General features: G+C 38.5%; 6 protein-coding genes, 1 long non-coding RNA gene and 1 pseudogene across 20 annotated transcripts in view; 5 read left to right on the forward strand and 3 right to left on the reverse strand.

Moving 5' to 3' along the window:
• Window positions 1-3,657: 3,657 nt before the first annotated feature.
• Window positions 3,658-13,276, reverse strand: LOC104608196 (vacuolar-sorting receptor 3-like). The gene is made up of 12 exons (XM_010274108.3): window positions 12,678-13,276; window positions 7,643-8,335; window positions 7,460-7,548; window positions 7,233-7,302; window positions 7,074-7,157; window positions 6,896-6,972; window positions 6,736-6,817; window positions 5,302-5,384; window positions 5,146-5,212; window positions 4,659-4,787; window positions 4,371-4,480; window positions 3,658-4,129 (listed from the first exon to the last, which is right to left on the reverse strand). The coding sequence occupies exons 1-12, from the start codon at window positions 13,000-13,002 to the stop codon at window positions 4,031-4,033; spliced, it is 1,908 nt and encodes a 635-aa protein (XP_010272410.1). The 5' UTR covers window positions 13,003-13,276; the 3' UTR covers window positions 3,658-4,030.
• A 12,065-nt stretch (window positions 13,277-25,341) lies between these two features.
• LOC104608187 (putative F-box protein At4g22030) lies at window positions 25,342-26,798 on the forward strand (annotated as a pseudogene). Its single transcript, XR_016076624.1, has 3 exons — window positions 25,342-25,500; window positions 25,574-25,648; window positions 25,736-26,798. The product of XR_016076624.1 is annotated as a putative F-box protein At4g22030 (transcript).
• A 1,648-nt stretch (window positions 26,799-28,446) lies between these two features.
• LOC104608162 (nucleic acid binding protein) lies at window positions 28,447-59,472 on the forward strand. Of its 6 annotated transcripts, none has more exons than XM_088887821.1 (11): window positions 28,447-28,736; window positions 33,025-33,764; window positions 36,948-38,253; window positions 38,605-38,755; window positions 41,129-41,364; window positions 44,285-44,948; window positions 45,051-45,132; window positions 50,562-50,609; window positions 50,805-51,002; window positions 52,407-52,483; window positions 59,112-59,472. In XM_088887821.1, exons 1-11 carry the CDS (start codon window positions 28,496-28,498, stop codon window positions 59,392-59,394), a joined length of 4,026 nt encoding a protein of 1,341 aa, XP_088743947.1. In that variant the 5' UTR covers window positions 28,447-28,495; the 3' UTR covers window positions 59,395-59,472. The 6 variants fall into 6 exon arrangements, 5 of the variants coding, with proteins under 5 accessions (XP_088743947.1, XP_010272361.1, XP_088743945.1 ...); XM_088887820.1 differs by adding an exon at window positions 28,867-29,040 and having other exon boundaries at window positions 28,597-28,736; window positions 36,948-38,755; XM_010274059.3 differs by having other exon boundaries at window positions 36,948-38,755.
• LOC104608173 (uncharacterized) lies at window positions 53,140-70,886 on the reverse strand. Of its 6 annotated transcripts, XM_010274083.3 has the most exons (9): window positions 70,339-70,880; window positions 69,520-69,600; window positions 63,802-63,922; window positions 63,607-63,701; window positions 62,837-62,908; window positions 60,433-60,777; window positions 60,139-60,247; window positions 54,189-54,375; window positions 53,140-53,681 (listed from the first exon to the last, which is right to left on the reverse strand). In XM_010274083.3, the coding sequence occupies exons 1-9, from the start codon at window positions 70,360-70,362 to the stop codon at window positions 53,594-53,596; spliced, it is 1,122 nt and encodes a 373-aa protein (XP_010272385.1). In that variant the 5' UTR covers window positions 70,363-70,880; the 3' UTR covers window positions 53,140-53,593. The 6 variants fall into 6 exon arrangements, with proteins under 6 accessions (XP_010272385.1, XP_088743952.1, XP_088743951.1 ...); XM_010274076.3 differs by lacking the exons at window positions 53,140-53,681; window positions 54,189-54,375 and adding an exon at window positions 54,417-56,837 and having other exon boundaries at window positions 70,339-70,883; XM_088887826.1 differs by lacking the exons at window positions 53,140-53,681; window positions 54,189-54,375; window positions 63,802-63,922 and adding an exon at window positions 54,402-56,837 and having other exon boundaries at window positions 63,180-63,701; window positions 70,339-70,886.
• Window positions 70,887-80,590: 9,704 nt separating this feature from the next.
• On the reverse strand, window positions 80,591-90,171 carry APT1 (adenine phosphoribosyl transferase 1). Its single transcript, XM_010274047.2, has 6 exons — window positions 89,964-90,171; window positions 89,584-89,694; window positions 88,243-88,335; window positions 83,589-83,738; window positions 82,052-82,110; window positions 80,591-80,959 (listed from the first exon to the last, which is right to left on the reverse strand). Exons 1-6 carry the CDS (start codon window positions 90,043-90,045, stop codon window positions 80,906-80,908), a joined length of 549 nt encoding a protein of 182 aa, XP_010272349.1. The 5' UTR covers window positions 90,046-90,171; the 3' UTR covers window positions 80,591-80,905.
• Window positions 90,172-94,736: 4,565 nt separating this feature from the next.
• Window positions 94,737-96,579, forward strand: LOC148791209 (uncharacterized). Its single transcript, XR_016075890.1, has 3 exons — window positions 94,737-95,192; window positions 95,302-95,601; window positions 96,020-96,579. It is a non-coding gene; the product is annotated as an uncharacterized LOC148791209 (long non-coding RNA).
• Window positions 96,580-118,785: 22,206 nt separating this feature from the next.
• LOC104608146 (zinc finger protein ZAT10) lies at window positions 118,786-119,856 on the forward strand. Its single transcript, XM_010274041.3, has one exon. The coding sequence runs from the start codon at window positions 118,942-118,944 to the stop codon at window positions 119,668-119,670; it is 729 nt and encodes a 242-aa protein (XP_010272343.1). The 5' UTR covers window positions 118,786-118,941; the 3' UTR covers window positions 119,671-119,856.
• A 22,529-nt stretch (window positions 119,857-142,385) lies between these two features.
• Window positions 142,386-144,179, forward strand: part of LOC104608134 (phototropic-responsive NPH3 family protein NPY2-like) — a 9,802-nt gene continuing 8,008 nt past the window's right edge. The window contains exons 1-3 of one of the 3 annotated variants that reach the window (XM_088888919.1): window positions 142,386-142,440; window positions 142,852-143,029; window positions 143,619-144,179. The exon at window positions 143,619-144,179 is cut by the window's right edge and continues 206 nt beyond it. The gene's annotated coding sequence lies outside the window, so the exon portion shown is untranslated. The other 2 variants (XM_088888920.1, XM_010274032.3) reach the window with 2 other exon arrangements.

Consider the following 144,179-nt stretch of genomic DNA (forward strand, 5'->3'; position numbering starts at 1 on the left):
CATGGGTCAGTTCGGTTTCATGGTAGAACCTAGGACATATCCTATAGGGGTTGGTTCCAAGTTTTTTAAATTGGAACCTACCTTGTGAAGGTCGGTTCGAGTCTCGATTTTGGCCTTGGCGATTCCAGGGTCTACCTATGGAACCTATTCTTTCTTTACTCTCCCCTTTCAAAAAAAAAATGAAGCATGACCTTTAAAAATTTTGATTTTCAATAATAATAATAATAATATATAATTTATAAATTATATTATCTTTATTGATTAAATTGAGTAATTTAATATATGGTTCAAATTTTGTCATTATAATTTAAATTTAGTAAGTATTAACTTTTATATTATTTATTTTACATATTCAAATATTAAAATAAAAAAAATATTTTGGGGTTTATTTCAAGGCAACTTTGGTTCCAAGGCCAGCTCATTAGGTCAGTTTTGGATGGGATAAACCCCTAACCCTAGAACCAACCTAGGTTGGGTTCCAAGAATTTGGATCTAGAACCTATCATATAACAAATTGGGTAAAAGTTAGTTCAAGCGATTCGAGATCGTTTCCATTTGGTTCCGAATAAAACCTACCCATTTGCTCACTCTTGATATAGGGCCATCCTATAAGATACATATAAATAGGTTTTGAAAATTCAACATACATTTAAATAGTTCACTAAATATATAACTCTTTATTTCATTTATTTATTTATTAAAAGAAACTTTGTTTAATTAATTCGTGCCCATAAATAATTTAACAACTAGGCTCACTAAATATATAACCCTTTCACGAGCTATTTGAGCTCAGCTCGCTTTAAACCGAGCTTCGAGCCTGATATATAGGCTCGTTTGTTAATCGAGTCGAGCTTGAGCACAGTGAATCTTAGCTCGTGAGCCTAGTATTAAATAAATAATTTTTATTATACATAATGAATAAATGCATTTATTTTTTATGTATAATAGTAAATAATTTTTATAATTCTTAACTTTTTGTTTAAAAAATAAAAAATAATAATTTTATACATATAATTTTTTATTTTTCAAAAAAAAACTTGGCTTATAGTCGAGCTCAAGCTGAGCCGAGCTCGAACTTGCGAGCAATCAACCGAGCCAAGCTCGAGCTCAAGTCTCTAGCTCGAATTGAGCTTGAGCCTAGATACTATTCCTACGAGTCGAGCTGAATACAGCTCGAATATCCAAGTATTCAGCTCGACTCCGCCCCTAGTTGTAATGACAGTTCTTGATGCAAATAGTAAGTGATTATTGTGAGTGGCTATGGCAAAAGCTACACTTGCACGATTTGATAATGGATTAAATGATCCAACAATATAAATTTTGAAGTGTTGAGAATCTGTGGGAACCAATGTCTCATGGGGTTCCAATTGTTGTTAGTTTGGTTCATTGGGAGTTATTGGAAACAACTAAATTTTTTTAATTTTTATATTAGTCTATTTATTATTTTATGAATATATGATTATTATTTTATTATTACTTAATTATATTTTTTTGTTGCTACATTTTATTAATAATTTATTATCTTATTAATATTCTATTATTTTATAGTTAATTTATTATTATTTAATAAATAATACGTTAGCATTTATTATTACTTTAGTTATAATATATTAATATTTTATTTATACTTAATTATTATTATGATTATTAAATAAATAATATCCTTGCTTTTTATTATGAATTTATTAATATTTTATTATAGTATTAGTATTTTATGAATATTTTACCATTATTTTATTATCAATTTAATTATTAACATACTCTTATTTTATTATTTTATTATTAATTTAATAATATTTTATTATTTTATTAATATTAGGATTTGGGGGCTTTTTATCATGAGTTTTATTTTTGACAGACTGAAATAGGAATCTCATTTCTAGAAATTGGAATCTCATTTCTAGAAATTGGAATCCCATTTCTGCCAAATTAATGGTAATTCTTGACACACGTCCTGTTAGATTGGTTTACCCAATACCAATGGCACTTGGTAGGTGACTGGCGAGTGATATGTTTTGGATAAGCGTATCTTTTGTGAGTTCACATCTCAGCCTCACAACGCCCCACAGCACATCTTCGCCGTATATTGGAAACATCTCCTGATGATGTCTGTTCCTGGTGGAGTGGAGATGTGATCTCATCTTTTGTGTGCTTTATAGTTTATCCATGTGAACCGGGTTTCAAATTATGCTGCCACTATTCAAGCCCAGAGGATTGAAGTTTTTGTTTATGATGTGCTGGTTGGAGCGACTCTTTCAACTTTCAAGTTTGCCAGATGCGTGCCTTCTTTGTTTCTTACATGGACAAAGGATCCTTAGTCCTTGGATAGTCAGTCATTCCAGAGGCGACGCGAGTGGGGAATGCAGCAATCACTATTCGTGCTGCTTTTGATGGACTCCTGATAGGCTACAGGTCTTCAGCTACTGCTATCCACATCCCTACCCACAGAACATCACCACCGTGTATTGGAAATTTGGAAACAGCATGTGCATAGCAGATCCAAGCCCCTTGACCCCTCCCCTGATTTTCCATGGATTAGTTTCGGTAATCACCACTTGTAATAGTAGAAAGTAGGTGTTACAATGGAGTCTGGATCTGCTCTTTACAGACTCATCCCACCGTGTATTGGAAACATATTTCATTCTTTGTGTTATTCATAGGGAGATGCTTTCAGTACATGGTGAGATGGGGCTGTGAGGTCCGTATGAGATGCGCTCTGAAGAGTAGATCATGATTCACTACAATGATCATAGTCTCTCTCTCTCTCTCTCTCCATGGGCTACACTCCCCAACACACGAGCTCACACTGATTTCACAGCTTGTTTAAGCCATGCATCTGGAACATCTTTGAAATTATAAATTTTATTTCATGAGAAAATATTCCCAATGATGCACGGTTGAAACATGCTGGCCGAACCCTCAACACTTTGAAATGATGCACGGATCTGTGAGGAGCAGATCCGAACCCTCAACACTCATCCCCCACCACCAAGCCTCCGCTACAACGAGCTGGATACCTTACCAACCAGATGGCACATTGCCAGGATTTTAACGGTTAGATGACTGATATATTGGCTGTCACAAACCATTGTTTCTGTTATAATAAATGTCATGCTGCTGTTTCTGGAAGTGTTTTACTTGATCCGTTATTTTTACTGCATAAGTCGGAAAAAATGGGGGACCATTAGAAACCCTCTATCCCATTATGAGCAGGATATTGGAGTGTAAAGCATATATATCATGATCAAAATACCCGTCAGGTTTGAATTGGACATCTTAGGCCCTGTTTGAATAAGCTTTTGCCATTGAGCATTGGGCTGTGGGGCAAAAAACTGAACCAATAGGCGTCTCAAGTGTTTGGAACATTATAATCTTAAGACATAATACTTCTAAACCCCAAAGCACAACGCATCAAATTGTGGATTTGTGCTTTTCAGCTTTAAAAGCAAAGTCTTGAAGCTTATCCAAAAAGGCAAAAACAACCATAGTTGATTCCTTTACAGCTTCAGTAAAGGCTATGCCTATGTTTGGTTTCAAAGAAAAGGTAGGGAAACCTGTACAAGGTCTTTCCCTCCCTTTTCTTTCAGACCAAACACAGCATAAAAAAGTTAGGACCTAACTGATCCATGCACTCACAAACGATGGCAAAGCAGTACCTTTATGAGAGGTCCAAAGCACAGACTTTATATATGAAGAAAATTAAATAGGTCCAGTTAGTACACATGATCCATGTTTAGTCCACATAGCTCTACGTGAATCACACAATTTCTCTTTGAATTAGAGGACATCCACAGTATAGCATTTAATAAGAATAGGAATAGTGACTAAAATCAACCCCCCCCCCCACCCGCCTCCCCCTCCCCCCAAATGACCAAACCCTATCTAAACATTCTCTTAAATCTCAGGGTAATCTCTTGTACAGCCTTTTTGAACCACCATAATTTACAGAACCAAATGCCACCAGATAAAGAGAAGCACAACATATGTCTGCACAGCCCAGGAGTCAAAAAATAGAACAGAAGAGCTTGCTTTAGGTGCGATCATGTCCTACATGATTTGGGACCTCTGTTTGGCTGTCTAGTGGCATGTACTGTGCCATAATGGCTCTGATCTCTGAGTCCATGTATGACTGAAATAGAAATTTAGAATAAACGTTAACAATCTCAGATCAAGGACAAGACTTACTGAAGGGGGGATACAATAATCTGGTCATTCTCAAGTAATTCCATATGCATAACATACAGTTTAAGATGACAACTATCAAGAGCAAGTTCTAGTTGCACAACCAAAAGCTTAATACCTATCCAAACATAAGCATAACCCACTAGGAATTTTACCAATATTAAGGGATTTAAGTATAGTGTACTTACTCTTAATCTATATTTGTAAACAAGATATGCTCCACCAGCAGCAATGGCCAATCCTATTAGAATGACCCACACAGCAGCCCATGCAGTTTTTACTTCACCAGCCCTCTTACCTGCAGATCAAAGAAAAAACCAAATAAAGCAGTGGAAGTAACAAGTTTCTTCCCATGTGCACATGTATTCACTCGCAAAGCTTGGGCTTAGCTCACTTGTGCAAGTGTTGTGGATTCATGATCTGTGTCTTTGCACACATATAAGCATGAGAGAGACAGAGAGAGTCGACATACTCACTTATGCAAGTGTCGTGGTCCCTGATGTACAAGAGCTCTCCACTGCAAGTGCAATCATAGCTACCCCATGTATTCTTGCAGCTGCATTCAGGGCACTGACAACGCTTCTTTTCTTTGCACTCGTCAATATCTATCAGTGGCAAGAACAAGTTACACAAAAAACAGAACTGTTAAATCGGGCATGCCCATGGCCCCTTTATGTTATATGCTAAAGCAATTACAGTTTTATCAATCTGGAAAGTTACTCATTCCACTGCACTTTCATGATGGATCCTCTTCAAATGTTTTCTTGTTGTAATCAATATGAAAGCAAGTATATCGCTATATAGACCATGATACAAACAGCAAAGAACTCCAGTATCAATGAACTTATACATGCATGCATATTTGCCAAGACACATATAAGGCTTGCAGATCGTGTACTGTGTACACTGTACCATGGGCTATAATCATAGAATGGAAGATACAGATAAGGTGGGATCTCTTACCTTCACAGCTTTTGACACCATCACCTCTAAATCCTGGAGGACACTTGCACTTACTGCCTTCAACATCCTGACAATGACAAAATATAGTATATAGTTATATACTATATAGATTTCTAAATCTATGTGAATAAATAACAAAAAAATAATATCACCAACCACACAGGCAGAAAAGGTCTTCCCATCCCGAGTTTCATGCCAACAACCACCGTTATTTACCTTACACCGTCCAGGTCCACTTGCTGCAAGGTGAAAAATAGTATCAAAGCATAGCTATAAGATACCAGGAAAGGAACAAGAAATTTTTAGTTGGTAGTCAAGCTATGAAAGAACAAGAATACGAGACACCTACTAGAACTGATGTGCATATAATCAATTGAAAAACTGATTTACCATATTAATGCTTAAGAAGGAAAAGCCTACATATGCAAGGATATATTGATGTATAAAATGGCAGGCGAATAGAAAATTTTAAATATAAAAGTACATCATCCAGCTTTTTCTTGCAAAAAGTGACCACTTTCAAACCTAAACCTGTGTTCTCATACTTTGCAGCCCCAAGACCTTACCATTTCACTGAGTAATTCCATTACCTGTGCTTGGCAGCCCAAGCATTTACTATTGCACCGAGTAATGACCCTTAATGGCACATAATGACTGCAATCTCCAAAGCCATCATCAACATGGGGTTGGAATGGTCAAAATGAATTTGCAACTTTTAGGATGTTAGGATGTCCAAAAGATATTTACTTAGACACACACACACACACACACACACACACACACACACACACACACACATATATATATATATATATATATATATATATATATTTGTCCTTTTTCCAAAAAAAAAAGCATGTGCCTAAGAGAAATAAGATTTTTAGGCCTTCCACAAGTTTCTTCTAGAAGTGAACTTTGAAAGCAGTACTTATTTTCCACTAGTATGATGACTCTTTTCTAAATTGTCATAATTTTCAAAAGTATTGTCACCATTAAGCCTGATAGACTTATTATATTTTCTCAGATACCTTTAGTTTCTTCAAAATGTACATTTTTTCTCTAAGGGACCATTTGATAACAGCTGAAGAGGTAAACTGAATGTCTTCTAATGGATAAAATAAATAGATAATTAAAAATATCAAGATTATGATAATCAACCCTACTTTTTTTTTGAAAGATGACATATTACTTTATTGAGAATTAAAGATTGTTACAGAGTTCAGGTCAAACCCATGATGGTGGGATTCACTAAAAGACAAAGCACCAAGTCATTCAATTCAGTCATTTCAGCTGTGCTATCAAAAAGACCCCAAGTCTTTTCCTCTAGAGAGAATAAACAAAATCTGAATTTCTTTTCCCCTTCTCACAGATCAGAGGCTACTTAGAATCCAACATAGAGGTTAGGCACAGAATTATGCATGAAATTAATTAGAAGGTGAAAATAATTGCATAAATTGATGGATGCTGGGGAAAGAGCTTCAAGTGACTGTAAGATACGCATATAATTGGATTAGAAAGAAAAGAAATATTTCTGATAAGCATGAATTCACTTCTTCACACGCATGCAGAGGGGGCGGGAGGGAGGGAGACCTTGACAGGTGCTGTAACCATCTCCTCTAAACTGCACACCGTCAACCATGGGACACTCACATACTCTTCCACGGAATGTATCCTGAGTAAAGTGGGCAACTGTTATAGTAATAGAAATAATTAGAAACATGTAAAGCTATATACATTATTTGATTACTACCTTGCAAGCAGTGATATTGGCTGTTTTATCTTGCCAGCAACCACCATTATTATCCAAACACTCATTTGTCTCTATATCTGCATAAAACAAATTATATCTCAATTCTCAAAAATGATGTTCCAAACAAGCACATCAATCAAAGGGTGTGAAATTTTCAAAAGTTATAATTAAAGCTCACCGCCACTTAAACAAACAGCTGGCTCAGTAGTTTCCTCAAAACCAGAGCAGATGGCCTTAAGAACAGCACTTTTATCCAGTTTCCCTGTACATAAATATTTTAGAACCAAAGACATCCTAGATGTTGTTGCACCAAGAAATGCAAGATTCTAAGATCAACCTCGATATTGTCTATTATTAACAACAAGGGTAGGCAGTATTGTCACATCGCCTCTTGATCCTTTTCCAACCTGCAGGAAACATTTCCTATCATCTTACAGTTCATATATAAAAATGAAACTGACAGACTTTGATGAATTGCATATGATGGGCTACACCAATTCACTAAAAGATGCCATGGAACCACTTGAAAAGTTGTAGAAGAAAATGTAGAGGAGAGAGGCTTACTTGAGCATCTTGCTCTTCTTCAAGAACAGGATTTTCAGAGTCAGTATTTGGGTCTCCCATACACTTCTCTACCTGTTTGATATCAATCCCTACCCAGATGCAACATATATATTATACATGTTTCATTAATGACAATATGTATACATAAAATCCAAGAATGCAGGAAAAAAAAAAGAATCTTACCTAGAGATTGGATAACAGCATCAGCACACTCTTTGTTGTATTTTTTCTGCTTCATTGGACATCTTATTTGAAAATCAGTTACATAATCCCACCAAACCCAAGGCTTTTTTGATTCATTTGCTACTCTAAAAGCACATAATTGCCTTAAGTTTTCAATAACTACATCTTTCCCTTCATAACCTTGGCTGAAATCCTGCTCAGGATCAGGTGCACAATATCTTCCATGATTGATGCATTGGGACTTGCACTGTTTGCTCACTGTGAAGGCCTGAGGACAATACCAAGTTATATAATGGGGTCTGAACTGGGTATAACCACCTTTTTCAAGTATTTGTGCTGCACCTTTGAAATTTTTCACAAACTCCATCAACATATCACACTTGACTCCGCATTCATCATTACTATTGGTCCAGAGCTCATATTCCACACGATCATCCGGGTGTGGAACAGCTTCCCTCCAATCAAGATTAACATTAACCATATCCCCAGAGCTGAGTGCCTTCTTTAATTTGTCACCAAATTTTTTATCAATAAGTGCAGAAGGAATTGTAATGTTCTCAATATACTTTGCAGATCCACCATCCTCTTGTGGTGAATCCATAGTTATCAATGGTTCCTCAATGTCATCTGCAACAAGCACTGCAGAAGCCCCAGCCTTCTGAGCATTCCAAACTTTTAAAGCGAAAAAGCAGTCTGTAAAGGAATCCAAAGTAGATTAATCCCTTAAACTTGTCTTCAATTAAAACAAAACAAAAAGTTTAGTACTTGAAGAAGAATGCTAATATTTACTCATATCCTCCACTTTACAGGTTTCCATTTCAGGGGTTCTTACTCAATGTTGGTCCCAGCTATCTGGGTCATGAGAGGGGTGGACTGGATATGGACATAAACCTTTGGGAGTGATTATGATTCCAATCATTACAACCATGACTGATAATTAAAATGGTGATACAAGTGATGATGATGATATCCATGCTTTTTTTTATAATTGATGTTATCCATGCTTTTTAGTCTATGGCATCAAAATAATACTTCTATGCATGTGATGTTGTCAATGGATCAAATAAATGTTCAATTACACCCAAGTAACCTAACTGAATTAAAAATTGTTAGCAAAACTAACCTTCATTTATAATCAGATCAAATTTAGATGCTCCCTGAATTATCCAAGCATGATATCAACACATATAACATATTTATATATGTAATAATGTATATTTCAGAAAACACTTATGCACTTTTTATAACAAGATAAAAGGACTTGAAATGGAAGTTTTTTTTAATACAATAACCTAAACTTTTTACATTTTTCCTTGATAACCCATACAAGTTGTACAAGTATGGAAAAATAGATACATGGATCAGATAACACAAAAGATGTACATGCTTCAGAAAAACTAAAAAGAGATCAGGGAAGATCCACCCCAATCCAAAGCAAAATTCTGAAACTGTAACCTACTAAAGTCTAGCAAAGTGAAAGACCAAAAGTACAAGGTGTAAAAAATTTTTACAAATGAAATCAACCATAGGTAATATGTTCCTACCAGATCGTCCAGCTCTGTCTGAAGTAAGTTTAACAACCAAACCAAACCCTAGTCCTATGGTGTTGAAATCTGAAAGTCTGAGAGAGGCCGGTAAATCTGCAAATCGCCCAGCTCTCTCTCTCTGAAAATAAACCTTACTGTCCCCAGTTCCCCTGACTATATTCTATTTCAATTTTTTCTGCATTCACTACTGTTCCTTTTCATTATTCTCATCTTCTCTTTAAGGCAACACTTATCAAACATTTTTCTGAATCTTATCCAGATCTTTTTACTCTTATTCTCTTTTCTATTTTCATTGAAAAGGAATAAATTTTGCTTGGACCTTTTTAAATTAAGACTTCTGAATTTTGTGCCCTTTTCTTTCATTTTTCTCAATGGTTTATTTTGAAAAGTTTAAAAAAAAATAATCAATATTGCCAAATTCAGCTTTAACTTCATTAACACAAGTTATTATCAATGAAGCACTACCATTAAGGTGAATGTATGTGTTTCTTTTTTCTTATTTGCATAAGATTCAAGTCTTGACATTAATGGACCTAGGCTGACTCAAAATTGTATCAAAGGGACTAGTTGGAGTTGATCCTTGTCCTCATGCATGTCCTGGGACAAGGGATTTTACAGGCCAAGTTGGATCGATCTTATAGAAATTGAGTCCTCGGTTACTATTTTACTCTAGGCAGCCTGGAATGGCCCATTTGCAAACACATCAATTAATAATAGGATGCCATCCCTATTCTTTTTTTTCCTCAAAAGTTAAAGTATTGTTGTAGTAAAAGGAGGGAAGGAACCCTCCAAAATCATATACAAAAATAGAGGCTAATTACTAAGCCCCGAGTATAGATTATCTGTACATCTAGCAGGATGGAACTACAAACTTATTATCTATTATCATCGTAATTGATTACACAAAAGAGAGAGAGAGAGAATCTGAAGAAGCATTTTATGGGCCTTAGACCAAAAAAATTGCTAGTCTCCCCATATGGCCAATTAGCACCTCCTTCATAGCAGATTCTTTGAAGAACCTATTGTTTCTTTCCTTCCATAAACGGCCAACACAGCAAAATGAACAATCTTCCATAATATCATTCCCCTCTTGCTTGTTGAATAAGCTACCAGGTTTGGTAGGGAAAATAGTAACAAAAGAATGCTTTAACAAGATGGTTGGTATGGATAGAAATAATGCGCTGGTCTTGTCATACTGACTTGAGAATCACAAAAATTAACATATCATGGAAATACTTGGTCTGTTTTCAAATCTTTATGTGATTAAAGGTGGTTATTGAGACCAACTGACATTGAAAACTAGAACAGACTAAGATGCACATAATCCAAAAGTGTAATACAGTAGTAACCGCACAACTCAGTATGAGGTTGAAATTTTGACTATTTTCCTTGAATGTTTTTTCTCCTTCTATTAAGGGCCACTCTCTACACTAGGTGAACCCTCCCAGGAAGTCCTCCCACTTGCATCTCTTTTGCTCCTTGTTCCAGTTAGATCCTCACATCAAAGGGGTATTGGGCCTGCAGCTTCAAAACGTCTGCAGTATTTCTACATCATCACACCCATATTCAAGTGGATGGATGCCCTAGTAAGACAGAGTAAGACAATTAGTTACTTAAATAGAAGACCACCTACTGCACCATTAAGACAGAGTAACGTAATGCAAACTGATAGGCTGTAAAGATCTGCACCATGCAATTTAACAGGGGACATCACCTTTGATAAAGTAGAAGGGAAAAACAGACTTCCTACAGCCAATTCTATATGATTGAGTCATGAGATAAGGATTTGTTAACTCAGCTTCCCTCTAACATCATCCTCTTCAGCTCTTCAACAAACTGAAATCAGAGTCTCCTCCATCAGACTCAGAAATCTCAATCAATGAAGGGTCATTGTATCCGCTAAAAACAAAATCCATTTTCACCTGCAATGTAACAGACTATCTGAACAATTCATCATAATCATCACCACCCAAGCCTTATCCCAACTATATGGGGTCAGCTACATGAATCCTGTTTTCCATACCATTCTGTTTAATGCCATACCCATTGTTAAATTATTGACTCCTAAATTGGTCTACACCTAGCCCTTCTAGCCCCTTCAACTTGCAACAAATCACTTCTTCTTATGGGTGTCATTGACAGACTTCTATGCACGTGATTGAAGTCATCAAACCATCTCAATCTACTTTCTTTCATTATATTACCTATTCGAGCTACTCCTAGGTGATAAAATGCAATTTAAAAACCAAAATTCAGTGATAAGAGGGCAACATGTATATACAGTTTGAAAGCATCTAGGGATTCTATAAATTCCACTTTGTGCATTAGACCTTAAAAACCATTTCAAAGATGAAGACGAAATTAGTTTGCAGGTAATAGGTGATGTAGGCGCATGTGGCCCTGCCCAATAGCGGGCCTACATGTGTTAGGCGGCGGCGGCATTCAGAGAGGACCCAATCAGGGCGCGCACGGAACAGAGCTCGGTGGCCTCCCCGAAACCAATAGCGCAGAGTCAATTGGCGACCTCGGATGACCACGCTCCTCACGTATGGACTGCATCCAAGCCGTCCGAGCTCACCTACCTCCAGGCAACCTCAAGTATAAAAGGAGCTAACCCCCTCAAGGTAAGGGACTGAAACTGTGACTCAAGAACGAGCATTTGGGAACTCTTATTCTCCTTTGTGGCCTCGTCTGAGTGTTCAACCTCAGGCCTCATCCACCTTGCACCTCCCTTGTACTAACTTGACCGTCGGAGTCTCCGCCTCGGGTACCAACCCGGGGCCTATGATGTTCTCCTTTCACTCCGTGCAGGACCGACCCAATAGTCCTCGGCACCTCCAGGCCTTGGACTCCTCCACGGCACCTCGGCACCCCGGCACCTTGGCTTGGGAGCGAATTAACTGTGCTGCCCTCAGCCCATTTCGACCGGCAACAATAGGCATGCAAAGTTCTTAGTCCCCTTGAGTAAACTCAGCTAGCGATATCAATCCCTATAAAAACAGGCTATAAACTGTCCACAATCGCAAAATGGTAAGTTCATGTCTTAGTTGGACAATATCAGGGCATGGTTCAATATGTTGATTAATATAGGCAAACCACGCAAGACATCCATAAGAGACCATTTGTGAAGTTTATACAAGCACAGCAACAACAGGCTCCAGAATGCAAAAGTATAGCGATACAAATGCAATACTGCAGTAGAACAAGCTGAAACACCATAAATACAGAAGTAGTTTTACTCGTTAAAACTCTTGAGCCAGCTCCAACAGAAACAAATTATGAAGGATACAATCTAAAAATTCTAAATTAGAATAAACTGTGGAATTTTAATACCTCATAGCTAATCATGCTCGAAGATCAAACATAAAATACATAACAGAAAGAGAACTGCTCATGACAACAAGATACCGAAACTTCTAGAACGAACTGGTACCCCAAAGTTGAGAGGAGTAAAAGCAATGTAATTCTGTCAAATTAGGATCACATACCTCCTCGATCGACCAAAACAAATGTAGGGAGAGCTCCGCTCTTTGTCTTGAACGATATACCGAAATCGTCGAAATCCTTGCAACCCTTCATGTTCTCCTTAGGATAAATAACCGTTCCGGCCATGCTCCCTCCATACTGAGGGATTCCGAAATTCCCGATGGCACTGTCATGTGTACCTTTTATGCTGTCAGGAGATGTCACAGTTAAACTGTTCTTCTCCACCACGAATCTCGCCGTGGCCGGCGATATTAGAGAAACCCCCACAAATAAAAACAACACCGAAAACCCTAGAGAGAACCCAACTGCTGATCTCCTCCTCTCCATTTAAAATTTCCTCGGAAAAATAAATTTTGAAAGGGAAAAAATAAAGGACTTGACAACGAGAGATTGCAATGAAATTTTTTGAACGAAATTATAGAACTTTTAATCTCAAGGCCATCAGAAACTGGTAATTTAATTCTTTTGCGAAAATAAACAAATATGAGACCCAAGTTTACTGTTCTTCGTACAGAATCTTCTGATTCCGTAAACTCTGAAGAAGCGAAAAGAATGCAAGGGATTGTGAAGAGCTTAGAAGTGGAGTTCAATGGATTCATCCGTTCATGGGGTGTTCAGTTAATTTATTTTGGTAATTCGTGGGGCGCTGAGTCCGTTGACCATTTGAGTCAAGAAGTGAAGAGCTTAGAATTGGGATATGCTCCTAACCAATCGCGCCTCAGAACAACCTCACAGTTACATCCGATAATAAATATAAATATGACAGATGTTCCCGATGAGCGGTTAGGATATACTGTGAGGCGCGCTCAAAGTATGGAATCAACGCCATTTAAGGATAGGTGTTTTTTTGAAAAAAAAAAACAGGAGACCGGATCTGTTGCTCACAGATCGCACCTCACACCGATCTCACATATACATCCCACCATGTATTGAGAATATTTCCCTTTTTTATATGAATTATTATTCATGAGAAATATTTCCAATGCACGATGGATTTGAGTGTGAGGTCGGTGTGAGGTGCGCTATGTAAGAAAAAAAGCTGATCTGGTCTCAAAAAGCAGTGCTTATTGGCATTTTCTTATTAAAAACGTGTTTTGACCGTCGATGCTATATAGACGTTTTTTCAACGCCATTTCAGTAATATTAGAAAAGGCAATAAAACACGAAAAAATATGTTTTGTCTGATCACACCTTTCCCAATTTTCAAAGTATGGTCCAAAATAAAACTTTTTTTTAACAAACATTTAACTAGACATCATGTGTGATGTGAAAAAACATATTTCAAACATGGTGTCGACATAGCATAGTTTTTCAAAAACAACAGCATTGGTTCTAAACACTCACCAAATCAATCAATGATTCGGTATGTTTCAAAAATCAAAGTTATTGGTTCGGTTTTGATTGACCTATAAGGAAAAACAGAACATCTCTCTCCAAATTGCTCTAGCAAAACCACGCATTATAACATACAATTCCTCAATAATTTATTCAAGTTAAGCTCCATGTGAGGAGGTCTAATAGCTCTAATATGAGTTATTGAAGCTTGAAAATAGTGACTTAAATTAACTAGTTCTACAACTTTGAGTTGTTGAACATGGTTAGGCAAGGGATGATTTGTTTGGGGAAGGATCATGAAGAGCACAAATGGAGAAGCCATCTTTGATCAGTCACATAAATTTTGATTTCAGATCCTTGAGTAACTTGTGAGCTTGTTTCCAGCATAATGAAAATTATTTGCAAATAATGGGCTTTTATTTGAAATTTATTTTTGCTTCATAACCCGACTCCATAAGCACTCAGGATTGGTAAATAACCTCCATAGTTTCTTACCAAACACCACTTGATTCATCGGCAAGCTCTTTCTAAGTCCCAATCCACCACAGCCCTTGACAAGCAAAATTTATTCCATGAATCATGTGCTTAGGCTGCATTTGGAAACGATGCAAATGGAGTGTAAATTCCGGTTCAGGATAAATTTGTACTCTGGTTCACTTTTGCTTGTGTTTGGCAACATTATATTTTTGCATTGGTAAATTACAGACCCGTGCATATTTACATTGATAATAAGATGTAAAAGTACATCAATAAAAAAGAAGTAAAATTGCATTTAAGTGGGCTTTTGATTAAAAAAAAAACATATATTTTATTACAATTTGTGTTTACATCCATTACAACTAAATATCTATTTGGTAAGAAAGTAAATTTGTCAATACAAAATTAACCCAACTTTGTAATTTATATGAACCATTTTACACTCTACATATTTGCACTCACGCATGTTTGCATCATTTTAGAGTTTGTCTTTTCTATTGCCACCCAAATTTTCTCAATGCCTATTCTATTTGTGAGTGAATCTCATTTGCCAAGATTGTAATATACAATCACATCGAATATACGGGAATGGATTGAATGGCTGACTTGACGACGACTAATGCCTATTCTATTTGTGAGTGAATCTTATTTGTCAAGATTGTGGTAGACATCGAATATACGGGAATGGATTGGATGACTAACTTGACTAATGTTGTTCTACTTGCATGTGACAATAGTTTAGAGCTCCAATCATTGGTTCCGGAAAGAACGCAATCCAACATTTATTTATGAAAAAGATGAATCTTGATTTTAACTCCCACTTTTGTGCCTAGATATTTTGAGCCCTCTAGTGGCTTTCTAATTTTTAATATTTGATGCTTAGGCACACATCTACCATACATGATGCTAGATTTCCCATGATTGATTTTTTATCATGAAATAGATTTTAAAAAAAACTCTAGAATTTTATGTAGAGCCTTTACTTAATCAATGTCAATTCTTTAGAAAATAATGCAGTCACCTGCAAATAAGAGGTGAGTTATTGGGATGCTTTCTTGAGCTAACTTGTCACCTTCTATTTGATTCGTGTCTACTGCTTGTTGTAAGAGTTGTGCAAGAACTTCCATGCCAATGATAAACAAGTAAGGAGATAATGAGTCTCCTTGTCCAAGGCCTCTCTATAGCCCGAAAGTGGATGGTTGTCCACCATGTGCACTTTATGGCTGGGGTGTGGAGTTATGATTGGTTCTATAGCCCGAAACAGAGCTATGGGCAAACCTATTCTTGCTAGAATGCTACTTTCATATCGTTACTCCTACTTTCTAATTACGATAGGGTGTTTGGTTTGCTACAAGTAATTATTTTATGGACCCAAGGGGCCTAGAGACAAAATCCTGCACAATGAGGTGGACAATACACATAGGCCCCATGTTAAACCCACACCTTATGCATACTAGGGGTGTCCACGGTTCGGTTAACTGAAATATGGCACTTTTTTGTAAATTAAACCGGTGGTACCGGTTTTTCCAATTCTCCAAAATGAAATCGAATCGGTACCACCGGTTAACCAGTCTGTCGGTTTCGGTTTTTTACTGGTTCAGTTCTTCGGTTTTTTATATTTATAATATTTATTATACAAATATATGTATAATGTTATATTATAAATAATATATTATAAATATTTGAAAAATATATAATATATAATATATTTATAAATAGATCATTATAAATATAATATAACCATATATTTATATATATAATGAATATATAATACATAGAAAATATGTGACATATATTAAAATAAATATAAAATATATATACCGGTCGGTTCGGTTAACCATCAGCTTTTTTGTAGGTTAATTGAAAACTGAACTGGTCATTCGGTTTTTCAAAAATCCCGAACCAATCGATTCGGTTAACCGCATTTTGCAATTCAATTTTCTCAGTTCGGTTTTTCATGGACACCCCTAATGCATACAGAACACTTGGGTGTTCACTCGTAATAGGTTGTTTCCTAATCCGTTGTGTATTATTTTGTCTATAACTAATCCAAGCACCATTACAAAAGTAAAAAATGAAACTTGTTTTTCCATCTATACAAATATTTTGATAAGTAGACTTAAATAAATTAGGTTGTAAAGGCGTATTATAGCCAATGACAAGTAATTTATGTATGCCATAAACCTATTTGTGAACCATATCCCACCTAAAAAATGTTAATATGACACCATTTATCTACAATGCAAATGTATGAAAATGCAAATTATGGTTTATTTGACCCCCACTTGGTCGAGGTGATTATTTTACTATCAATCAAGTTTGGGGGACTCAAGACTTTAGTGATCAGAGATGAGGTAGGGTTGGTATTTGTCCACCCTACCCAATTCAAAGTGTTTGTGTCTATGTATGTATGTATGTATGTATGTATGTATGTGTGTGTACACACGCGTTATGTAATATGAAAAAGGGAAAATTCTCAATTAAAACCCCAAACTTTGGGCCTAGTGCCACTTTGGGCCACAGTTGCATACACTTCGGTTAGGAAAACCAGAGCCACTATAGTTTGGGTAGCTCCCCCATAAGTTTTTTTTTTAACTGAATTTTGATAGAAGCAGCCAGGGTAACCCTTATTCTCAAGCCCAATAGGGATAGGGGACTCTACAAGAGCTGAGATATTGGTTGTAGGACAAGGAATTCAGATTCCTAATCAACTAGGAGTGGAGAACCTATTGATTGAAGGGGATTTTAAGGTGATTGTGGGCTGGTTGTCAAATCCGGATTCGGTTGTTTGGAGTTATAGGGATCTCATAAAAAAAGTTAAATGTTTAACAAGGCACATGACATGTAGATATCAGTGGATGGGTAGGGAGGCAAATGCTTTGGCTGATCATCTTGCTAAACATGGGACTACTAGGGACCATTTATTCTAGGCAGCACTATAATTTTTTTTTTAATCTTTTGTAACGGTTAGGGAAGGCTGCATCTCGTGCCTCTCCAAGGGATTCTTGTAAAATCTTATTCCTATTGTTTAATGAAATCATTTTCAATTATCAAAAAAAAACTTAAAAACGCGGTAATTTAGTACTTGAACTTTCAAAATGTGCCAATGCAATACCTGTTGTTAACTAGTTGTTAAGTGGCATTTGAAAAGACACGAAATTCTCTTCAAGTGTCATCTAATTTTCTTTATTAATCATCCAAACATTAACAAAAAATGAATAGTCCCAAATCATTTTCTCTTCTATTCAAGAAAGTCGGGGTCACGTCTCAGCAAGCATTTTGATGATCCCAACTTTCATGAATAAAAGAGGCAAGGATTTGGGACTGTTCATTTTTAGTCAATGTTTGGAAGATTGATAAAGAAAGATTATATGACACTTGAAGGACATTTGTGTCTTTTCAAATGCCACTTAACGGTTGGTTAAATGGCCGATTAATGGTAGGTACTAAATTGGCATGTTTTGGAAGTTCGGGTACTTAATTGTTGCGTTTTAAAGTTCGGGGGACCAAAGTCACACTAGACCCTAAGTACAAGGTACCAATCGGGAATTTCCCCTAATATGTATTATAGTAGGTAGGTTCTCAAAATAATGTTTGCAAGTAGGAATGATAGTAATAATGTATCAAAAAAATTATATAAATATGTATTTTTTTATTTGTTGTTTTTTATTTATTTTTTATTATTAATTGGATGCAAATTGAAAAATCCATATTTGATTACATAAACACCTCATCCAAATATGTGATAATTGGATCGAGTTGTGAAATTTCAAGTGTCATTGACAGACCTATTTGCTTGACTAGATTTTTTTTTTTTACAATGTTTTATCTTATTGGTGTATATTTTTTTATTTGTCAAAGAAATATAAGATGAGGTGAAAAAAAGTAGTAGTTCAATTTACACTTTAAACCTCATAATTGAATAGAGACTAGATTCAAAAAATGAGTATTTTAGTCGATAGAAAGTTCTACATTATTATTCATATTTTTAATAGCAGTGTAAATATATAATTATAGATGCTTTCAATTTTTTTATTTTTTTTTGTATTTATGTGTGTAAAAATAATTATGATATGTCATAGTTACTTTTTGTTTAATATGATAATTATATAATATTATACATGTGCCTAAATGTTTTTTTTTCAAAATTTATGTATTTTTTTCATTTTTGTATTTGATATTTTATTAATTTTTAGTATTTAATTATGACATTAATTGTTAACACATTTGACCCAAAAGTATAACTTTTTGTCTTTGCTAAATAGTAAAATAATTTCATTTTTGGTCAGCTCTAAATTATGTATTTTATTTTCATTGTCAATAAAAATAATTATTGTTGATTACACTTATTTTTTAATTTGATTAACAAAATAAACATGTCTATTTTTTCTATTTTTTTATAATCTTCTATATTTATTTATATTTTAAAATTTTATTACCCAATTATGACTTCATAAGTTTTTCAATTTGATTTGGATGGTTGAATTGCTTAGCCACCACTTAGATAAGTAGTGGTTTTATTTTTGAGTCAATTTTAAAATATATGGATTTATATTGTTAAAAATATTGACATAAATCTGATTAATAGCATTTATTAGTGAAAAATAACTTATACATGAGATTTGATAAGATAAAATGAGAGTTAATACTTAAGTATAAGACTTAATGAAAGGGGATTTAATGAGGTGGTAAGTAATAATTGAAGTTACATTTTCAACCCTTACAATCAGAGATGGACTAAATAAACATTTTAGTAGCCATTAAACATTGCATTAAAGTTATAATAAAATGACTTTTATTCTAAAAAATATAGGGTAATTTTAGTCCTAAAAAAATTCACTCTGCATCCACATATTATGTAATACTAGTAAGTGTGCATGTGTTTTGCATGTGACAATCCTAGGCAATAATAATGATAGCAAAATGTACCCAAATTTTTCTATAAATGTTATGTTTTTTTATATATATTTTTATATTTTATCATCCAACTTGGCTAAATTCTTCTTTTTGTAATATTTTATCTTTTTTTTATTTATTTATCAAAAAAGTGTAAGATATAAATAAAAGGAATTGAATGAGGTGAAAAATAGTAGTTTAATTTACAATTTAAACATCACAAATTAATAGAGACTAAATTAAAAAAATGAGTATTTTAGTCGAAAGAAAGTCCCACAATCTTATTCATATTTTTAATAGTGTAAATATAGAACTATAGATGTGTTTATTTTTTTTTTATAATTTATTTTGTATTTCTATGTGTGATATATCACACTTACTTTTTGTTTAATATGATGAATATATGGTATCATACATGTGCTTGATTTTTTGTAAGTTTTATGTATTTTTTATTTTATTTATGACATTAAAGGTTAACACAATAATTGCATTTTTGGTCAGTTCTAAATTATGTATTTCATTTTCATTATCAATAAAAATAATTCTTGTTTATTACACTTTTTTTTTTAATTTGATTAATAAAAATATTATAAATGTGTTTAATTTTTTATATTTTTTAAAATTTTCTATTACTTCAAAGTTATATCAAATTGATTTAGATGATTGAATTGCTTAGCCACCACTTGGATAAATAATGGTTTTATTTTCGAGTTAGTTTTAAAATATATGGGTTAATATTGTTAATAATATTGACATGGATCTAATTAGTAGCATTTATTAGTGAAAAATAACTTAAATATATGATTTAATAAGAGAAAATGAGAGTTAATACCTTAAGTATAAGACCTAATGAGAAGGGATTAAATGTGGTGGAAAGTAATAATTGAAGTTACATTTTCAACCCTTACAATTGCAGGTGAACTAAATGCACAAATAATGGCATTTTAGTAGCCATTAAATCTGACATAAAAACTATAATAAAATGACCTATGTGTCATTTTTTAAACAAAGAAAAAAAGGGTATTTTTAGTCCAAAAAACTTTCACTCTAATCTACACTTTTATATATAGTATATATGAAATTTAATATAGTATACATGTAGTTTTTGAAAAAAAAAAAAGTATGCAAGTAGGAAAGACCAAGGTAGAATAGGGCAAATTCAGACATCCTTGTTCAGCATGGGGATGGGGTTGGGGTTGGGGTTGGGATTTCTAGCCCCCGTTGCCATTCATTTTATTATTCCGGTTTTTATTTATTTTTTGTATGTTGATGATGAATGAATTGTTTCTCTTACTGTGGAGAGTAGATCCCAACTCCAATGGAAGGGGCCTACGTTGTGCTTTGAATCATTTATGTGTACTTTTAATTTTCAGAAAAAAAATAGAAAAGAACAAACATGAATTACTAATGTAAGAATCTAGCTTTGCTCCTTACAGAGCATCACACCAACCTCAAAGCGCTTTCAATCGTGCATTGAGATCACATACTTGATTTTGTCATTCATAGGAAGACGTTCCTAATGTTGAGTTATTGTGTATTGTGAAGTTGGTGTAAGGCTAACTTAATGATGAGCAAAACCGATGTCCTAATATAACTAATTATGCGTGAACAATACAAGGATAATGGATATTCAACACGACAACAAGGAACTAAGCACAACATTAATTTGGACATTAAGATTGATTGAACAAGAAATGGTTGCAAGTTATATGATTGAATCGAATGAAGCATGGCAATTTGCATGATTTAATAAATAACAAGGTATACCTACTGAATTTATGTTAAGTACTTGATTTTTAGCAACAAAGGATTTTTTTCTCTCTCTCTAATTGCTAAACTAATATATACTATTGCATAAATGAGTTTGAATCTTGTCCCAACAATCGTCCTAGTAGAACAAAATTACACCACTTGTCATTTAACATAAGCAACAACCACAAACACCAACACGTGAAACTTTTGGAACAAAGAACTAATGATTTTTACCAACATTCTCACCATTGACGTAACTCTTAATTTGGGATGAGTATAGATGCAAACTTTCATCTTCGTAAGCAAGATCCTACAGTCATCAATAATCAACTTCAATCTCCACAGGGGCTCCAAACACTTGTTGAGACAATTGATGACAAGTTTTGAGTTGCTTTCAATTGTAGTGTGCATGTGAACTTGTACGTTATATGTAATAAGGTTTGCAAATACAATATGCAATGTTTTGCACTCTACCCATTTGTATTTGTACTCCTTCGGAAATGAGCTTCACACACACTCTCTCTCATTTTTTCCCTTCGTTCTTGTCATGATCCTCTTGTTTTCAACAAAACCTTTAAAAAATGAGAGGAAATATAGAGTTCACATTTTTTCCTATAGTGCAAGGCTAAAATCGAGAATCAAGGCCTTTAATGCATTAGATTGGCTCCACCAAAACATCATTAATTTTCATCTAATTCAAGGTGGGACCATAATAAAACATCAAAGGTATTGATTCCGTTATTTAAGCGTAGAGCTACGACAATGTCATAGCAAATATGGTTTGAGGAAAATAGATGAAATAACTAAGTTTTGTATCAATCTAAGGTGAGTGATAGATAGCCAGACCTAGAAATAAGTAGTTCACCACTAAATGTATTTTTTATTAGTTTTCAATTTATGCTTTCAATATTGGAATTATTCATAGAGTTTTTTTATTAAACAAGTGTTCTTTGGCCTTTTCTAATACAGTTTGTAATGAAAAGCGTTATTATATGTGAAGATAATTATTATTTTTTGATAGGTAAAAATCACTAGGGGTTTGAGTTGTGAAACAAAACAATGCTACTAACTATGCTTCTTATCCTTGTTAACCACTTATATCTCACAATATCTCATGTAGGTGTGGGTAGAATATCGGATTAATTGAATTTGATAGCTACTTCAATGGTGGTGGGATCCATCTTTTTTGCTCCACACCGGCCACAAAAGGTATATGTTTCAATGGAGTGGGTAGAATATCAAGTAGCTATAGACCTCATTTGTGTTGGGAGAAGGGGGGGGGGGGGGGGGAGTAAATTGATAGGCCCCATGGAAAAGAAATAAAGCCTTCCCAAATGACTCATTTACTTGGGTAGGTAATATCCTCATTAGATTTGGGTAAATCAATTATTCATCAATGTGGAAAATTGCTAATATGTGATGAGACAATATTATCCCTTAAATAAAATAACTATTTTGGATAAAACTGTCATAGTATAACTTTATATGGGAAATAAAAGAACACTAGTAATTACAATTATCTGGGTAAATGTTTATTAGGAAACACTTACTCAAATAAATGCATTTACCCAAATAAATGATTTAATGAGATGCAAACGAGGCCTAAATAGCATGTAGGTATGTGGAACATAATCATGGTCGCTATTGAATGGTTAAGTATACATAATGGTGCAAACAGTAGATCTTGAGTGTACATTACATTACACATGTCCCAATAACCATCAGATCATTATTCTATTGGAATAATGGGTTAGAGACTACTCTTGATGATTGATTGATAATTGTTTTAATAAACAAAGATCAGATATCTTGTAAGCAAAATTTTTTTGTATATATGTCATCCAACAACACATTGAAAAGATATTTGATGCATGTATATTAGATTCCTAAAGATATGTTTCTGATATGCAGTTGGATGGATATCCGTACTTGTTAGAGGGGCGTGGATTCCCACCCCATAAAACTCTACACACACCTATAACAATGTATGGGTTGATGCCGGTTCTTCCGGAGTGGGTGTAGAGTTTTTTATGGGACTACGGGAGGAATCCCACATGCTTGTGGAGAATCGGATTTGGTCCCGTGTTCACGCTATTCGCACGGTTCCTTTCGGCCTTGCATCGAGAATATCTAGTTATGAAAAAAGAGAATATAAGTACGGAAATATTCTCAATGCAAGGCTATAAAAGGTTGTGCAATAGGTGTAAGCACTGCCTTGTGAGCACCATAGATGATTTTGCTTGTAGAGTATGCAGTTTAGTCATTCAGGGGCGAAGCTACGATTTTATGTTAGGGGGTCAAATACTAGATTAGGGGGGCCAAAAGTTAATAAAACAAGGGTGAAGGGTTAAAGTATAAATTTAATAGGGATTGTGGGGATTTTCAAACCCCGCCCCTGTAGTCATCATTGTGTTTTACTTGCAATGCAAGTTGCAAGAGCGCTCATTCCGTCGCCATTTCTGCTCAACTTCATGTTAGCACTTACAATCAAAACTCTGCGCACAAAGCATTCCGTTGTGAGTTTACATTGGTGCTTCACAGAGCACCCCACAACACATCCCAACTGTGTATTGGGAACATCTCTCAATGCTTGTGGGGTGCCTTCGAATTCCCTTGGGAGACGTTCGTCACACTTTCACTTCCCAACATTGCAGCCTTAAAGTTTATGGGAATATGTTTCCGTTTTGAGTCTGGATCTCCTACCCACAAGAACTCTGCTTACATCTACCCATATAACATCAGTGTTTTCGAAATCGTCATTGACCCGGATGGTCGGACTGTTCAGCCCGGGAACTGTCCAGGCAATCGGTTTCTTTTTTGCATAAACCCGAAATCTGGTAAAAAACCGTTGAAAAAAGTCAACAAAACATTGACTCGGGCGGTTGAACCATCGACTCGTTCAACGGTTTTTTACCATTTTTTTTTATTTTTTAATTATTTTTTAAAATTTTCTGTCATAACGAACCATCTGTTCGAACTGGACAGTCAGACCGTTGACCCAAAAACCGGTGATCAAAACGGTTCCGTTTCCGATTTGTTTTTTAAAACATTGTATAACATTACAACCACACATGGAGAACATCTCATCCTCTTACATAATATTATGCATGGGAGATGTTCCCAATGAGTTCAGATCTCTTGCCCACACAAACTCTGCCCACGTCTACCTACATATCATCGCAACCACATATGGAGAACATCTCATCCTCTTACATAATATTATGCGGGGGGAGATATTCCCAATTCACGGGGGGTAGTGTATTGTGGGTAGACATGGGCACGTACATTCTAAATTCATGGAGGTAGTGTGTTATGGCTTATGGGTAGATGTGGGCAGAGATCTAGAATCGTTTTTACTTTTTAGGGTCTCCCGCCGCCTAATGATTTTGGACGAGAACTCTACCCACAACACACTACCCCCGTCAATTAGGAACATCTCCCTTGCATAATACCATGTAGGAGGATGAGATATTCTCCATGTGTGGTTGCAATGTTATGTGGGTAGGCATGGGCAGAATTCTCGTGGATAGGAGATCCGGAGTCGCCTAACACAAGTTCAAATCTGCGCCCCACCCGCTCTTGCCCCACAAATGCCCCACACACTTGTAGTGCGCCATCTGTCCCTTCACATTAGACCTGTTCATGGGCCGGGTCGGGCCGGGCTTTTACTCTTTATTAACAGAAAAATGTTAGGCCCGAGCCCGAGCCCAGCCCGACCAATGGGCCTACAACTTGGGCCCGAGCCCGGCCCAACCAACGGGCCTACAACTTGGGCCCGAGCCCGGCCCTGATGAAAAGCCCAAAGCCCGAGCCCGAGCCCGAAGCCCGACCTAATAAAAGAAATTCGAATTTTTCCCTATTCAAATGAACATGATCTATTTTAATTCAGATGTTTTTTCCCCTATTTAATGAACAATGGGCCTACAAGTGAATCAACAACATTTTTAAATCAAAAAATTTATTCAAATGGACATCACATAGGGTTTTTACTTGGGTTTAACTATAGGTCGGGCCGGGTCGGGCTCGGGCCGGGCTATTTTGGCAAAGCCCAAGCCCGGCTCAAATTTTATGCGGGTTGGGCTTTTTGGCCCGAGGTTAAGCCCGCGGGCCAAAAAGCCTGTTCAAGCCCGTCTGGGGGCCGGGCCAGGCCGGCCCGTCGGGCCACCCGGCCCATGAACAGGTCTACTTCACACGCTGTTCGCTTGTCCCCCAAAACTCCCAAAACATATTGTTTGAAATCTCAAAACTCTATTCCCACTTCCTCTCGAGTTTGTGCAGCTGGTCCCCGGACCCTTCGTTCTTCTCCCATCACCCGAGTTCTCTTCTCCTTCTCTGGCACCGGCGATCTACAACGACAACCGGCGGGTACTCTCCAGCTCAACTTTTTCACACATTTCTTATTTTTTCTTTCTTTTTTGTTGATATTTTGGTTTTTCAGAAATCAGAGAAATCGGCGGTAACAGTGCTTTGTCCTCCGGATCAGGCAATCTACAACGACAACCGGCGATCATGTGTAGGTACTCTTCAGCTCTCATATTTGAACTTTTTTCACACATTTCTTATTTTCTCTTTTTTTTTTTATGATGTTTTGGTTTTTCAGAAATCAGAGAAACCGGCGGCAACTTGCAGCAACATGTGGAGGAGTGGAGCACCACTTGTTGCGCTCAAGCTCTCATCCACTCTTTTGTATTCGGCAGCCACTGGGATGCTGCTGGTGATTAACAAGATCCAGCCATCTCAACTAGCCGAGGAACAACGTAACGTTGCTAGGCTGTTCAAGCAGCTTAATGGGCAGATCCGAACAACCCTAGCCCTTGGCAATCCTACTGCTATGGATGTCAAGGATGCCATGGAGAAGGTATTGGCGCTTGACAAGGCCTACCCCCTTCCCCTGATTGGAACAATGCTCGACAAGTTCCCTGCAGCTGTAGAGCATGCTGTGTGGTGGCCGCAACAGCAGAAACGCTGCAGTCATCGGAGAGCCGAGAAGAACGGCTGGAGTGGGAAGCTGGAAGAGGAAATGAAGCAGATTGTAGAGCTGCTCAAGATGAAAGATATCCAAGAGTATGTGAGGTTGAGCAAATTAGCTTTGAAAGTTAGCAAGATCTTAGCAATTACTGGTCCTTTACTCACTGGCTTGGCTGCCGTTGGGTCTGCTTTGGTGGGAATGGGATCGCCGTTGCATGGATCTTGGGCTGTGTTTTTGGGTGTGGTTGCTGGAGTTATGGCAAGCGTGGTGAATACCTTGGAGCATGGTGGGCAAGTAGGAATGGTGTTTGAGATGTATCGGAGCTCTGCTGGCTTCTTTAAACTCATGGAAGAGTACATAAAGTCCACTCTCAAGGGAAAGCGGGGAGAAGAGAGAATGGAGAGTTATTTGAAATGAAGGTGGCTTTACAACTTGGTATGAGCATTTCAGAGCTTAGAGATCTCGCTGCGTCGTCGGCATCTTCATCAAGAGAGTTTGCAAGCAAGCTCTTCTGATTTTTTTCACTGGATCGATTTTGATACCTACGTACGTGGCTACACAAAGCTTCCTCTGGTGTTTTAATCCTCAATTTTGTATAGAACACCGCCTACCAAAAATAAATAAATAGGCCTTCTCATCGTGACTATTGTATATTTCCATAAAAATTCGATCGTACGTCTTTCTTCTTTCTCAACCTAGGTTCATCTATTTCGACAACTAACAGGTGGATAAAACCATGAATCGTGGTCTTCCATGTCTTGTATGCACTGTTGCCGCCGGTTTCTCTGATTTCTGAAAAATCAAAACATAGAAATAAAATAATATCAATAAAGGGCAAAAACATTATTTATCTTCTTCTTCTTGCCATTTGTTCATCAGAGCTGCCGCCCGCCATCACCGTCCGCCGTCGCCTCCGCCAACCTCCGCCTCCGCCTCCGGCAACGTTGTCGGAGGCAGTGGCGGCACTGGTGGTTATTCCTCTGCTCGCCGCTGACGCCACCTTTGTCTCCACCCATCTCTGGCAACGTTGCCGGAGGCAGAGGCAAAGGTCGCGGCGTTGGACAGAGAAACCACCAGCGCTGCCGCCGCCACCTTTGCCTCCGGCCACCTCCGACAACGTTGCCGGAGGCGGAGGTGGGTGGTGGCGAGCAGCGGCTCTGCTGAACAAATGGCAAGAATAAGAAGTGTTTTTGCCCCTATATTATTTTTAATAAGTTAACCTATTTTTTAAAATTTTTAAATATATAATATTAAACGTTGCCCTTATATGCTAGAAACCCCAAAAAAAAAGAAAAATAAATAAAAAATGTGTGAAAAAAGTTCAAATATGAGAGCTGGAGAGTGCCTCCGGATGATTACCGGTTGTCGTTGTAGATCGTCGGATCCAGAGGACAAAGCATTGTTGCTGTCGGTTTCTCTGATTTCTGAAAAACCAAAATATCATAAAAAAAAAAGAAAAAAATAAGAAATGTGTGGAAAAGTTGAGCTCGAGTGACCCGTTAGCCCTGCACGCGGGACAAGCAAACACTGTATGAAGTGACAGATGGCGCACTACGGGCGTGTGGGGTGCCCCACATCTGCGCACAAAGCATTCCACCGTGAGTTTACATTGGTGCCTCGTAGAGCGCCCCACAACACATCCCAACCGTGTATTAGGAACATTTCCCAACGCTTGTGGGGTGCCTTCGAATTCTCTTAGGAGATGTTTGTCACGTTTTCACTTCCCAACGTTGCGGCCTTAAAGTTTATGGGAAGATGTTCCCGTTTTGAATTTGGATCTCCTGTTCACAAGAACTCTGCTCACATCTACCCATATAACATTGCAACCACACATGGAGAACATCTCATCCTCTTACATAATATTATGCATCGGAGATGTTCCCAAACATCTCCTGCTCACACAAACTTTGCCCACATCTACCTACATATCATCACCACCACACATGGAAAACATCTCATCCTCTTACATAGTATCGTGCAGGGAGAGATATTCTCAATGTACAGGGATAGTGTTTTGTGGGTAGACATGGGCAGAATTCTTATAGGCACGTAATCCATAATGGCTCTAAATTCATGAAGGTAGTGTGTTATGGCCTATGAGTAGATGTGGGCAGAGTTCTTGTGGGTAGGGATCCAGAGTCATTTTTACTTTTTAGGGTCTCCTGTCGCCTAATGACTCTGCCCACGTCTACCCACAACACATGAGATATGTGGCTGCGATGTTATGTGGGTAAGCGTGGACATAGTTCTCGTAGGTAGGAGATCCGGAGTCGCCTAACACGGACTACATTCCCATGTGAGGGTAAGTTCGTAATTTTATGACCGATCGGGATCTTTGATTTCATCCAAAGCGCGCACAGCGTGTGAGCGACTTCACGAGCTCACGTCGCGATGGCTTCCACCGAGCAACCCCTGAAGAAGCGAAAGCTATACGAACCCGCCTCTGAACCTCAGCAAGTCTTCGCCTCCCCTCCATCCCATGAAGAAATCATGAGAAAGCGAAGAAACAGAGAAGAAATTAGAAACGTCTACGACTGCTACCGGAGAATTAGGTTTTGTATCTCTCAGAAGGATGCTCATCTCATGCCCGACTTCGAACAGGCTTATCTCTCACTGATCACTGCTTCTAGAGGTTACTACAATTATCTTCCCCTTCTACATTTTCCATCATTTTTGATATATATATATATATTTATATATTTTCAGCGTAGCTTTTCTGAGTTTGATCTCCACGGGTAGTTAAAATATTGAATTCTTTCCAGATTATTCTCCATTCTGCTTCAAAATATATGAATGTAAAGCTTAAAATGTAAAGCATAACTGTAGCAGAAGAAAGAAGACTGTACTACGGCAGGAAACCATGCAAGAAGCAAAACGCAGAGTAGAAATAAATGTCAATAAAGCCTTTCCCTGCATGCAACTTGCTTTCTAAAGTTGTGCGTATAGATCCCTTTTACGTTTCTGGTTTGGCCTCTCTTTTATTCTAGCAAAATTCGCACTTCTAATTATAGTTGTGTCTGTAGGTTTCAGGGCTTTATGTTGCAAAAGTAGGTTTTTTCCTGGGCTATCTGGAACCTGATCAATCCAACTTGTATTGGGCTAAGTTTCTATAGTTTAGGTTGTAAAACTACAATTTATCTTAAATCAATTGCCGTGGTTTGTGGAACTCCCACCCAATCCAATTGTGACTCTTTTATTTGTTTTATGTTCATATTAAAAATGTGGAACAATAAAAACGAAGCAAGTGGTTGCCTAGTTAAAAGGTTTTTGAATTTGTCTCATTGACTGTTTTTTTTTTTTTTTTTTTAATTTTAAGATTAAAGGTTTAAATATGCATACATGCATATACATATGCATCCTGTGGTAACCAACTGAACTCAATGGAGCTTGACCCTATTTAAATCAAGATTGATGTTCAGCATCAACATCTTTAAGTCTTGGGGTTGGGGGTTTAGGGTAGGTTAAACCGTTAAAGTATCATCATTTTCAACATAGTTATACTTCGACATAAACCCCAATATCTTCTTACTTAGATCATCCAGGTGTCAACCTGAAAAGCTACCCGGATGGTGAATTTGATAGTTCAACTAGATGGTTTACCCAGTGAAATGAACCGGGAACCCTTTTAGCTGTTGGGTCACTGTTCGATTGGTTCAATTGTCATGGTCAACAATGGGTTCTTCTGATAGTTTGATGGGGGGTGTAAAGCAGCTACTGTTTAAAGTTGTAAGCCAAATGCATGAACCTTAATGTGAAAAATAAGAAAGAGGACTGTCTTTCAGCCATTATTTGTGGCTTAAATCAGGGTGCTGAAAAAATTTATCCATTTGGCCTGATTCTAGTGTTATTAGAAAGGCTATGGACATCCATTCTGGGTGTTAGGGTCTTCTAGTGAAGATTTTGTATAAGCCTCTACAGAGGCAATTTGTAATCACTATGTCACTAGGCAATTCATGATTTAGTAGAGAAATGCCCATCTCATTTTATGGCTTTGTATGACATATTGCATCCTGATTGATGTGAGATTTTTTTTTTTGATAAGTAATAAGAAGTATTTTATTAAAGATCAAATAAGACCTATCAAAGGATACAACATAAAAAGTCCAGAGAGGCATGAGTTGCAGCCTCAAAAACAAACCAAGATTACAGTTGAGCCCAAAATAAATGACCCCTATGCACCCCTTGCTTAGCTAGGTCTGCCAGCACATTAGTCGATCTCCTCTCCCACTGAACTCTCACTATTATGTTGGAAGTTAGCCATTTGGATCTTCTCATCACCCCCTAAAGGACCAAGCTATAGTCTCCAGCTCCTTCAGCCACTCAACTACAAGTTTAGAATCAGCTTCAATTAGCAAACTCCCAAAGTTCAGCTCTCTAGAAATCTGTGCTCCCTATAGGACTGCTTGAACCCCTGCACCAATAACATTCCCCATTCCAATTGGACCAGAAAATAGGCAACAATTTGATCCTCTGTTTTTCTAAAAACTCCTCTAGTATTAGAAGGCCCATGATTACCGAGGCTTTTGCCATCAAAGTTTAGCTCGATAAAGCCTTCTTTAGGGGGCTTCCAAGCTACTATAGGCTTGTCCTTAACCAAAGAAGATTTAGCAACCAATTGCTAGTTTCTCAAAGGTTGACAAAGGAGAATTGTGAGAAAAGATCCAAAGCTTTATGGTCAGGTAGATGATGGTTGGGACTCTAGAACTTTGGCAAGGTGTATTGAAGCTTCTCCTTGGAAATCTATCATGTAATTCTTCTTTCTTTTTTGCCGCACATCAGGTATGACCTCTGCTTTGGGAACTAGGTAAAATTTTGGGAGCACATTTGGGTGGGTGAGGTACCTTTGAAAGACCAATTTCCTTGTTTTCCCTTTCCCGGTATAAAGGCAAGGTTGTGTCTAGTTTTTTTGTTCCTTCTCAGTCTAACTTTGGATTTGATTGGAATGTGGGGTTTAGAAGAGGCTTAAGGGATGTAGAGGTTGAAAATATTATGAATCTGGTTTAGATCTTAAATGGGGTGGTGTTGGATCCCTTTGAGAGGGATAAGAGACTGTGGACCCTAACTCCCTCTGGGACCTTTTCTTGTGCTTCCTTCTTTAAGTCCCTCTTGCCTTCAACCAATAATTTTGCACAAAAATTTCCAGTAAAGGATATTTGGGGTGAGCCGATTCCTCCAAGGATTGGAGCCTTTTGTTGGGAAGCCTTCCTGGAAAGGTGTAATGGTGAAATCTCCTACCACCTGTTAATTTCTTGCCCCTTTTCTACTATTATTTGGGACTAGTTCATTTCCTTATTTTTGTTGCAGGTGGACCCCACCGCCAAATATTCAAAGCTTGTTTAGCTCTTTGTTCCTTCAATGGCCCAAGAAAGGGGAAGGATGATGTGGAGGTGTGTGCGGGATGCTATTTGTTGGACTCTATGGAAGGAAAGGAACGCCAGAACCTTTTATGAGAATGAAATAAGTAAAGAAACTCTTATTGAAGTAATAACAGTTAGGGTGGTGCATTGGCTAAAATCCTTGGACATGTTTGATGATATTTCTACGGATATGTTGCTGAATAGCTGGTAGGTGGTGGCTAATTTGGCTCTAGTTCTCTCTTTTGTTTGTCCTATGTGGTCACCACCAGGCTGTGGCTTTATAAAGTTAAATTTTGATGGTAGTAGTGAGGGCAATCCAGGTCCGTCAGGTGTAGGAGGCGTTTTTAGAGATGAGGATGGAAAGGTGCTTGCAATGCATTCAGGTCCCATTGGGGTTGGGGACTCTCTTAAAGCTGAGGTCTATGCTGTACTGGAGGGTATAAGGAAGACTAAGGAACTGAATTTACAAAAGTTAGTCGTTGAAGGGGACTCAAAGCTGGTGTTAAGCTGGTTACAAAAGGAAAGTGGCTGTAGAAATTTGCTAATGAGAGGAGGGAGACTAAATGGTTAACTAGGGGGCTGGAAATCCAGTTTCAGTGGGTTAAGAGAACAGCAAATGCATTTGCAGATGCTTTGGCAAAGCAGGGGGTGGGAAGGGAATCGGGGATCAAATGTTCTGGGCTGTTGTAAGTTTTTTCTTTGTTGTCCTCTCAGAGAGAGTTAAGCCTTTTTATCTCTCTATGAATTGCTGTAATTAAATTCATTATTAATATAATGGTTTCCTGTTATTGATAAAAAAAAGATCCAAAGCTTTAGCCCAATTGATGCGAGATATGTGGAAGATTTCTTCTTCTTCTTCTTCAGTACCAAGAGTTTGAAGGAATTAGCACCTTTAATGTGTTAGTATCACTCCAGCAGTTGTGGGAAAATATAATACTTTATTAATGTGAATCTGACCTACAAATATAAACCTGACTTGCTAACATAACTCCTAAACTAATTAGGAAAACAAACACCTAGTGTGATTGAGAAAACCGGCTTCTGATGCAACTAGGAGAACCAAATCCAAATGCAAAAAGAAAAATAACTGAAAAAATTATCAATAAAGCAGTGCACTAGTTTTTTCCCCAAAAGGCCCATCTTAGGAGGATGGGAGTATTAAATAAAGAGAAAAGCACAACAAATAAGAGAAAAAATGCCTTTTATTTTCATTTTTCTTAAGAGCAATAGTGAAGATATTAAAAAAGAGTGATAGTTTGGGTGTAGGCCATTTTTGATGGATAGGGGGCATCTCCAGGGAAAAGGCATAAAAGGTCTTATTGTCTTTTCAGAATAGTTATTTTTTAACTTTTAGTTAGAGGGTGTACCACATTTATCTGAATGGGGTGTTCCAAGACCTTAAGGGTGCCATTTACATGTACAACATTTGGGTGCTACCTTGAACAGGTGGACTATTGTCAGTGGCTATACTAGTTATTCTAAGATCATGTGCCTTACTCCAATGATATTCCACAAAGTTGCTTATTACGTAAAATTTTTCTATGTTACATGGTGAAAACACAGGTTGTACAAGTGCACAGCGTATTGTAGCTGAACTCATTCCTCGATATGCTTCATATTGCCCAACTGCTCTTGAAGCTGCTGCTAAGGTTGCAGTCAATATGTACAATTGGAGCCTAGCTGTGATAATCAGAGGGGATGACACTGATGGTGTTGCATTTCAGACAGCTAAAGCCTGTAGTTTTGGTTTAGTAGAAATCTGCTGTACTGCTGCATCAGAGGCACCGACATCATCTGTTATTCGAGGCATTTGCTCTGCAGTTTTTCTGAATGTCCTTACTTTCTTTGTATCCTCATTTGAGGGCAAGGATATATATCAGATTGGTGATAGGGAAATTGAAAAAATACAAGATTCCAAGGATTCTTTTTGTGAGATAAAGCAGAAAATTGCAGATGAAGATGAAACTGAAGTATCTAAATTATTCAAGTTCCGGGCCCTAAGTCTGCTCAGGATTTTCTTCCTTTGTCCCAAGAATTTACTTGCAGCTTGTTTTGAGCTCTTCATTTCTGGTGCAACGGATGGAGTTTGTAAAGGACATTACTTTCTAAGGCAGGTGACAAACCAGTTTGGTGTTGATGATGTAACTCGTCCTTCGGACCAGATCAATGATGATCAGCCATGTACTGTTTCTGTCCAGACAAATACTGAAGGTACCGCGGTTAGTAGCGAGGGGCTAAAATCAGATGACAACCACATGTTGGAGAATGCATCTATTGTTTCAAAAAACTGCTTGATGGGACTGGTAATACTAGATCATTTATTTAAATTCTTAGATGGATGGAAAGCCTTGATTTTGGGTGCTATCACACTGTTCTGTGTAAACAATAAATTTTATGGACAGAATTACAAACTCTTTAAGGCTACTATACATACATAAAATGTTTTTAATATTAAAATTTTTATTTTGTTACAGCCTTCACCTTGTAAAAATAATTTTGGCCCCATCAGATAGCCCTTAATGGATGAGGTGGCAATAAAAGAATTGTATTTTATGGTGAGTGATTAATAATAAATATTTTAAGTCCCTTACTTCTTCAGTCAAGATTGTCCATTCAATTGGAAAGCTTTTAACCAATAGACTAGTAAACAATTTTTTGTTTTTTTGGTTAGTAATAGACTAGTAAGTTATCAATTATATGTCATTGTCAAGGACTTGCAGTATTATATTCATTGGTTTAACTGTTTATTATAATTTTAAAAATTGCAAATTTTGTTAAACTTAGAATTCAGTTTTTTAATAGGATAACATAATAAAGATTATGGTTTTCTCCCTTTTTATTATCCTAGATTCCTGGGTTTTCTTACCAAAGCTTAAAATATCTCTGGCTCTCTGCTTATACTGACAGGAAAAGTATCTACTTTTTTTTTTATGCAAAATTCAAGTTAAAATTTCTACCATTTTTCTATGAAATTGAATTCATTTATTGGGATAAAGATAACAAAAATCATGCCAAAAGTTTAGGCTTGAAGATCATATTTCATGGTTTAAGATTCCGGTTTCTTTGTCTGTAATTGCACTTCTTTAAAATTTCAATTAATTTGGTTTAGTGGTTTATATATCTTTCTTCTGCAAGGGCTTCTAATTAATGGTTGATTCTAAGAAAAGTTGATGAAAAAAGAAGAGGTTGTGTTGTACAATGTTATTAAAAGGCAGCAAAAGATGTTGTAGTCATAGTCTCCACAAAGAACAAACCACAAGCAAACTGGAAACCCCCACTAGAAGGTATGGTAAAATTGAATTTTGACAGAAGCTGTCAAGGTAACTCAGGGCCATCGGGCATAGGAGGGATTCTGAGAGATAAAGACAACAACATCCTGTCTTTATTTTCAGGACCAGCGGGTGTTGGTGATTCCACAAGGGCTGAGATACTAGCAGTGGTACAAGGCATACAGATGGCCAATCAACTTGGAGTGGAAAACTTGATACTCCAAGGTAGTAGTGGGCTGGCTGACAAATCCAGAAACAGTTTGTTAGGGTTACAGGGATCTGTAAAAGAAAGCTAACTGGCTGACAAGAAATATGACAGTCAAGGTTCAGTGGGTTAGCAGATCGGCAAATGCAATGGCTGATTCTCTGGCTAAACAAGGGGTATCAAGGGGAGACCTGTTTTGGGCTACCTTGTAATTGTAATTCAGGTTTGTGTGTGTTTATTTGCATATGGTTCAGTCCTGGGGGGTCGGGGGGGGGGGGGAGGTAATACCTCGTACCTCCTCCTAGGCTGACTGTACACTCTTTCTTTGATTAATAAAATTACTCTCATTTATCAAAAAAAAAAAGACGTTGTAGTCATAGTGAGTGTGCAATTTAATTTTAAAAGCTTCCAACTTAGAATACGATTTAGTTTAAAAAACATAACCAACGGATGGTACAATATATGGCGGTAGAGCTTCTCCTAAATACGTTTATGGGAATGACCAGTGACAGGGTCCATTGTTCCCCCAGCCAGGAGGTGTCTACAGATGCAAGACAAATATGGATGCACATCTATGATACCTGGATACCTGTACAAGGGTGTCGTATCGTGTTGGGAGTTTACTTTTCTTCCTTCCAAAAAGGAGGTGGTGGATTTTTTTTAAGAAAAAAATATATATCCTAGGGTAGTTTCCTAGGTTCCATAACCATATTTCCTTAATAATTATCCACAATTTTCACAAGAGAAGCATAAACTTCATGTTAAAGTTGAGAAAAACAACATATTTGTGAGAAGATAAAGAAGAAAGAAAAGAAAATTCAAAAAGTATAGGGGCTGAACCCCTTTTTTGTTTTAGAAAAAGAAGAAAGAAAAGAAGATGTGTTGATTAGACAAAATTTTAAGTTCTTCCTTATTGGTTCAGGTTTTGAAGTCTTTGAGGGTTCAATACAGCATTTAGCAATGTCTGTGTTGATTAAACCCTAACAAATATGAAAATAATAAAAAGAAATTAGTATATAAACACACAAAATTAATATTTTAGTTTAATAATGTCTATTTTATAATTTATCAAAAATGTCTATTTTATAATTATAATCTCAAATAATTAAGAATATAAAAATATTTTATAACACAATGTACAAAACTGCTTGGCGATTAGGCAAGGTGAGCTTCCGTGGCGCCTTGTCACCTAGGTTCTGCCTTGACAACTGTCAATATCCTCCTTGGTAGTGGTCAATGTCTTTCTCGAAGAGCATGAAACTCACAAAGATCATAGTACAACTTTGATGTTGCATGTAGTGATGAATCCTGTTGTTCGTTCATTGTGTATGTTACATTTCTTCATTAGAGGCACATCATGTGCTAATGAAGAACTATTTTTAAGCATTTTATGAAATTCCACGCTTTGAATCATTTCACTTCTTTTGTTAAAAAAAATACATTCTCTAAATGTTTGGAACATAATTTCATTACTCTGTAGTTTGTACTATCCATATAGTTTTAAGCATTACAGCTTGTGATTTTATGATCTTTGCATATCTGCATGGCAATGCTTTCTCTATTTATTTCTATATTTGGTAATTAAGTAATATTTTTCTATTATGTATAAATCTATTCTCTACAAAAAGGATCAACACTCGTGCTGTCAAAATAAACCTTTCTGTTTTCTGCAACAAGTAGTGTGATACTATTTTTAACCTGTATTTTCAAATTTTATATTATCATTCTGTATTATTAGGTTAATTTGTCTTCAGTTACAATAAAATAATATGGTCAAGGTTTTGATAATAGATTTTTCCCCTTACATAAAAGCCATGAACACAAATAGCGCAATAGGATATGGTATAAATTCAACATATGTAAAACATGGGAGCAAATTCAAATTTCCTAGGATTTAGAAATACAGGTGCAAAAGGCCATAATATATGTATTTATATGTGCATATGTATTATGTATGACTTGTAGTCTTTAATATTTCCTGGTGAAAACTGTTTCTTGTCTATTTTATGCAGGTTATCAGAAAAGATCAACCTTTGAAAGCTTGGATATTCTCTAGGTATAAGAAGTTATGTAAATCGGTAGGTTCTGAGGCTGTATCAGAGATTTCATCAGCTCTAGGGAGAGTCTTTGAATCTTTCATAGAACTTGTGGAGAAAGCAGAAAGCCAGGAGGATAGTGATGAGGATAGTTCTGATCCATCAAAATACATCAGTCGACAGTATTTGATGCCTAGGATCACTAGTCAACACGATAACCCTGGTGAAATATCAAGGAAGGGCTCCAATTCTAGAATTTATGATTTATCTGTTGGTGATGCATTTTATGAGGACCGGGAATCAGCTGACAAAGTTTCAGGGCGATCTGGAAAACCCTGTGGCCCAGTAGTTCCACATGGGCCTGTGAGTGAGAGTTCAAATCATAAATGTGGAGAGCCAGGGTCTACAAAGGACTTGGAGACTGGAGAGCGTGGAGACTCGCACTATGATAGGACTTCCGTACGGAAGGACCTGGTGAAAAGCCAGTTGCTTTCACCTGCAACCAGAAAGCCATTGGAGTTCACAAAAGATGCATTTGAAGGTGGAGGCCATCTTGCTCATTTTGAGAAAAATCAAGTTTCAAACATGGACCTTGGCTTGTCTGCCATGAAATCCACGAGTGGAGTTGGCATTACTGTTTTGTCATCTTCCAAACAACAATTTCCCCTAAGATATCCTTCAACTGGTCAGACTGTTTGGTACTCTGATGGTGATCCTGCAGCCATGGACATATATTCGGCTTCTCAACATCTTTGGTTGGGTTGTCTTGGCCCTGAAGCATCAGAAACTCTAGTTAGGTTTCAGATTGAGAAATTTGGTCCTATAGAAAACTTTTTCTTTTTTCCTGCTAAAGGATTTGCTTTGGTTGAGTTCAGAAATATTATGGATGCTATAAAAGCTCATGAGCATATGCGAGGATCTTCCCCTTGGGGTGCCTGCCTTCGCATAAAGTTTCTAGATATTGGATTGGGAAGTAGAGGAGCTATTAGTGGTGTTGCAGTTGGTGCTAGTTGCCATGTTTATATTGGCAAGGTCTCAAGCCAATGGGCCAAAGATGAGATTCTTCATGAGTTAAGAAAAGTGGGTTTCAAGAGCCCTCGCATGGTCATTGATCTTTCTAGTGAAAGTGCCTTGCTGATGGAATTTGAGACTGCCGAAGAAGCTACAACCGTGATGGTACATCTTAGGCAACATCGCAAAGAAAATGAGTACAATCTACAGCTGACTAGAACCTTGACATTAAATGCAGGTTCAGATGATGTTGCAAGGTCTCATATGGAAGGTGCAAGATTTGGTCCGACCCCCATTCGTGCTGATTTTAGAAACACTAACCTTGGAAGCATGGCTGTTAGCATGAGTGGCTCACCTTGTGTTACATCTGTTCTTGATAGTCCTGTTGACAGTTGTAAGACAAGGATGTCTCAGTTATCTTCCTTGCTTTCGTCTTTATGTACAAAATACAATATTGGTCAGAGTTCAAGTTCTTTTGAGAGCCATACATTTAGGAATCATCACTCACTTAACATTAGGGATGAAGATAGAGTGCCAACAAACACTCTCTGGATTGGACAACCAGATACTGGCTCGTCATTTGTCACAGATGATGAACTAACGACTATTTGCAATCTTGCAGTTGGAAATGTCGGTTCTGTTGTCAGACTGACACAAGCAAATATGCAGATGGGTTCTTGTTTTTTAGTTGAATTCAGCAGTATAGATGCAGCTATTGCAGCTTTGAAAAATCTTAGGAATTGTCCTGGGATGTTTTTTCAGGCTCATTTCAGGTTGGCAATCACCATTCTGTTACTGACTCTTTCTCATTCTAATTGAATTGCAAGTTTCCTTTATGATCCTGCGATTGTTCTTGTTATTTTTCTTTTTGGAGTTTTGTCCTTTCAAAAGCCTGCCATTAACAAAAATCTCAAAGGGACTTGGGTAGTTCCATGTTAGAGTCCCCTCTTGAATGACTTAAATGGTCCTGCCACTAAATAATGTGTCTAGGTCCTCAAAATATGGAATTGATTATGACAATAGTCAGAGAATACGAGTTCAGATGGACTGCCAACAGAGCACGCCCCACAGCCCATCCCTTCCATGCATTGGGATCATCTCCCATTCTTGTAATGGGGAGATGCTCCCAATTCACAGAGGGGATGGGCTGTGGGGCGCATGTGGGGCATGCTCTGTGGGGAGCTCATCCTGTCTCAGAGTATACTATTTGCCATCATTATTGCTGCTGGAAAAAGAATTTTTTATTAAATCATCATCATCATCATCTAAGCCTTATTCTCAATTACATGGGTTGGCTACATGAATCCTGTTTCACCATTCTGTTCTGTTGAATGCCATACCCATTGTCAATTGTGAGTGCTTAAATCATTTCTTACTACTTTGACCCATGTACTTTTTGGTCTGCCCCTAGCCCTTTTAGCCCCTTAAACTTTTTTTTTTTGGTAAGCAACAGGGTGAATTTCATTAAATAAGAAAAGAAACCACACTGCTCAGAACCATAGCAGGTGGGCAAACTTACAACAGATCCTCAGCACAGGCCAAGGAAGGCTGGGCCTGGGTAACCCCAATCCAAACTGTCTTTTCCTACCCCCAATCTTGCCATGGAATCAGCTAACATATTTGCACTCCTGGGTATCCAGATGAATGAGATGTTCAAGCTGGTACCTAAGGAGTGAGCCAATCTCACCAACTGTCTAAAACTGCCAAGGCATTTGTTCCTGAGAATTCACCCACAAATGACTGTTTGACAGTCCCTCTTAACCACTATATTCAATAACCCTTGCGGGCCTATCAGTTTAAGGCCTTGAATTAAAGCCAACAGTTCTGTCCTTAGAGAGTTTCCAAACCCAGCTGGCCCTGAATAACTGAGAATTACATTGCCATCAGAATCCCTAACCACTCCTCCCACTCCAGAATTCCCAGGATTTCCGAAAGAGCACCCATTAAAGTTTGCAGCTTCCATCCCCGGGTGGAGTCCATTCCATCACCCTTCGAAGCATCTTGTTATTAAAACCTGCAATAACGTTCCACCCTCTTAGTAGGTCTCAGGCTTACCCCTTCAAATTTTAACAGATTGCTTCTTCCTATGGGTGTTGTAGGTGGTTTTCTATGTATGTGACTACCATCTTAGCCCACCTTCTCTCATTTTGTTACCTATTGGAGCTTCTCCTAGGTTCCTCCAAATGACTTCATTTTTGACCCTATCCTTTCTAGTTTTCCACTCATCCATCTCAGCATATGCATTTCTTCCACACATTTTTTTTGGTACATATTGTTTCTTGACTGCTCAAAACTTTGCTCCATATAGCAGAACTGGCCTTACAACTATTTTATAAAATTTCCTTTTAATCTAAGTTGTATTCGCTTATCAAATAAGACTCCAGATGTACCCTTCCTTTTTGCCCATCCTGCTCTAATTCTATGGGTGACATCCACCTCAATCTCTCCCTTGCTATGAATTATTGGACCAAGGTACTAGAAAAGGTCACATTATTTTTTAATCAAACTTGCAATATTCTGGTTTCGTCCTACCTATTTATGACATCTTGTTTCTAAGGTACTTGTCCATAGACAATTAAATTATCATTATCTTATTCATTAATAAAATAAGAATAAGACAGAGACAATCAAACTTCAGTTGCCTTTTTTTTTTGCTTTTCTTTTGATCTGTCCAAAGAAAAATATACTGTTTACATTTATTAGCCTTTGGACATGAGACACTAGAGATTGTTTTTAAAAGCTTGTCCACAGACATATACATTTACACAGAAGCATTTAGAGTGGGATTTCATAAATTTGGAGAGTTATGCAGTGACATTTTGGTAAATCCACCATATTCATACTGTAGCTGAGTCAGACACGTATTTGGAAAGTCAGACATGAATCATCTTGCAAGTCCCATCCAAAGGTGGGGTGTTCATACAAAACTAGCAGCAACTTTCTAATGTTAATGTCATTGATTATTTACTTCATTTTATTATCTGACAATTGGGTGTTAGAGGTTTCATTTTTAAATACCTGATTGTGTCTTTATTTCTTAGAAGCGTTGTATCCTGTTACAATCTCATGAATATCAGAGTTTTTGCCAGTAAAATGTTTTAGGATTTCATCTTATGAAGGCTTCTCTTTCCGCTTTGAATGAACAGCCAACCAGGGGAGCACCATAATACGCCCTTTACAGTTAAATCTGGTAACAAAACTCATGAACTTGTATCCCCAAGAATAAAACTAGAAAGCCGTGGAGCTTCTGTGCAAGGTGGGCATGCATTTCAGACAAACTGGACCATACCTGGCTGTGCAGAGATGCTAGAGGTTGGGGTGAGAAAAGTTGACAACCTAGATGGTTACGATAGTGGCATGACAGTGGATCATTCACAAGCAGGTAATATTTCAGTGGGAAACTGAAAAAGTCAATTCTTCACCATAAGCTTTGGACAAGTTGCCAAAATCTTACAATTCATGATCCAAATAATGAACCTCAAGGTTTTTGATTCAAGTCTTACATCGGAATCCTTTTCTTGAAAAAAAAAAAACTTAGAATTACTGTTTAAAAATCCTTACTAGCACAAGATTTTTTTAAGGTTATCAGGACTTCTTTAGAAATATTGGTTTTCAGTGTAGAAACATTTTATGTTGTTAATTGACTTTCAAGTCAAACTTGATTATATCATCTTATTTTTCTAGACAAGTGGTAAAGTCTGTTGTATTAAGCTTGTACATTGTATATGGATTAACAACAGGATTGAATTTGATTTCTATATAAATTTTAGTTTTTTATTATAATTTTAATTTTTTGACAAATTTCTAAAAGTAGAAATAATTTTACAATTTATGATACTATTCATGTTTTGATTGAATTCAACCTTCTCTGCGATTTATAATGACATTATGATTTTCAAAACATTATGGAAGCAACTGCCTATATATTGCCAACTATTGTTATAAAACCCATTTCAGAAAAGAGGGTTCAACAATTTGAATGTCAACTTTTTGAGAATCCAGTTTCATTAAACCTTGACCTTAATCAATAAATATTTTACCCTTACTCAAGAAAAACAAAAGGGGTTTAATTATTGACCAGTCAAAAAACTGTGAAACTGCAATATTAAACGTTGACCTGTTTGAACCATTCAATAGTTGAATGCTTTGTCCAGCGTGCAAAATTGTAAGTTCCTAGTTACTTTTAACTTTGATGATGTATTATAACTGTGACAATTCCATATAAGTCCTACACATTAAAATATTCATTACATCCACCCCACCAGGGCGGGGAGTGGGCATCTGAACTCCATGACAACCAGAACCTACCAATCCACAAGGAGGTGGTCACTTACAGAAGTCTGCTTGTTGTTGAGCCACTGTTACCTGACTATATTGCCAATACTCACCAACAGGATGGTTGTACCATCAATTGCTGGGAAACTATGGTACCTGGATATGTGTACAAGGATGCCATATCTTGTTCAGTTTTTAGTGTGGTCACTTACAGAAGTCTGCTTGTTGTTGAGCCACTGTTACCTGACTATATTGCCAATACTCTCCAACAGGATGGTTGTACCATCAATTGCTGGGAAACTATGGTACCTGGATATGTGTACAAGGATGCCATATCTTGTTCAGTTTTTAGTGTGAACTTTCGTATCTGATACTGTATCCAGTTGTATCCTTTCCATATCCAGGTAATGTGGCTAGTAAAAGCTCTTGGATGTACGTGAATATTTAGGATGCAATAACACTACAGGATAGCTCACAAATGCACATCAGTGCATCTTAACCATATCATTATGTGTCATATAATCATTAAAATCACTTAGATATTACTTAACATTCCAGAAACAGGAGGTCATTGACTCCTAAAAACTGAAGGGTAGAATATTATTCTCTCTTTTTGGTTATTGGATTATATGATAATAAATATGTACTTTTGTACCATAAAATAATGAAAACATAATAGGGATGTATACATACTATTTTTAGATGCATTGGTTTTCAATTTATTGATATTAAGGCATTCTGCATAATTGATGTGAGTGGAATGAAGAAAAAAATTCATGAAGCCAATCTCAAATAGTTAGGATTAGTGTTGTTGAGTTGAGCATTTATAAATTATGTTGTTTAATATAAATAAAAATTTCATCTTCACTTACTGTTTAGTGAATTCATGTTAATTCTTATAGCTAGCTAAAATAGATATATTTTCTGTTATTAAACCTCATAAGTAGTTATTTATGCTGATTTACATGATTTTCTTTAGTGTTTCTTTTTTTTTTTTGGTAATAGTTTAGTGTTTCCACGTGTACCTTTATTTCCTTTAGTTGTGTCCAAATGTTTCAATGTGTGCCTACAATATGTATTAACCATATGCTCTTCAATACCAGTGTTCATGGATATTACACATTGATATTTGTTGCTCAATGAGGACCATACAAGCTTTTCTTTCTCTGTTAGGGTGATATACAGAAGCATTCCATGTGCTATGCTGTTAAAACTGAACGGAAGGGGAGTACAGCAGGGATGGCTGGTTCAAGTTCACCTTGTTTACCTGTTGGGTTATTCCAGTCCAGAGTGGTGGATCATCAGTGCACTTAAGTGCTAATAGTTCTATACATTTATTAGTTCTAAATAGTATTATTTCTCATCCCCTCTCTGTAATTTGAATCCCCACTCTCTACTAAAAAATAAATGAAAAACAGAAACAGAAAAAATAGAAAATAGAAAACAAATTTTGCTAAAAGAACCTACCTTTCCTGCTTCAATCTCTAATTTTTTTCCTCAAAATGAAACTCTTACTCCCAAACCATGTGCATGGATGAGAATGCTCCTTTTGGTAGTTTTTGCTCTTTTTTTTTTTTTTTTAAATTTTATACTGAACAAAGCAATACATATTGAGTCATCCTGTTCATACGGTTTTCCAATAAAGGAAACAAGAGCTAATGCAGTTTTGACCAAATTCTTTATGTTGTGTGGATTTAACTCTCAAGTCAACCTGACATTATGTCTGGTTTCCAAGCCCAAAAAATATTTATATGACTAAATCTGCTTTCCAGAACATCAGTCATATCATTAATATTGTTTGAGTTAATATATTTAATATTTTTATGTGATAACTTCTATTTGTGTCTCTCTACTTGTTTCTTTATTTTGAGAGGTGCACATTTCTGAGACTCCATAGCCACGTTAGAAGCCCTCTTTCCTGTTTCCATGATTTTTCTTTTTGTAATATATATATAGGCAACTGTTTGCCCATCTCCACAAATGGTTGCAATAATGTGTACTCAAGGACTTTATTGGTAATATTTCAGATGTTCATGCTGTTTCTAATGCCAGCGAACAATTGTGGATGTACAAGAAACCTGAAACTGAGTTGCAGTTTTCAGCACCTGGGAGCATGCCATGTCCACCGGCAGCAACACAGGGTATTGTACCACCACCACCACCACCACCAATTCAAACATCTATGTTTATGCGGCCTGTTTACCTTGCCCCAAACAATTCCTGGGAGAAACAGAGTATGAATCATCCATTGCCTCTGAACCAGATCTCACCAGGCATTATGCCAAATAGCATTCATGTTAATGCAGGTCCAGCCCCTTTTTTGCCTGCTTCTGTAACTCCACTTGCACAAATATCAGGGAATTCCATGCAATTTGACCAGATGGTTGCGTTGCCTACATTACCACCTTTATCACCACCACCACCTCCCCCTCCTGACATGCCACCTCCATTACCTCCATCTCCACCTCCTTTGCCTCTCTCTCAGCCACCTCTGGTTCCACCTCCACCCAGCTCTCCTCCTCCACTTCCACCCAGTGTTGAACCTTCCAATACAGAAAATGCTGGGCAACCGCTACAATATCCATGGCAGGGTGCACTTTGTAAAAGTGGGGTCCATTACTGTACAATATATGCACATAGAGAAGATTCAGATGTTTGCAAGTATTCCAATGCCATGTCTGAACCTACAGAGTAAGGGCATCATTTTTCTTTTCCTTTTCTCACTAAATTGAAAAAAACTCCATGGGACACAGCTCAGTTTATAGCTGAAGCCTGTATTTGTACTTAATGCAGATGGCCAGTGAGGTTGGATATGACAAAACGAACAGATTTTCGGCATGTAAAGTCAACATTTAGCAGCACCCCACCACATAAAGTGAGTTATTTGAGTGTGTTTTGTTCTTACAGATAACATCTTTTAAGGGTTAAATTATCTCATCTGAATCTTTTATTTTGGTCCATAACTTTAATTGTTGTTATTGTTATTTTGGATCGTTAAAACATTAACCAAGGCTAGCATGAAAGTTAGACCACTAAATGCTTAATACCTAAATGAGTACTACCTTCTGCTTATGTGTCTGTGTTTGTGGTGTTTTAGATTTCTTCTTCAGCTAAATGTATGACTTCACAGGTACAAAGAATAATGGTAACAAATTGCACTACAGTCTCGGGCTCTAGTTCATGTCTTTCTTGATTCAGAGGAAAGGAAATAAGTAGAATGGCATTCATCTGATAAAGATAGGAAATTTAATTGCATTGGAGTACTCATCCAGTTTTACTCTTACCTAATATCTATTGTTACAATAGGCCTAGTAGTCTTTCACTTTTTGTAAGACAGAATGATATCTTTCCATTTTCAGTTTTCTGGTAAGATGCCAAAACAAACTATAAAATTGTAACCAGTGATGATTTTTTATGCATTATGGTTCTTTTTCTCTTTATCAAGTAAATGGACAGATTTTGTTTTGGGCCATTTACTAAAACACCCCTATAGTTTCACAGATTTACTAAAACCTACCCTATAGTTTGCGTTTTACTAAAACACCCTTTATTGTTTGCAACCGATTTACTTAATCAACCTTCTGTTAGATGGAAGTGGAAAATGATGGTTTTGACCCCAATGTCTATCATTTTCTACCTGAAACAAATCTCTATAGCCCCCCCTCTCTCACCATGATTGACATCTATTCTTCATCTTGAGCCCCCCCTCTCTCACGATCAGTTCATCATCTTAAGTTAGGGAGTATGTTATTTACACTCTAAATCTATTATTAGCAGACAAAACATGGAGCCCAGAAAATGGCACCTATCTGAAATGTGAAGCCTCAATCAACACACTCAATGCCTTTTCCAACCAAGTTCTTTTGCGGGGGGAGGTCTTTCTTTCTAAAAGCTTGATATGAATGGGATATTTTTGAAATAAAGAACCTTGGGCCCATGACCTTAAACATTTTCAACTTGGTTTAGGTGGTATGTGGCCATTTCTAGACAACAACACAAATGGTTTATCCCAGCAAACATGAAATAAGTTGGTTTATACAAAATTTACACTTCCACTTCCTACCTGAGAAAATCAAAGGTGGATAATCATACTTCTATTCTCCAATGATGATAGGAAGTCACTATTTCTCCAAAGGCCCTGAAAAAAGTACACAAATTTTGTGTAGCCTTAAATGGAACTTTGAACTTTGCTTCTATCTCATCTTAATTTTAGATGGCTCTCCCCAATCTTTGATGGAATTCACCAAAGGTATGCAAAACTGTTTGTGTTTCTCCACTTAAGACATTGTAAATTAATAGCCATCAGGAGTAAATCAATGATTGATTTTTGTAAATGGATCTTCAGTAAGCATTAGCATCAAGTGATAAGGTAAATGATGCATTGCATCACATTGACAAGCACCTTAGACATTAACTCTAATGGATATGATGTGGCATGCTACTTATGCAGTTACCTTACAGATTAGTTTGGTTAGTTTTTTAAGCAGCAATATGTAGTGGCATTTTTACCTTTCCTGGATCCAAAAATAATATTTTCCTTGATCATTAATTCTGAAATCTATTAATAAATGGAGTTATACATTTAAATGCACTAGATAACATAAATGTTGGTCAAGTTGAAAATATTAGAGTTTTTTTTAATAATAGGGGAGGGGGGGTGGGAGCAACAGCAAGATGAGATAAGCTGAACAAGATAAAACTTCTAAACAAAATTACTATGTTTACCAAAAAAAAAAAATACTAGTGGTCTAAGTCCACATGAATCACCAAAGTTTGAATATATGCTTATTTAACAAGTAGCATTACTAAACCCATGTTTTCATGCTTTGTTTATTTCATATGTTAAAGTATAAGGCAATGTTTATGTATCAATCTTTATGCACAGGCATAAAAGGTATCATTTTTTTTATCAATAACACGTTTCATTAATTAATCACATAAATAATTACAAAGAGGAAGATAAACTTTCTTATCTTCCAACTGAAGCTTGAGCCCCCAAGAAAGGAAAAAAAAGAAAATGAGTTTCACCTGGGCCCAAAACATTGACTCCCTCTCCACCCCTTGTTTATCTAACCCATCAGCAAAAGAGTTAGCTGATCTTTTCACCCAACTGATCTTGACTTCCATCTCTTGAACCAGCCACCTAAATTTCCTCCTCTCATTTCTGTAATTGCATAACCCACTGTTGTCTTTATTCAGCCACCCTACCACCACCTCCGAGTCCCCTTCAGTTACGAGTTTTCTTATATTCATCTCCTTGGCTCTCTGGACTCCTATAACTGCATAGATCTTGGCTCTAAGAGAGTCACCCACTCCAATCGGGCCTGAGAACAGGGTGAAACAATCCCATTCTCATCCCTAAAAACGCCCCCAATCCCCAAGTGGCATAAAAGGTATCATATCAAGCATTATAGTTGTTGTGCATGGCATTCTTTTCATCTGACAAATATCCTAGTTAAAGAGTTTCCCCACAAAGAAAATTCTGAATAATGCATTGATACGAGAATTAATTTGTACAAGTAGATGTATCTGTAAATGGGTCCCTAGAAGTAAATGGACCTCTGAAGGCTGTTTCCATAAAAGTAGAAGCATCTGCTGGTTCTCTTTAGGTATTCAATATGTCGACCTCCAAAATTCATGGTATGGGGAAACACCACCAAGTAAATATTAAATTATTTTTTGTTTTGGTAATTAAATTGTTGATTTCAAAACATAATAAAAACATAAAAACTGAAGCAAATTTTTGAGATCTTACTGTTGGCACCTGTGCTTTTTTCGGAAATGGTGAATGTATTAGTATTAATATGTATGAGTGTGTATGTACATAGGAACATGACAAGAAACATGCCCATACCAACCAGCAAAAAGACCTTTCCATGTCATACAAAGATTCAAAAGAAAAACAGGAGGGTCTGAGACACCCCTGAAATCCTTGTAGATGGCAATACACACCGAGGTTGTGTTCACCAAAAACCACTTCTATTGGTGAGGCTGTGAGAAAAAGCTTATGCCAGAAAGGTATGATACTGGAAGATCTTTGATCAATCAAAATCCCCCTTTGAATTTTGATGAATGCTACTTGATTGGATTAAAAGATCGGCTAATTCCCTAGCTGATGGTTTAGCTAAACAAGGGGCAGAAAGGGATTCACTGTTTTGGGCTAAGCTGTAACTATAGTGTGTTTTTTCTTTCTTTTTTTCCTTTTCATGAGGTTCTTTGCTGCTCTTGGAAGATAAGTGTGTTTGTCTTCCTCTTGTAAATTTTCTATTGATGATTTAATGAAAGTGTTATTGATCAAAAAAAAAAAAATGCTACTTGATTGGATACTAAATTTATGATATTGGTTGATTGGTTATAAGTTTTTCTGGTATCATGTCTTTCCAGTATCATAGTTGAACCCTACTCCAAAATATCTCAAAAAAAAAAAAAATGAAAGCAGAGTAAGTGCTAACCGTTCAATGGAGTAACATGTGACTGTTGGACTCATCTTCTCATTGCAGTGTATACAAAAGCCTAGATATCCATTCCATGCCTCTAACTTGTAGCTTGTCTTTGCCCTCTTTGGTTAAACACTTGATTAAGTAGGAGTAAGCTTTAAACCTTCAATTTCAGTGTAAACTTTGGCCCATGTCGAAGTAGAATTAATTTGTGGAAGTTTATAGAAACCTAGAGAAATATTGTAAGATTGTGGAAATTATGAAAACACTATGAAATTGTTGGAAATTTATGATAAACCTTTAGAAGAATAAATAATAAACATTGTAAAATTGTAGAAGTGGAATTAATGAATAGAAGTTTATAAACATCAGTACACAGTCAGGACTCATTATAGAACCAAAATAACATGTCAGAAGAGAAAATATAGAATGTTGAAAGCGATATGTAATTGCACACGTATGGTATTCTGAAAATCCAAATAATATATATATAAATAGTTTACAGCCATCATCATATGTAATGCATCATTATCACAAATAAATACAACAATTAGGCATTCATTTGTGCTTATTTGAAATTTTCAAATATAGTTTTAATCTTTTGGTTTTCCCTTCTATTTCTTTACACAAACACCCTTCTTTCTTTCTTTTTTTTAATGTTTTTTAGAGTTTTATTTGGCATGCATCTGTGTTTTGACAAATTATATGTAAATCTTTTAATGCTATGGGTAATAATATTTTGATTTGAACAATCAAAATCTTACTGCAATTTTAGAACTAAAAATTATCAAAGTTCTACCTAAAACTTGACAGCGAAAGTTTTGCTTTGGTTTCTACAGAAATGGAAGCATTTTAGTGGAATTTAGTGCATATTTTTCATGATACCAATGTTTACAAGTGCTTACAAAGAAAATGGGACTAAAGAAAATAAAATAGAAGAAAGAAAAAAAAAACAAAAGGAAATAAAATAAATATATAAAAAAGGGCACAAAAACCCAAGTACAGAAAAACTTTACATGGTTAATGTGCTATTTTCGTACAAATTTATGAGGAGAATCTCTTATGTGTAAATAAGATAGCATTTAATGTATTGTTTTCTTAAATAGACAAAATATTGAGGAGAGTCTATAATAATACAACTGAATTGGTTGGGAAAAACTTTCCTTGAGAAATTAGGACTCAATTAACTGCTTGCTCCTGCTTTTGTGCATGGTAAATAGATATAAATTTAGTAAGAGTTAATTCTTTTGGGTGGACTTTGGTTGTCTTATCCTCATGTAATCTAAAATTCCAATTCATCCTCATGTAATCAAGTAGTATGCTTTATATCAGTCTTCTCTCAAAAAAGTAGTATGATGCCCTTTCTTGGCATCACCTTTTCAGGAAATTCAACTGTATATGTTGAGGTAAAGTTATTGACAAAAAACAAGTAGATGATGGGATGTGCAAGAATACAGAGTATTATGAACAGACAGCCCTTTCTATCACATAAATTACTCACTTAAAGGCCTTCCACCATACAAAGAGGCACTCTAAATCCCTGATCTATATGAAGACCATCTTTGGTTTCATTTCCCTGGAAGTCCATCTGATATACATGTTCATATCTCCATTTGTTGAGGAAAAGAAATGTTTAAATAGTGTATACCACACCTATTCTTGTCAATCCAATTAGTAATCCTTATTATGACTTTCTAAGTTGAACATGGTATTTTTCCTTTTTCTATGTATGTAATCATCCGTCAGGTTTTCCATTTTCTTACAGGCATGTAAATATTTACTTATATGGAGAAAAATTAACATGTATCTTTCTTCTGGTTGTTTATATTTTGCGACTTTCTGTCTCACATTTTGAAATGTGATGTAGAGAGAGGTCTGTCGGCTGCTCCCTGTGACCGCTGGTGACCATAAAGGCGTAAGTTCTTACCTCATTTATGGAAATAACTTTGGTTGCTAATCTAACATGTGTATAATGAATCTTTTCCTAACAGGACTTGTATATATACTCTTGAACCTAATGACAAATACATTTGTCAGGGAAAGGTTGTAGATCTTTGTATACACGAGTGTAGAGTGGTAGTACTCTAACAACTTTATGATTTTATTACAGTTTCAGGATTTCATATCATACCTGAAGCAGAGGGAATGTGCGGGAGTGATCAAGATCCCATCAGGGAAATCCATGTGGGCAAGACTACTCTTCATTCTTCCCTACTCAACTGATACTTGTTCCATGTTTTCCATTGCTCCTAATCCATCAGAGTGCCTCATTGCTTTAGTTTTGCCAAAGGAGACAAGCTTTGAATGGGTATGAATCTCCATTTTTGGGATAAAGAAAAGCATACAAATGAGAAGTTTCTACTAAACTCCTTAGGTTCAATCTCTCAAACACTTAGAAGGCAAGAAATTCTCTATAGGAGATACTTCATGGTTCGTTTGATAGAGACCATTCATCACATTTATAACGCTTGCTCTGATATAATTTGATTTAGCTGCTAAAGGGCCTCCTAAAACAGTAGGATGTTATGGCAATTTCAAACAATATAGTTGAGTTACCTCACCTCAAGAAAGATAAGGAAGAAAGAAAGAAAAAATGAATAGAATAAGAAACCCTTCACAGATTCAAAATTAGGGAATGTTGTAAGACTTGATCATATGAGGTTATTGAGGTAGACTTTTGGGATTTCAACTTAAAGCAGAAAGAAGAGAAACGGTTCCAATCAATTTTCAAACTTGCGGTCTACTCTGTTTTTGTGTTGCAGTAATCTGCATAACAAGCCTTTCTTTTTTTCTTGGAACCGATGTTAATTTTAAGCACAAAAATTGTATCAGCTTGCAAATAGGTTGCACACTTGCACTAGCTCTACAAATGTGTATCGTAAACGATAAATGCCGTCTTTTTCTGTTCTTGCAATATGTTAGTTACTTGGTTAAGCAAACCACTACAAAAAAGTTATTTCCTGAATGAATAGGAAGCCAAGTGTCTGAACTGGGGCTCTAGTCTGACCACATTACTTTTATATATATATATATGATGGCTTGAAATGCTTGATCCGGATGTTGAATTGCTAACCTGGAAAAGGGTGGCCAAGCAGTTTCATTTCCAGGTCGGTTTTTCAAAACCTTGAGCTTTGGCTATTGTTACTTTGTTACAGAAAATTGGCTTCTGCAACTTGTCATTCTCTATATATGTTTAAATTTCATTGTTTTCATAAATTTGAGTGTTCTGGCAACCAAAATGAAGAAGTCCTAATGAACATAGAATAATTTTGGAATCTTTCCCAAAATATTGGGTTTTCGTCATATTTTGTCCGTAATTTTGGGTTTTTGCGTAACAAATAAACAGAAATATATTCTTCAAAAACATATAATATATTAATGGGACAATGACCAATCAGCTCAGATCAGAATTTTATAGTCCTAAAGTACAGGGGGAATGCATCCTGACCATGAATTGATGCCAAATTCACGGGCAGGATGTGGTTTATAGGGGGAGAGCTGGAATTCAGAATTCTGCATCGTGTATCCGTACTTCTCCGATATCATAAATACAGAAGGTATTAATTGTGGTTTTTTGACAAGAATGAATTAAATCTATTAAAGGTTAAAACATTGACCCTACCATATTGCTTTTTGTGTGGGCACAATGACCGAACTTATTACGAGTATGATTCATCCGAAATTTCTAAGCCTGTTATTTTTTGCCTTGCAGAATGCCGAACTGGTTGACATTTGCTCCGCGTTGCTTGTCAACCATCCGGATGACATCGTTTGGGTTCTGCCGTTCTGGTAATCTGATTAATTTTCTGGTTAGCGAAAAAATCTGATTAATTTTCTAATAAAATTCAGGTGCTTAGTTTCTAAGCTGAACCAGGTTTCGAGTAGCCCATCCCAATCCTTTGGGCTTTTGTCGAATTTCCACTTTCCAGCCAACAGTACGTAGGACTTGGTATTGGACCTATTGGTACGGTGTGCATCAGCGAGCTTTACCTTCGAATTCAGGAATCATTCAGATTAGTTTGCGTTTACTACTGGTAGTAGGTACTAGGTAGCAGCCTAGCAGGGGCTCTGTGCCAAGTTGCTTACCGCTAACCAAAGGAAAAATGAAAAATAAAAATCAGTACTAGGATATCAACGGGTTGGGTTCAGTGTGGATTCGGCTCGATCCAAGCCTAACCCAACCTATCGTACGAATAGTATCTGTATACTCAGGTAGGGTTCTTCCCCAAATGTTTCAATGTATTGCTGTCAACATGACATAATTGGCACGGACCAACCCGAATCGAAAACCCGATTAAAGTTGACCCCACCCTAACCTAATAGGGTCAGGGAAGGGCAGCTTTATCACTTAACAAAATCCACTGACATCTAATCAGAACCATCTAGATTATCTGATAAGCTGCATTATTTTGGACAGTAGAAAGATCATGGACAGGATTCCAGAATTGATCAACCAGGACTCCAGGAGTATGGATTTATATGAACAATTATACATTCAAAGCATGATGTCCCGAATATTTCCTGCTCCTGATGCAACAATTACACATCCCAACGTATTAAACTAATTCAGCCTTAACTTCCAGATTTCTTACATCAATAGTCCATGGAAGAAAAATAATTAACAATAAAAAATTCCAAGTCAATAGAATATTTTGCCTTTAACCAATTTCTCCCATTAAACTCAGTGGCACACATATCTGAGAGATCAAAGATGTGAACGAACAAAACGAGTATGAGAGTTAAAAGTGACATTTTTGTTGTTATCCGAAATCCTGCAAGGCAACAAAAATGGTTGAACTGCATTTTATAAATGGGCGCCAATAAGTACACAGGGACAACAGAAGCAGAAGTCCCGATGGCCAAATAGACTAGTAATCTCAGATGTATTTTGACAAATAATTATTGTTGCTCATCATTGGGCAGGTCTTCACCAAGACTGCGTTGTGCTAGCCTATAATATAAAATACCCATCGTTGCCATGCATGCCCTGCACAAGATCACGAGCTAATAGTGAGCTAAAAATGATAATCAACATTTGCAACTTTTTTCCCTGCTTTTTACTCTCTTGCCCCCTATTTTGTACTCTACATTAAGATGAAAAGAGCTAATTTATGTCCCACATGGTTTTCCTATGCCAACTGCCCAGTCAGTCCAACATTCTTACCACACAGGAATACAAAATATGGATAACGCCCAGGATAAAAGAGTTTTGTAAACAACATGGTCCCAAACATCGTATTGGGAGGATTATGATCCATGAGGCAGGGGAAACCTGCTTTTTGTCACTAATCCTGATGAAAATTCCTGTTCTCTTATATACTTACTTTTCTCCTTTAAACCCTTCGATGAGTGATGTTATCATCTATTTTGCTGCAGTATCAGTCAGATACAACTAACCCACACCTCAATTTAGATTATGATTGTTTCAACCCTTCCCCCACGCAAAGTTGTGAGTTCAAACAGATAAAAAGCAAGGGAAGAAAAGCATCAGTACATGATTGCCATTACGAGGAGAATTTTTCTTGGGTCCATCCTTGAAGGCCTTGGATGACGCAAACGACCTTCTGGAACATCATCACTGTTAGACACATCCTTGCGTGGAGGTGCAGTTACTGGCAGAGTTGGAAGTGCACTAGACCAGAAAGGTAGCAAAGCCCTTAGAAACTTATGATGGACAGGACCTGCAAATATATCATATAAGTTTCTCAGTTGAATATGTTATTTTCAGTTTCAGATGTAGGATAAATGGATAATATATGGGGATCAGCTATGATACTGGAAAAACTTGTAACCAATCAACCAGTATCATAAAAGTGATAACCAATCAGGTGGTATTTATCAAAATTCAACCTTGGGGGGGGGGGGGGGGTAGTTGGTCAAAGCTCTTCCGGTATCATGTCTTTCCAGCAGCACAGATTTTCCCTAATATATGAGATTTTAAGTTTGTTTTATCAATTTGAGTACCTGCCAACTTAAGGAGAGAAAAATTAACCCGAGATACACTCAGTATGGAACTCACCCAGCTTGTCTAGGAACCAGACAATTCTATCCAGGATGGTCAACATTCAGAAAAGTCAACTCAGTTATCCAGCTCAATCAGAATTATGACCACATTGTATTTAACACCCCCTTCCCAAGCATATACTAGTTTGGAACCACAAGCGCTCAACATTATATTATATGGTTAATGAAATTTGGCCATTTTCAGCATCTGGCATGGCATCCAAGATTTGACCTTTCAATCCATACCAACAGGATTGTAACACTCCAAAATGCATACACAAATAAAATTAAGGATTAGCTTCTGTTCAACACTTGCAAGGATTTGGCAACTCCTTAAATAAGAAGTGCATCATCAGGTACTTATGTTCAACTGTAACACCGCCTTTTTTTGACCATCCAAATCATTACTGTGAAGTTTACAAGTTCATTTTACAAGGCAGTTTTGCATAGATCCTCTTAAATGAATCAAGTGTCCTGAGCCCATGACAGACATGTTGGATTCTGATACTCAATGGAGTTAGAGGGACACTTAATGCAACATTTTCCTTTCTCCTTGCTTATTTGATCAAGTGAACAGCTAATGTTCATGATGAACGACTTTTTTCCTATAAAACATTATAAAGTAACAATTATAAACTGTTAGACCTTTTTCTATGATGATACTATGACTGAAAAAAGAAAAAGGATATGGAATATATTATAAAATGGTTAAGGCCAGGAATGTTGTAGGGAACAAAGTGTTGGGAAGTCAAGAAACAATAAATCCAAAAAGTGAGTGTAGCAGAAATATGTCTGTTGAGATGGATGAGTAGGAAACTTAGGAGCAGTTCCAATAGGTGATAAAATGAGGGAAAGTAGACTAAGGCAATATTTGGCATTACATAGGGGGTGTCAATGTACCAGGTTTGGGTTGGACCCTGTCTGAATCAAAATCAATTTGAACAGATTGGACGGACCAATAAGACATATTGAATTGGACCAGTCCAGAGTTAATGGACCAAAGTATTAATTGGATTGGATTGGACCTGGTTCATTTGTAATGGATTTATATTGGACTGAATCAATGTCTGGTCCATTGACATAATAGTATGTTTGTCAATGGACCAGGTTTGGGTTGGACCCAATCTAAATTAAAACCAATTTGAACAGTTTGGACGGTCCAAACATTGAATTGACCAGTCTAGAATGGTCCAAAGTATTCATCAGATTGGATTGGACCTGGTCCATCTATAATGGACTCATACTGGTCCGAATTGGATTGGACCAATATCCGGTCAATTGGTCAGGGGACTGTTAACCTCATTTCTGCAGAAAGAGTTCAAAGCTCCTTTTTTTATTTTAACTTCATGGATCTCTATTTTCATAACTTTCATGTTCAACACTAACCCCATATTTTTTGTTAAATGACACAATCTACCCTTTTAAAAATCAAGAACAATGTTTTTTTTTTGAAAGGTAAGGGAAGATTTTATTAATAAAGAAATACAAGATACAAACAGAAAAACTGGCCACAGAAGGACTAGCCAGGGCACAAAGCCAGATTACAGACTCCAAATGGACTGGAACCTAAACAATTCAGGCACATTCAGGTGCTTAAAGTTAGGAGTAACAGACACCCAAGATATCAGCTTGCTGACCGCCTGCTGCACTAACTCATCAGTGCTCTTTGACTTGTTGCAAAAGACTCTACTGTTTCTTTCTGACCAGATTACCCAAAGAACAGCCGCATGGATTGTCTTTCATACTAAATGTCCTCTTTCCTTCAAGCATGCACTCTTCCAGCTGAACAGGTCTTTGACTGATCTTGGCATGACCCAGCATATTCCAGCAGCCGTGAGAAAATGTTCCCACACTCTAGAGGAGATAGGGCAGTGGATGCTCAGGTGGCCTGTGGATTCAGGAAAGAGTCTGCAAAGCCCACACAAGAGAGATAAGAGCTGTAGACCCTTCCTTTCCAAGCTGATTTTGGAGAGGCACTTGTTCAGCACCATAGTCCACACAAGGAAGTTGGATTTGGAGGGAGAAACAGGGTTCCAAATTTGTTTACAAGGGAAATTAGCAGAACCAGTGCTGCTGAGTTTAGATGTCAGGGACTTAACTGAGAAGCAGCCATCCCCACTCCGTAACAAACCTAAAGATTCTACACACAGAAATATAGAGAGACGTTATGCTACTTCAAATGTATAACACTACTTACTATGGCTTACAAAATACTAATTACTAGAATAGTCCTGAGCACCATCAAAACATAGCACCTAATTTGTGAGGAGATTGAGCTAAATAACGTTCAGAAATTCAGTTAACATATACGTGTTTTGGAAGCCAAGGATGGACATATGCGTTTCTCATGTTTATCGAAAACAAATTCCTTTATATGCGTTTCCACATGGGTATATATGACATTGGACATCTAGGATTTTGAGCCAATCGGCTGAAAATGATCTCATGATGATGGATCCAGAGATGGATCAGCAGAAGGGCAAATCAAGAGGAAAAAAGATCCAGAAGTAGTTGATATAAATCCAGAAAAACAGGCTTCCATTAACCCTCAAAGGACTTCTCTTACCGATGTTACCAAACACTTGATATTTCTTCATAGAGATAAGGAGCAATGGTAAGTGATGTTCACCAAACACCCTTACTGACTTTTTTAAGACAACTTTTTAATTGGACTTATTTATAATTATAAGTGCAATAGGCTTCTTTACCTGACTGCCAAATGCAGCCTAAGATGGTTTAGTCACCTGCAGAGAAGACGAAGGGGCTAGAAGAGTCAGGGACAGACCCAAAGGACATTAGTTGAAGTGGCAAGAAATGATTTAAGGGTTCATAAATTAACAATGAATATGGCATGAACAAAATGGAATGGCAGAACAGGATTCATATAGCTGATCCCATATAGTTGAGACAAGGCTCATATGATGATGATGATGAGTATCTTAAATAGCATATACTTTTCCATGGACATGCCTGTGAGTCCTTGTTTCATCATCTTACAGCGTTAAGAGGGGCAGTAATATCAAGAACCTAGATTGAACAAAAAGTGGTTTGAAACCATTTACCATCACTCAGACCTTAAAAAAATAAAAAAGAAATCTAAATAAATGGGAAAAGGCAACAAAATGGATTTACAGACACCCATGGTTGTGGGTAGATCTAAAAAAGAGCTATTTAATTTCCTAGGTGAGAGGATGAACTCTAGGTCAAACAGTTGGAAAGCCCCTTTCTTCTCTCTCCTACAGGAAAAGCAGTGTTAATAAAGTCTGTGTTGAGTTCCATACCTACCTATGCAATGTCTTGTTTCCTAATCCCAAAAGGGCTATGTCAGGAAATGGCCAAAACTCAAAGGAATTTTCTGTGGGGTAGTTCAAAAGAAAGAAGAAAAGTTAATTGGGTCAGTTGGAAGAATGTGTGTAGAAGTAAATTTAGTAGAGAACTGGGTTTTAGAGATCCACAAGCCTCAAACTTGGCATTACTGGCCAAACTGGCTTGGAGGTTTTACTCGAATAAGCAACGTCTTTGGGGTCAAGTTATTGAGGGTAGGTATCTGAGGAGGAAAACTTTCTGGGCTGCTAAGGTCCCTACAAATAGCTCGTGGGGTTTCAAGAGTCTCATGGCTGGCAGGGATGTTTTGAGAGAGGGCCTGTGTTGGAGTGTGAGTACAGGGGTGGGTTTGGACATTTGGGAAGACCCCTGGATGTTGGGATGGCCAAATTTTAGACCAATGGGTCCAAGAATAAACCCATCTCAAGTTAAATGGGTATGTGACCTGATAGATCCCCAAACAAATGATTGGAATGTCCAAAAAATAGTAGAACTGTTTGATTCGTAAACTGCTTCCCACATATGTGCTACTGCACTGCCAAGAGTTAGGGGTTTTGACAAACTAGTCTGGACCCCAGATCCCAAGGATCAATTTTCAGTTAAGTCAGCTTATCATGCCTCAAACTCTGCAGTTAGAACCAGCCTGTTATCTAAATCCCAATGGAAAACCACCTGGAAACTTGGTATTCCCCCAAAATTAAGGCATTTTGTGTGGAAAGCCTGTTATAATAGCTTGGCAGTTACAGAGGTCCTGGTCAGAAGAGGAATAGGTGTTGAGGCTGGCTATCCTCTATGTGAAGAAGCGGATGAGAGCATTATTCATGCTCTCTTTCTATGTGACCATGCCCAGGCTGCTTGGTTTGGCAGTAGATTAAATCTAACAACCTCCGGTAGTATAGTGTTAACTCTTTCGAGAGTTGGTGCCTTGGTGGTCATGGTGGTTGAGTCAGAATGCCACTGATGGAAATGATGGACTCCAATCAATTTCTTATGCTGTGTGTTTGATGTGGTTTATTTGGAAGGCTAGAAATAATTTCGTGTTCAATGAAATTAAGCCTAATCCATCTTTATCTATTTTATGTGCAAACAGGCTGATGGAGGAAGTGGAGATAGCTTCCCATCCAAAATCAATAGGCTTTTCTCAGATTAATATTACTCCGAATCCTGCTCCTGTGGATCAGATGCCAGCATCTTGTTGCAGAGCTTATTCAGATGGTAGTTTCACTGTTACAGGTTCAAGTGGTTTTGGCCTTTTGTTATTTTCTGGCTCGAACTCTTTTTTTAAAGCAAGGTGTGGCCCCTGCAGGGCTGTATCAGCTGAATTTGCAGAATTTTTCGCTATTTTGGAATGTTGTTTGGCAGTTGACCGTTGAGGGTTTTTAAATGTGTAGCTTGAATCTGACTCTAGCACTGTTGTTAATATTATTAATGAAAGGTCTTTTGAGTGCTCACTGGTGCTGTGGTCGTTATTGCATGATATTTTTGCTCTGTTAGGCCCAGATTCAAAGTTTTTCCATGTTAGTCATGAAAAGGTTCAGGCAGCCCATGTCTTAGCTGCAAAAGGTAAAAGGGGTCTGAGTGCAGAATGGAACGCCCCCCCCCCCCCTGCTTGGCTGGAAAGCTTTATAGCTTCTCCTTTGGTTTCATAGTTTTTCTCTGTTTTCTTGTTCGTTTTTCTTTTCCCATTGTCTGTTTTGCTTATTGTATGTTTTATCCACCCAAAAAAAAAAAAAACACCCATGGTTGCAATAGCTTGGGGTTCAGTTCATGGTCCAAAGTATTGATACACATCTGTGTATCGGCAGAGGTGTATCGGTAGAAAACACCCATAAACAGGTGTATCGGACCGCTAAAGATATGATATGATACGCCCGATACAAGGTGTATCGTATCAAAACTTTGAACCTTGTGCTCAGCATGGTTTTTGACAATCTTTACAAATTTGGCATCACCTTAACCTTATCAAAATGAACCTTGCCCCCAAAAAAACTTACCAAAATTAACAAATAAGAAAGTCAAAAGAAAGGGTAAATAATAATATGTTTCCCAGCCAGCCAACTATGATTAGCATAAACCAGGGTTTGAGTAATCAAGAAATAGCACAATGTTCTACTGACCCCTTCGAGTATATTTCTTTCTGGTTCCATCTTCATCATCAGCATAGTACTGAGTTTCAGAACTTTGATTGTCAACATGGTAAGCACCTTTCCTTGTTGTAGCACCAGGCTGCATCATAAAAGAATCTGTCAAACAACAGTAAGGTATGCATGTGCATGGTGAAAAAAATACATCAAATATATACATTATACGTGCATATTTAATAACATTATATTTCTAATACATGCAAGCATAGAGAAGTTCAGGTTTGTTATCCATTTCAAATGCAAGTTATAATGTAAATGTACACCTACACCAGAAGGACTTGTACATTTCATAAAATTTGGCTCATGATCAGATATGAATTGATTTCCCACTAAACTGGGACCATCTATCTCCACAATATCAGTAGCTGAGAGTTTTGATGAGCCTATTCCAGTCATAGGTGAATATCCTTCAACCAAGTTTCTTTCCTCAACCGCCGCAGATGTCAAGGTTGGGTCCTTTATAGAATCTGAGGCATTTGCATTACTATTCTCTGTGCCTCCAGAAACAGCTATACGCCTAAGTGGATCGGAAGCAATAGCAAGAGGAACATGGGATTTAGTTGCTGTCAATGAAACAGGATGATTTCCAAACAAATTCTTCTCCATACCAGTCTGCATAAAAAAAAAATGTTAGCCAAAACATAGTCTTCATAACAAATAACAACTGTTGGCCATTTTAAATTAAGCAAACTTATGTAAACTTCTTATCATCTGCCATAATTGATGAGCAAACTGAGCCATACATGTTTCACAATTTTAAGTGCTTTTGCCTATCTATTTGGGCCTCACCCAACATAAACTAATATGTGGAGTTGTTACAAAATATTCCAAATTTTCAATTGGAAATTAGAACTTAAATGCATCCCTCTTTATTGATGACAGTAAAAATTTTATTAATTGTGGATAAAAGTATAAGCACAACAAAGTTCCGGACACCATAAAGATTAGGCTAGCATTGTTACCTAATCAGTCCCCTTTCTTTTCTTTTTTTGATCAGTAAACATGTATTTTATTAATTTTCAGATTGTGAACAGTTTATACAACTTGGTGATGGGACTGTTGATCCCTTTAATCATTCTATTCTATCCCTCATTGCAGTGCAGCCCAAAATAGTCATTGTCTCAATGCTCCCTGTTTTGCTAAAACATCAGCTAGCCCATTTGCACTTCTTTGGATCCATTTAAATTCAGCCTCAACCTCCTTTGCAATCTTTTCCACTTCCATAATCACATGTTTAAACGTCCACGGGGTATGGCTGCTGTTTGCTGCCCAGGAAATTACTACTTTTGAGTCCCTGTCCACCTCAACATGTCTGTATCCTAACTGTTTGGCTAACTTTAACTGCCCAGGAAATTACCTAATCAGTCCGCTTTCTTTTTTCACAACTAATCATCCTAAATTGTCCCCAGAAGAATTGAAACATATTTATCCCTTGTTTGGCCATTGTGTCAACCCAGCTATTTGATGATCTTTGAACCCAGGAACAAGTGATAGTCAATCCCCTGGGCAGGTCCTTTTCCAGGTTTAATTAGACCAGGAATATCCTTTTCCAAAAAGGGTATAAGCACTAAGCACTAGTAAGTACATGTTTGATGTTGGAAAATGTCCACAGAACTTCAGAATTGTTTTTAGATCAATAACTTCTTAATATATTGCAATTTTCAAGATATGTCCAACATATTGGCAATGTACTGTCAATATAGTGAAGGAAAAGAAGATTCTATAGTGATTCAATTTCACCCCTTCACCCCCTTGCACAAGAGAGAGAGAGAGAGAGGCAAATCCTCACAACCAAACCCCTGAAACATTAGTTATGGGCAGACCTGTTCACGAGCTGGGTTTCAGGCTTGGCCTATGATCATTTTACACTGCTTTGGGCCCGGGATTCTGGCCAGGCCCATTCAAATTTTGGTAAAAGCTAAGCCCGAGCCCCCCATGAACAGGTATAGTTATGGGGCATTTCATAAATAATTAAATTTGTGTTTATCTAGGCAAGTCCTCTATGATATCCTAACAAGAATTAGAGTTTTGACCTTCAGTGTGAACAAGAGGTATATGGCGCTAGAAATTGTGTACCAACTTACACCGCTTTTTTTTTTCCAAGCACGCAAACATGTCTGTGTACCAATTACCAAAGTAAAAGGCCTAATTTCTTCATTAGCTTGTATCCTTATTATTCCTGCAGAAGAAATGGTTTGTAAAATATGTTAAATTTTAACTCAAGGTTCTTTATTTCCCCCTCCACCACTATTTAGGGGAAAGGAGATTCTTGCCATGTCAAAGAGATTCACCATTTATGCTATTTATATCTGAAACCGGTGGCTTTGTGATCCGGCCCCACTAAATTAATTCGTGAAATAGATCAAAAGAAATTTCTCTAGGTAGATGCTAGGGTGTTTTCATGAGCAATGGTAAATAACCTGAAAGATATACCAGAAAGCATTTCGTATATGAATCTACAAAGTACTAGGTTGCATTTATTGTTTACAGTTGACTGCCATAATACTTGAAAAATACTTTGAAGCCCTATGAGAGAGCCATATTGCACCGAGGACCACCTCTTGAAATTACCCAAGCCAATTTCCTAATATGATGATAGCATACAGCAAGCATCATGTTTTTAATAAAGCACTTATTTATAAATGATCCCAGGGACTATCATGGACCTTACTTGCATAATATCTTCCTTCAGTTTTGAATGCAGACGGGATCCTGAATCTTTGATTCTTTTAGGGGGCCATATCTGCATTGACAAAACACCAATTGGAAATAAACCATATCCAAAAATTATAATTGCTTTGATTAACAATACTGATAAAAAATAACAATAACAACGACAGTGTTACTAGAATAGAGTACCAACCCAGTGAATTAAGTAGAAAATTACACAAATTAGGTAAATTCCTATCTACATACTAAAAAATTAAAATAATGACAATCTCAGATGACCTGATTTATTCATGGAAGAATATAATCACTACTAGAAATAAATCATTTTGTGATTAAAAGATAACCCGTTTAATAGAGTGGGTAGACAATATCTGCTCTCCTCTTTCACAATGATTAAAACACATCCCTTTATCCATCATCCTTCAACCACAAAGAAAGGTCCCCACTGAATGATGATGCCAGCTACCCAGTCCCTTGGGAGGATGGATTGGATATGGACCTAACAACCCGCATTTTTGGCAGTTGATGATTAGCTAACCACGAGTTCGAAAACATTAATCATCACAGATTACAAAGAACATTCAAAACCATTGCTAATGGAATAACACTGAAGGCCAGGAAATATTTGCAATTTTACCGGACTTAGGCACATTGCAAATGGTTACTGCCCTCTGTCCAAGAATAATCAGGAATTCAGACACACAAGCTGAGTCATGCACACAGACACACTCAGACATGATATCATAACAAGCTTCTATAAATGGATTTTACCGAAGTGGAACACATGGGACACACATATCCTGCTGGTGCAGTGTGTGGAGGAAAACTTTTAATATGGGATACCAAGCACTTTGTGTGTATAACATCTGAAAAAGCATAAAAGAAACATAAGCTACAAAGACAGAAAAGTTCAAAATGCAGACTTACAATGAAAAACAATTAAAAATAAGAGCAGTAATAACGTACGCAAGCAACCCAATCGAGTGGTTTGAGGATTATTTCCATCTTCAAGTATGGCATGACATAGGCAGCACGTAGGAGGCCAATCATATTCCCCATCTATTACCCAGTCTGAGTAAGTACGAACCTTAAGGAAAATAAGCAAATAAGTATATGTTTATGCCTTTTTGATGATATAAAACAGACAAGTACACAAACTACAGCAACAAATCATTTGCATGCATGACATATGAATCACTTCAAATTTTTTGGCTAAATCATGCTCAAAAGAAGAAATAACAAAATCCATCTATTAAGTGTATGTCTCACTATACATGACCCCATCCCCTTCCCTGCAGGGAATGGGGATCCCCAAATTTGTCCCACGACTCCCACCACCCCGCCCTGGTCATTCCTACTTGCAAACCTATATTTTTTTTGAAAAAGGTAAAGTAATTTTATTAGAAATAGAAAAAAGATTACAGAGAGGCTCCAATAAAGAGCCAAAACCAGAGGCCAGAATCCCAAACTACATTACAACTCTAACAAGCTTGTAGAACTCAGCTGGGCTCCAAACACCCTGGTCTGGAGACCTTTTGCAGCTGCAGTCCAAGAAACTAGATTACCAAAGGTACAGGAAATTAGATAATCTACATCCTTTGATCTGTTTTGGAGAATTTTTCTGTTTCTTTCTCCCCAGATGGTACTAGTCACTACTGCAGGAACAGACAACCACACACTTTTTGCCAACTTGGACAAGCCTTGAAACTCCCAGCACCATAACAGTTCCAACACAGCATTCAGCATGACCCAAGATAAGCCCAAGCAAGAAAAGAAGTGCCCCCAGATTGCTGCAGAAACAGGGAAATGCAGAAATACATGGTTGTTGTCCTCTTCCACTTGACCACACAGCACACACAACAAATCCTGGATCTGAATCCCTCTTCTCACCAGATTCTTTTTGGATAGACATTTATCCAACACTACAGCCCAAACCAAGGCATTTACCTTAGAAGGGGGAATTGAGTACCAGATTTTATCAGCAGGAATAATCAAGAGGCATCTGTTAGATTCCTGGCAAAAGAATTAACTGAGAACAGCCCATCAGCACTCCAGTTGCAGGCCCAAGAGTCCTCTTCTAACAGACTAAGAGACTGGTTCGACAGCAACTCAAATAGCTCAGCCACTTGGTCAACTTCCCAGTCCTGAAAATGTCTTCTAAAAGAAGGGCACCAGGAGAAGCTATAGCCTCTTACTTGCAAACCTATATTCCCAGACACACACTCACAAACTTTTAATCGGGGCGGGTTTGGGATGGGGTGGACAAAAAACCCACCTTGACCGGAGCGGGGCAGGTCGGAGCTCCAACAGGATAGGTCAAATTATCATCTCTAACCAAGCATTCAATACTTGTTTAATTAGAAGCTTTTAAAAATATTTCAAGTGAAAATCACTAGAACCATCACCAAGAAAATATAATTTAAATAGCAGAGAATTTGTTTAAACCAGATAGGTGACCCAGAGTAGGGAAATCTGTCAAGCTCTGCTAATGTGATGACATATATTTTCTAATTTAAGGACAAAGAAACCAATGAAAAACTTTCTGTATGCATTTGAAAGGAATGTGATAATCTTATCAGGCATTTGAAGGGAATAGAACTTCTCAAAAGCTAATACCCTGTTGTCAAATGTAAACATCAAGGAGGTGAGCTCCTAGTGGAATTTTGGAGGCTAGAGGTCAACATTGCTGTCTTCCCTTAATATACTAGAGTGAGATAGGGGTGCAACTTGGGCAGGTTGGGTTGGATTGATGGTCAACCCAGGCCCGCCCAACCCTGAGATTCAAACCCAAGGCTCGAACTTGGCCCAACCCAAGGTCAAGCATCAGTTTACCAACCCAGGCCCAACCTGAGCTTAACCCAACACAATTAAGGCCGGGTGGATTGGTCAGGTTTGAAAGAATTTTTAAATATGATTTTTTATGAATAAACTTTTGAATATGTTCTGTACAACCATCTCTCTCTTAGAAGTAGAATGGATTGAAAATATGTACAAATGTCATTAATAAAAGCATATATAGAAAAATATTTTTATACAAATAAAATGCATAATGTGCATTTGTCTGGGCATGCTCAGGTTGGGTTGGGCCAGGTTAGGGCTACCCAAGCCCAACTGAGTTCAGGTCAGGCCCAAGTTTTGTGGTCCAAGCCCAGCCTAGGGCATGAAAACTCAGGCCCAACCTGTGCAAAAGCTCAGGTTGGGCCAGGTCAGGTCAGGCCCATCCAAGTTGCAACCTTAGGTTGAAGGCCCAATCTCTTCCCCCTTAGTGGTACTGTGAAGTTGAACCCTATCATACTACCCTCATAGGGAAATAGTGGGAACTCAGAGAAAGTTCGAGTTGGATCTCCATTTTTTTATTTTTTTATTTTATTTTTTTTGGGGGGGGGGGTGTTCAAAAGGTATGTGGTGATTAAAGTGCCTTGTTGTGTGAGACTATTCTATTCCTTTATTCCTCTTTCTGCAACTTCCCCATAAAGGTATTGCTTTCTATTTTTATTTTTTTTTTTATTATCAATAAAACTGGGAATGAGATCTATGTGGTGATTAAAGTGCCTTGTTGTGTGAGACTTCTCTTTTTCATCAATATTTTTTTTCATTATCAATAAAATTGTAATCAGTAACCATTTCCCAGTTATCTATATCTATATCTATACTACTATTAAAGTGGGAATGAGATCTAGATTTTGGGCTTTTCTTGACTAAAATACCCCTATTTTTGAATTTGGTCCTTCTTTAACTATTGAGCACAGAAAATGTAATTTTTTTATCAGCAGGGCAGAAAATGTAATTTAAACTATTACTTTTTACTTCATTCAATTTCCTCTCAGTAAGGTGTTAGCTCCCATTCTCTCCCATTAGGTCCTTTATTTGAGGTATTTCTGTTTCTAACCAATAAATTCTACTAATTAAATCTATATCCAGTAATTTTAACAAATACAAAACCTATGTGTTCAAAACTGGCATGAAAACTAAACCATCCTTTTGTCTGAGTGGTGGGTAAATGGGTCAACCAATGGTCTCATAGTTAAATAATAAAACTTTAAAATATATAAAATTACAAAAAAAAATGTGGAAAATTTGGGCACATCTCTAATATGACATATTTGTCATATTAAACAAGAATAAGTATGATAAATTAGTACTTTTATTAATGATGGAAATGAAATACAAAATTTAAATCTGACCCAAAAATGAAACCATCTTCCTATTCAAATGGTGGGTCAATGGTTCAACCTTTTAAGTTAAATGAGCCAACCCATGATATCATAATTAAATAATAAAACTAAAAAAATAGAAACACAAAAAATATTAAAAATACAGAAATTTTGTAGAAAAACATTTTGGGTACATCTCTGATATTATGTATTCATCAATCATATTAAACAAAAAATGTGCAATAGATAAGAGTTATTTTTATTAATGATGAAAATAGAAAAAAATTAAAATAATACAAAAAGAAAACTGCTTTTCCATTTAATTGGTGGTCAATGGTCCATAGGGGTGCAAATTAGTTAGGCTCAACTTGAGCCTAGACTGACCATCCTAAAATTTAGACCATCTAGCTTGGATTTTCTGTCCTTAGGCTAGGTCTTGGCCCAAAAGTTTGGGCTTTTCTACATTTTGGGTCGAGCCCCAGTTGACTAGATACAGTATAAACATAATTAGTTTATTACATACACACATATGCATGCATACATATACACATACATTATGCCATGTTTTAGAGTGGACTGATTGACCAACTTGAGCCTGAGCTCAACCACAGTGCATCAAATTTTAGTGTGGGTTGGGCCCAGGTTGGACAGATCAGGTTTGACCTTAGGCTCAATGCATAGGGTTGGGCCTAGGTAGAGCTTAAACCCGACCCAGCGTAACCAACTTACACCCTAATAGTCCAACCATTTAGGTAAAATGGGTCAACTAATGATGTCATAATTAATAAAAATTAAAAATAGATAGAAATTTGAAAATTATAAAAATAGAAAAATTTGATGTCAAATGTTATAAATTTATCATACTAAACTTAGACAAGTGTGATAAATAAGAATTATTTCTATAGTTAATTATGAAATGGAATAGAAAATTTAAAATTTCCTAAAAACTGATATCATTCTTTCTTTCAAGTCAAATAGGTCAATACATGATGTCATAATCATATAATATATAGAAAATACAAAAATTTGTCAAAAAAATTGTGCACGTCTCTACAATTATACATTTATCATTTTAAACAAAAATAAATATGATAAGTAAGAAGTATTTTATTAACAATGCAAAAGAAATACAAATTTTAAATCCACCAGCACACCATGCTTTGATTACTTATCTTTTTCAATGGGTTTTGAAAAGGAAACTGAAATTATTATTGTTATCTGAAATATCACGTGCACATTTACTAGTCAATAAAAATGTTGCTAAACAAACTATCCTAGCAAAACATGACACCAACTTAGGAAATTGGTTGTAGGGCTGCAACTTGGGAGGGTTCCAGTTAGCATTTTGTTAAAATTTGAATGAGCCAGCACAGAAGCTCAGGCCCTATGCAATGTAAATTCTTCAAATAAGGTACCCAACTTGCACACCCTTAATAGCTTGTGTGGAAACTAAGTCACTGGATGTGGGATATTAATGATCTATAAGATGCTGGCATGCTGCTTTGGTTAAAGTGACAAACATGCAGGGCACATAATAAATTAATAATGCACATAGAATTTTGCTTCCAAAACATTCTAGTTAGTCTTTTAAATTAAGCAACTGTAAGGCCTGTTTGTATATCCAAGTTGGAGTTATTTAAAGTTGCACCCAAGCCATTATTGGGTTTTAGTGAGCCCCAGAAATACTAGTAGTAAGTCGTCCAAACAGCTAAATCACAGTTGGTCTGAACAGTTCCTAAATTTGTGTTCTATCGTGGAAATATACCTTGGAATCTGTGACAAAAATTAAAGTTGTTCCAACCATAGCTTTTCAAATTAACATCTCTCATTCTCCTGGATCCAAGTAACGAATAAGGGGACTTGACTAGCAATGGTGGGGTTTTCTAGGAAAGCTATATATCAGGAATTGATCATCATCGTCATCATCACCTAATAAGCCTTGTCCCAACTATATGGGGATGGCTACATGAATCCTGTTTTGACATTCAGTTATTTTCAGTGCCATATCCATCATTAAAATATGGGTGCTTAAATCATTTCTTATTATTTCCCCTAGACCCTTTCTGGTCTGCCCCTAGCTCTTCTAGCCCCTTCAACTTGTAATTTGTAAACAACTACTTTTTAGAACAGGTGCATATCAGGGATTTGATGTACTACTTTAATGTTTGCTTTGGTTCTCTTTGCATCCTCTTACCAGCGGAGTCCAAGTTTTCTCTATATTGTTTCTTTCTTCCTTTCAATAAATTTTCAGTTATCTTACTATTTAAAAATAAAAAAATGAAGGTAATAAGGTTATCTTATTGTTGGAAGATATCTTGCTACTCAAAAACAATCTGACTATGCTTTTTTTTTCTCTTTTTTTGTCTTGGAAGTCATCACACTTGTTCCAGAAAAGTAATAAATTGAAGGTAGAGCAAACTGGAAAAGGAAACATATGCAATGCAGCTAACGTTTCTAGATGTTTCACAACCCAAGTGTCCTACAAAGAAAAACAGTAGAAATAAAGAGATAACCAGGAAGAAATTTTTACCACACATATTTGATGCTCGGGAAAACAAATGCATTCCCCACAAACAGGAACCTTATGCACGAAGCAGTAAAGCTTGGTCGCCTGAATACAGAATATAAACAAATTATATACTTATTATATGTAAGTTCAAGATGAATGCGGCGCAACTAGCAAAAGCTTATATACTCGACACAGCATGTGGCTTAAAGCTTACTGCATTAAGCAGAGTCAACCCCCGGGGAAAAAAGAAGAGGAAGAGGAAACAAACAAAACGTTGACAAAATTAGGGCATTTAAATAATTCAATCAGCTGGTTCTATATTTTGGCGTGACGTCTATTTCCACGACCAAGCAAACTACCTAACTACTAAAATGACAAATACGGTTTTACTGCCATTACAATCGTGCTGCATAGAGCATAATGCAGTGTTATTGTGGTCTGCCAAGCAATACATTTATCTCTCTTCCATGTTTTACGATTTTTTCCTTTTTCAGGGTGGGTTATTAATTTGCTGCGACATGCCCAGAGAACACCGATCCGAATATTAGTGTTGTTAAGTAGGTTATTAATATGCAGTGTTCTTCCAGACGCTCTAATTAACTTTGGAACTCACAATACCAGAAATTTGCCTTTTCGTACTAAATTAGACTGCCTATAAATCTATGGAGGAATATGAATACAGGAAAGAGACTATGACAATGAATCCAACAATATGGTTGGGCGTGAAAAGAAAAAAAAAATGAACGTAATATAAAAATCGAAGATTTCTGTGAATTAATTCGATGTTTAAAAAGTAGGAGGTAAACTAAGGCATCGAATGGAGAATAGAAGAAAGTGCACCTTGCGGCATTTGCAGACCACCATCGCATCGGCAGGTCAAGTCGCACAACCGAAGAAATTGAAAACTGACGATTGAAAAAACAAGTATTTCTGTTTTAAGAATGTTGGAGACAGATATGGTGGAAGATCGATCATATACGTCTGAAGCGAGAAGAAATCCGCAAGGAGAAGATCGAGTCACGATAGTATGGTTGTTTTGGCATAATGGGACAATAAACTGGATCAGTTCCGTTTCCGGTTTTTGTGGACTTCGGAGACCGGAGACACTTCAAGGAGAGAATCGGGATCCTCGGATATCACTCCCTCGTATCATTCTCCAGTATTAAACCGGGAGAAGAAGACACATCAGTCTTCTTGTTGAGTGGACTGACGTGTCTTCGTGGCTCCTCTCTCAGTTAACTCAACGGAATAACTGACGTGTCTTTGTCTCCCGCGTACAAGTAATCCAGCCTCCAGCGCCTAATCCCTCATGTATCGGCTGGGCCATGGCTGATTAGTGTTTTAGCTGCAAAAGCCTCCGATGGCCGCTGGTTCGGATCACCATTGTGCAAAATGGGGGAGGATTCGAACTGGGCGTTTTTTATTTAGTTGTTGTGTTTTTGTGTCCGGTTGAACTGGTTATCTCATGTAGGCCTATTTTGTATTTTTGGACTAGTGCCATTTTGACCCCCGAATTTAAAAATACGATAATACAATACTTAAATTTTTAAAATATGATAATTCAGTATTTGTTGTTAACTAGTTGTTAATTTACCTTTAAATGGCATTAGAAAAAGATACAAATGTCCTTCAAGTGTCATTTAATTTTCTTTATCAACCATCTAAACATTAACAAAAAATTATCAGTCTCATATCCTTGCCTCTTCTATTCAAGAAAGTTGGGATCACTAGAATGTCGAATCAAACGTGACCCCCAACTTTCTTGAATGGAAAAGGCAAAAATTTGGGACTGTTAATTTTCTGTCAACGTTTAGATGGTCGGTAAAGAAAATTAAATAACACTTGAAGGGCATTTGTGTATTTTTCAAATGCCACTTAACAACTGGCTAGTTAACGACAGGTACTGGATTATCACGTTTTAAAAGTTTGGGTACTAAATTGTCGCATTTTAAAATTCGGAGACCAAAGTGGCACTAGGCCCAAAGTATAGGGTACTAATCAGGAATTTTTCCTAAATATTATAAATATTGGCCTGAGACGAAGTGATTGATTGTGATTAATGGATTCATGCATCCAATAAATCCATGGGTGCATAGAACGCAGACACAAAAACGAGGGCAATATTGCTAAGCCCATCAACCAACATGTGAACGTTCGACATTAGCCCGTTTAAAAGGCTTGAGCTGAAGATTGGGTTAAACACCTAAAATTGGTTCAGTTGCTTTGAGGTGTTGTGGATAAGTGCCCATTTGGGAGGGCTTTCATGCAGGACACAACAACTTTCGCCGTTGCAATGGAAATTGGATTTGGTCCTCACAAAACCGTCTTCATTCTGTTATCACAGCCCTTGCAATCGTAGATTGTGAATATCTCCTTGTGAATAAAAAGATATAAGTACGGAGATGTTCCCAATGCATGGTTGTAAAAGGCTGCAAACACGGTGTGAGAACCAAAAATTGCTAGGTAGATCCCACATGAAAAGCTGTGAAGCCATGTTTGGTATAAAACCCAAAAAGGCCAAAAATACACTTACATTAGATGAGAAATCAACTATCCAGTGATTCAGTGAAGCTATTTTTGGTAGCTTCTCCAAAATGGTTCAATAAATGTTAAAGCTGTTGAAGCACATAGCCCAAGGTTTTTAAAACTGAATCGAACAATGAATCGTTCAAGGTCTGGTTCTTGGGTCGAACGGTCTAACCGTTCAAACCAAATGGATGACCTATTTTGACAAAAAAGAATAAAATTAAAAATTAAAAAATGACCGAAAACTATTGTTTGGATCGATGGTTCGACTGTCTGATCCGGTCCGGTTTTGAAAACATTGATATAACCCTTCAAATGACATATTAGCAACCAATTTGGGCTCTCTAGATTTTTCTACTAAACATAATTTATAAGTTGTTCATGTAGAGAATAGCTTGGCTATTTGGGAACAAAAAACTAGCATGGGTTGTTTTGAAGCTTCATGTGCATGATATCTTAACATGTGTCTGGGGTAAAAGAGTAATTGCAATCAATATTATTTTAGTTAAAGAAGATAGACAAAGAACTAAATGTGAATACATATCATATGCAAGAAGCCCCAAATAACCGAGACCAGATTCAATCCTTGTTCGGATGATGGTTGAGTTGGCCAAGGATGCTATATGGCTATCTCCGCGACCGCTCTCCTCTCAAGCCACGTCAATGCCATGCATAATGGAAAAGCACGACTAAAAAGGAGTATCACGTATGGACAAGGAGACGAATTCCACTGGGAAAAGGAAACCTCCCGAAGACCTCGGCGGATGCCCTTATCTCAACAACCCTGGAATCCTTATCCATCTAGGACATGGACACTCAACTATAAATAGGTATTCCCTGCTTGAGGTAAGGGACTTTTGGAACTATACTCTTTGAATACCTCTTTGCACTATCTCTTTGTCATGGACCAATGCTATTTCAACCTGCTCGACCCGACCACATCCTTCTCGATCTTACTGACTTGATCGTTGGAGTACCTACCCAGGAAATAACTCCTTAGGCCTCTAACCTTTCCCCTGATTGCAGATTTCAATGCACACTTCGCCCTTTCACCTCAACCTCGTCCGATCGGCAAGACTGTTTGATTGTGTCCTCAATTCGGAACACCTTGGATCGAACAACATCAGATTAGCGCCATTTGTGGGAAATGAACAAAAATTCATTTCCCAAACCCCTCTCTGTGCACTAAAAGCAACCATCCCTAAGAACACAACCGACTGCTTTAGAACTCATTCCCCATCTCAGGGATCCCACTCACTCAACAACTCCCCGCCTTGGGAGCCCCAGCATCAAGCAGCAGTCGACCCCACGTAGTTCCAAGCCATGCAGGAAAAGGTCAACCGTATCCTAGCCATGATGGAGACATTGGGGCAACCGACACACGCCCTGCCACTCAGGTGACTACTATAGTCGACCCTCGCATTGAGGACCCCAAAAGGCGCCACACAGACAAGCATAGGGCTCAATCTGACTACGATCAACTACAACTGTCCGGAAGATCTAACTCACCAACTCGGCCTCGTGTGCACGACGCCCGCAATAGATCCCATCACTTCTTTCGAGTACCAGCGAAAGAATGGCTCGACCAATGTCTGCAGCAACCGCTGATGTCGATAATAAAATCCAGCTCGGTCCAAGACCGGCCTGCGATCCTGAAAAGGGAAAAGTCCGTAAACATGGTCCCAGTCAGTAGAGACGCCGAGATCAGAGAACTGAGAGAGCGGCTGGTCGAACTGGAACGTAGATAAGTAGATAGAAGCACGAATCCTCTAATGGCTTGACCTTCAGAGCAATACAACAGCCAGCCCCACGAAGGAACCCATCTTCGTCCAGGAGATCATTGATGAGCTTCCCCCAACTGGCCGACGACCCCCTCAGTTCAAGAAATACAATGAAGCCTCGGACCCCAATGATCAAATTGAGGGGTTCAAGGCAATGATGGTGCTGCATAGCTCCTCTGAAGGTCTCATGTGCAAGGCCTTTGTCGCCACCCTCCATGAAGTCACCAGAATCTGGTAGTCCTCCCTTCCACCGCTGTCCATATTTTCTTAAGAGCAGTTGGAGACACGGTTCACCGCCAGCCAAAGGCACGAGAAGACGTCGGCTAGCCTCATGCAAGTACGATAGAGGGAAGGAGAGACCCTGAGGGAATACTTGGCAAAGTTCAATGCTGAGGCCCTTCAAGTCTGAACTCTATACCAGTTGGTGGCCGTCACCGCCATTATGAGTGGGTTGTGCTCCTTAGTGTTCAGCTTCTCTTTGCAAAAGAACCCTCCGCCCAGCCTGACTGTGCTCATGAAACACGCATAGAAGTATATGAATGCCAAAGAGGCCCAAGCATTGCGTAGGGAGGAGGAAGATCAACACAACTTGAAGTGCAGAGACCACGATAGCCAAAGACCGAACCGAGACACCAAGAGGTTGGATTGCCGACTTGACCGCAGATTGAGAACCCCGCTGTTGACGTATTACAACTTCACTCCACTCAACGCTCCGCATGTCAAGATACTGATGCAAATCCATGACCACAACTTCGTCAAGTGGCCCAAGAAGATGAAAACCTAGGGCAACAAGAGAAATCAAGACAAGTATTGTGAGTTCCACCGAGACCGAAAAGTTCCATAACCTCCGCCACCACCTGGAAGACCTCATCCGACGTGGATACCTTCGTGGCTTCATCAACATCAAAGAGCATAAACCTAGAGAAGAGCCACACCTCACTAATGAGCCCCCAGCCCGAGCTCCACCCGTCAGGGTCATCATTGTCATCTCGGGCGAGAAAGCCATTAGAGAGGAGAGAAACTAAGCACGAATGACCCACACCGAAGTGCTAGAGTGCCAGGAATTTAAATGTAGTGAAGACAATCGCCGCCAAGCACTAATGACGACCGAGCTGTACAAACTCAATGAATAAAGAATTTTCCTTCAAGCACAAACGACCAAACGCCTACACACAGTTCGACAAAACTCCAACAACCGAATTCTACGTTGACCAATGGTTACAACACGACACAATCTCGTCAAAGAACCAACTGACCAATAATATCTGAGACCTAACAACCATCACGAGACTCGACCGACCATAAATGGTCTAAGGCTAGGACAAACCATCGACGGGTATTGTGGAAACGACGTCCCCACCACAGAATGGAAAGAGGATGACCATCGAATTCCGCACGCCCTGCCGACTTGTAGTTGAAGTAAAGCTAACTGAAGACCACGACTAGCCTAGTCAAAGAGCATGAAGCTCTCCAAGCCCAAGTGCCATCGAACTCCCCACAACAACATTAAGAGCTTGGAAGCACCTCGGCCAACATAAGACCGAGGCCACTTAGCCAAAGAGCTCAACCAGCAAGAATCAGGGCCAAAGACCTCGGCTAGTGTAAGACCGAGGCCACAAAGTTAAAGACCTCAACCGACGAGAATCAAAGCCAAAGACCTCGACCAGCATAAGACCAATACCATAGAGCCAATAACCCCAGCCAACATGAGATCGAGGCCATAGTGTCAAATACCCTAACCACAACATCAAGTCCGAAACCCCGACTAGCCTAAGAGAAAGTATAGAGGCATGACCTAACAGACCAACCTAATTCTAAAGCGGAGTAACTTAGAAGAAGAAACAACACAAAACATGCTCTACAAAAAGACTAAAATTCCATTACTCAAGAAGTTGATACAATGATTATAAGCCCGACATACCGAGTTGTGTACAAAAAAAAAAAGAAGAAGAAAAGAGCACCAATATAGGGAAATTGTGCTATCTGTAGGGTTTACCTCCTTGGGGGTGGATGCGTTGTTGTTTTGGGGCAGGCTGCTCAGTCGGTGACTCTTTGGCATCAAAAGGATCGAATTACTCCACTACCATGGCGATCTCAGGGTGCTCGTACACCACTCTCCTCTAGTAGTGAGCAAAACCAATCTGCCAGGAATTTGTAGCATAGTCGTTGAGGGCGATTTGGAACTTCTCGGACTCTTTGTACCTTGTCACTACCTCCTCCTCGACAGGAAGTAGCTTCGCCTCCACCTCCTCATCTACCTTTTGTGCCTTGTCACAGCCCTCCTTGAGCTCACGCACATGGCACTTCAGACGTTGCAGCTCCTCGTCCTTGGCTGCCGCCACTTGCCTCAGCTCGGCCATCTCTGCTTGTAGATGGGAGAACTCGCCCTCCTGAGCCTCGGCCATCTGATGGAGGGTGCACATCTGGTTAACCGGTGTCGTCACTGCGTAGACAACCTACAAAAGAAAACATAAGTTAATGAGCTCTGCGAAGCACACCGAAGAACAGAGAAGGCAGTGCAGAGAACCTTACCACAACAGACTCTCTGATGGTCACGCTCTCCAACACCCTGCTCATGCAGTCGTTGGTCTCCCTCCTAATTCCAAGTAGTAGAATACCCCGAGCCAGCTGCTCAGGCATGCCCTCAGTTTCCAGAGTGTCCTCAAGTTGGACACACTAGTTTGTCCTGTACACTTCGGCCCCCTGCTCTACCAGACACGAAGGGGGGACCTCAAGACTTCCATGAGGCATAGACCGCGGCCTAGTGTGTGGCGGAGAACCATTAGAGCCGACATCCACCACGTCTTCCTTAGCGGCCTTCACCTCTTGTGCGACCAAGAGTTCACGACCTCTAGGTGGCGCTACTACTAAGCCACCCCAACCTGGACCACCGCCCTCCTCTATGTGGTAGGCTGCATATGCCTTGCTCTCTCCCCCTCGTCAATGACCACCATATCTGCTAGAGAGAACAAGCCAGTCAAAGCCGAAGAAATAACAAGAAGAAAGAAACTCACAAAAGCAAGGACAAACCAATCGAGGGCTCCATTAGCCTGACACATATCAACATGGAGAACGACGTGTACTCCTACATGTTTACCCTCTCTATCCGCCTGATGGCCACTAATTCCTCCCTAGATAGCTCGGCCTCGATCGGCGCCTTCACCTTGGTCCTCGAAATTGACAACTCGCGGGGAACGGCCAATCCCCCGGGCAGCACATGAAGAAGAACCCCTCATTCCAGTGTTTCACCGAGGTAGCCCTCTCATCGATGCTGGGGCACTTGAGCTCGTACTCCTTGAGAATGTAGCAAAGGGCCCTAATGCGGGCCAGGTCTCCGAGTGTCAACCTACAAGGTGATGCGAAGCGGCTGTCGAACCGTGCAGGAGTGTCGAGCCCCTCTTTTGACATAATGTCCACTTTGGCCTCGTCGGTTTCCTTGACCTCGGCCTCTCAAAGGGCCACGACCTCCTCCGTCGTGGCACCCTCACCCTCAGGCCCATCGACCTCGGCCCCGTGGGCATTGGTTTCATGGGCCACGAGCACGGTGGCCTAAGGATGAGACCCCGATTTGGACTCACTACCCAACGTGCAAGATCTAGACGAAGAGTAAGAACAAGAAGACGAGGAGGAAGATGAAGACATCTAACCGAAGAGTTACACCGCAAGACACCTGAAGCACCAGTCGAGGACTAACTCTCACCGAGCTCCTATGGTCGCTCACTTAAAATGACAAAGTAAAATGGCTCGCCACCTCCCCTTTTATAGGGAAGAGCAACGGTCCAAATCAGCTCAAATCAACGGCACCGATTCGACTCCGCACTTCGCACGTGCATGACCTCGGGAACATGAAATGACGCGTTTGCCAACCTGTAACGGAAACAACACAAGCATTGAACCAACTAGTCCGCTCAATGAACCGGTCTTACCCTAAGCTAGTCAACTCAAAGAAACTAGAGTTCCTCGATCGAGGATCACAGAACTCTTCCATGCCCAGCCGCGGCCGAGCACTACACTACTCGATTTCGGAACTGGGGGAGTGGTGTTTGGGTGATGGTTGAGCTGGCCAAGGATGCCACGTGGCTATCTCCGCGGGCGATCCCCTTTCAGGCCACATTGACGCCACATGTAATGGAAGAGGACTGAGGAGTGTCCCGCACGAACAAGGAAGCGAACTCCACTGGGGAAAAGGAAACCTCCCGAAGACCTCGGCGGATGCCCTCATCTTGACAACCTCGGAAGCCCTATCCATTTAAGACACAGACGCTCAACTATAAATAGGTATTCCCCGCTCGAGGTAAGGGACTTATGGAACTGCACTCTTTGAATACCTCTTTGCACTATCTCTTCGGCATGGACCAACGCTATTTCAACCTGCTCGGCCCGACCACATCCTTCTCGATCCTATTGACTTGAGCGTCGGAGTACCTACTCGGGGAACAACTCATTGAGATTCTGACCTTTCCCCTGGTTAGAGATCTTGGTGTGCGGATTTGTACTTCCACCTTGGCCTCGTCTGGTCAATAGGACTGTCTAATTGTGTTCTCAATTCGGAACACCTTGGATCGAACAACACCAGTCCTCATAACACTTACAACCCTACATTGGGAACATCTCTCATAAATGAAAAAATATGAGTATAAAGACGTTCCAAATATATGGCTACAAGTGTTGTGAGAATGATGTGAGAACTGAATCTGGTCTCCAAACAACTTATTGTTTTTTGCAAACAGCCAAACCTTTTATATCTACGAAAGGCCTCACTTCAAAAGAATTTGGATCTAACAACAACACATTACTAGCCATGTTCACCCAGCTGCAAATTTAGAGCATCGGTTGTATTTTATATGGACAATATTCCTGACCTGTAGCTAGATGAGTGTGGTCAGGAGATCCGGACTTGCTTCAAAAAGCCAGAAGCCACTATACTCCAATTCTCGCAAATGGGTGCTAAGTGGTAAACCTGCCTTGACCTAAAAGTTATTAGACGGTATAACATTTTGAGTTGTGTTTGCTATCAAAAGTTTTGTCTCCAACCGTCCATATTACTCATAGACAAGAGTCTAAATTGGCTTAAATGCCAGGGCACAAAAGAAGATACTAAGAAACCAAAAAAGTATTCTTATTTGGGAACCATGAAAATATACTAACAAAAATAATAATTAATAGAAGCATAGAAATAGAACGATAAAGAATAGAATAGCTAAGCACTGCATGTTGACGAGAACACCTAAAGGCTACCATCATGTGGTTCATTTGGGAGGTTGGAAATACAATGTTAGATGCATCAAGGTTCAAGGAATCCCGTTCTTTCCATCTTTGTTGAGAGGGGCAAAACTGCAACAAGCGGCAATTCACTGTTGGTCCATTTTATGAAACATGATACGTGACTTTGTTTTAGTCCAAGTGTCAATTTGAGAAGCCAAGTGGGAGTTCAAGCCTACAAGTTTGCTAGAGGGGCGTTACAACAGTACTATTAAGCATGGTTTTAAAAAGTAACCTGGAAACGGAATCGTTCTGGTCACCGGTTTCTGGATTGGCGGTTTGACCATCCAGTTCAAATGGATGACCCATTCTGACAAATAAATTAAAAAAATCAAAAACTGTTGAGCGGGTCAATGGGTTAATGGTTTAACTGCTCGGATCAATAGATTGTTGACTTTTTCAATGGTTTTTGGTCAAAAACTAGATTTGAAGCAAAACGGAACCAGTTGCCTGAACAATTCCTAGGCCAAATAATCCAACCATCCGAATCAACGGCAGTTCGAAAACCATGCTACTAAGTACTAACTACTAACTTACTAAGAGCTCATGGTATGATTTCGACCTCACTCTAAGTTCTAACTACATTAACATTGTAAATGATTTTTTAATAACTAATATTGTAAATGATTTGAGCGGCTATTTCATACCCCATCCTCTAATGCATCCGAACCAATACAAGCGTTTAGTCCCTGCCAAATCCAGACAATTTGGTGGTGGGGGGGGAGGAATTATTCCGTTTCAATAACTTATCAAACCTACATTAATTTCCAAAATACGATAATTCTTTGTAATCCAGCAAGCCGACTGGCCAGGGGCGGAGCTAGGATTTTTTATCGAGGGGAACCAAAGTGTAATAAGCATGGATAAGAGGGGCCAAAAGATAAGAAACATGGATGAGAGGGGCAAAATATATGTGGGATTTAAACAATTACTATGAGGATTTTCAAAGCATGGGGGGAGGGGCATGGCTCCTCTCTGCCACCCCCTGGCTCCGCCCCTGCAACCAGGCAGTTCGTGGCTCGGTACGTATTTACTTGGTTCTACATCAAGGTTATGTTTGGTTGCAGGCAAAACAAAGGAAAGTGAGTAATATTCCTAAGATATTAATAGAAAAACAAACCATACTCATAATTTCCATGATGTTTTGTTCAACTTGGAAAACAAACCTAAATAGTTGACAAACATTTAAATTTTGGAAGATATTAATAGAGAGAAATAATCCTACAGAAAATTAGTTATAGAAGGAATGTCATTTTCCTTACAATTGGTACTGTTTTAGTATTATTTGAAAATGTTGATCTTCCATGCTACTTAAGTGCGACTAAACACCATGAATTAGCAACCTTCAGGAGGAAATCATTGTTTTCATTCTATCTTACATGCAACCAAACAAAGCCGGAATGATATATGTTGAAGGTCGTCACTGAAATTTTATGAAGCACAACATTTGGCACCAACAATGGAACCGTAATTCGCCCTGCAATGTTGCTAAGCCAATACTATTTTTACACAGCTTAATAGTAGAGGCATACACATCTCTAATCTCTTTGGGATTAACAAAGTCGTACTATTATGAACTTGTTATTTGAATATGTTGAGCTAAATGTCCACAAACTTTTTGTCAGGTATCACAATCAAATCATTATCCCAACTACCTAGGATTTCCGGGTCTCTTGTAAGAATTAAATTAAGAAAGTGCCCTCTCAGTGCGAACTTCCTTTCCTCAAACTAAATCTCTTCAATTTTCAACACCTTTGGGCTTTCTCAAATAGAAAGAAAGCTTGAAATGATTATTATGGGCATACAATACGAAATCCTCTGCGGTGAAGTTTACAAGATCAAACCGCACTTACAAGGACAAAAAGTGGTTTGTCTCCTAACCTCTCCCGGCCCTGCAATGAATGAAGTGAAAATCAATTTACATGTGTGCAACAGAACTAGGATAAAAACGTGCAAATTTCAAATGCAATTCATGAAGTTAGACGAATTTTCCCAAATATATCAGAAGTAGGAATTTTAAATTGTAATCTAAAGGCACAAGTTACCATCTATCATAGTTTTGATAGTCTCCATATTCTAATGCCACCACAAACCCAATGTATCATCATAGTAACATAAGGCCCAAGCTCTGTGAAAAGGTGATCAACATATTGATGCTGGTTTATTTTCAAACATATCCGTGCAGACATATCCTATACTAGTAACCTATATGGATATATTTGTGGGCTGCTGGGGAAATCAGGGTTCAGAACCATTACAGCCCCGTCAAACCTACTTAACAGATCCTTCAGCATCCAGATGAAAAGGAGCACTACTGTCCATTATAGCTATGGCGCCACAACAAGAACTTCATCCTGCTTACACATTGAAACTGGCCACAATGACTAGGTAGGCACCCTATTTGCCTCCGATGCTCCACCCAACTCTTGCCTTCACCAGTTTATCATTCCTCCCTCTGCCTACATCAATCTATGGGCATTATTATCTATCAAAAAAATCTATGGGCATTTATCACTGCCATCTCCTCTACCCTCCAATTGCCCTCTGGGACGGTACCCTAATTACCATAGAGGAACGAGTGAACCTCAGAATGCAAAATCACCTCTAGTCTAAAACCATGGCCATAGGATGACCATGTGTAGGGTGTTACCAGCAATGATGTTTGTCATTATTGGGGGAAGTGTATGACATCTTCCATGAGTTCCATCCACACCCATTCTACCATGTCCCATAGTTCCTCTGAATGATCTAAATGAACAAACCTGCAACATAAGTTTCCAAACTGTTTACACTACTACCTCACTCCACAAATGTAACAAAAGCCCAAACACTTCCATCACAGAAAATTTGTTCTCCCGAACGGGGAAATCTTCCCCAACTTGACCATTTCTAGAAGCTTGGAACATCTTGGAAGGAGCCTATTAGATTAGACTTGGTAGCATTACATTACAAATACAAAAATATGCAATAAATAAGAGTCATACCTTTAGCTCTGGCAATTCAATGACACATGCACACTCAACGACCTCCACTCCAACACGTTCTGCATAGAAAATAAGGTAAGATTCTCAAAAAAGTCAGAGTAGACAAACCATAAACCAACTTTTTTTTTACAAACTGACCTCACCAGTAAACTAAAATGGCAGAAAACTGGATTTTCTTGTTAGGGAACACCTTTTTTTTTTAGAAAAAGGGACCACCAAAAAAAGTCCACCCTCAAAAAAGATGAACAAAAGTATCATCTTTAAATAAATTGTGTATAGACAACCAATTTATAAGTCCTCTATTACCAAGTTTATCACCCCTCTTCAGATACTGATTTTTGATTAAAAAATCATATTGTTCCTCTTATACCAAATGGCCCACATAATCGCAAATAGAATTGTTGACCAGAAAACTTTCCCTTAGAAAAACCCAGGACTCTCTAATCTTGTAGGAGTGCTTTAACTGAGTATGAGAAGCGCCAGTTCAAATTTAGTGCCCTGATAAAATGAAGCCAAGCGGAAGCACTAGCAATGCATGAACAGATGAATCATTGACTCTCCCTCATGACAGCACAGCACAGATCTTGAACATTAAACCCCCTCTTCATTAGCATTTCTTTTGTTAGACACTTCACCAAAGATACCACCCATGTGAAGAATTTCACTTTTGAAGGAGCAGCAGTTCCCCAAATAGCCTTGCTTGGGAAATGACCCCTTGACTTTCCAACTAATCCTTCATATAAAGATTTAACTGAATTTCCCTGAAGACGTCCAATTCCAGCACCTTAAATCCTGAGATTGCAGGTTTAGATTCTGACAAGCAAGATAGTAAAATAAATTAAGGTTTGGAGAGCACAAGACACTGTATAGAAATTCTTGAATCTCCAAATTGTACCTGATTTATGTTCTCTTTGAAGCCATACAAACTCCAATTTGTTTTCAGATAAAGATCATTACTTGTGATTTTACTATCTAAACGATAAACTACATGTGGAAAGCTTCAAACTCTAAACATTTTGAGTAGGAAACTTTTAAACTCAAAATAGACATTGTCACACACCCAATTGCATTAATAATCTTCTCAAAATGCCTCTTTTCCTGCTCTGAAATCCTCAAGGCTACATGTCTCCAACCATCTATTTTACTATCTGGCATTGATTCTACCATCCTCCCTTTTGAACTCTCTATATTTTTCTTGGAAATCTTCATGCATTACAAATCTGTATCCCTGGTGCTACCATTACATAAATTCACAAAGTAGAAATACATATGTGATCCCTCAGGTTACAAGACTATTTTTCAGACAGTTCTTGGACACCCACCTTTGAACTTTTTCTTTTTTTCCCCATATTATAAGTGACACATCCAGGTATCATGGCAGTAAATTAAATTGGGGGGATAGAAGTAAAAACACTTAAGAAACAATTTCAAGATAAATTTCAGGGGGGAAACAAGGATATGCTTCCTGAGATCAACCCATGGGTAAACTTAGCTAGTAATAAGCTCAATTTGCAAATAGAATTGAATAGACAATTACCCAATAGCTTGATTGCAGCAGCTAAAGTGCCCCCTGTTGCAATGAGATCATCAATAACAAGGGCACGTTCTCCTGCCTCTACAGCTCCTACATGCATCTCCATTTTGTCTGTTCCATACTCCAGTGAGTACTCTTCTGAGATAACCTCCCCTGATGAAACATCAAAATCAAAATCTCATCAACTTAGAAGAATTTTACCAGTAGATCCACTTGAATGGAGTTGTGAAAAAATAATCATGAACAATGCATTTAAAGTATTGACCAATACCAGAAAAGGTAACAGACATGCATCTCTAACTAAATGAATCAATTCCCAAGAGAGAAGCCTATAGCTGTAACATATAAAAGCCGCCCATGGATTTGACAACAATAAAGCCAAATAAAAATAAGAGTTCTCCATGGTGCTCTGTTTCTTAAATAGACTGATAATCTCCTAGAGAAAAAAAAAAGGAATGGATGCATCTCAAAAAGTGAAGAATTTCTACATTAAAGGTCTAAGTTTCCTTGCCTGCTCTTGCAGGAAGTTTCAGGATCGAATGCATATGAAATCATTCTATCAGTTTCACTGTTTTTTCTTTCACATAATCTAACCAACTAAATCACCTTTTCCATGACTTCGTTCTAATTGGTGTTAAAATTAATTTTCTTCAATTATACTCATTTCTAGTCTTTTCTTTCCTAATCTGTATTACTAAATGTTTGTAAATGGAAGTGACAAAGATGGAGAGAAGGCATGAGGGATACCAAAGAATACAAACATACAGAAACAAAAGATTGAATATGTACATAGCAGGGATTCTTTTATTTAGGCTGGTAATAGCCACGTAACCTTACCCTTTTAACTACTCTACCTCCCAAGTTCCTTACACATCCCCAGGAATAACACCTGATCTCTATTCACAATCACACCTTGTCTTGACTATGCATCAGAAAAGTTGTCTGATCTGCATACCTGATTATATTCTATAATTCTAGCCCTCCCATAATCTTGTATTTCCTTCAAACCACTACTTCATTCTTTCCACACATCAACCTGAGCACCAAGCTGACAAAACCATTAAGAGAGGTACAAAGTTTGGCCACCCCTTGGGTCAGGCACCCCCATAATAAATCTGACCTACCTACCCCATGCCTAGCTAAGAGGTCTGAAAGAGCATTAGCTACCTGGGAATCCACTTGAACAAGGTATTCAAGCTGATAGGAAATGCTCAAAAAGCCTCTCTCTAAAAAAATAAAAAAAAAAAGTGGAGCCGTCAAGGCCCATCTAAGTATGAAGATACCCAATCAAATACAACCAGGGAGTCCCATCTTCAATCACTGATCAGTTCAACCCTTAAGACGAAGCAAAATTTAAGCCTTGAAGCAGTGCTAACTGCAAGCAGATTAGCCCTTAAGGAATTGCCTTCACCTACAGGACCCAAGAAACTGAAAAGAATGAAGTCTTTGCGATCAAAGTCAAGAAACCATTGAAGCTATAAAGGACCTGCCCTTAGCCCTAAAACTTATGGCTTGGGAACACATTCAATACATTCCTAGTACAATGTGCATTGCATAGATGGATTTTTTTTTTTTGATATTTGTAATTTGAAAAAATTGCATTTAATCAATCACTGGCAATCCAAATATCAGCAAACAATGTATACCAAGGGAATTTTCTCTGTCTCCATCATATATGTCTGGTTAAGTCATTGCTATATTCACTCAAAAATGAAGCTTGAAAACCAAATATTGTTACTTCTAAAAACTTCATCATTCTTGTGACTGGAAACATTTTCTGTCTTTTTTATATTATACATATGGCATAAAACAGGATATGGGAAGGGTGACTGGGTTCCACATCATGCACTGGAGCAAAAGTTCCTTCTCCACATAGCGCCCTACAAAAGTCCGCTATTGGTATGAAACTAATATCAGCACAAGTTAAGGCTCGGGTATCTATGAGGATGTGACGATATGTTGCAACAGTTACCTACCCATAGACACACAAATCTGTGCTAAATATTAATGTGTTCTATGACATTCTGAAGCTTAACTATACAAGGCATTGTTGAATGCAAACTGATATAATTAGAAGCAGGTGCCATTAAGAGGTCAAATGGCTAGTAACTGCTAGTAATCAAATGTCAATTATATTTTATCCTAATTGATCCTTGCCAATGGTAAAAAGCAATTCTCCTTGGAAAGCCATGGATGGGACGCTGGAGCACAATGGATGGGACGCTGGAATCAGAGCTAGGAGCACAATGGATGGGACGCTGGAATCAGATCTAGTGGCAAGTATTCATGGGCTGGAGCACAATGGATGGGACGCTGGAATCAGAGCTAGGATCACAAGCAATTCTCCTTGGAAAGCCATTCATGACCTGCTACCAGTTTTCACTCCTAATATCAGGTATGACTTGAATTCCGGTAACTCCATAAAATTTTGGGAACGAACCTGGGTGGGGAGCGCCCCTCTAAAGGATTAGTTTCCGTCTTTGTATGCTCTTTCTGATTTGAAAAATGAGCCGATCTCGTCTTTCACCACCCCGTCCTCTTCCACTTCTGGGATTGGGTGGAACTTGGGTCTAAGAAGGGATTTGAGGGACTCAGACTTCAACTGTATTTCAAGCCTTCTTGCACTTCTTGATAACGTTGTCTTAGACCCCACTAGGGCGGATTCTAGAATTTGGACACCTACCCCCAATGGCATTTTCTCTTGTGCTTCGTTCTTCAAAGTTTTAAGTCAGTCCACCAGTCCTACCTTGTCCCCTTTCCCTGTTGGTGAGGTTTGTTGCAGAGCTATACCTCATAGGGTTGGTAGTTTTTGTTGGGAAGCCTATCTGGAAAGAATCAACACTGGTGATCTACTCCAAAAGAAGAGACCCAATACTTGCTTGTCACCTCAGTGGTGTGTTCTGTGTAAAGCAGATGGGGAGACTGGTTTTCACCTAATGGTGTCTTGCCACTTCGCGAGGTCATTGTGGGATTGGGCTTTCCCCTTATTTGGATGCAGCTGGAATCCCCCATCAGACATGCAGGGCCTTTTCTCACCTTCCTTTTTCAGGTGGCGGTTAAAAAGGGGAAGGACAATGTGGAGAGGACTAAGGGCTGCAGTATGTTGGACACTGTGGGAAGAAAGAAACTCTAGAATATTCTCAGAAACTCAGAGAGGAACAACAGATTTGAGGGCTATCATACATTTTAGGGTGGTACAGTGGCTGAAATCTTTGGAAATATTCACAGATTACACTGTGGATGACATGTTGAGGAAGTGGGGTGAAATTGCAAATTGCACGCAGACCAAGTCAGTAATGAGTGTGGCTTGGACCCCCCCCCCAACCTAGTGGATTCTTGAAATTAAACTTTGATGGATGCAGTAGGGGAAACCCGAGACAATCAGGGATCGGGGGTGCTTTTAGAGATGAAAATGGGGTCATCTCTGCTATGTTCTCAGGCCCAATTGGAGTGGGAGACTCCCTTAGAGTTGAGATATGTGCAGTTATGGAAGGAGCCCGGAAAGCTAAGGAATTGAACATCAAGAAATTTATAATTGAAGGGAATTCAAAGGTGGTGATAGGGTGACTGACTAAAGATCAAAATGATTTATGGAAGTATAATAATGAGAAGAGGAAATTCAAATGGCTAGTGCAGGAGATGGAAGTTAAGACATGTTGGATTAAAAGATCAGCTAATTCCCTAGTTGACGATTTAGCAAAACAAGGGGCAAAAAGGGATTCTTTGTTTTGGGCTAAGCTGTAACGTTAGTGTCTTTGTATCTTTGTTTTTTCTTTTTTCATTCTTGAAGTTCTTTGTGACTCTTGGAAGATAAGTGTGTTTATCTTCCACTTGTAAATTTTCTACTGATGAATTAATGAAAGTGTTATTGATCAAAAAAAAAATGGTAAAAAGCAACATATAGGATCCTAGTACAAAGGCCTAGAACCCCGAGTGTCAAGATGAATTACTAGGTTGTAGTAGGGCTTTTTTACAGTATACAGAATATTGATCTAGGCATTTGAACAAAATGAAGACCAAATACAGTCTTATTTATCTACGTTTAATTTAGACTTGCAAGGAAGATTATTTATGATATTATTTATCTAAACCTTTCTACAATTTATAAGACCATTTTTACTAGCAGGATTTTTTTTTTCATATTTAAGTTTTTTCTAAGCTGGGATTCAACCTGTGAGTGTGAGATCATGGTTGGGTGAAATAAAACCATGTCTTGTGAAGACAGATTCCTACGAAAGTACATTCCCTATAGGTAAAACCTAAAAAAGTAATAATACATTTTTTTTGCAGTGTGTAACACAAAGATTCCTATGAAAGTAAATTTCCTATAGGTAAAACCTAAAAAAGTAATAATACATTAAAAATATATTTTTTATGGTGTACTGTGAATGGTGAATACTACTACTACAGATATTTTTCTTATATATAAAAACTCTTCCAAATGATTTCAGCCAAGATTGCCTTATCTATGGATAAGCTACATATTTTTAGCCTTCTGAAAATTAATAACTAACAAGTACTTCATTGGATTCCATTAAATATACAAAATCTGGCATTTGCATAGAACACAGATACACTAGCATGGCTAGTTATCCAGAATGGTCAATGCATATATACATATATATAAAAAATTAAACAACACAAAGGGAGAAAATACCAGGCAACTTCTTGGGCTTCCTTAGAGGAACAAATTTTGCCCCAATAGCCAATGCAATAGGAGGACCAAATATGAAACCTCTTGCTTCAACTCCTGCAACAGGCATTGATGTCAAGTTCAAAGCTGGTAAAACAGGTAAATCAGCCTGAAAACCTAATTAGTGAATGGCTTCTTTAAATAAAGGTCGACCATCATGACAAAGACCGAAATACCACACTGTTAAAGACTAAGCTGCATAGTTCGATAACCATATTTGCACAAAAGCTGAGGCAAGGTTAATGCGTACATGAAAACAAGCCCACTGATTGTGTGCAACTCAGTCACCACTCACCAACAGGACTAAGTTATATATAATACCAGGTTTCTTTTCTGAGTTTTTTATGTCATTAAGCCATGGTTTATTTATCCCGTCCAATGAATAGAGGTCCTACTCCAGTTAAATGAGGTGTCACTTCATTCGCTGTATTATAGGGTTTCTGGACTCTGGGGCAATTTTAATAATAAAAGTAGTTTCTTATTTAATTTCTTAATTATTCTAAATATAAAATTAGAGAAAATGTATTTCTTTTGTTATCTGAACTATTCAGCCCCCTTACATTATCAGGTTATGTTTGAATGATTTACAAATCTCCTCTTACTCTTTGTGATATTACTCTATTAGATAATAAGATTAACATGTCCATTAATACTTCTGATGTCTACTTTATTTTTTATTATGAAAATGTCCAGCTTCACCACTAACGTTCCTCAAAATTATGGTTGGAGAATTTTATTAGTGCACAATGTCAAACAACTGAGCACTATTCAGTCTTAAGGCATGTTTAACACATCTGTCATCCAATCTCCAATTAAGTACAGAATTCAAAGTTTTAATGGATCAGATGAGAAGTATTTGTATCGTAAGTTACCAATACAACTTAGAAGCGATTCCTGACTCACCACAACGTATTCCTTATAACATTGGCCACGTACAACAAAGATACAATATCATAAGGTAATGCAACTCTGCAAATCTGTAATGATAGCTTCCTCGCTTCCTTTTAAACAACCACCGCATCGCAATGATAGCTTCCGTAAATCACATTCAATTATCGTACAATAATAACTTAAAAAGAAATGGACAAACTACAGTCAACTCTGCAAATCTGCATTCTTAAAAGTGCTTATTATCTTTCGCTGGGTTTGAGGGGTCCTGTCCATGCTTTTTCCAAGCGCAACAATGCCAGAAAAGCAGAAAAGCAGAAATAGATTGCTAAATATAACAAGAGCTTACAAGTTCACAGTATCCGTAGTAGCAGAAAAGCATAATCAGGTAACATTTCGAAGAAGGTGCATGGTTACCTGCAACAACAGATATGTTTTTGTCTCTATATCTCTCTACGAACATGTCTATTGTGTCTTTAAATGCCTTTGTATCAAGAAGTAGGGTGGTTATATCCTGAAACATAATCCCTGCGAGTAAAGAAACCAGATAAAACCATTTTAACATGCTAAAATCATGCAAAAATCGGAACACCCAGAAGGGGGGAAATTTAGGGCTCCAACTTCTAACTAAAAACTCAAAACACTGATTTGTGGGTTGAGATTGGAACACCCGAATGAGATAGAGAGTTTCTTTTGAAATTCCCTAACCTGGTCTAGGTTCATCAAAAGCAGGAAAGTGAACAAATTGGGGTGATAGAACAACCAAAAATACAGAGTAAGAAGTCAAGTTCCCTAACCTGGTTTAGGGAAGTCCGGGATGACTCGAATTGAAGAAGCAATTCTGGCAAGTCGATGATCGTGACCATCTTCGGCAGCCATTCCTTCTCTTCTCTGTTGGAGCGACTATAGTATACAGAACAGAAGCCACCAGCGAAGAAGCAAAAGAAGGCAGTGTGCCTTTGTTGCTGGTGTCAGGTTGTGTCGGTATCACCTATCAGGCTATCACGTTCGAGTCCTCATTCCGTCGACGGGCGGGAAATTACCAAAACGACAACGGCCTTAATGACTATAATACCCTTCATCAAAACATCTAATCTGCTAATGTTGTCCAACATCTAATCAAAACATCCCCTGAAGTTTCTGATAATAATAAAACCTCCCCTCTAGTTTAACTTTAGTCCTTTTATTTTTAAATATATCGACAAAAACCTCCCTTCCGTTGATCAATCTGACAGAAAATGGATGATTTTTTTCAAATACCCATTTTACCCCTGTTCGAGCCATTGTATACCTATACTTACTAAAATACCCTTTGCCCCCTCCAACCAACCACGAAAGCCTGTCTTCTTCTCCCTCTCATTATATCATCTTCTTTTTTAATCTCCCCTTCTCTCCACTTTGTCCTGTTTATCTTTTCTTCCCAAATGGATCAAAACAACTCGTCCTCAGTCAAAACAGTTTTCCCTGTATCGATCAATATCATCTTCATGATTCTCAGAACCTTGGCACAAGAAACTCGATCAGCAAACCCACAGTTCGAAGCTTGTGCGCCTAGAAATTGTGGCAAGGGCCCAAATATAAGCTACCCGTTTTGGATTCCTTCTCTCCAGAAATCCTACTGCGGCATTCCAAGATCTAAGGTCACCTACCAGAACAGCGAGCCCGTCCTTAATATGCCAGGTGACGATTACCTCATCCAAAACATCTTCTACTCAAACAATTCATTCTAGGTGGTGAACACCAAGGCATTAAACAACGAATTCTACTTGGCCCCTCTCCACAATTTTTACCCTCCACGGTACTCCCTTTGAATTTGGCGATAATCACTAAATCTCTTCTTCTACTACAACTGCTCCAATTCCCTCCAGCAAATCACTTGGTATATCCAATGACTTGTGCTACCTACCACTCCTTCGCAATGTTTCTATTTGACGGGCAGTTTGGCTTGAATGAGGGATTTCTTTTGCAATGGGGTCCAAGTAATTGCATCAAATGTGAGGGCAGTGGCGGCCATCGTGGACTCTATAATAAAAATTTGTTTGCTTTTGCCATGATGGACGGCATCGCTTAAGAGACCGGATCTGCTCCTTACACCTGGTACCTCACATGCACATCCTACCATGCATTGGAAACATTTCCTGTACTTATTACTTATTATTCAAGGGAGATGTTCGCAATGCACGGTGGATGTGCGTGTGAGATGCCCATTTGTGAGGAACAGATCCCGTCACATCGCTTAAGTTGCAGTGGTGATGGTAAGCCAAATGATCATCCATGTACTCTTCACATTTCTTCTCTGATTCCTTTTTACAATTCTTTACCAATTTAGGCTCGGAGGAAGAACAGAGAACAACATGGTCTCTGTGTCTCTTTCTTTTTACCATATATTTTCCATCTTGAACCTAGGAAAACTGAATTGTGAAATAGGAAGCTCAATTTCCAGTGATCAAATTCGAAGTGGAAGTTAGTTATGTAGTGACTTGTGAGAATCGCCAATTTAGAGTGTTTACGACTCACAGCGCTATCTGAGATTCTGGTAAATTGGCATCCTGTTCTTCAGATTTCTTCCCTAGTTCGTTTGCTATGCTTGATTTGAAATAAAAGGTAGAGAAGCGGGAAGTTGCTTGCTTAATTGCCTGTTGGCTTACTTAGTCAATGGGTCTAGAAGGAGGGATCAGACGGCTATTATAAGATTAATTTTCTCATGTCCACCGATGAAGGGGAAGAGTACGAGCTCGTCTACTTCAAAAGGCTTGATGACGAACTGAACAAGGTAAACAAGTTTTAGCAGTCCATAGTGGAGAGTCGGCCAGCAAGATGAAGCACTGCCGTCGTCCCGTGAGGAATCGTTGTCGGAATATTCTGGGAAGTGGAATATCTCGAACACTGTGATTGTAATGAGTTTTTTAAGTAAGGGTAAAATTGGTATTTTACAAATAATTTAGATGATATATAAGGATAAAAATGTAAATTTTAATGTTTTTTCGTTGTCGGAATATTCTGGGAAGTGGAATATCCCGAACACTGATTGTTTTCTCAAGAGAGTGTAACGAGTTTTTCAAGTAAGGGTAAAATTGGTATTTTATAAATAATTTAGATGATATATAAGAATAAAAATGTAATTTTCAATTTTTTTTTGGTCAAATTCATTAACAGAAGGGAGGTTTTTGTCGATTTTATTGAAAATAAAAGGGAGAATTTTGTTAAAATTAAACTAAAGGGAAAGTTTTAATTACTATCAGAAACTTCAGGAAAGATTTTTGTCTTTTACCCTAAAATAAAAAAAGAAAATCTGCTAAATCGCAGCACACTATCTCTTGCCACCCCTCCAGTAAGACACGGACACGCCAGCGATCAAGTATGAAAACAGACCAGTCGAGACTTTTTTAAATTTAAAGACAATCCCTAGCGTGTCCGTGTTCTATTGGTGAATGAGCGGTCAGAACAGATTTTGCGTCGTCTATCAACGCTAGACAGCTGCCGCACAAACATGCCCATGTCTATCGGCCCACAAGGCACAAATTCTAAAGCACCGGACATTTGTTCAACGGGTAGATGATGGGAGCTGTCCTTCGGCTTCAAAATTATAGTGTAAAGCTAAGACTTTGGATTTCAGATCGACGTCCCATACATCCCAATCATGTATTGAGAGCGTGACGGGTGTAACCGCCTAATTTAGGTGGGTCCAATGCGATCCGAATTCATCCAGCCGCATCTTATTTGTATGGGCTGACTCGGCTTTGAGTTGGAGATCGGATTCACAAGATCATGCTCCCAGCCTTTTTCACATATATGCATGGGTAATATTTCCGTATTTATATGTTTTTTTTAATGGGAGATATTTTTAATGCAAAGCTGCAAGGATTGTAGAAAGATGTAAATATGGTTTTGTGAGGATCAAATACGATATCTTTGAATTAGGCCTGAGCTTAAATTTCAGACTTGGGCTCAAACCTAAACCTTAAATAGCCTTTATAGGGCTAAGTGGCCAATTTAAACTCAGTTAGATTCAAGCCTAATTTAAATGCATCAAATTTTAGTGCAGGTTGGGTTCAAGTTGGATAGTTCGAGCTTAACATCAGATTTGGTCGTTAGGCCCAATTCTTAGGATTGGACTTGGGTTGAACTAAAACATAAGACAGTCTATTTGCCTTGCACCCCCTAAGCAACGCAGGTAAATCCATGCAATGCGTGGAAAAATAAAAGTTTGGTTAGGGATGGTGCATTGGAAATATTTGCCTTGTCCTTTATGAAGAAATGTTCCCAATGCACATTTGCAAATGATTGTTGGGTTCATGCGTTAAGACCCAACCGAATCTGAATTTGTCTTTTATCTCAATCCAACCCATCTCATTTAATTCAAACCCTTGCTTTATTAGGAAGAGTCAAAAGGGATTAATGCCTTTTTTTGGGAAATGAGTGATTATTTCAATAGTTGCTTATTTTAATAAGCACTTATTAGTTTTTGGAAAGTGTTTTTTCTCAACTGCTTATTCTTAAAATAAACACTTTTTTGTATTTGATGTTTGTTGAACTACTTATTCCAAAAGTCCCTATTCAATGGAAATGAGATTCTAGCCCTCACTTCTAGGGGTGCCAATTAGATTGGATTTGGTCCAGTCCGATTCAATCCAATGTGAATCCATTATAAATGGACCAGATCCGATCCAATCCAATGAATGTTTGGGACCAGTCCAATTCAATGTTTGGACCGTCTAATCTGTTCAAATTCATTTTGATTTAGATTGATTTCAACCTAAACCCGGTCCATTGACACATATATTCTTATCTTATATCAATGGGCCAGATATTAGCTTAATCCAACCCAATCCAATATAAATTTGTTATAGACGGACCATGTCCAATCCAATCTAATAAATATTTTGGACCAGATTGGTCCAATCCAATATGTCTTCTTGGCCCATCTAATCCATCCAAATTGATTTTGGACTGGATAGGGCCCAATCCAAAATCGGTCCATTGACACCCTTACTCACATCACATAGCCACATATTGAATATGAAGAAAAGCAGGAAAAAATGAAAAAAAAAAAGAGTAAAATGCTATTAGAAACGAACTTGATGATTAATTTCCTGCCTTGGTCGCCACCGCTATCTACAAGGAAATAGATGAAGGGGAAGAGAAAGATGGAGAAACAATAGGATTTTCTGTTGTGTTTTGATAGTAGGGACATTATCTAGAAATAGGTCAAAAGATGGGGGACATGATTAGAAGAGAAATAAAACCAAAAAAGCGCTTATTCAATAAGCACTTAAAAAATTCTCAAAGTTAATTTGGACCAATTTTTTAAGCACTTATTCCTTAGATAAGGGTCTGTTTACTGTTTAGTTTGTAAGAATAAGTCTTCAGAATCGGAATGAGTCATTCAGATTCCAGATGTTTGGTTGGGCGGAATCGAAATCCGATTCCCATTCCAAGCGGAACGGCAATCCCCCATTTGAGGGAATGGCCATTCCCGACCCGCCCCCTAGGAATTGGATTCCCATTCCAGCTGGTTAAATCAATAAAAAGGAAAATGACGGACCTCAAACCCCCAATTCCCTATTTCTCCTCTCTCTCGACACTCCAACCCTCTTTCTCCTCTCTGTCGACACTCCCTCCTTCAAACCTTCTACAATTCGGTGGTTGGACTCTGAAGATCCGACCTGTATTACTCCGGCCAGGTCATGATGAATCTCTCTCCTTTTATCTCTCCCATTCTGCAAACCCTTCAACCAGCTCCCTCCCCTTCTGCAAAACATCTGTACCCATCCACCAAAGAGTTAAAGACCTCGTCTCTCATCATACTTTAGACAAGAAGATCTCTCAACTCATTAACAATGCGCCAACGATTCCCAGACTTGGTATTCCCAGCTATCAATGGTGGTCAGAATCGTTGTATTGGTGTCGTCGATGTTGGACCTGGCATCCGATTCAACAGAACCATTCAACGTGCTATGAGCTTTCCTCAAGTCATCCTCACTACCGCATTGTTTGCTGAACGTCTCTGGTATCGCATTGGACAGGTAAGTGAGTATTCACTCTAACAACTCTGCTCATGAGAAAAGGGCAAAATCATTTGAATTTGTATCCCCCGCGCATTGTTTGATTCTTCAATTTACTTTTACTTTGAAGGCTATTGGTACCGAAGCTCGAGCTGTATACAATGTCGGGCAAGCCAAAGGAATGACGTTTTGGGCTCCAAACATCAATATATTCAGGGACCCCAGATGGGGGAGAGGGCAAGAGATGCCAGGTGAAGACCCATCGATTTCTGGAAAGTATGCAGTTTCTTTTGTGAGAGGGGTTCAGGGGGATTCATTTGAAGGAGGAAAACTTGGCAATCGTCTTTAAGCTTCAGCTTGTAGCAAGCACTTCACTACTTATGACTTGGATAATTGGAAAGGAATCAATCACATTGGCTTTGATTCTTGTGTAAGTTGCATCTTTCCTCCTAGTGCCTAGAATTTCAAAAGCGTGGTTGTCACTTTGACAAAAGTGTTTTCCCCTATAAAACTTTTAACAGTGAACCCCACTGCTCAAATTTCCATAAACATTATTTGGCTGGTGGAGATGCTTTTTGGGGTTTTGGTTTTGTTTAGCGGCCTTCAGAAACTGCAGCAGAACATGCCTTACTTTTTTGTTTGTTACTGTGTTTTTTAGTAATAGATAGGTGCTTTAATGGTGGAAGTGATTCCTCTTCTTTTCTCTTTTCTCGCCCCTATTCAAGATTTTGCCTAAAATATAGATTTATTTCTTTATTCTGGGCTTCTGGGAAATGGAGTACAAGTTTGTCTATCTATATATAGTGCATCAGGCTCAAAGTTTCACTCATTTATGTGTATTTTTCTAGGTCAAGCTGTCCATGTTGAAGAGTGCACAAATCAAAGGTAATGCATAAAGCATTATTGATAGCATTGGCATTTTTTTTTATACTGTATCTTCTGTGTTTTGATTGGGGATGTGGTGGATGTGTGATGTGGCTGAATAGTAGGTGCCCAAGATGAAAGGATTAGAAGAATGGGAAGGAGAATAAAAAACATGGGCTGATCTAAGGTTCATAATCTAATAGTTGATAGAAAATGGAATGGCAAAACGTGATTTGGGAAGACAACTCTGTATGGTTGGGATAAGGCTTTATTAAGCTGAGTTACCATTCTATGAATTGGAAAAAAAGAAAAGATCATCCAATAAAACTTGTGAACAATAAAAAACATCATAGTTATCAACGTTTTTTCTTTTCATTCAAGGAGTTATAGAACCAGTAATTTGGAGCAGCCTTTTGTTAAGTATCAATTATAAAAACTTGCAATGCAAATATCATGTATCTTTGTATTTTTTTTTTATTTATTTGCTTGCAAAAGTGTATCTTTGTTATTGATAAGGCTGAAAGTACTCTTTGTAATTTTTGTACGTGGCTTCTAATAATTTCAGAACTTGGTTTTACCATTTTAGTGCTGCAAATTGATAAGATCAAATTGTGGATTTTATTATTGCCACAGGGTTACATTCTTGCCTCTCAGCTTGGTCATTCAATTGTAGACCCAGTGCCAATCTTATTCACCTTCAAGATTGATGACACATAGTTAGCAGAGTTGTCTGGAGTAACATTCTTCAAAATTCAACAACATATTTTTTGTTCTTTACAACATATTTATGGAAACAAGATATATGTTAGGTGGTTCTTTTCCAGTTTACCTCCTTTTGAAGATTGGCATTCTTGTATTTGATCAATTCATAAAAAATTACAATAAGAAAATAAGGATGGAAGCTTTTAAATATGAGAGGAAAATAGATAACACCGTTATATAATGAAATCCATACTTGTAGGCCCAGGCAAGTTAGTCCAGCATTGGACAACTAGAATATGAGTGCATAAATTGTTTCTTACAGGAAAGCTCCTCGGACAGACCTCCCTGATCAATTCTGACTACAGAAGACATGAATGCATTAATTCAGCAGCGTCTCCAAAATGTGGAAAACCAGTTTTTGAAGATGTTTTTGAGGTTCTTTTAACAGGGGCAGAATTGAAAACTTTGGCTGATTCCGATTCCAGCTTTTAGTTGAACCAAACAATTCCGATTCCTGACTGAACCAAACAGATTCCAGGAATGGACCATTCTGATTCCAATTCTAGAGGATTCTGATTCGATTCCGATTCCAATTCCGGCTGCGAACCAAAGAGAACCTAAGTTTTTTGAATGATCCCTCAGATAAAATAAGTGCTCCCAAACAGGGGTTAAGAGTAATTTAAGAGAAAAAGAATGAGATTTATACAAATATTAAATATTGGAGAGAGAGGAGATCTAGGTGGGTGCTTTGAAATGAAATGGCTGAAAAATATAAATATTAAATTCAATCATTTAGCTGATTTCAACATAGGCACATAGCTATTTGGAGTCCAATCTAGAGGACACTATTGGACGAAGATAAGGCTTGCGAGAGTCCGAGAGTCCTAGGAGATCCGGAGATCCCGGATTTGTACAGTTAGGATTTAGAAGTTTTAGAAGTTTTGTACTTCCTTTTGGATTAGGAGTTGGTTTTAGAAGTTTTTCCTTTTGGATTAGGAGTTGGTTTTGAGGAGCAAGACCTCCGATCGGATTTGTATATATATCATAAGATATCAATGGAAAAGCAGGATCTTGGGCTTCCGAAATTGTTCATGGTATCAGAGCGGTTGCTTCGGGAAGACAAAGAGGAGGGTCTGTCGTTGTTCCTCTGTTGTGTCGGCAAGCTTGACGGAGCAATACAGAACTCTCAGAATCCATCCTGGGGCTTTTGAGTCGGAGGCCAAGAAAGCTTTTAGAAAGCTTGCTTTGCAAAGAGTTGCATTACTTAAACTTCTCGCTTAGAACCTGAGCTTAGTGAAGAACCACCTGTTCTTTTCGGTCTTGAACTGGTCCTCGAGTTGAGCTTTGACCTCCTTGGCGGCAGTAACCTTCTTGTCTCGAGATTGGAGCGTGTCAAGGGTAACGACGTCCTTGAGATCGACATCAAGGGTGTATCGAGTGGGCATTATGTGACTATAATTCACAAGCTTCACAAAGGCTTTCACTCGGGACTTCTTTGCAGAGTCCTTGCAAATGACCTTCTTCGTGTACTTAGCGGAAGCGGAGCAGTAGCCAACGTAACATTGCGACAGCTTGCTGCACCCGGAGTTGTCGTTGCACTGCATGGCCAGTTCGAGATACTATCCCTTACCGGAGCCTTCCTACCTGGACCTGCTCCTCCGGGGTCGACTGGGCTGACGGTGTACCTAGCTGGCGGTCAAGGGCAAGTGGTGGGTGGCAGCGTGGTTGGCACACTTACGGCAGCGGGGCCGGTCATGGTGATTGCGGCAACATTTGCCACCGCAACATTCGAGCGGCGGCCACTTGACGAAGAGGAAGAAGCAGGTAGCGGAGGCCAGGGGCAGCCCCCCTAAAAAATTTCAGGTACTTGGCGATCCCAGCGACCATGCAGTGACCGTAGGGACGATCTCGGGTGCCCTCGGTGAAGGATCAGATGATGACAGCTTTCCTTACGGCGTAACGCCCCTGCAAGATTATTAGCAAGGACTTTACCCTTCTTTTCTCAGTCCTTCCGCTTCGCCTAGTTCTCGCTCGGCGTTGCGGGATCGGAGGAAACTAGGCAGGAGCTCAGGTTTGACACGGAATTGGCGGGCTCGCTTGTTCTGATTTCTTCGTGAGCCTCGTTAGGATCGTCCATCTTCCTCATAGAATCAAACTCGACGTGTTTTAATCAGTTCGGACAAATCTTGCTGATTGGTCACCATGGTTGTCAACAACGACAGGAACGGTGAGAGCTCGAGTAAGTCTGTTGGACCCTCTGACGGACGTGGCTGAGGTACGACAAAAGCTCATACTGCTTAGTCATCAGCGGGGTGTGAGGTGGCTGCTAATGCAGTTGTGCCAGACGAAGACAAGGCCGGACTGAACAGGCTTAATGACGAGCAATGGCAGACTCTTGTAAACATGCTTAATACTTACAAAACCAGGACTAATGAAAAACTCTCTAGTAAGATTTACTCCATTGAATGGATTGTTGACTCTGGGGCATCACATCACATGACAAGGAATTTGAATGTGCTCGTCAACACCTATGATGTTGCACCTTGTCCTGTTAGCTTACCCAACGGTGCGCACACCGAGGCCGTGAAAGAAGGCACTGTTGAACTTGGAAATAATTTTAAATTGCTGCACATATTATATGTCCCAAAACTCAATTGTAATATATTGTTAATAGGTTGGTTACTTCGTGATACAGATTGTATTGTGACGTTTACTAATAAGTTATGTGTGATACATGACCGCATCTCGAGGACTCTGATTGGTGCGGGTGAACAACTTGATGGGGTCTATGTCTTCAAGGGTGTGGCGCCGGTTCGTTCTTGCAAGACAGATGGAATTGGATCATGTGATTTGTGGCATCGGAGATTGGGGCACCCTTCTTATCAAACGGTTAGTTTGCTTCTTAATATCTGTAATAGTAAGAACAAAACCTGTGATTTTTGTTTGAATGCGAAGCAAACTAGAGATGTTTTTATTCAAAGTGGCAATAAAGTAACTGGTTGTTTTGCATTGATTCATTGTAACTTATGGGGTGCTTATAGAGTACCTGCATCTTGCGGTGCTGTATATTTTTTAACAATTATTGATGGTTATTCTCGAGTGGTTTGGATTTATTTGCTAGCTGAAAAAAGTGAAGTTAGTAAAACACTCAAAAATTTCCGTGTCATGATTGAACGACAATTTAATAAGAAGGTTAAGGTGGTAAGAAGTGATAATGGAACAAGGTTTAAATCTTTGAAGCCATATTTTGACGAGCAAAGAATTTTATTTCAAACTTCCTGCATTGGGATACCACAACAAAATGGTCATGTGTTTTGAATGTAGCCATTCAAAATATTGGAGAGAGTAATTTAAGAGTTTAAAATAAGTGCTCCCGAACAGGGGTTAAGAGTAATTTAAGAGAAAAAGAATGAGATTTATACAAATATTAAATATTGGAGAGAGAGGAGATCTAGGTGGGTGCTTTGAAATGAAATGACTGAAAAATATAAATATTAGATTCAATCATTCAGCTGATTTTAACATAGGCACATAACTATTTGGAGTCCAATCTAGATGACACTATTGGACGAAGATAAGGCTCGCGAGAGTCCGAGAGTCCTAGGAAATCTGGAGATCCCGGATTTATACCGTTAAGATTTAGAAGTTTTAGATGTTTTGTACTTTCTTTTGGATTAGGAATTAGTTTTAGAAGTTTTTCCTTTTGGATTAGGAATTGGTTTTGAAGAGCAAGACCTCGGATTGGATTTATATATATATATCATAAGATATCAATGGAAAAATAAGATCTTGGGCTTCCGAAATTGTTCAGACACTCATCAAACATAGTTGTTCGCTGACGACCAAGTTTGGTTTGGCACTTTGGCTGCATTCATCAAACAATCCCAAAGTTGATAGTTGGATTAATGATTTAATGTTAAAAAGCCAGTAAGAGACCCAGTCTAAGTAAATGAAAAACCCAAACCAGCAACGGCAGCCTGGGTTAGACGTTAAGTATTGATCTCAGGCGCAACTTAGTAGGGGCCACCAACACCATCCTTCCATCACAATTTAAACAAAGTAAAGAGTGGGTTTATGCATTTTATAAAAATCTCTCAGTGATACAACTATTTTGATGGTGATGATAATTATAAGTGGTAATTAAATATTTACGGACATCGGTGTATTTAATCACGATTGATTACGTCGTAATTCGTAATATACAGCTGTGCAAACAGCAGATCGCGAGTGCAATAGAATGGGGGTAAGTTGCCCCCAACACAACCCCTAAAACTTGGGTTAAGGTAATAATTGAACAATCAATCATAAGATTTTTTTTTGAAATTTGTAAAAACTCTAAACTTGTTATTTGTAGAGCATTAATGATTGTCAATGTTTTGTGGTGTGTCATGGTTCAATCATTTGAATCAGTCAATCCATCGTGATCATAAATTAATTAATAAATATAAAAATAAAAATACATAATAATTTATCACTGTATGAAAAAAAATGGACATTTCTCTAATATTATATCATCTTATTTAATAAAAAGAAACATGAAATATTGGTGCCGTTTGGCAAGTTTTTATGAAAGATCTTCTGAAAAATCTAACAGGCAGATTTTTTATATAAATATCTTAGCAGCCCATAGCCCGTTTTGTTGGGGATGTGTCTTTTCGCATAAAGATAGATGAAAAACAGGCAAGAAGTTTCATTTCTAGCTCCCTGACATAAGCTTGAATCAATCTTTTCGCGTCATTTTGGGACATAGTCTTTCAATGGCTAAATTTTCCCCAATCAAATCAAAAGAAAAAAAAAGAATGAAAATTCCAGTTGCCAAGCTTTTAAAAAGCTAACAACCCGCACAGAAAGATATGCCAAACAAGGCCTAAATGTTAGATTTGAGACCCATTAATTGCGACAGATAGTTTAGTGGTTCACTTGGCCAAGTCATTAATGAATTTTAATTTGTAGGTGAACAATCAAGGGTAAAATGGAACCAAATATATGGTTGGGTGACCAGTCATGTAGTCTGATAGGGCTAGGTCTAGTGTGAGTAGAAAACACTATTGATTGTAGTAGAATGTGTATTTCAAACTATATATATATATATAAATTACAATGACAATTATTATCATCACTACTACTATTATTATTATTATTTAATTTTGTATTCTATTTCCATCATAAATAAAAGTAATTTTTATTTTAACAATTTTTTATTTAATGTGATGAATATATAACATTAGAAATGTCTCCAAATGTTTTTGACAAAATTATATACTTTTCAATTTTTGTGTTCTATCTTATTTTAAATATTTATTATTCAATTATGACATCACCATGAGTTTATTTAAAAAGTTTGATCATTGACCCACCATCTAGATAGGAAAATAACATTGCTTTCAGATCAATTTTAAATTATATATTTCATCTACATTATATAAATAACGTTTGTTTATCATACTTAATTTTTATTTGATATAATTAATATATAATATTATATATGTGTCTAAACTTTTTATAATTTTTATTATTTGTACCTTTTTTATTTTTTATAAATTTATTATTTTACTATAACATCATTGGTTAATCCATTTAATCCAAACAACTAACCCACCACCCAAACCATTTATTATTGCATTTCTATCGTTGATAAAATTATGTATAATACTTAATTTTGTTCAATATAATGAATGTATAATATTATAGATGAACCCAATGTGGCTGGCAGGTGACTCAGATGTCTGGCTGAATAATCCCTACCTGGAATGTGGCTTGGATGCCTGGCTGAATGGTTCCTACCTGGAAGGTGGTTTGGACGCCTAGCTGAATGGTGACGAGCTGGAGAGGTGGCTCTGACGCCTAACTGAATGGTGACGAGCTGGAGAGGTGGCTTTGACGCCTAACTAAATGGTGACGATTTGGAGATGTGGCTCTGATGTCTAGTTGAGTGGTGACGAGTTGGAGAGGTGGTTCTGATGCGACCTACAAGGACATAGTGTCAGAGTGACCGGGTTGCTTTAACCCGGGGTGGGCACTCCGATGCTTAAGTTAGCGAATAAGAGATTTTAAGATAGCTAAATGTGAGAGAGCTGGAGAGTTGCGAGAACTAAATTGCATCTCCCCTCCCTGGGGTTGGAGGTAAGGCCTTTTATATAGACATTGTTTGGCGTGAGCATCACACAACACGTCCGGGATCTCCAGGAGGACGTGCCTAACTGCTCCGAAGTCCTTGGAGGTAATCGTGCACGTAAGCCAATCTTTGTGCCTTACTCGGATTCTCCCAAAACATTCGGTGTGAGAGCTGACTTTTGGGAGACCCGGGAATGATGGGATGCATGCAGAAATCGACAGCAAGCATGTTTTGTAGGTCACCAGGTCGACGCTAAAGGCAGGTCACCAGGTCAACAACAGGGGCAGGTCGCCAAGTTGGCACTAGAGACAGGTCGCCAGGTTGGCACCAGAGGCAGGTCGCCAGGTCAGCGACAATGCCAGGTCGCTAGCTGAGACTCTATCATTTTGGCTAAGGCAAGTTGTCGCTTAGGTGGTTATGGGTGTTACCTAGTTGTTCCGAGATGCCATGTGTCATGATGTTAATGGAGGGCCGAATTTGCCATCATCAATAAATATATATAACATGAAATATGTGCCTAAATTGTTCTCTAGTTTTTTTCTTTATTTTTGTTTTTTATTTTAAAATATTTATTATTTGACTATGATGTCGTTTAATTAAATTTCAAGGTTTATTTTAGATTCCTAATTTCATACTTTATTTTGATTTTTTATTATTTGATTATAACATTATTAATTATCTCATTTGACACAAATAGTTGAATTACTTACGGTAGGAAGAAAATGGTTTTATTTTCAAATTAATGTTAAGGTATAAGAAAGCACACATAATGTTCGGCAAGCTCAAATCTAAACAGCAAGCCTAATCCAGAAGGAACCCAGATCTGAGTATCTCTCGGATTCGGCAAGCCCAAATCCCAGAGGGAACCCAAATCTGAGTATCTCTCATCCGCCGTTTTGATGTAGGTACTCAGATCCGGTTGTCTACAGCCGCTGGTTCGAGTTGCAGCGGTGGTGGCGGAACAGGGGAGAAAGAAAAAGAAAAATAAGAGGAAGAAGGAGGGATAAAGGAAGTTGCTACCGCCGCTGGTTCGAGTTGCAGCGGCGGTGGCGAAACAGGGGAGAAAGAAAAAGAAGAGAAAGGGGAATATGGCACCACTTCCATTTTCACCGCCGCCGGTAATGGTGGTGTGGTGGTGTCACAGTCAAGAGAAAGGGGAATAAAACTGCCGGTGGATCTGTTGTGGTATGGTCGCCGGAGATTAAAACCCCCGCTGCAATTAAAGATTCACTGGCAGAGGAGAAAAAATTTCAAAACAGAGAGAATGAGAGTCAGAGAAGCTGAGGGTCGCCATTGCAAAGCTGCCGTCGCCGGTCGCCGTGGCCAAAGCGGTTCCGGTTCCGGGTCAATTTTTAAAACTTTGTTTTTCCCTATTACGATTTCCTAATAACGACAAAGTAGAACGGTGAACCACCTACCATTCAGAAAAATATTCTTTCACTTACCTGCCAAAACTCGAAAACCAGTTAGATGAAACCGAAGTGGAGTACCTTCTCTCATCCACTGGTTTTCCTTACCTGTCATGCCCTCCTTAGACGAGACGGGATCTGTTAAGATTCGGTCTCTCCTTAGGCCGTCGTCACTCACTCTCTCTGTCCAAGTGCATTTTCTTTCCACTCATTTTTTGGTCTCTGTGGCGATGAGTAGACCAGCTTTCCCATCACCGAGCTATTCGTACAGTGGGCATGAATCCTGTTCTTGATGGATTGTTCCAATAACTTTATGGTTATGAGTCACGTAATCTTTATAATTTTCGGACAAGTACGATTACACACGATGATTATTCACGGTCAGATGCATTCCTCCTGTACTTTGAGACTATAAAATTCTGATCTGGGCTGATCGGTCAATTTCCTATAATTTTTCTCTGCATCATTCCTTGATTAATCGTTTTTGAAACAAGACGTGCAGTTTCGTTGAGTTTGCGGTATGGGTATTACAGGAATTGTCATCTGACGTTGGGACCACATTTGTCGCAGTTGTTGAAGGCAAGTTCTATATTTGTTGACGAGATTCAGATTAGAGATGATGTAAAGAAAGGGGTTTTTCTTTATGGATCGCCATGGGTCATCGTAATTCTCAGTGAATTGTCTGAGGTATGAGCAAGAGAAATTGAGAAATAGAGAAAGAAGAATGAAAATGGTTTTCGTGAGAAACAGAGAGAATGAGAGAGAACCAGAGAAGCCGAGGATCACCGCTGCAAAACCACCGTCACTAGTTGTCGTGGGTCACTGTAGTTCGCTGTAAATCGTTGAAGGTTAGAGGAGAGAAACTGAGAAATAGAGAAAGTAAGAACAAAAACCATTTTTGTTCAATAAAACCTAGTCCCAATTTCAGCCGATACCTTGCTCCATGGAAGAGGAAGAAGAAGGCACATTTGACATTCAGTTTCCTTCCATTAGCACTTAATGATAATGACAATTGTCAGAAAACTTAAGGGTACCGCAAGACAATAGCTAAACAGTAAGGGTATCACGTGTTATTACTTAAACAGTAGGGGTAGTTTAAGAAATTTAACCTAAAATCAATATTGTGTTTATAATTAATAGAATTTAATGATGAGAAAAATATATTTTAAATATAGGATTTAATGAGAGAATATACCTTAGATATGAGACTTAATGAGAGAGAATAGGAAAATAATTTTATTTCCAGTTGGTTTTAAATTTTATATTCCATTTCCATCATTAATAAAAATATTTTTTATTTGTCATACTTATTCTTGTCTAATATGATGAACATATGATATTAAAGATGTTCCCAAAATTTTATTTAATTTCTATATTTTTTGCATTTTATCAAGTTTTAATTTTTTATTATTTAAATGTGGCAGCAATGCAACATGGGTTGGCCTGTTTGACCCAAAATTGTTTAATTTCTTACCGCTACATAAAAATACTGCTTTTCCAATTCAGTTTCAAAAGTATAAGTCTTTATGTTATTAGAATTATTTATGTATGGATTTAATTAGTAAAATTTAGTAATTAAAAAAAAACAAAAATGTCTTAAATGTATGATTAAATAAGGGTAAATGAGAGTTAATATCTTAATGGAATTTAATGAGAGGAAATTGGATGCAATGAATAATAGTATTCAAATTACATTTTCTGCCCTCATAATAGAAAGGGACCCTATTTCAAAAAAGGGTGTTTTAGTTCAAAAAAATTTCAAAAATCTTATACCTTATTCATACTTTTTATAGTAGTATAGATATATATGTACGCTGTATAAGACTATTTGCAAAAGGAAAAAAAAGTAAAACATTTGTAATAATATGTTACAGAATACCACCTTATCATTATTACATTTTAGTTACATTGTTCTACTGTCATCTATGCATGTCCTTGAAAATATTATATAAACTTTAATTTGCCCTTTTATTAATTCATTTTGATTGAATAATGGTAAGTCCTCTGTCCAAGTAATTGTCATGTTGACTATTTTCTCAACCATGATTAACATTGGCATTAGAGAGAGAAAAAAAAAAACCTTTGGATTATTTGGTCCGATTTTGAGGATTAAAGGCCCCATTTTGAGAAGATGAAGAAAGTATAGGACTTGTGAAATTGGGTATATCAAATGAACAGTGATCAATCCAGTGGAGGAATGGGGATTACAGATTAATTACTACTCCAATTAAGTCCCGTACTTTTGGATTCGTTTGTGTGGAAAGGACCCTTTCAGTTTCCTATGGCTGTCGACGACATTAATTGCTAGCTAGCTAGGAGTAGTTGGTGTGACGACGCAGGTCGCAGGGTGGATAGAACCATCCCATCAACACCAATACACCATCCATTGGATAGAGACCTCTTGGATTAGTTATGTGTTCACTTCCTCAGTGGCCTCAGAGTTGTGGATGGATTAATTTCATACTTTCGTACAGCTGGAATCTCGTGATTAGGTAGATAATCATGTGGATCAATTTTAAGCCACCTCTGCAGTAGTAAGAGAATCGGATACCCAGCAACTCAGTTGGTAAGGTAAGGTCTCTCATCTGTGGTTGGTCTAGCTACCGAAGATCTGGGACCGATTCAAAAAGAAGGAAAATCTAAATTAAGCAGATATGATCCATCGCTTCTTAATTTGGTTTGAGAGTTTTTTAAGTTTTTTTTTTTTAATTAATTTTTCGGATGGATAATGAAACCAAAGAAAATCGAGGATGAATCTCGGTTCGGTTGGAGTCGGTGAGGGCACTTACTGATCCGTAATCCGTTGCCGCATACGTACGAACTATTATCTTCTTGGAGCATCCCTGAGAATTATCATCGTCACTTGTCATCCGTATCACTTTTGTTTTTGAAGGTTTGAGTAATCTGTTGGAGGGATGTGGGGACGGATGATTGTTTCTAGCATTTTAAATGAGGTGACGACAACCGTGATTGGAATTTCTTTATTTGGCTCTTCTTCTTTCTCATTTTTATTCATTCTGGGCTCAATCAAAACCAGTAATTGTGTAAGCCGTGACTTCATGTATTTTTTTTTCCTTATATTTGTTCCTGCACTTCGAATCAGCATGTGCTTATCGCATTCGCAAGTATACGAGGAAAAGTTCAGGATATTCGACCTGGAAGGAACCGTAGATGATGATGCTATCGTTCATTATTGATAGTTATATACCAACTAAACATCCGCCATCCGGATTATCACTTAATCAGTGCCATGGTTGCTTGGTTACTTGCGAAAAACCATTAATTCTTTATTAATCAATCAATTAATTAAATTAATAATAGGTCCGTCTATGAGTCTATTCCTAGTTCATTCAATCAATATCCCGGTCTTTCTCAATAAATGGGCCAAGGATGAAGGACCCACTCCGGTCTACTAAAGCGGAAAACCCATGGTCAAATTTCTTAAATTACCCTTATCGTAATACCCCCAAGTTTTCTTTTTTTTTTTTTTTTTTTGATAATTGTCGTTCAGCATTAATGAAAAAAGATGAAATGTTAAATTTGTCCACTATTTTTCATATTTTTAAAATAAAATTCAATTGTAATTTACTCCACTCGCCTTCAATCCCTTGTAAATTCTTCCTTTGGGTAGAGGTGTAAAACGGGCTGTACTGGGTCAGCATGGCATGGCCTGTGCAAAGTGTGGGCTGGGCTGCGTTTCCCTCCCCTGGGATATTTTGGGAGGTCGGCCCAGCATGGTCCACTACTCGGGCAAGGCCAGGCCGGGCTAGTCCATGGGCTGAGCTTTGGGCCACACCGAGCCAAAGTTATTTATTAAAAAAATTGAAAAAAACATAAATTTTAATGTTATATGAATTCGATGTATACAATTACTTATATATACAATAATAAAATAGAATATATAATAAAATTGATTTTTATTTTATTTTATTAATATATTATATACTATATAGTATTATATAATTATAATTTATATAATATATAATATATAATATATAATATACTATATGTATAAATATATAAAATATATAAATATAATATAATATATATTATACAAATATATAAAAATATATAGGGGCCAGGCTGGGCCGTGGCAGCTTGCGGGCCATGCTGGCCTGGCCTGCTGACTTTAAACCCCAAGCTCTGCATGGCCCATCAACCTATACAATTGTGCCGGGCAATCTCAAAATCATGCTAGACTATAGGTGGTACGGCCTGATTTACACCATTAACTTTAAATCCGTTGCCAAATACATATATCATGTTCTTCAGGACAACCAACCACCACCGCCGCCGCCACCAAGGAAACCACCGGTAATGTATCCAAGCCGCCCCAAATCAGACCTAGGACCACCCTGATAGCTTCCTCTAGGTTGAGTACCATAACTCGGTCAATTGTTATTCACAAAAGGACCACTGTATGCCAAAGCTACTGGAGGTTCCGAATAAGGCGGCCGGTACCAACACCATTATTAGCAAAAGAACCAGTAGCTGGCTTGTCAGCTGCAGATTCGGCAACATCAGCCCACGAAGTTCGCATATCTGAAAAAATAAATACTCTATTCCTTTCTACGGTTGCTCACAACCAACTTTAAAACCCTAGGAACCCAAGCAATCCCTTTCCCATCAAAATTTATTTCAAAGCAAACATAAACAAGATACTCTTCCGGACAACAAAAACAAAGTGCCCAATTGTGAAACCAACAGGAACAAGATATTTCTTTTTATCAATGTAGGAATGTTTAGAGGTGTAAATCGGGCCGTACATGTGAACCATGTTGGGCCTGGGGTTTTAGGTCTGCGGGTTGGGTTGGTATTGCACGATCGAGCGGGCGACACGATCCATATATATTATATATAAAATATATAAAATATATAATTGATGCTACTCAATCTGAGGTGATGCACAAACTGAGGAGAGCAACCAGATAGTCCTTGCCAACAGGGCGGTGCCGAGCTACAAGGACAAGGCTGCACTTCAAGACGCTCGAGGAGTTATCCCCGAGTAGGTACTCCAACGCTCAAGTCAATAGGAGATGATGGATGGCCGGGCCGAGCTATAGGGATGCTGGTCCGAACAGAATAGCAGTATATGTGTCAGAAGTTGGAATCCCTTACATTGAGCATGGAATACCTTCTTATAGCCGCGGATCCGTGTCTTGGTTGGATTGGGCTCTCAGGGTTGTCGGGATGAGGTAAGCCACCGAGGTATTCGGGATAGAGTACTAATCCCCTGCAGAGTTGTCTTCCTTACTCCTCTTTATTCATAGTTACGCTTATCTGCGCCACGAGTAGCTAACGTGGCTAAGGGGATAAGATGGAGGGCCACAGTAATAGCATAGCCTATCCTAGGCTGCAGAATGAGTGTGTGCTGCGGAGTTGGCCAAGCTATGCTGACGTGGCTGGGCTGATCGGGCGATAACTGGGTGGCCACGTGTCTCTCTGGACCAGTTCAGCCATGACTCGAACACCACTCCCCCAGTTCTGAAGTCGAGGCATGAGGTGTTCAGCCGAGGTGTAGCGCGGCAAGACGCCTTGTTCCTTGGCTGAGGAACTCCAAGTCAAAGTCTAGTTGAGCATCTGGTCCACTTGATGTTTGCTCGGTGTTTGGCCAGAATGTGAGGTCCGTGCAATGTAGGCTGTGGCTGGGGAGTCCTTCAATCGTCGGCTGCAGAAATCCAAGAATTCTAACTTCGGAATCCGAACACCACTCCCCCAGTTCTGGAGCCGAGGAAGGGGAGTGCTCGGTCGAAGTGTTGTGCGGTTGTGTAGCTCGGTAGGGCGCCGAGGAGTTGAGATGAGCTTCGAGGTCCGTCTTCCTGGTGGAGCCGAGGAAGGGCACTTCGTTCCTCGGCTGAAATGCTACATGGTCGCTTAGTTTGGTCGAGTGTCGAGAAAGGGATTTCTGATTCCTGGTGGAGGCCAAGCTTCGGTGTTGAGGCCACTGTGATGCTCAGCCATGGTGTGTCGAGCTTCGAAGTCGGGGGCTTAGCTCGGCCTTTCTGATGCCGATGGTAGGCCGAGCTTCGGTGTTGAGGCCACTGTGATGCTCGGCCGAGTGTTAAGGAAGGAATTTCTGATTCCTGGTGGAGGCCGAGCTTCGGTGTTTAGGCCACTGTAATTCTCGGCCGTGGTGTGCCGACTTCTGAAGTCGGGGGCTTAGCTCGACCGGGGCCGAGGAAGGGATTTTTGATGCTGGTGGGAGGTCGAGCTTCGGTGTTGAGGCCACTATGATGTTTGGCCATGGTGTACCGAGCTTTGGAGTTAGGGGCTTACCTCGACCGGGTGTCGAGGAAGGGCTTTCTGATGCCAGTGGGAGGCCGAGGAAGGAGCGGCTAAGGCAAGAGGCCGCTGAGGAGGCAGTAGATCGGCATAAGGCCTCGGTGGAGCTCCGACAAGAGATGGACCAGTATGCCTCAGCTTCCTTTGAAGCTGGATTCAACGTCTTCCGCAAGAGGGCTCTACGTCACTGCCCAGAGCTGAGCGAGATTGCGTAGACTTGGAGGCGTATGACTTAGACGCTCCACCTGCATTGGACAATCTCGTTGATGGCGAGGTCGATGGGGACGAGGATGGTGATGAACCCGCTGATCCCCCCGCTGAGGATTGAATGGCCGCGGGGTTCTTTGTTTTTTCCTGTTCTTGTAATAGCTCGGTTGCCGAGCTTTAATCTGTTGTACTGATGACTTAACTTAATGAAACTTTTTTGTTTTGAACTTGTGTGCATACATACATCATTTTTTTTTGGTTCCTTGGCCTTACCTTGGCCAAGGTCTGGGTTTGGCCGAGATCTTCAATCTCCAGCTAGTGGGGCCGGAGTATATCCTGAGCTCTCATCTTTGTGATGCTCGGTTTCTGGTCTCGGGAGCTTTTGGGGCCCTTCGAGGGCTGGCTGTTGCTCGGCTAGCTTTGACCGACTGGTAGTTAGTGGGTGAGTGGAGTTTAATGATCATCCTCAGGCCTTAATGGGCGGGGGCATTGTTCTCCACCTTAGGCTTGGGTCGTGGGCAGTTGAGTCAAGTTAGTTGGCGATACGTTGTCGAGCTATGCATCATGGGCTCAAGCCGTTCAAAGATCAGCTGAGTCGGTGAGGTGCGCCGAGCTATGGTGTAGCACGACGGTGTAGCGCGGCTGTGTAGTGCGGTGGTGTAGTGCGGTTGTGTAGCGTGGCAGTGTAGCATGACTTACGCGGTGTGTGTGCAGTGGTGCGCATGTGCGATTGTCGGACTTGCAGGAGCGGTTCGTGGAGGCGGACCTCCTTGATGTGTCTTGGTTCTCATGCTCGGACCACACTTCCCTCTTTTCCGGCCGACGCGTTTTGGGGTCCTCGGGATCAGGATTGTCCTTCGTACGCGTCGGGGCGTGAAGGGGGATGACCCGGCTGGGCGGTGGCGTGGGTCCTAGTGTCTACATCATCTTGAAGATCTTATCGACTTTCTCTTGCATTGCTCGAAATTGTACAGAATCAACCGCGACTAGAGGCTGTGGAATTTCTTGATGCGGAGGGCTGCGATGCCGAGATTCCTGAGATGGGGATCGGTTTGTTAATCTTTCGGACTGGTTCTTAGAAATCTTGATCGCTTTCTTGATTACGCAGTGAGGAATGAAAGATTTTCGGGAAAGGCTTTTTGTGTGTTTCACACAAACGACGCCAATTTGATGCTGCTCAATTCGAGGTGGTGCACGAATTGAGGAGAACAACCAGATAGTCCTTGCCAACAGGTCGGTGCTGAGCTACAAGGATGAGGCCACGCTTCAAGACCTGTGATCAAGAAAGGAGAAGTTAGAGGCCTGAGGAGTTATCCTCGGGTAAGTACTCCGATGCTCAAGTCAGTAGGAGGTGGTGGATGGTCGAGCTAAGCTATAGGGATGTTGGTCCGAGCAAAATAGCAGTATTGGTGTCAAAAGTTGGAATCCCTTACCTTGAGCATGGAATACCTTCTTATAGCCGCGAACCCATGTCTTGGTCGGATTGGGCTCCTGGGATTGTCGGGATGAGGTAAGCCGCTGAGGTATTCGGGATAGAGTCCTAATCCCCGATGGAGTTCTCTTTTTACTCCTCTTTATTCGTAGTTACACTTATCTGCGCCACGGGTAGCTCACGTGGCTGAGGGGATAAGATGGGGGGCCACAGTAATAGCGTAGCCTGGCCTAGGCCATGGAATGAGTGCGTGTTGCGAAGTTGGCCGAGCTATGCTGACGTGCCTGGGCTGACCAAGTGATGATTGGGCGGCCATGTGTCTCTCTGGACCTGCTCAGCCATGACCCGAATAATAATATATTATATAACAATATAGTACATAATATATTAAAAAAACAAAGAATTGTTTTCAATTTTATTATACTAATTTATTTAATTATTGTATATATAAACAATTGTATACATCAAAATTCATATAAAATTAAAATTTTAAGTTTTTTTTTCAATTTTTTAAATAAATATCTTTGGCTCGTTCCAGAGCCCGGCTTATCCCGTGGCATGGCACGGGCCCGCACGGGCTTGGGCCGTGGGCTGTGCCAAGCCGACCCCCCAAATTATCCTAGGGGAGGGCGGCATGGCCTTGGCCGGCACGTCCTGTTTTACACCTTTAGGACTGTCACTCCTTTAAGCCTTCTCAGGGATTGTTGGTATTTTATGATGATACTTTTTTCTTATACGACAGCTTCCGCCTACCTCCTCTCCGGTAGACCTGTTCATGGGTAGGGTGGCCCGACGGGTCGGCCCGGCCCCCGGATGGGCTTGAACATGCGGGCTTGACCTCGGGCCAAAAAGCCTGGCCCGCAATAAATTCGAGCCGGGCTTGGGATTTGCCAAAATAGCCTGACTCGAGCCCGGCCCGGCCCGACCTATAGACTAAACCCAAAAACCCTGATATCCTAACCCTTCTCATTCATCTCTTTCCACATTTCTTGTTAGCCGAACTGGCCAATGCCGAACCTTTCTTCTCTTCTCATCCTCCTCACACTCTCAAGCAGCTGCAGAACCGGCAAACATTCACTGGCGCAACAACTCCGACAAACCAATGGTGAGTCTTCTCTTTCTTTCTCTCTCTCTCTCTCTCTCTCTCTCGTTCCTCTTTCACTTCTCTTTCAAATCTCAGACACCGGCTAGGCGGCGAACACAAGCACCGGCGAGTCCTCTCTCTCTCCCTCATACGCGAACTGACTCCTCTTTTCACTGTCAAAATCGCATCTCACTACGAACTGAGCACCGACTGGTGAGTCCTCTCTCTATCTCTCTCTCTCTCTCTCTCACACACACACACACACAGACACGAACTCAGCACCGGCGAACACAATCATCGGCGGTGAGTTATTTCTTCTATTAGGTCGGGCTTCAGGCTTTTTATTAGGGCCGGGCTCCGGCCAGTCTCAGGCCTAACAAAATCATGTTTATGAAGAGTAAAAGCCCTGCCCGAGCCCGACCTGGTCCGGCCCATGAATAGGTCTACTCTTTGGTGGATGTTCCAAGTTGAAGGAGCTTTTGGCCATGAAAAGACTGCTAGTGCAACTGTCCTCAAAACGAAGATGTAGATAGGACGTGCGACTTTAGATGTGAAATGGAGCATAAAATGATGCGAGAAAAGAAAAACTCTTTGCTTAATTGCCTGCTAAAGAAGTAAGGGGAGGGTGGTTCCTCTCCCTCCCTTCTCTTCTGCTTGGCTGAATTTCCTTCTTAAATTGGAACAGAGGTGGTATATAGCAAGTGACTTCGAGCAACCACTAAAGTGATGTCGACAAGCTAGCCTGCAACCAGGTTTCTAATTGTACTTACTACTTAGTTCATTCTATACTACGGGGTGTGTGTGATTGGAATGATGCTGGTAAGGCAAACAGAGATGGGGATGGAGTGGAGTTAGAAAATTTGAGTATTTTAAGAATTTTTGAAAAATATATTGATGAGGGGTGATTTGGCCCGACTTAATGAGTAAGGGATATGTGAGTGCGGCCTGCCAGCCAGACGACAGGTCAACGTGTAGTGCCACGATGGCAGATCGTAGGACCTCGGGAGCTTGGTGACTTCGGAATCGGAGCACTTTGGAATTGGGGCACCTCGGTACCCATGTGCATTGAGGTGCTACATAACTGAACCTAGAAGTTCGCCAGTCATCTTTGAACTTCTTGGAATCACGCTGCGTAACTGTAGGCTTTATCCTCATACCACCCGAATCAGAAGGAAACAGTGAGCCTTATTAATTGGTACGTTACCCACCTTCCAAAGCAGAACTGATCCCTACGTCACGAGCCAGAGATTCTGGGAGCGTTTCGTGAGACCCATGGCATTCCAACTGTATAAGGGCATCAATCCCCAAGACTCATGTACATGCGATTATTTGCTCACTAGCATTCTAGTACTCAAACTTTCAACTCACAACCATAATACATTACTGACTTAAGCATCAGAGTGACTTATCCGAGTTAGCCACCCCGGGTTCTTTGATCCTCTGTTTTACAACTTGATCCAGTTCGCCATGTGACTAAAATACAGGTCATATTTCAGCTAGTAACTTCTAGATTGCACATAATCATATATCAATCACGTGATGTTATATGTGAGGAAAAATTAATCGTAAAAAAAGTTTTAGGCAATTATTAGAAAACATAAAAATTATTTAAAATAATATATGAAAAATAAGGATAGAGTTAATCAATTTATTAAATGATAGGGATTCTTTAAAAAATATTAGAGACAAATAGAAGGTTGACTGTTACACGTGTATAAATTAAAGCCATCTGAATTCTAAACGATTGGAAATATTGTTACACGTGGCAATATTTTGAGGACTCAAAACGGCTCCGTCGAATCTAAACATACACGTGTATAAAATAGAGCTGATGTAGAGTGGTAGGGACAAGATAATTCACAGTATCATCCATTCATTGTATAAATTTCAACTTAAAAAGAATGGTTGAAAGATTGGAATGCACATAGGCGCCTCATAAATGTGCCAAGCACATCTCGACCTTGTATTGGAAACATCACGCTTGATGTGAATTTCCATTGAATAGACATTGGGGCGCATGATACACGTGGGCAAATTGTAAGATGAAAACAATCCACTTTTGCCACTAGGTCCTCAGTGAAATCGCGGACTTTGACGTATGTTTGCGCCCCACCTACCTTCAATTATGTATCGGTTGTTAATTTAGTTTAAGGGATGTAGACTATACTCCCCCTCCAAAGTCTTAGTTTAAAGAGTTGTAAGACTTTGGAGTAGGTGAGCAACCAACCAACTATTCTTAACCAAATTTATATCAACCCTGGATCGTCTCCCCTGCCGCCTTCCGCCTCCTTTTCGATCGGACAGTTTGATCCGGAAACAGGTTATGATTCTGGGTTTGGTGTTGGACCAAAATATCATTTGACAAGGGTTCGGATCAGACAGCAATCAGATCATTTGACCCGGGAACTGGTGGTCAAATAAATTCTGCATGCGACATCTGGTCCAGCGGCATTGGTAACATAAGCCCACCCAATTGTAATTTCTAAACTCTAAGGTAATGGTTCTCCATCAAAGGGAGAGCGCAGCCCTTTAGTTTTCGATCAACCCAATTGCATGGGATTTAAGATGAAAGATGATCACATGATAATAAATGAGATAAAGAATCATGGAGCGCGGTGGGTGGCTTACTGAGCTACCGCCATCCGGTGAAGAAGAATTCAACATCATATGGTACTCTTAGGAAAACGTTACCTGAAAAATACCGCCATCCGGGAACCAATTAGGTCATGGGCCCTTTTTCTAAATCTTACGGTTTGGTTATGGGCCTTTTTTTTTTTTTAAATTGAATTGGTCTTTTGGTTTTTGAAAAATTGAAAATCAAAACCGAAACGAAACCAATTGGTTAATTGGTTTTGTTTTTGACCGGTTTGTACTTTGTTTTTTTTTGAATTTATAATACATATTGTTAATAAATATATAAATATAAATATAAACATAAATATAAGAAATATAGTATGTTATATATTATAAATATATAATATGTACGCATATATACTGGTCAATTTGATTAACTGTTGGTATTTTATATTGATTAATCAAAATCAAGTCAATACCTTCAGTTTTTCCAAAACATCCACCTCTGGTTCGATTAATCAGATTTTTCAGTTTGATTTTCCAATTTTCGATGAATACCCCTACTATTTGGTTGTGGTTGGACGGAATGAAAATCCTATTCTATTCTTATTGGAATGATATTTTTCCATTTACGATAATGGTCAATCCGAAATAGATCATTTGATTTCAATTCCGATCAATTTTGATTTCATAAGACTCAGTTTGAAAGGAATATAAACACAAATATATAGAATGCAAATACAAAATAGTATAAACTATATGGATTTGCGCCCTACCTCTTTCCAAATTAAGCCTAAAGATTTTGATTCTGAATATGAATCAAACGGAGCGTAAATTTCTGATGCTACACCACCCCGACTCCCTTCCATCCTTTCTTCTAGTCGTTTCATATTAGTCATTAGTGATAATCAATGTTTGAAGCTTGAAAGCAAGTTTGTCATGGCAACCCAAAATTACATATGAATTGCTTGCGTAGCACTCCATCGTTAGCAATGTTCCAGAAGGAACCTACCAACTGTATTATTCCATATTGCCAATTGTCAAAACAGCAAGGAAGATCGGTCTTGCGGGCCTTGCAACGCCAACGGACGACGGCTACGCTTTCCCCAAGGGACAAGGGCCAAGGGCCAAGGGCCACGGAGGAATTTCTCACACTATGGTCTATGGGGTGTTCGCCAATTAATGGGGCCCATGAATGTATGTGTTAGGTGGCATAATGTTTCAGGTAATAAACCCCAACTTTGGATTTAATTTGGTAATCCACTAAGTGAATTACACTTGTGGCAAATGAAGGAAAATGATACTTTTATTTGTATACGTGGCAACCAAATCCGTCAGGACCGCTAATTCTAGATATTTTCCCTTACGTTTCACGGTGGTCTTTACTGTTGTGCTGCTTTCTGCTGGAAATAACACGTGTAGAAAATTCGTAACAACCAGGATCAGGAGGTTTGAAACCATGACCGGATGAGTTTCTAGAGCCTAGGGGGCCAACCGAACCTAAAAATACCGAAGCCTCGCAGTCGCAGCAGGATCAAAGTCAGAAGTCTCATCATCCTCTCGGGATAATTTACACACGAGGCCTAATTATTAATTTGTTTTTATATAAAAAAAAAGAAAAAGAAAAAAAAGGTGGGAACGAAGTAGAGATTCGGTTGAATGAAACTTGGATTGACTCCGCACCGTGCACTGTAGGGCATACTCTGTGGGAAGTCGATGCAAATTTTACATCATCATTTGACAATGCACATCTCACATATGATGAATCCCAATCTGATCATCTCATAGTAAGATATGCATATGTGTGGTGTAATAGATCATGTTGAAATTGTTGGGACGTGTTTTGTTGGGAAAGAGAACCCAAATTGTTGCTTAACTATATAAGAAAGTGTCATAGCCCATAGCCCACCCACGAGTGTCACTCGTGGTTTAGACTTTGGAGTAAGAATTAACTGAATACACTAGTTCTTCTCATAAAACGCTCCTCACAATCAATTTCACAATCACATCTCATCGTGTATTGTATTAGAAACATTTTCAATAAATATTAATAAGTCCAAGAGATATTCTCAATGTACAACTGATATATGCTGTAAATATAATTTTCATCAGGTGATGTTTTCAATACACAGAAGGAATGTAATCTGAAGTGGCCAAGATTAATAACACGAGGATTGAGAGTTCAAAATGGGCTCCCCGCTCCCCACAGAAATGGCTCCACATGTACATCAACATCTTCGATCCGTAGTAAGATGTTCGCAATATAGGGTTGAGATGTGCTGTGGGGCATGTGTGAGCACGCTATGTAGAGTCCATCCGACTTGGAAGTTGGAAGATTGAGTCACCCATATGACATACTCGTATTATTAGCCACGTGTATCTAATAGTTGAAGAATGGTTGTGAACTCCCAAGTCCCAACTATGTGATTGGTCCGGAATTAAACAGATGGTATATATTAAGAAAAACGTCATTGCATTTATCAACCATTCTGATCCGCCAGGAGGATCTATTTGACAACGTCATACCACCCGCGGATGACCCAATCATTGCTCCGCTGTCAAAGGCGGCGTGGGGAGGAGGTTAGAATGGACCAGAGAGGAGAAGGACTGAAGGAGAAGAGCGCGTTTGTTTTGACTTGGGGAAGAAGTTGGAAAATGGAATGGAAGTAGTCTATAACTCAAATATTAACAGTGGAGTCCCATCCAGGCTCCAACCTCCCTTCCACCACTCCACTTGGAAGCTTGGAGTTGACCGACTTCACTCTCCAACAATTCAACTACTCCAAAAATGAGAGTTATCGCATCCATCCATCTCCTTTTGGCAGTTTCGCCCCTTTTATTTATTTTAATATGATCAGTACCCTCCTCCTATTCTTCCCACCGCTCTACACGCAACTTCCTCCCACAGTCCCACACGCAGCCCCACTTCCACTCCTTAAAAAGGCTACTACACCCTCTTCACTCTCACACTCAACAAATACACCAACTGCCCATCCTCCTCCTCCTCCTCCTCCATCCCCCAAAATTCCCTTTGCTCTCTGCTTTCTGCTCTCTGTATATCCTTCTGAATTCGTCTGGCAATTCGACTAGGACCAGATCAGATGGCTCTAGAAGCTCTCAACTCACCTAGAACGGCAACTCCTTCACTCCACTATGACGACATGGACCTGCACTGTCTTGAGCCATGGGCCAAGCGCAAGCGGACCAAGCGCCCTCGTCTCGAGAACCCACCCACCGAGGAAGAGTATCTCGCTCTCTGCCTCATCATGCTCGCTCGTGGCGGTGCAGGTGCTACGATCTCCGGCGGCGGTGCCCTCTCCAATCACCGCATCCACTCCCCTCCTCCCCCACCGCCCGCGTTGAAGCTCAATTACAAGTGTACCGTCTGCAACAAAGCCTTTGGTTCCTACCAAGCCCTTGGGGGGCACAAGGCCAGTCACCGCAAGCTCACTGGAAACGACGACCAGTCCTCCTCCTCCACTACCACCACCACCACTACAAGCTCTACAGTCAATCCAGGTGGAAGAACCCACGAGTGTTCTATTTGCCACAAGTCCTTTCCAACCGGACAAGCCTTGGGTGGGCACAAACGCTGTCACTACGATGGTGGTAACACCAACAGCAGTGTCACGTTGTCGTCGGACGCTGCTGCCCCGAGCCACAGCCTCCGCGGTTTCGACCTGAATTTGCCGGCCTTGCCTGAATTCAACGGCGCTGTCGGTGGAAAGAAATCCGAGATATTTGGCGAGGAAGAGGTGGAGAGTCCTCTGCCTATGAAGAAGCCGCGTCTATTGATTCCGGCCGACGAGACTAGTTCTCAAGATCAGTAGAAATTAGATGGATGATTTGATCTCCCATTATTTGTTATTTCTTTTAGTTTTTAATATCTTTAGTGGGGTTAAAAATTGTTTCTGTACAGAGAATTTCATTCTTTGTAAGACTAAAATCTCCCTTGGTTTGGAAAGGTCAAATTTTTTTTTATTTAATTTATTCTAAAATTAAGTATTTCTTTCAAATACAGTATATATGTGTGTATGTGGTGTAAATTATCCCAGCCCCCAGGGAGTCTCTAAAATGAAGCCGCCGCGTGAGAAGCATCACAAAGTGATTAACTTGAGCAATATCCAGCTAATTTCTTAAGTGTGCATATATATATATATATATCATGTGTTTTTGGTGTAATCGCGTGAAGGAAGGACCAAGGCTGCTAAGTGCTTAGCTGGGTCTTAGATCTGATGATCATCCAGCTCTGTTCAGGGCCTTCAGTCTCCAGGTGGACTCGGTCCGGTCGCCCATGTTGCTGAGCGACGGCTTTAACTTTTAAGTGTATCTTTATGTGTCCAATCGTTTTAATTATGGTCGACGGATTGGATGACGGTGAATAAATATTTGTTGTTTGGATGGTGCCAACTGGCTAAGTTTGGTAAGGTCTCTCCGCCTCACTGTCACTGGCTGGTTGTAGCGGAGGCTTAGGGGTTATGGAGAGGCCAGTCACCAGTGGGACGGGCTACCCGCGTTGCGTAGTGTAGGCGTTGGCCGCGTAATGTTTGACTGGTCTGGTGTGGATAAGAATTAAGAAGCTGGTCTGGTCTGGTCTGGTCTGGTCTGGTCTTTCTAATCTATCTAGTAGTACAAAATAATCTGGAAATTAAAAGTGGTTCGTTCAAGGCAAGTTGGGTCCTTCACTTGCAGTGTAACTTCCGGTTCTTGTGTAGTTGAATTAATTACCGACATTTTAATTACTCTTGCTAAGGATAATGAAGAAGCATGTAAACTTGGACAAATCCCAGGAATAAGCTTGGCTTGTACAATAGCAATACAACCAAAGGCCAGGGGAATGATATGTATATATAACTGATAAGAACTAAAAAAGCAAGGTGAGCGTTTTTTGCGTGTGGGGAACTAATTCAGTAATTTCTAATTTGAATGGAAACGCGCGTGGAATTTCTCCATTAATAAGCGTCGTTTGGTCATTCGCGGTTCGCCCAAGCAGAAAGTCAGTAATCGTAGGTGCAAGTGCAAGGAATACACAAAACAAACAAACAAACAAACAAACCAACCCAATGGAATTGGACATGTTAGAAAAGTCCAGGCCAGACTTGGAAAGTCATTGTATGAATATGATACCAAAGCTATTGAAGTCGTCTAACTAATTTTATTAATAAAAATAGAAATATAACCATATCATCATTCATTATTATTTATTAGTTGATGCTAACTCACCAATCACATTCACACACCACTCCCGATTAATTTGCTTTGCTACACACAAATTGTTCCTAGCTTAGCTACATCCTTATCCATAGAGAATCATGTTCATGACCATCGTGTATTAGGGATCTCTCTCAGCTGTAATTTAATGTTTATCGTAGGTAGAGATGTGAGAACACACACTTCACGCCCTCGTCCTCAACTGTCAACTCCAACTCAGATACGTGACATTGTAATTTAATTGTACTCAGAATGAAAACGCGGCCGTAGCTAGTTTCTAGCAGTTGCAGCTGGTTTTATATATGGTGTGTTTACATCAGGCATGCGTCTCCCCCGGGCGTCAGCCTTACCCAACTCTCCATGTTTATCATCAGTTTAAGTTGGTCCTTGGTCGGCACATTGATATGTCGTTTAGTCATTTTGGTTTGGTTTTTATTGGGTAAAGATGCTTTAGTCAATTCTTAGTCACCCAGGTTTTAATTTAATAATAGGATGAAGTTGTGCCTTCTACTGTTACTGGACTGGGATCTGGGACAGTAGGGACTAAAATTTTTCTTGCCGGAAAAATAAATAGTATACTTGCTTGTGCACCAGACATCCTTCCTTCCTCACTTTATCATGACGTCGGAGACATGTTTGACGGTGCTGTTGAATGATCGGAAGCACCGCACCGCACCGCCGAATGTGATTGTGAGGGCAGAGGCCAGAGGGCCTAGCTCGTCACTTCACAAACCTGGTGTGGTCCAATTTATGAGGCCCCATCCCCTTTATATGCCCCGTTCGGATCAGGTAGGCATATCACATTTTAAGCACCTTTAATGAGCACTTAAAATTTTTTTCTAATCTATCCCTAAAATGGGTTCGACAGAAAGATATATCTGAAATTAATTTTTTATTTTTTGGACCAATCAATGGGTATTATAAATGATGTAATCCATCGGGTGTTATTTATCAGAATTTATGGATGTGTTTTGATTCGTCAAAACTCTTCCATATTATGTCTTTTTGGCATCCACTTTTGATAGTTGTCAAAATATTTATCAAATGTTCATTAAATATATTTACTATATTTGCCTACCGGATCTGGTCCCCCCTCCTATACACCTAAGTCATATATAGGGGTGCAAGTTGGGCGAGTTGAATTGGACTCATGGTCAATCTGAGCTCGATCTTAAAATTTGGGCTTAAGGCTCAAGCCCAGATTAAACCTAATTTTCGCAACCCAAGCCCGGTTTGGGTTTGTTCAATGAACCTACTTTAGAATTATATATAATATGTGAATAGTTGGACTGGGCTCGGACTGAATTCAAACTACCTAAGGGCTAGACTTAAACAAAAAAATAAAAAAACCCGATTCCTTGAACCTAAACCCAACTTGAAAATCGAAAATCTAAATCCATCCCATATAAAATTTTAGCTGGACCAGTTCGAAATTGGGCCCACCCAAGTTACACCCCTAACAAGATCGATAAAACTCCAGCCCCAGCCCCGGGACACCTCCGTATGCAAGAACAAGAGATAATGTCATGGGTGCATATTGATATAATAGTGAAAAAAGTGGAGTCACAGTCACAAACCTAATAAACCCAACCGACGTATTTATTAAAGCCATTACTCCTTGGGAGAGAAGAAATTGTAGACCTGATCAAAACTAATTAAAGCTGGACCCAACTGTGGTTATGACAAAATATAACTGATCTTGGTTTGGGCTTCGAGGTGAGAACAGAGGTACAAGCGTACAGCTTCATTAATAAAAAAGGTTTAAATTAACATGATTCAAAACAGGTGACTGGGAAGTTTTTTCCCAAGATTAGAATGTGTGTACAAGCTAGCTGCTTGAACACTTCCAACTTCTCCTCCTTGCCGAGAAGCTTCTCCTGTTAACTTTTAATGCTGTATTCTACGACAAGGTGAGCGAGATTGGGGAGAGGAAGTCGGTTCTACTCCTACTATTCTTTTGGTGGGTTGTAAAGGATGCGGGACACGGATTACGGACTGAGACGCCGACGACTTTTTTAGGTGGTGGGTGAAGGGTGATGCTGGATTACTTTGCCAGGTCTGAATGAGATGTAAATCACATAAAGAGTCCTGTTTCTTGGATGCCATGCATCTAATGGAAGATTAATAACATTACCTTATTTTGTTGTTTTATTGAGTATTCGATCATATACACTAAAAAAAAACTTTTCGTATGATAGCTGCGATTTGTTATGAAAGGAGAAGCTTGACACCAACACCAACTAATTATTAATTGTCTAATTTGGCCAATTGATCAGGTATACTGGCCACGTCCAACTGGATTTTGTTATGCCTTTTCGTTTCAATACCCAAAAAAAAAAGAGAAGGGATTTTTAACTAAGAATGTTAATTACATCAAAATCAACCTTTTCTTCTTTTTCTTCATTGCACCATTTTCGTCACATCTGGATGCATCTAGATGCTTTTTTTATGGCCTTAGAATCGTAGCAGGTTCTAGATACAAAAGATTAACTTTTCTCTTTTCCCCTCCCCTCTTCCTCGCAATTTATTAAAGTTAGAAAATTATTTTATAAAAGTTACTGTACAGATTTCGTTGGGGGGGTTGAAGATGTATTATGTACTAATGAAGAAAAGGAAAGGAAAGAAAAAAAAAGGAAAACCATCCAAAGTGCTGAATTTGTTGACAACTCTTACCGACCTCGTGACACCAAGCCTTTGAAACACAAGGCGCTTTTGTGTTTGACACAGAAGTAGTGTTCTACTCTTCTGTGATTAATTACAGTCCCATAGGCTGTGTCTGGCTACACCACAAAAGTGGAGGTTGAAATCTTGCAACATGGGCCCAAAATGCTGAATAATGTGTCACCTTACCATTCCCCAACAAATTTACCCTGTTGAGAAGATATGATGATAAATTGTTGATGATTTGATTTCTAATGAGGATGGTTCCAATATTCCATATTATAACCATCCGGGTCTAATTTGCCATAATTAGATATCTCAACCTAACTAGCTAGCTAGTAACTAATTAAGTAGAATAAAACGATGATCAGTTGGCGTAACAGTCCTCAGCACTTGAGCGAATAAAACTATCAGTATCTGGCCATGGTTTTGGTTTGTGGCGCATATATACAAAATACCATTCATTCAAACATTTCGTCATCCACCCTAACTACATTCATTCAACTAAAGCCATCCAATCAAATTAATTTAGCAATATCATGAGGTATCCCAAGTCCCAAGCAATATAATAGGTTTCATCCATATGACCGCACTCATCAATAAAAACTTTTTTAGAGGTTGTTTGATAAATGGGATACTTTGGCCTGCGCCGTTGAGGATTGAGCCGGATCAATGTAGAAAGTCAGTAGTGTGGGCTGACATTTGAAAAGGTTTAAAAAGATGCGTTGCAGGACCCACTTAATGTGGCAATGTGATCCATTCCCGTGCGGCTCCCTCCCACCTTGCCCTGGTCAGGGTGGGTTTTGGGGAAACTAAAAAACTCTAGGGACTGGGGATGATATTTGTTCACCCCAGCCCTAGCTCCAAACCTGCCTCAGTTATATTACATTACATGATATAATATAGTCTTTGGTAGTTTAAAAAATATAAAATAAAAATAAGTTTACAAATAGGAATGGCTGGGGCGTGCACGATAAATTTAGGGATTTATGTTTTTTATAGGAATGAGGATAGAGTTGGGATTTCTAGCCTTGGTGGGGTTTAGGGGTGGGGACAGGACGAGGTATTTGAGTTCAGGATCAAGGATTGGGCATGCAAAACTGGCCCTGCCCCACCCCACTGCCACTCCTATTAAAATCTAAAACTGAAATGAAATAATGAGAAATACATGATCCTGTACCCTTTGTGTTTTCTTTCAATATAAAGACAAGCACTACCCCAGTTATCATAACTGAAGGTGTCATTGCAAATAGTCTAAACCATCTATTTTCTTTTCCAATTTGGAGTTGGAGCAGGTTGATGGACTGTGAAAGAGGAAATGGTGGAGACAACCCAAGTAGAATCCTTTCTTCTATCTCTATTCATTCTTGAAGGATGCACTTGATCAATTTGTTGATGCATTTTCCCCTTTGGGTGAGACCTTTGGCTCAGTGCTTTACAACGCTTATTTTCTTTCTAGAGTGAAAATATCTTAATCCCATTTTTATTGTTTTAACTACTCCAATATTATGACTAAGTTATTGTTATGATAATGCTTAACTCCATTGATCAAATGTCGTAGATCCACTGTTAAGTAGCTTCTTTTATACGAGACGTTTCATAGTCGTGGAGTAAAAGAGCAATTACCCTTTTAACCAAAAAGGCAAAGGCTGAACGTGTTATGCACATGAGGCTCCTCAACAACCTAGGCTGTTGGCTCCTAACAATCAAACAGATAAAGTTTTCTCCTTTGATAATACCAAACATTCAAGGGTGTATAGTAATCAGACCAACTTCATCTCCTGCCATGAAGAAGCTCAACCTCCTTAAATCATTCAGTTCACAGCTAGTTCAGCTGTTATCAAATGGCCCCTTATACCCATCTATATGTCTTTATCGGCTATCGCGCCTTTAACCAATTAGACAATAACAGGTGCAGTGTAAATGTACTCGATCATATCAACATTGAACAAAGAGTGTCAGTGTGTCATCTATAGGGCAACTGCATTTCCACTAATTTACACCAACTAAAAGTAATCCAGCCATTGTGTTAGTTAAGAATCGCTTCTTCTTCAAAAACCACTAAAACAGACATCTTTTTTAAATATGATGTAAATATGTAGAGTGTAAAACGGTTTATATAAATTGTAAGGTTGAGTTAATTTTGCATTGACAAATTTATCTTCTTTTCAAACAGACTTTTAATTATAATGAATGCAAATACAAATTCTAATAAATCATATCTTTTTTTTTTTATCAAAAGCCCATTTGAATGAAAATTTATTTATTTTTTATTGATGTACTTTTACATCTTATTATCAATGTAAATATGCATTGGAAAATGTGTTTTATGTCATTTGTTAATGCATAAATATAATGTTGCCAAACACAAGCAAAAGTGAACCAGAATGCAAATTTACCCTGGACCGAGATTTACACTCCATTTGCATCATTTCCAAATGCACTCCAAGTGTTTTTGCCATTTCCAACCTGAGTGCAAACTTTGATTCAATACTTAACACGGATTTGTAATCCTACACCTATCTGACTTTTTTGATCAGCCAGTCCTGTCGGACTTGTTCAACGATAACTCATGCTCTAACGTTATTTATTTTGAGTCTATAGACTTCAACATGTTCCGATCAAATCTAGTTAGAACACCTTTTTTTGAAAGAAGTTAACCGATTTCATCAAAAGGAGAGAAGGGTACACAAGAAAGTATGCAAATACATAATAGGGGTCAGACCCTTGAGAATTACACAGGAGGAGTTTTGTCATAATACAAGGACTCCAGAATGACACCTAATTTTGTTAATCCATCTGCAATGGCATTTAGCTCCCTTGGAATCCAGTACAGAGAAACATTCGTAGGAGACAATAGATCTCTTGCCTCTGTTAAGAAGTGGGTAAGTCTCCACGGTCCAATTTCCTGTTGTCCTAACCATTTTATAGTTAGAACACCTTGACCAAGATCAAATACAATTCCACTCTTAAGGGGGCGTTCTTTTTTTGGATTTTGAGAGGGGGAAAGTTGGTCAATGGGATTGTAATTCCCATTAACCAAGAAACCCATGTTCTTTTTTTAAATTTATGTGGAGATTAGGAAAAGTTTATTTTCCTATTGATCACTTACCCAGGTAAATGATACCCATCTCCTAGGTGGGTAAATAACTTTCCACCTAGGGGAAAGTTGCTAATACTTGAATGGGACAAAAATGCCCCTTTTAATATTGATTTTTTATGGCTAAAGTGGTCATTGCCTTGTTTACCTGGGAAATAAAAAAATATGGGTAAATGCACTTACGTGGGTAAATCTTTCTTGAGAAACACTTACTAGAATAAGTGCATTTACTCAAATAAATAATTTACCGAAAAGAGAACGGGGCCTAAGAGGAGAATTTACATCCTAAACTTCTAATGTAGATGTGATTTTATTATTTTCATTATAAAGTCCAAACTTTGTATGAAGCTTAATTTAAAGGCTGCATTTGGTTGCGGTAAAAATTTCATTTCCACCAGATTTGCAATGGTGTAAATGCACACTAGTGCAAATAGGTTGAGTGTATATTCTATTTTACTTTTGCATCAGATTTGACCTTATATTGTTTTTTTATGAAAAATAAATAGTGTGGTCCCGCATTATATGCAAGAGAATGGATGTGGGAGGAGAATTCACATGGGAATGCTGTGAGGTTAGTGTGAGGAGCAGATCTGAACTCTATGCTGAGATGCGTATGTGGGACACGTGTGGGGTGCGCTTTGTGGGGTGCCAATCTGTACTCAACAAGAGAAGGGTTATTTGTTTGAAAGTGAGGTAGGAAGTAAAATGATGTGGCCCTCATTTTATATGAGAGATAATTAAGATAGGAGGAAAGTGGTGCAAAGTTTACAAAGCTCAAAAGTATAAGTTTATCCAAACAGAGCATACATAAATGTATTTTTGTTCAAATGAGAGAAAAAACATACAAAAACTCTGAAAGAACTTCTTGATTCACATGGTCCAAAGCTCAAAAGTACAAGTTTATCCAAACAAAGCATACATAAATGTATTTTTATTCAAAACCCCTTTATACTAAATAAATTCTAGTCCATTGATTTTATAAGTGCCATATTTTCTGCCATGCATGCCCTATTTTATAATTAGGGATGGCAATAGGATGGCTTTAGGGAGGGTTTTGTAAATTATAGAGCATTCCCACCTCCCCAAACTTCCCAACCCCTAACCTCCCCCAAATCCATTGCAGGTTGGATTTTCATAATCCAAACCTCTCCTCGCACATGGAAATGAAAAAACCTCCACAACCTATCCTCCTCCATTTGAGGGGTGGGGCCGGTTGGGTTGGTGGTTGGGTCTATAATTTGCACCTAATTTCATGTTATATATATGCAATAAACAAGAAAAGCAATATTAATAAATATAAAAAATTTCAATTAATTGAACCGTGAGTCTATTTTTGAAACCGAATCGGGGTTATCAGTTTTTGGAAAATATGTAACAAAAACCGAACTGAAGCCAATTGGTTAACCAATTGACTGGTTTGGTTAATCATCGGTTTGGTTTATCGTTTTTTTAATATTTTTATATTTAGAATATATAAATATATAATAAAAACTAAGAATATATAAAATATATATTTTAAATAAATAAATAATATAGTATATATTTATATATAATGCATATTTATTAATTTATAATATATATCTATATATATAATATACATAATATTCATAATATACACAAAATATATAGAAACATATATATACTGATCAGTTTGGTTAATTGTCGGTTTTCTATATTGGTTAACTGACACCGAATTGGTATCTTTGTTTTTTTTTTTTAAATTCCAAACCGAAACTAAACTGATTCAGTTTCAATTTTTCTTGCTCACCCCTATCGTTCACATGTGTAAATTGCCATCCCTATTTATAATCATATTCTCGTTAAAATAAAGGTATCAAAAATACACTCTTTATAAGTATATATGTGTTCGAATTTTTCATGGTCATAACAAATTTGATTTCCCTTGATCAATACAAATATAACTAAAATTATGAGATCTTTTTTTTTAAAGTAAACCTGGTTTCGTGGGTGAAGAAAATATATAGATATTAAAAGAGGAGAAAAGTGTAACTTTAATATTTAGAGTTATATACAATTCGATAAGCAAATTTTATATATCTTACGTGGGTCCTACATAACCAACCCTAAATATCAAACTAATTTTTACAAAAAAAAAAAACTATATTACTTTGATTTTTTTTTGGTAAATAGAGAAAAAGACTTTCATATGTTAACTATCTTAGTTTGATAGATGATAGCTATGCTGACACTGTAAAATATAAATGAATTGATACTCTGCTCAACAGGGGAAAAAGGAAAAGAAAAGAGTTTCACTGAATTTAATCATTTATATGTGACCCTTTGTCATATTGGGATGTGCCCAAAGGCCCCAAACCACACCCTCTAAGTAGGGGTGACAATTGGACTGGATTTCGTCCAATCTGATCTAGTCCAATATGAATTCATTACAAGTGGATCAGATCTAATCCAATCCAATTAATATTTTGGACCATTTTGGGTTGGTCCAATTCAATGTTTGGACTGTTTAATCTGTTCAAAATTGTTTTAATTTAGATTAATTCTAATTCAAACCTGGTTCATTGACACCTATATTTTTATCTTCTATTAATGGATCATATATTGGCTCAGTCCAACCCAATCCAATATAAATTCATTATAGATGAATTCCAATTCAGTGTCTTATTGGTCTGTCCAATCCGTCCAAATTGATTTTGATTTGGACGGGTTCAAGCCAAAACCGATCCATTGACACCCTACCTCCAAGAGTTTCACTGTATTCATTTGGGAGGGCTTCACCTTTGGTTGAACTGCTCATATGAGTTCCGAATAAGCTATTCAAAGTAGCTCAATGGCAGAGTCGCTCCACTGAGTCATTTGCTGGCTTTTAGTTTTAGGATTTTCATCAAACATAACTTTTGGGCTTTCCATCTAGGGACCCACATCGGAATGCCAGGAGTTGCTGCCTCCCCAAAAGACACTTTTATGTCCAGATTGACCCTGCAATTAAGGGAAAATCTATGATGCAGGAAAGATATGGTATAAAAAGAGTTTTGACCAATCAAAACCCACCCATAAATTTTTATAAATAACACCTGATTGACTATCACGTTTATGATTCTAATTGACTGATCAGAAGTTATTCAGATATCATATCTTTCCCATATCATAGTTGAACCCATTAATTAATGGCAAGTTTTACTGAATAGTGGGCGGGCCAGGCCAGCCCAATACGCTTTCAGAGATGCCTGATTATGGATGGGCTTGTTTTCAAATTTTCTGGGGCTGATAGGTCAAGCTCCTAAGTCCTACCTGACTGTTAAACTCAAATCAATGATAGGGTACTTGCTTCCTTAGAATTCTAAAAGCTAAACAGCAGTAAGACTAGGTCAGCATAGCGGGTAGCTGGTCTAATGTGCTCACCAAATGATATTATCTCACCTCAAATATAAAATAAAGGCAAAGCTATTCAGTTTAAGTTGTATTTGGTGGTTTAACTGGCCAGTCATCCATTTGATTTACATTCTGGCCCAGGACTGGACTTTCTTATTGACAAGGTGCTTCGGGCCCAAACTATTAAAACTACCGGGCTCCCCCATTCTGGGCCTGAGCATGGAGCCAACATCTTCTGATTATGACCCAATATATTTTTATTGTTTCTTCTATTCCCAAGTTATAAAGCATGCTTTATTTTTCAAATTTTTAAATGCAACTACCAAGTGCCAATCCTGAATTTTTTACTGAATGGGTCGAAGTGTGTCATTGGCCTAGGCCTAGGCCTAGATTGCAAGGCCTTATCAAGCGAGGTTGAGTTTCGAATCTTATTTCCTATCAATGGATTGGATATTGATTCAATCTGATCCAATCCATTATAATTCTATTACAGATGGATCAAGTCCAATCCAATAATTACTTTGGAGCATTACTGGGCTGGTTCAATTCAATATATCTTATTGGTCTATCCAATCCGTTCAAAATTGATTTTGATTTGAATGGAATCCAACCCAAAACAGGTCCATTAACACCCTTAAATTTCGAAGTAGGCCTAGGTAGGCCAACCTACATACCTAACCAAAGTTTTTTATTTTTGTATTTTTTTAGTACAAATTACTTGTTTGTTATGTCTTTATTCTTTTAACCAGAAATACCCATATTCGATCAACAGAATATGGGCCACCTAACCAAGCCTAGTCCAACGGCAACGAGTGAGGGTTTAGCCGTTAAGAGTGGGTTGGGAGTTGGGAGTTTGAGCTTTTCTTTTGGGTTTGTCCTCGATTGTATTAGGCCCAACTCAACCCACCCAAGTTGCATTAATCTAGAGTCCTATGAGAGAGCATGCTTACCCAAACAACAATAATAAGAAAAAGAGAGTAAGAAAAAGGATCATATGGGTGTGATTTCCTCTTTATCCCTCTTCGCATGCTAAGTTGTAGTCCAAGGGAATCGTATAAAAAAAGAGAAGACTTATCTGCTTCATATAAATTACAGATTAAAAAAAAAAGAAAATAGAAAGACAAATTGAAGTTTGGTGCTTTCTTCTGTTCTTAAAGGTGCTTTCTTCTCTTCTTAAAGGTTCAACTCATGTACATGATTGATGATTCATCCCCCGGGGAGGAGGGAAAGGGATTTTTCATATGTCAAACTCAAATCTATCAATACAATAGGGGCCGTTTGGTCTGGGCCCATCAATCCTTCAAATTGCAACCCCCCCCCCCAAAAAAAAAAAAAGAAAAAAAAACCCTCATATACTAATACTACCGTGTATTGTAATCTTTAAAATTCAGCAGCACTAATCATTGACGTTTTCAGTTCTTTTGATAACAAAGGCTCAGTATTTGGTGCTGCCACATGAGCTTGACAGGTCGAGGATTCTTTAGTACACTTGCTGTTAGGTTAGGTTGCTGTCTGCGTGGAACAGAGAGCTTGATGGTTGGCTCGTTCCCTTGCTTCTCTTCTTAAAGCCACCCTCACTTTCTTTCTTGTATTGTATGGTTGTATGGGCTGTATGCCCCTCTTCCTCTTGGCCGTTGGTGGCCCGCTGCCCATTCAATTTTATGCACCAAACCAAACAGGGATTAACGTAAGTGTACAAGTATGATTTACATGTGACGTGCTCCTTCGCCCTTCGGTACTCCCCCCCCCCCAAAAAAAAAAAAAAAAAAAAGAATATCAGAAATTAATTATGATTTAATTAAAAGGGTATTCTTTGGAAGTTTAGGATTCTCAAGCTTATAATCGCGGTAGAGTGATTCATGATTGATTAGGATCCTTGAGATTTTAATAAGTGGGATACAGTTCTGAAATGCAATATCATTTTATGTATAATCAAATCGAATCCAGATTCAATCCTATATATAATGAATATATTTGTTTTTGTTAGTATTTAGTAAAAGGTTGCTTTCTATCTTTTTATTTATTTTTGGTTGGTTTTCTAAGTAAAAGGTAAGAGGATGAAGAATCTCGATGATGCTGTATGCCTTGACTATGTGAGACTGAGAGCGAGCATATATGGGACTATGGAAGTGGGACACCATGCATATTATATCCATCCACCCCAGCAGGCAGCAGCCTTGACAGCCCCTGGCACTAAGCGACGACATTCCTTCATGGGTGCTGGACCTTGTCCTTTATCCTTAAGTAGTCTTCTCATTCATCCTCATCCATCTGGATGCATGAATGCATGCCTTTAATAGAGAAAATGGGCCAACCAAAATTAACCCACGGTCCAAACTCCAAATCAATTAATCCGTAAATTGTGATCCACTTCTGCACTCTCCAGCTTGAATTAAATATTGGTGTGGAAGTATTCAGCTTGAGTTGTAATAATCATGCCAATTAAGGTACTTACGTTACCCTGTACTTGCTAAGCTTTTGTTTGTTCAAGTTTTGTCAAGTTAAATCTCAATAAATTTGTTTTGATAATGATATTTTCCATGTACTGGAAGTTGTGGTGTCTTTCTTTGTGAAAACTGTCGTACCAGGCATCTCTCTCCCTCTCTGCGATATGATTCTTCCTTTTTAAAGGAATGAGTGGGTGAATTGGACCAACTGTGCCAGACTAAAAGGAGGAGGATTCGTTTTCTCAAGCACACTGTATATGGCCATCATGAGCTGGAGATCACGCATGGCCCTGCCTCATCAGCTTCTCTAATATATATGTTTGAATTTGACCCTACACATGAGGCATGACCCACTCCTTGAACTTATCACTACTCCAAATTCCAAATCATCCAAGGGAAGTGGAGCCTGGAGGAGGGTTGATTAACCAGGTCATGACTCATGAGGTGTTGGATCGGTTTCGGTACCCTATTGGCTATTGATTCCTGCTTCCTAGTTATTAATCTCAAAACACATGCACGAAGACATGAGATCGAAGAAACTTGCCACACTACAAATTAATATGCAGAGAGTGATGATGTGGCAAACACATGACGCCCTTTCCCTTTGGATGGATGGCCACGTAAGCAGACACAATGGCCTGCAGAGATTCTCGTGTTTCAGAAATCACAACACCGCCATGTTTATAATTAATTTACAGAATTTTAAATAGTAGAAACAAAAGCTTCATGATCAGTAGTCATGATGAAGTCTGATGAGTATATTCCTACGGCCCTGTGTTGGAGCAGGCTAGAAAGGGGCCTAAAGGAAATCGGCCGGCTGGAAATATTCCCTACTGAAAAAGGAGAAGGCAAACATACAACCGTATGGGCTGGCTGGCTGGCTGGCTGGCTACACATGACACATACATGTTGTCTTGCCAGTGCCAAATGCCAATGCGCGCAGTTGCTCATAGTAACAGTACTTAAATTTTCTATTTTTCTTTTTTTTTTTTTCATGGCAACAAATAACAATCCTTTGAGGAGGATCTGAGCGCCTTTTTTCACCAGAAACGTAACTCTTGGTTGGAGCAGGCCCACTACCTTTTTCTCTTTAAAAGAAATGGTGGATTCATCTCGACACAGATTGCGCTACATAAAAGATGGCTTGCTCAGTTGGTTGCTTGCTAAATACGCTAGAGAGGTTCTTATCTGAGACACATATCCTCAAGAGGTGAGTTATACCCACCGCCCCGCTGTAAATGTGTATGTTTGTAGAGGTGACAGTCCAGACGTACGTTTTGGTCCCCGCGCTCTCTCTCTCTCTCTCGCATAGATTCATTTCATAATTCATGTAGTGCACATCCACTCTAATGGGTTACAAGTATTAATTAGAAAACTGATGTTACTCAATCCAAGTTGGTGCACGAACTGATGAGAGTAATTAGATAGACAAGGCTGTGCTTTAAGACTTGTGATTAAGAAAGGAGAAGTCAGAGGCCCGAGGAATTATCCCTGGATAAGTATTCCGATGCTCAAGTCAGTAAGAGGTGGTGAATGGCCGGGCCGAACTATAAGGATGTTGGTCCGAATTAAGTAGTAGTACTGGTATCAGAAGTTGGAATCCCTTACCTCGAGCATGGAGTACCTTTTTATAACTGAAGATCTGTGTCCTGATCAGATTTGGCTTCTGGGGTTGTCGGGATGAAGTTAGCCGCCAAGGTATTCGGGATAAAGTCTCATTCCCCAGTGAAGTCGTCTTCCTTATTCCTCCTTATTCGTAGTTGTGCTCATCCATATAACGTGTAGTTGATATGGCTGGAAAGATAAGATGGGGTGCCATAGTGATAACGTAGTTTGGCTGAGCTATACCAACATGGCCAAACTAGGCCGACGTGGCCGAGTTAAAATGACGTAACAGGGCGATAACTGAGCGGCCACGTGTCTCGTAGGGCCAGCTCAGCCATGACCCGACCAAAAACCTTGGCCATCATTCCAGGATTGCCCGATTGGTAGGTACTACGCCACTTAAACAAAAAAAGTAGAGAAAGCTCTAACCCTTTTGGACCACAGATGCACTTTAAAATATGCAGAGAGTATCTTACCGGAAAAATAGTAGAGTGCATCGAGGAATCATAACAAGGGTAGATTAGGGGGACCTCTCTGTAGTCTGTACATCTCGTCCAATATTGGTGTTGGGCGATCCGAGGTTCTAATCGCTTTCAATTTAGATTTTGGTCGACCTCTCTTTGCATTTCTTTCCTCCAATTGGATATCGGTCATCTCTCTTTTATTTTTTCTGTCTCCAGCTCTGTGCTCAAGCTTGCACTTGCACTTGCACACCTCTCTTTGTCCCACTTCTCAATAAATTTTATTATCAACTTGAACGCCGATTTTTTTTCTACAAACTTTCCTTTGTCAACCTGTTATGGCGAATGAGTAAAAGGTTCGTTTAATTATTATACCTAACTCCTAAGAAAGCATTGGATTTGTAGAGGGAGGTCCACATCGTTGAGCTTCAAGGAAAGATGATATATTACTTCCTGAATCCTGAGTGAGTCACAGTTATACATGGAAGCATTTCATAACTGCGTATAAATAAGACAGGTCATTGGTCCCATGCTCAACTACTTTAACAAAAACACAAGCATGATTGATTGGTTTTTGTTCAGATATCAATATTACTGGGCCTAGACCTGTTCATGGGCCGGGCCGGGCCGGGCTTTTAGTGTTCATTAACAGAAAAATAATAGGCCCGAGCCCGAGCCCCGCTCGACCAATGGGCCTAGAACTTGGGCCCGAGCCCGGCCCTGATAAAAAGCCTGAAGCCCGACCTAATAAAAGAAAATCAAAATTTTCCCTATTCAAATAAACATTATCTATTTTAATTTAGATGTTTTTTCCCCTATTTAAATGAACAATGGGCCTACAAGTAAATCAACAACCTTCTCAAATCAAAAAATTTATTCAAATGGACATCACATAGGGTTTTTACTTAGGTTTAACTATAGGTCGGGCTGAGTTTACTTAGTTTTAACTATAGGTCGGGCCGGGCCGGACTATTTTGACAAAGCCCAAGCCCAGCTCGAATTTTATACGGGCCGGGCTTTTTGGCCCGAGATTAAACCTGCGGGCCAAAAAGCCTGTTTAAGCCCGTCCGGAAATCAGACCGAGCCGGGCCGACTCGTCGGGCCACCCGGCCCATGAACAGGTCTAACTGGGCCTAACGATCGATGGTTGAGTTGTTCTTCCAAGCTAAGTTATCTGATAAACCAGCGGCCGCCTTGGTCAAAACTCAAAAGTAAAGCAACCAAATTCCAAAGCATCAATACTTTGGCGGTCCCAGAAATTGAGAGAGAAAGCGAGATATGGTTGCAATGGATATTCACGATCACGAATCTCAAACATCTTAATTAATCGAGAGTAATAAAAAAAATGTGTTTCTCAATTGATTTTCTTTTTTTGGTTGCAAATAAATGAAAGAGAGAAAAACCTATATCTGAATAACTTTCTCCTTTACTCATAAATAAATGGAAAAAACAGAAAATAAAAATGAAAGCATAAATCCATTTTTGTTTCAATTTAAAAGGGATAGACAAAAAAGTAAGTGACATAAAAGAGGGAACATATAACTTAAAATACTTTTTAAACATGAAAATATTGGTCCTTCTACTTTGAAATAAAAGGGGAATGAGGGTCCGTTTGATTTGTAGTGGAAATGGAATTTGAATTGGAAATAGGAATGATTTATTTTCATAGTCTATTTGATTAATACAAGAATGAGAATGAGAATGGCCATTCACTCAAATGAGGTAAAGTAAGGAATATGGCTATTCTTTCAAATGGGAGAATGCCATTCCAACAGAAATGGGAATGAAATTTCCATTCCACCTAACCAAACAGTTGGATTCGGAATAGCCCATGCCGATTCCAATTCCAGACCGTTATTAATGCAAACCACATGGGGGGCCTGAATAAATTAGATTTGATGCCGTATACTGTGGGAAAATGGCACTTGGACCCCTGACTGGTTAACAGGCTTGACGATAGAAGTTCAAATTACTAAAATACCAACTGAAGTTTGATGAGCTTAGAGAAGAAAATATCAGAATAACAAAAGTAGGCATGCTAGCTATTAAAGTTTAAAACACGGCAACTCTTGCATTTTTTTTGCTTTTATTTTGCAATTTTTAGTATTTTTCATGTTTTTCTTTTGTATTTCTCTTGTATTTTCACTTATTTTCTGTCTTATTTATTTTGTTTTGTTCTTTTTCAATTTTGTTGTATTTTCTATATTTTTTCAAATTTTTACTTTTTTCCTTCATTTTTCAAATTTTATTGTTATATTTTATTATTTTTATGAAATAGTCTCATAAAATGATAAAAGGGCAATTTTGGGTTTTAATAATGTTTAAGCATACATATGACAGTCACATAAGAATCTTCTTTGAAGTTAGTGGACAGAGTTCTAATGACAGGGGCAAAGTTTAATGAAAGTTTAGGAAGCTCAAGTGTCAATTCCACAAAATCAAAAAATAATGGTGGCAGTATGTAATTTACACAAACACATATTTTGGCATTATAGAGCTTACATTTGGAAACTCTCCAATATGTGAAATAAAAAAAAAAGATTTTTAAGCCTAAATCCCACCCCCCCTCGACCCCTCTTAACAAAGGGGGAAAAAACTTATGCAGAAGCAGAAGGCGACAGGAGAGGCCATAACATAGAGCATTTGGAAGAAAGAAACGGAAGAATGTTGAAAGATAAGGGACAAGATGTCAACACTATAATTGATTTAATCACAGGGGTGATGGATGATGACATATTGAGTATTCGCAACTCAACTGACAAGGGAGGAGTTCAAGGGTGTTTCGATGGATGCAATTCTTAGAGGATGGCAATTTGTGGTAATTAGCCATCATGCATGCATGCTCCTCATAATCTGTGGGCAGCCCATGTGTGGAAGGTCTATAGAGTGGTTTCATTAGGTTCAACATTTGATGGATATTCTTCTGATCATTTGGTAATCCCACCCTATCAGGTTTGAATAGAGTGTTTTAATGGTGAGATACTTTGAAAATTTTAAGACCAATTAAATTCTCAGTTGTTGCTTTAGGCTTGGAAAGGGTGATTTTAGAAAGGCATTGCAAAGTTGTAATAGGTTGGATGTTCGTAAGATTACCCTTGGATGTTTAGATAACCTATTAAAAAAACATCAATCTTTTAAAACTCAAGCCCCGCAGAGCTTCTCACATATACATCTCGGCGTGTATTAGGAATATCTCCTGTATTTGTTATGAAAACTTGTTCTCAATACATGATTGGAATGTGCTGTGGCCTGTGGATTTTTGATGCAAATTTCAAAGCATGCTAACATAGTATGGGAGATGTTCCTGACGTGTGGCTAGATGCCATGTTGTCAACTCGACTTAATTATTTGCAGAAGCTTTCAGAAATATATTATGCATGAATATGATGAGATCAAATCAACCTCTCACAAGATTGCCCCCACAACGTCCCACAGTACATCCCGGTTATGTATTGAGAACATCTTTCAATGATAATACCAAAAATGATGATGTCGTCATCGGGAAATGTTCCCAATACACGGTAGATATGTGCTGTGGGACATTGTGGAGGGCAATCTTGTGAGGGACTGATTTGAACTCGAATGTGATCATGTCATCATGATTATTTTTGGTTACTCATCATTTATTTCTTGGATGTATTCTTTTTTGGCATTTATTTTTCATAGAAACCTTAGTTTCATGGGATTTAAAACATAATGAAAACCTAAATCAATGATTGCAGATCAACAAAAAGATATTGAGAGAAGTTTTTTCTTAATATGTTAATTTGTGTTCAAACACACACATGTAAATGATAAATGAAATTAGGTAATCAGCAATCTAGGTAGTAAAAGAAAGGTATTACAGATCAAGGTTTTTAAAAACCAGACCGGACAGAGAATCATTCTGGGTCTGGTTCCTGGGTTGAACGGTCTGACTGTCTGGTCCAAACAAACAGTCTTTTCTGACAAAAAAAAAAATCCAAAAACAGCAAAAAATTATTCCCGGGTCAGCGGTTCACTGACCAAATCAATGACTTTTGGGGTAAAAGAGAACCGGCCAAGTGACTGGTTACTGGTTTTTCCAGTCTGACCGTCTGGTCCGGTTTCGAAAACATTGTTACAGATACCATTCATTAAATATTTGAAACGTTTATGTTGTGAGAAGACACAGTATAGCCTACACAATTGGAATCGAGGATGTATGTAATATTAGTGCTTAATTATTAGTGAGAATCTGATACCATGCACATGATTCGAAGGACACAGAAATTAAATTATCACAGAAAAAATGCAAACATGGGACCATTTAAAATGCAAATGCAACGATATATATAGCCAAAACATGATTTCTGTCTCATGTTCAGTCTTATTTATTTTTTTCTTTTACGCAGAAAAGGAATGCCATTTTATGCATAAAAGACATGGTTTGGCAATACTGCTATTTCCCTCTAAATTAAAAAGAAAAAAAGAAAAAAAAAAAACATGATGGGATTTCATTCATTGGGGTAAGTATATAAGTAGAAAGGTTAAAATTCATCCGCAATTTAATTAATGTATATTTGCTATCTCTAGTGGACTTGGGCAGAGAATTTTCGTGTATGAGAGGCTAGTTTTGGATCACGAATCAACCATTTTTATCTTCCACACAAATTAAGTAGTAATAAGAAGAGTTTGTTCTGTTTTGCTCTCATCTCATATGATATGTACGTACGTACACTGATTCTATCTAATTTATATCAAGTTGACACTGTCACACAGCTGCTAGATGGACGTAACTGTTGAAAGTTGACACTGATCGATGCCGTAGTTGATAAACTAATATTGAAGAGTGAAGAATAAATCGCATGCATTTGTATACGTTGCTTTTAACCGACCATATATGTGTGTTAATTGAAAATAACCAGTAATCTCATCAGTTACAGGACAGAGGGCATCCAATATTGTTCGGATCATCATGTTGATCGTCAGTCAATTTGTAGTTAAGTTGCTTAGGCCACCTTACACAGCTTCGTCACTGCATTTACTGGACCGATCGAATTGAAACAACTTAGGGTGGCCATGTGCGACAACTCAACCTGTCTTTGTTTGGCCGGTGATGTACTACTAATTAAAGTTAGTCGTAAAATCCTGCTTTCCATTCATAATTTTCTTTAGTTTGGAACTTTGGGATGCTTTAATTTATGGAAAGATTGCAATCTCTAATCACAATATAGTGACTGGTTAAATATATATAAAAGCAAACAGAATTCATGTGAGAATCCTGTACTTTTTAGTATTGCCAATTTGGATACTCTTTGTCTGATATTGTTCCATTGTCTCCCACGAGTTCATGTCTCCCTCTTTCTGTCCTGTAACATGATCCATGGCAGACATTAATGAGCTATTTGCAGATTTATAGAAGAGCTCTAGTATCGCTCCTCAATTTCAGGGACTTTTTTTTTTTTCCCCTCTTTCCAAGATATGAATTTGGGAGGTAGTATTGTGATTATCTCATGGCCATGGAGAAAGAAAACAAGCACACAGAGACAATAGATAGAGAAATAGATATGAGGGAAACAAAAACAAATAGAGAGAGAGAGAGAGAGCAGAGGCACATGTGGTGGGTCAATTAATGCTGATAGAGGCCAAACATATGGGACACGGCGCACACCTAAACGCGCACACTGTAGGGACCTGGTTTCTTTAGTTCAAGTGGCAAATATGCCCCACGAAAGCCACAAATCAACAAGGCTGTGTGGTGTAGCGTACTATTCAGATTCTAAAGCTCCTAACTTAAAAGACTACTACTGTTAGTGTTAGACATAGAGATAGGCCCCCCCGAGCTTCTCTGGAAGGCGACATATGCCTTTCTAGACCCAAGTCCAGACCCTTTGGTGATGATAAAGTCCTCCTCCTTGGCTATGAATCTAGGTTATATATGATGGGCATGGGCATGGGCATTGAGGACTGACTTAGCCCTTCGAGTAGTTTGAGCCAACCATCATCATCTTCTTCTTCTATAGTGGATTCATATACTTCTCTCTAGAATGATTCTTCTTCTAAGCTTCCTCAGTGGGTGGTGGGTACAGTCAGCACCAGGTGGGCAAGCTATTAGATTAAGGAAACTGAAGGAAACAGGGTGGGCCACATCTGAAATCTAGAAAACGTGAACAAAATAAGGATTCATCACCTCCTCCATTAAACAAATACGTGTCTTCTATCTAAAAAGGTTAAAGACTTATGATAAAATCTAGGTTTGTTTTAATTTAATACATGCATATACTTGGTATGATACTGAATTATGTTGGATTTTGGTGATATTGGGAGGAGAGCAAAATTTGCATGTGGCCACAATTTGTCCACTAGGCCATGCCCCAACCCCACCAGAATTGAAGAAATATTCATCATTGTGGGAGCAAACGAAGGTGACTCTTGACTTTCTTTATTTCTTTTTATTTTAATTTTAATAATAAACAAAAGGGGCTGGGGATCACAATTAATTGAATTATTCGCGGGCTACCTTTTTAAGTTAGGTTGTACTTTCCACTGCCGTGGATTTTTCATGCCCTTTTTAAGGTCCAAAGTCTAGTCTAGTGAAAAGAAGTAGATCATTTACCATTTCTTGGTGGGAGGTGGGGATCTTAAACGGGTTTGTGTTATGTGTATTGAACCAAGCTCTAAAATACGTTCGGAAGCCAATAAATGCATCGATATGGTGGAATGATTAGAAATTAAAAAAAAAAAAGTTTATGTGAAGTGTGAATTAGAATATGAATCAAGAAATTTACTTGCTCAAACAATAAAACTATTAGATAAAAAAAAAAGGAGTGATTGAACACGGTGATCTCTATAAACGATGTCAAGATGTGAAGAAACGCCAACAACAACAATAAAGGTTGAATTCCTCCCTCTATCACATAAAACATAATAGCAAAGTATAAGGATAAACCAGCAGAACCCAGGGGATGTTTGAATCATGGATCCAACATGGGTTGCATTTGGATCAGTTCATATGTGATCCAATCCATTTGAGGAACTGGGGTTCCATTAATACATGCATATAGTCAGTCCTATGTGAGGTGACGTATCACTGAAAACAACATGATCAAATGCATCAATTGAGATTCTGTATACCGTACCTCAATGCATTAGCTTCACATGGGATAATAATTTTTTATCAATAAACAATCTCAAGCATGTTAGGCGGAATAATTAATAATTAAATAAAAATCACGCTCACAAACACTTGCTTTAGTAGAGTTTAGTGAGTTGAGTTTTTATTAATAGTGATGATGAGCGAATTAAGCTGCGGAGTTGTGAGTGTGGCATGTGACGTCCACAGTCAAGGCCCATACCTCTAGATTCATCCTTCATATATTTTCTCCTTTTATTTTATCACTTTCTTTTATTTTTCTAATTTATTTTCTTTGGTTTGATTTGATGAAAGAGAATAAATCAGAGAAACAAATCAACGGCGCAGCTTTTTCTTTTCTTTTTATTATGTTTTATTTGACCAATAACGACGTGCATGTGGATTGTGGAATAAAATTAATTAGATTAAAGAAATAAAATAGAAAAAAAAGATGGGATTTTCAGTTGGATACCATGATTATTAAAGTACGAGAGACATAGAGACGGGTCGTTTTCGGGTGCGCAGGGGTAATTTCGTAAATTAGGGGTCGACTGAGGGGGTAATTTTTTCGATGAGTCTGCGTTAAGGGGAGCAGCAAAGCTGAGAGTGTCAGACTTGGCGTGCATTACGGTGAAGAGAGAGAGAGAGAGGGAGGTGCAGAGGTGGGAGAGGTAATGGTCTCCTCAAAATACTCTTCTTAACTGTTATCAACTGAATCAAGCTCTTCGACTTTTTCTGGGTAGCTGAGGCTTGAGGGGAAATAAAAAAGAGGAGCAAATTTATATTTTTAATTAGTTATTGTTGTTTTTTTATAGAAATAAAAAGTTCTACACAAGACGGGGTAGTACGCCATACAGAATCACCAGAAGCTAAATCACTAAGGGTACAAAATTTAGCTATTGTTATTGAAGAAGATACAGAAAATAGAGATTTTATTTATTTTATTCTGGGAGATCGAATGTCGATGTTTTTCTTTTTTATTATTTTTGGGAAAAAGGGAAAATGTGTTTAAGAGAGAGAGAGAAAGAGAGAGATGGGACGGTGAAGGCGGTGCTGATTCTAACGAGACTGAACATTCTCAGGTTGGCTTTTTGTTTAGTTTGTGTTGTTGGATTGGAAGGCAAAAATGAGAAACTGTTCGTCATTTTGAACGAGTGTTTTTTAGTGTTGACCGACTGGTTGATGGTTTTGCTCTGCCAGATATGATGCTCTGGACAGAGCCTTGCCAAACTACCCGGCCCTCGTTGCTCTACTTTGAAGGTGAACTCTCTCTCTCTCTCTAATTTTCTTTCTCTTTTTTTTGGGTTTATTGTCATCTTTTATTATAATTATTTGTTTTTTAGTCCCGACTCCCTACCTGTTTTCCAGAACTAGTAATGGTCATTTCCTTCGTTTCATCTGGGTTTTGTTCTAGATCTGGCTAGACGTAGCAATTCGGACGACAAGGAAATAGTTCTATACTTCTATATGCTATTTTTCTGAGCTGATCGCAAGTTGGTTTTGTCTAATGCTATTTTAGTGTTTTATTTGACCCAAGTATATCGTTCTTCTTCATTTGCTATTTGGGTGGTTGCCTCCTGTTTCATCATCTCTGACTCTGAGAGTTAATGTCCATGGGGGTTGTCGCAAAATTTCCGCCCCATGTTCAATTACTTAAGTTTAAAAAAGATTTAGTTGGTACTATTGTTTCTCTATTTAATATATGTAACTTGGCATTTTCCCCTCTTTGGATCCTTTTTTTTTTTATTCTCATTTTATTCCCAATATGTTGTGAAAGAAGAGAGTGCTTATTTGTCTACCGTTTCTCTCGTTTCTTCAACTGATGCCGAGTTGCTGTCTTACGTTGTAGGTTCGTTCTCAACGAAGGAACAGTCGTGAAAGAAAATTAAAACGAATGTGGATTGGGTTCTAGGGCCTGGAGCTTGATTTCAGATAAAAAAAAGAGGTTTCGTTGGTTGTGGATCTTTTCTTGTTGATGCTTTAAGTGGTTGTTGGAAAAAAAATGAAAGAAAGGAGAATCATAAGGTATATAAACAAATGAGGGAGGGACGGTGGTGTCAGTTTTGTGCTTGTGGGAGTCTCTGGTTTGAGAATTATTTAGTGTTGAGAGTCTGTTGGCAGTGTCTCCTGAGCTGACCGTTGGCGCCCGGGGTCCGTGGGCTCTGCCGTCGACAAAGGAAACAATCTCTTCTTTGGGTCTCTTGCTATTGAAGAGAAACGCGTCTTAAAAAAGTACAGACTTCATTTACTCTTCCTCTCTATCATATTATTCCTTCATCGGTTCATGAGATAAGATTCCATCCCAACAATAAGAATATATCCTTCCTTCCCCTATGCTTCCTCCCCCTGAAGCCAAGAGTCGGTCAAAGCTCACAAGTCCAGTCTTCATACCTGCCTTTTTTTTTTTTTC

Source organism: Nelumbo nucifera, chromosome 5 (genome assembly GCF_055504915.1).
Source record: "Nelumbo nucifera cultivar China Antique chromosome 5, China Antique-T2T, whole genome shotgun sequence".
Taxonomy (NCBI): Eukaryota; Viridiplantae; Streptophyta; class Magnoliopsida; order Proteales; family Nelumbonaceae; genus Nelumbo; species Nelumbo nucifera.

Bases quoted from the DNA above. Each gene is read 5' to 3' on its own strand.
- LOC104608196 (XM_010274108.3), bottom strand. From the start codon at position 13,002: ATGGAGAGGAGGAGATCAGCAGTTGGGTTCTCTCTAGGGTTTTCGGTG. The intron at 8,336-12,677 runs GTATGTGATCCT...ATTCCTTTACAG, and splicing joins TGTTTTGGTCGATCGAGGAG to ACTGCTTTTTCGCTTTAAAA. The intron at 7,303-7,459 runs GTAAGCCTCTCT...TGTTTCCTGCAG, and splicing joins AAGAAGAGCAAGATGCTCAA to GTTGGAAAAGGATCAAGAGG.
- LOC104608162 (XM_010274059.3), top strand. From the start codon at position 28,496: ATGGCTTCCACCGAGCAACCCCTGAAGAAGCGAAAGCTATACGAACCC. The intron at 33,765-36,947 runs GTAATACTAGAT...TATTTTATGCAG, and splicing joins AAAACTGCTTGATGGGACTG to GTTATCAGAAAAGATCAACC. The intron at 38,756-41,128 runs GTTGGCAATCAC...TTGAATGAACAG, and splicing joins TTTTTTCAGGCTCATTTCAG to CCAACCAGGGGAGCACCATA.
- LOC104608173 (XM_010274076.3), bottom strand. From the start codon at position 70,362: ATGGTGGTCTGCAAATGCCGCAAG. The intron at 63,702-63,801 runs GTACGTTATTAC...ATGCTTTTTCAG, and splicing joins CACTCGATTGGGTTGCTTGC to ATGTTATACACACAAAGTGC. The intron at 60,778-62,836 runs GTAAGGTCCATG...TTTTTTATGCAG, and splicing joins TGAAGGAAGATATTATGCAA to ACTGGTATGGAGAAGAATTT.
- APT1 (XM_010274047.2), bottom strand. From the start codon at position 90,045: ATGGCTGCCGAAGATGGTCACGATCATCGACTTGCCAGAATTGCTTCT. The intron at 89,695-89,963 runs GTTAGGGAACTT...CTTTACTCGCAG, and splicing joins CCCGGACTTCCCTAAACCAG to GGATTATGTTTCAGGATATA. The intron at 83,739-88,242 runs GTATTTTCTCCC...ATGTTTCATCAG, and splicing joins GAAGCCCAAGAAGTTGCCTG to GGGAGGTTATCTCAGAAGAG.
- LOC104608146 (XM_010274041.3), top strand. From the start codon at position 118,942: ATGGCTCTAGAAGCTCTCAACTCACCTAGAACGGCAACTCCTTCACTC.